Source organism: Acipenser ruthenus, chromosome 15 (assembly GCF_902713425.1).
Source record: "Acipenser ruthenus chromosome 15, fAciRut3.2 maternal haplotype, whole genome shotgun sequence".
Classification (NCBI taxonomy): Eukaryota; Metazoa; Chordata; class Actinopteri; order Acipenseriformes; family Acipenseridae; genus Acipenser; species Acipenser ruthenus.
In genome coordinates, this window is record NC_081203.1 from 10,962,539 (window position 1) to 11,074,075 (window position 111,537).

The 111,537-nt window shown below is 41.5% G+C and overlaps 2 protein-coding genes across 3 annotated transcripts; one reads left to right on the top strand and one right to left on the bottom strand.

The window, feature by feature from the left end:
* Nucleotides 1–10,709: 10,709 nt before the first annotated feature.
* LOC131697542 (folylpolyglutamate synthase, mitochondrial-like) lies at nt 10,710–41,466 on the top strand. Of its 2 annotated transcripts, none has more exons than XM_058987170.1 (15): nt 10,710–11,082; nt 12,667–12,795; nt 12,975–13,028; nt 13,389–13,453; nt 16,679–16,793; nt 21,388–21,465; nt 27,608–27,669; nt 28,001–28,103; nt 28,983–29,060; nt 30,140–30,287; nt 32,317–32,409; nt 32,959–33,109; nt 33,936–34,011; nt 35,469–35,535; nt 37,280–41,466. In XM_058987170.1, the coding sequence occupies exons 1-15, from the start codon at nt 10,888–10,890 to the stop codon at nt 37,648–37,650; spliced, it is 1,785 nt and encodes a 594-aa protein (XP_058843153.1). In that variant the 5' UTR covers nt 10,710–10,887; the 3' UTR covers nt 37,651–41,466. The 2 variants fall into 2 exon arrangements, with proteins under 2 accessions (XP_058843153.1, XP_058843154.1); XM_058987171.1 differs by having other exon boundaries at nt 37,283–41,466.
* A 399-nt stretch (nt 41,467–41,865) lies between these two features.
* Nucleotides 41,866–88,574, bottom strand: LOC117422351 (endoglin). The gene is made up of 13 exons (XM_058987172.1): nt 88,416–88,574; nt 83,511–83,713; nt 70,126–70,277; nt 59,836–59,940; nt 54,979–55,162; nt 54,417–54,588; nt 53,028–53,133; nt 52,476–52,659; nt 50,506–50,651; nt 50,068–50,298; nt 49,273–49,336; nt 45,212–45,319; nt 41,866–44,866 (listed from the first exon to the last, which is right to left on the bottom strand). Exons 2-13 carry the CDS (start codon nt 83,554–83,556, stop codon nt 44,748–44,750), a joined length of 1,617 nt encoding a protein of 538 aa, XP_058843155.1. The 5' UTR covers nt 83,557–83,713; nt 88,416–88,574; the 3' UTR covers nt 41,866–44,747.
* Between the last annotated feature and the right edge of the window lie 22,963 nt (nt 88,575–111,537).

The following is a 111,537-nucleotide window of genomic DNA, read 5'->3' on the forward strand; positions in this document are numbered from 1 at the left end:
CAGCAGTTTAACAATATAATTAGGATATTTTGGCACAAATTATCTTTCATGATATGTAAAATAGTTCTTTAAATTAATTTGAGATATCTGTAAATAAACCATTTTGAAGATATCTCAATTTCATTTTGATGTATCAAAAAATGAAATAGAGATATCTCAAATTGATTTACACATCTTTAAATAAGGTTTTACTAGCATGGTACGCCAAACTAAAAAACCTCCTGTTAATTTAGAGTTATCGCTAAATAAACAGGAAGTTATTTGGCGATATCTCTAAATGAACAGGAAGTCGTAAATTGAATTTCAGAAATCTGAAAATTATTTAAAGATATCTCAAAAACATTTAGAGATATGTTAAAATGATTTAAGATATCTGAAAATGCATTTGTGATATTTCATTTAAAGCTCCATTTAAAGATACCTGGAAATCAATTTCCGATATCTCTAAATGTATTTTAAATATCTTAAAATGATTAAGAGATATATTTTAAAAAATAGGAAGATATTTTGAAATTATTTAGAGTATCTTAAAATATGTAGAGATATCTATAAATGAATCTGAGATATCTCTACATGATTGATTATTTGGCTTGCCATACGGTGAACTGTGGCCAGCAGATCTTATAGGGACAAGGGCCTCGCATTGATCAGTACTTCTTACGAAGTCAGTCAAGTCAGTCGAATGAAATCCAGCGACAGGAAGCAAACCACAGTTCGCAGGATATCAGCACCCCTGTCATAGATGTGAGGAGGACTTGCATGGACACAGTTAGTGATGAACCTAATGATCCTTGTGAACCCGGTCAGACAAACCAGCATAAGAGAGAAAAGAACCTCAACGGGCACAAGCCTGGAGTTAAATGGCCAAGAGCTTGTGAGAAAACTGCATGGGACACAGTAAACACAGATCTCTGCGTTGCATTGGAAAGATTAAGTGGAACAGTTGAAAAGAAGCTGGATAAATTTGGGGACATCATCTACGCATATGGAAGTGAGAGGTTTGGAGTTGAAAAAAGGAAGGAAAAAGTACAAACTATTCCTGGAAAGTCTAGACGGCAGCAGGAGATTGAACGCTTAGTTAGAGAAAGGAGACAGCTGAGGAACCAATGGAGAAGAGCAGAACAAAGTCAGAAGGAGGGACTCAATCTCTTACAAAGGGTCATTAAAGATAAGCTTGCAACATTGCGCAGAGCTGAGCGCCTACGGAAACGCTACAAAAAGAAGGAGCGTGCGAGAACTAACTTTTATAAAGACCCATTCAAATTTGTAAAGAAGTTATTCACCAGTGAGAAGAATGGCACACTAAAAGCATCTAAGGTTGAGCTGGAGAGATATTTGGAGGAAACACATACAGATTCAAAAAGGCAGGAGCCTATGTCAATTCCGTCAGACATCCCACCTATCAATCCACCAGAATACCAAATGGAGGACTGTGCACCTAAGTGGAAAGAAATAGAGCAAGCTGTGAAAAAAGCAAGGGCTTCATCATCTCCAGGGCCTAATGGAGTTCCGTACAGAGTGTACAAGAGTGCTTCAGGAGTTCTACGAATTCTGTGGAAATTGATGAAAGTGGCATGGGAAAAACAGGTTGTACCAAGAGCATGGCGCCGAGCAGGTGGAGTCTTTATACCTAAAGAAAAAGATTCTACAAGCATCAGTCAGTTTCGTCCCATTTCCCTATTAAACGTAGAAGGCAAGATTTTCTTCAGCATTATTGCTCAGAGATTGTCAGCTTACCTATTAAAGAACTGCTTCATTGACACTTCAATACAAAAAGCGGGCATTTCAGGTTTCCCAGGTTGCTTAGAACACATCAATGTGATCTGGCAACAAATTCAATCAGCTAAAAAGGAGAGGAAGGAGCTCCATGTGACATTCCTGGATTTGGCTAATGCATATGGTTCAGTGCCACATGAACTACTTTGGGCAGCATTTGATTTTTTCAGTGTACCGATGACAATAACAAATTTAGTGAAAGCCTATTTTGGAGATTTGCAATTCAGTTTTTCAACTTCAGAATTCAGCACTACATGGCAATGCCTAGAGGTTGGAATAATGGCAGGATGCACCATTTCTCCACTGGCTTTTACCATGGCAATGGAAGTAATCATTAGGGCATCAAAATGGGTAGTCGGAGGAGAGCGCTTGGCTTCTGGAATGCGACTACCACCAATTCGAGCATACATGGATGACATGACAACCATGACTACAACAGTAGCCTGCACTAATCGATTATTGGGCAAGTTAACCAATAACATTGAATGGGCACGAATGCAATTCAAGCCCACTAAATCAAGGAGCATCTCTATAATTAAAGGCAAAGTAGTAGATAAAACATTCTTCATTAATGGTGAGGCAATACCAACAGTGTCTGAGAAGCCAGTGAAGAGTCTTGGGAGATGGTACGACGGGGATCTAAAGGACACAGTTCGTGTGGGAGAAGTTAGACAACAAGCAGTGGAAGGGTTGAAGAGCATAGACAGCTGCGCTCTACCAGGTAAACTAAAACTCTGGTGCTTTCAGTTTGGTCTACTGCCGAGGTTGCTGTGGCCACTGACTGTGTACGAGGTTTCTTTGACAACAGTAGAGAAGCTGGAAGCTTTAATCAGTTCATACATCAGGAAATGGTTGGGAGTTCCACGCTGCCTCAGCAGAGTGGGACTTTATGGTAAAGGAATACTGCAGCTACCAGTCTCTGCTCTAACCGAGGAGTTTAAGTGCGCCAAGGTCAGACTGGAAATGACATTAGTAGAGTCACGCGATAAATGCGTAAGGGAGGCAGCACCTGTGTTGAAAACTGGAAGAAAGTGGGCGGCAAAGAAAGCTGTGGAAGATGCAAAGGCTGCCCTTCGAATTGGTGATATCATGGGGCAAGTTCAGCATGGAAGAGGGGGTCTTGGTTTCAGTTCAACTCCTCCTACATGGCACAAGGCGGCCCCAGCTCAAAGAAGGAAGCTGGTAGTCAACGAGGTGCAAAAGCAGGAGGAGAGGATGAGGTGCATAAAGGCCATTTCCCAGGCCAAACAGGGAGAATGGATGAGATGGGAGAGTGTGGAACAACGCAAGATTGGCTGGCAAGACCTATGGTCAATGGAACAGAGCAGGATCAGTTTCCTCATCAGGTCAACATATGATGTTCTCCCATCACCACAGAACCTAAACCTCTGGGTAGGAGAGGATCCCTCATGTCCTTTGTGTTCATCACCTGCAACATTAAGGCACATTTTGACAGGATGTAAGGTGGCTCTTAGCCAAGGACGGTTTACTTGGCGCCATGACCAGGTGCTGCGATGTTTGGCCTTAGCATTGGAAGACAAGCGTAACATGACCAATAAGTTGCCACCTGTTCCATCAAAACATTACACACAAAAGACAACATTCCTCCGCCCAGGAGAGCAACCACCAAGAAAAGGTGTTAAAACCAATCCTCGCCCAGGACAACTGGAAGCTGCTAGAGACTGGAATATGCTGGCAGATGTTGGTCAACGGCTTATTTTTCCACCTGAGATTGCCACCACTAACCTTCGACCAGATATTGTCTTGTGGTCTGGATCAGCACGCCTTGTTCACCTGGTAGAGTTAACAGTGCCATGGGAGGACGCTGTAGATGAGGCGTATGAGAGGAAGAAACTGCGGTATGCTCAACTAGCCACTGAAGCGGAACAGCGAGGATGGAGAGTTCGGGTTTACCCAGTGGAAGTGGGTTGTCGAGGATTTGTGGCACATTCTACAACCCGGTTTCTCAGAGACGTCGGATTCAGTGGCCAAGAGTTGCGTCGCACAGTGAAGAACTTATCTGAAGCAGCAGAGAGGAGCAGCAACTGGCTGTGGTTGAGACGGAAAGATTCTGGCTGGGGACAGGTAAGTAAGCTGGGCTGAGTTGAGTGGGGGACGGAGGGGGGTGATGCTGGGACGCCAGAATCACCGTCGAGCCCTCTTGAGGTGTCGTGGGCTAGTCGACGAAACACTGAGGATGGAAGGTGCCCACTTGAAAACCCCAGAGATGTACCCTACTTAGCTCAATCCAGACGGTTGTCATGCTGATGCGCTGGGGAGGCCGCACTTTGGTTGATCCCTGGAGCCAGCATCGCAGCCGTTGTGTGTGCTGATGCGCCAGGGAGGCAAAATAAGCTGATCCCTGGAGCCAGCATTACACTTCAGCCATTAACACCAGACAGAAGGATATCTACATCATCATATGGAAGGAAACGTAAATGGATGGAGACGCATATGGATCACATTAGTTTACTGTAAAGCTACGTCTTAGTTGGTGCTTATCTTGGCGAGAGCCGAGTTCAAATCAGCATGAAGTTTTAACATCTACTCTCGTGTAATGGAAATCATACTTAGCTGTCTTTATTTCATTACATATATAAACGTACCAATCCTGTACCCGAGTATAGAAAAAAAACTATTGCGAAGTGTTCTTTACGACTTGCGATAAATCTGAGTATTATCATGTTTCAACAACAATTAGTAAAAAATACCTTTGTAGTAACCGAGTGCGTTTACCGTTCACATTCTTTCAGTTCCACTTCGGCGTAAAGGTCAGAGCTCAACGACCCGTCTCTTTCCCAATCACACTGTTCAGCCGGTGTTCTGAGTCAATGGAACACTCAGACCTTCCGAGGACACAGTGTCCAAACTGCAGCACTTATCCGACTTGCTGTAAATCGGCAGTTTTATGTCCATTGCTCATTGGTGGGAGTGACAGACAGCAACCGCATGTCCTTTCGTTTAGCAGATAACTTTAAATTAGAAACCAGCTGGCACAGATCCAGTGCAAATTTAGACTGGGGTCTGTTGGGGCTGACTGGCAAGTCTTCATTTCAGAAAGGTTAATGTTTTGTTATTTGGTACCCTATAACATGCACTTTGAATCACATACAATATCAGCGAGAGTTCTGGCGTCTCATATATCACTAATGATTTTTTTTTTTTTTAATTTACTAATCGCCAATTATTTTTATTATTTTCTTCCCATTTGTCAGATCCAATTATTTTTTATGTTCAGCTCACCGCTACCACCCCCGGGGCTGACTTGCCAGCGGTGGAACATATGCTGTCCTCCGAAGCGTGGGTCGTCAGCGACTGCTTTCTTTCACACTGCAGACTCGTCGTGCAGCCACCTCAGAGCTACAGCGTCAGAGGACAACAGATCTGGGCAGCTTACAGGCAAACCTTCGGCCAATTGTGCGCCGCCCACTGGGAGGCCCCGTCTACGGGCGGCAATAGAATCGCTTGAACTTGAACCGGTTACCTCCAGGCTATAGGGCGCATCCTGCACTCCACTTGGAGTGCATTTACCTGATGCGCCACTTGGGAGCCCTGAAATTTCTGAATTTTAACCAAACAATTGTGTTATTTTTTATAGTAGTATTATTACTGCACCTTTTTTTCTGCTGTTCTTTTGTTTTTGTTAATTCAATGCAAACATTTGAAGTACAAAGCAATAGACAAGGCCAGACTGTATGTTGGTACTGCTCACATTTCCGTCAGACCACAGAAGTGAGTTTCAAACACATCACTGTGATTAGGTACCAGGAGGCACTTCGCACTTGTCATCCATTGCGCTGTTTTTCATGTCCAAATCACAAATTACGAGCATCGAATCAAAAATTGACAACAGTGGTAATATTGCTAGAGCAAATAAGTTATAAGAAAATATATTTTTCTATTCTTTTCGATTATGAGGTCATCTCCTGTGCAGAACTTCATTCAGCTCTGCATCCAATGAAATTACGAATCACTCAAACACTGTTATTTTTATTTGTCACCAGAGGTGAAAGTAACTTTAATTTCTTATCGGTACTGTATAATTGGTCAGCCCCCCACCCCCAAATGTTTTTGTAGCTACATGACAATTTTGTATCAATTAAGGTTATGTTTCATTTTTATTAATTTTGAACTTTAAATATACAGGTTATTACTAACAGTTACAGCAGCACTTAATAGGAAAAACAAAACAAACACAAAAAAACTATGATTTATATTCTACTCTTTTTGTGAGTTTTGTCCAGTTGTTCTGCTTGGATTTTGGTGTCTGACCAAATTTATATCAGAGCTTTAGTTTCTTGCACTGTTCATGTAATTAAGGTTACCAGATTTGCAAAGTGAAAAACTAGGACGTTCTTTTTTCTCTTCGTCACTGACGCCGTACCAACTCTGAAGCTGTATTTAACACAATAATAGTTAAACAATTAAACATCTCACGTGTATTTATTGCAGGGTCTGGGGAAAAGCTGGAACAGGCGGAACTCGGAACTCGGAACTGCGCCTTAAGACTCCAGGCTGCAAATGTCAAACTCCTGGTCGTCACACTTTAATAAAGACTATATATACCTGGTACAATGGGCTATGGAAGTATAAAATCCCTTTCTCACATATGTTATAGTTTTATATATATGAAGAACCCCTTGCCCCACGGTAATGCCATATTTTTTATATACTATGGGTACATACTTTATCTATTGGAAAAAATAGTCTAAGATTTGGGGCAATGCTATTTGCATACAGTACTTTAATTAACTATTGAAATAAGGTAACCCACAATTGTATATAGTGGTTCATGTAGGCTGTCATTTACATATGAAGAACACCTTGCCCCAAAATAATGAGAATTGTATAATATAGTGTGAACTAATATCTCTTAGAAAAAAGAGCAGGTGGGCCTGCAGAGTGAAAAGAAGCGGACGGCTGATGGCACACGTTTTGGAGGACGTGTGTGTCAGTCTTCGTTTCTTCTGAGTGCGAGGGTGGCAGCGGTGAGCCGGGTTGAAATAATAATAATAATAATAATAATAATAATAATAATAATAATAATAATAATAATAATAGGGCTTTCCAAATTGCAGAGAAAATTAGAAAAATAATTGCCGATTCCAAAAAAAAACTCAACTCCTTTCTCTGTGAGTCTGCCTAATGGTCGGGCTATTGCAGCACAATTGTAAACAAAGCTGCGATAAATTGATGCAGACCAACAAAAGCTCTCACTTTTGTGGAGATCTTTGGTACTGGCCAAGTCTTCACCATCTCAATTTTAGCTGAATCAGCAGCAATCCCATCCCTGGAGATGACATGTCCTAAATATCTGACTCTGTGTGTGAATAGCTGGCACTTACTGGGCTTCACTTTTAATCAGGCCTCTTTTAGCCTCTATAAAACCACCCCAGCCTTGAAAGATGTTCTCCAAAAGTCCGCCCAAACACACTGATGTCATCCAAGTAGACAAGACAACTTGTCCACTGCAGGTCTGCCAATACAAGCTCCATCAATCTTTGAAAGGTGCTTGGCGCATTAGACAAACCAAAAAGGTATTATATTAAACTCGTAGAGCCCTTGACGAGTGATAAAAGCAGTCTTTTAACGATGTTCAGCATCAACCTGCCAGTAACCGCTTGCTAGATCCAAGGTAGAAAACCATCACGCAGAATCCTGGGAGTCCAGAGTATCGTCAATCCTGGGGAGAGGATAAGCATCTTTAATGGTGACCTCATTTAGCTGTAGTCCACGCAAAATCCCAGCCCACCATCTTTCTTTTGAACCAATACAACTGGTGTGGCCCATGGACTGCTTGATGGCTGAACGACTCCATTCTCCATGGAGCATTATGTATTAAAATGCGAGAAGTTTGAAGAACATAGAAAGGACTTGAAGAGGAAGTTGGTGAACATGGGGATATATGACCTACGCAGTAGTAGCTTGTTGGGAAAAGGGAAAGAGGAAGAGAGGCGAGAAAGAGAAAAGAAAATAATTGAATCTATTAGGCAGACAGGAAAAGAAGGAATGTTATAGATGTAATTGTATGTAAAAATAATGTGATATCTTGTAACAATTGTAAGTCGCCCTGGATAAGGGCGTCTGCTAAGAAATAAATAATAATAATAATAATAATAACTAGAAGTTGCAGGCAACTTGAAGGCTTCCAGGCATTTACAGCAGAACAAGATACGGTTTGAGACTCGTGAAAATGGAAATCGTACGAACATGTTGTTAATTGGAAAGCATCATTTTATCGTGTGTGTTTTTTGCAGGATAACGGTTAGTATTTTATAAATGTTGATTTAGTATTCATTTTGAAACTACTTGTGATTCGTTGTGGGAGTGCAATTCACACTGTGGAACTTTCTGAAATACCCCGGCTGTCAATTTTCTGTAAACCGCGAGATTATAGTAATTTTATGAAAAAAAAAATTCAAATAATAATATAAAAAATGTCAATTTTACACTGTTAAAAAATAAACTGGGCACAGTATTTTTTTTTAACCATTATATAATTTACTGTTAGATGTGATAATAGTATTAAGCAGTATATGCTTTTCATGGTCATAAGCGGCCTCTTGTGGTGACATTTTCCAAATCTGTCTTTGTCTCCAGACTGTTGTAAAGTTCGCCACAAGAGGGCAACCTTGTACCACACCATAGTTAAAGGCCAAACTTTGTTTTTTTTCTGCTTGTTAATGTAAAACACAGTGATATTTCGTTTTTTATTCAAATAGTGGGATACTACAGGTAAGAAGATAAGGTTAAATAGGTATAAGATTATGGCTGAAGAAGTGAGCTGTGGATAAGGTGGTGAGTACTGCATAGAAGCTGGTCACCTACAATTATAAAATAACACGGTTATAAAGCAAGCGATTCTTAACCGTTCTGTATATACTTTTATTTAAATGAAATAACCAGTTAATTAAAGATACGCTTGCAAAGTGCCCCCCCCCCCCCGCCCCCCCAAAAAATATCAGATACAACTCAAAAGTTTTATTTATAAACATCATATCAAATATTTGCATAGCAGAAACATCGTATTTAAATGAAAAAATAAATATAAAAGGCTTTTATTTTCAAAATTAGCGCATATAGGGCCATATAGCAGTGTGGAGTAGTGGTTAGGGCTCTGGACTCTTGACCGGAGGGTCGTGGGTTCAATCCCAGGTGGGGGACACTGCTGTTGTACCCTTGAGCAAGGTACTTTACCTAGATTGCTCCAGTAAAAACCCAACTGTATAAATAGGTAATTGTATGTAAAAAAATAATGTGATATCTGTATAATGTGATATCTTGTAACAATTGTAAGTCGCCCTGGATAAGGGCGTCTGCTAAGAAATAAATAATAATAAATAATAATAGCGCATTGTAGGTTATATTAATAATAAAAGCATGTGTTGTAACAAGCCGTCAAAATGACTACTTTTGGTGGTTCTAGGTAGAAGTGCTCATAACTTTTTTTTTTATTTTTGCGATCCTGACTTTGAAACGTCGTCAGTATATTTAATACATGTATTTAGGAAAAGTCAAGAACAGACAACCATGGATCTTTAACACGCGCATAGTAATTTAAATTGTAAAAGTGAAAACCGTCAAAATGACTACCGTGGCGATTGTAGTGTTAAAAAGAATAGTGCAGGTGTGTTTTTTTTTTTGGCTTCTGCCTGCATGTCCACGAGGTTACTTTTAACATAGCAGAGTAGCTGGTCTGATGGTATTTATTTAACTGAAATAACCAGTTATTGAAAGATACACTTCAAAGTGCCCCCCCCCCCCCGATTTTTAAACAAACTGTATTCGTGTGACTTGTAAAGCTCATGTATTCAACATATTTGTATTATTATTGTGTTGTGGTTTAAAAATAAGTGCGTTTTTTTGTTCCTGCTATACAGTTACAACAGCGTTTAAAAAAAAAAAAAAAAAAAAAAAGATTACAAAACATTTGTATACAGGACGAGATCACGGCATTTTTTTCAAATAATTAGTGTGTTTCAGTATGTCTACAGTTCTGTATATCTCTGCATGTCCACAGGGTTATTTTAAATAAATAAACAACATTAGGGCAGAGATTACAGTCATTTTTCTCGTATTTAGTGAGCGCGTGTGTGTGCGCGTGCCTGCGCGCGCGTGGTGCATTTCTTTTCCCAGCGTTGAAGCAGCTGCGACAGTTCTTAAAAATAAGTTCTTAGTTACAGTATGTGGCATTGTACACTGTACAGTGTGTATGTGTAATATAATACTAGCCATTCCAGTGTAATTACTGTGTTTTAAGTTACACGAGATAGTAAAACAGATTTTGCCAGACACCAGCAAAAAAATGGCTGCCTTTTTTTCCCTAGACCTTGCTCACGTTTCCATGGCAACAGGTTCCTAGTGGTGGGAATGTATCATTTCAGGGTATTTTTTGGGCAAAAATGCCACATCACCCACATTGATTGGCTCATGGCAGCCATGTGTGTTCATGTAGGAACTTTTCCTTTTTTAGAGGACACTACAAAGATAACATATACCCAAGATTCACGTCAATCAGCCAAACGGTTCATGAGGAGATGTCGTTTAAGCGTTTTACGCAAAATGGCACATAGTTTCCACACCATGTGACCGATCAACTTTTTTCTTGCGTAAAATCAATCGTGGAGATGAGCGCACTACGTACAAAAATTGTCACAGCTGTACTATGTACCGTTCACGAGAAGAAGACATTTGAACATTTCCCAAAATTTTCATTAAATCCAAGATGGCTGCCACACCATGTGACCAAAAGCCGCTATATTACCCATGGCACAACATCCCATAGTCCTCTACATCCGCGCCAAATTTCGTGAGTTTTGGTGAAGCCGTTTAAGTTATAGGCTTTTGTAATTTGGGAGGAAGGAAAAAAAAAAAAAAAAATAATAATAATAATAATAATAATAATAATAATCTTTACAACAATAGGCTTCCCGGCCATTCTGGCCTGGAAGCCTAATAATAATAAATTAAGACGTTATAGAGAAAAATAAAAAAAGACTAATGAAAACAGACAGAGGGCGCTAATCGTCAAACTATAGACTATATAGCTCCAAAATAGAATATATATATACATAAAAAAAGAATCGAGAAGGGGGCGGAGAGCGCTGACGTATGTCTCTGCTTCTGACTTCTGCCTGTCAACCCAGCTGCCCCATGATGGCGCGCTCGTTTCGTGTTTGTGATTCTTCCCTGCTTACCTGCTTCCTCCTGCGGCAGATCTGGGCCAGAGCAGCCCGGAGAAGCGCCGAGTATGCAGGCAGGAGCTACAGCACAAAACCGGCGCGACTTCCCAGGATGGAGTACCAGGTAGGACAGGCGATGTGTGGAATTTACTGCGGCGGGTAGTGGTTGGGGACCTATTGACATGTAACGAAACTAAGAAAAATATTACATCAGCAAAGAGAGACAAGTTGCCGTGCATGGTATTGCTGCATGTGCTACGGTAGTAAGTTACCGATACACAAAGCAGCAAGTGCAGAGTCTATAGTCTACACTTTTCATATGACTGTATATAACGCCTTATCATTTTCTTTGGTACTCGATTTTTATTGTTTTGTTTACCAGTGTCGATATAGTTTTAAAATTGCATTTACACGTGTGGCGTTTATTTATTCTTACACGTTTTGTAATTCATGCAGATTACACGTGTTTACCATGTTTCCCCTTCATTCTAGTTCATTTTGTTAATTTGTTTATTTCGTTATTCACGATAGAATTACAACATACAGCGGTGCCCATTTTAAGTTTTGTGACATCATTTTTTAAAACAAAAATAAATATATAGTAAGCTTTTTATTACAAAAACATCACGTTGAGCTAGATACATAGTTTGTTATTAACCTGTGTGTGAGAAGTTAGTGTATATTGTATAACGCAAGTTTATATGGTCAAAGTATCACTAGCCCGCCAATGACCATGTCATTTAAAGTCACTTGTCAGCCAATCGTCGGCTTCGCAAGATATAGACCCCCTTATATCGATTTATGCTTGTGTAACAATTGTAAAAACATTTTTTTTTATCATGAACCATTAAGGAATTCAATATGTGGATCAAAATTATATATATATATAAGATAGATACACACACAGTATAGCCTCTCTTGATGTTTCAGAATTTCTTCTTTGTTTTTGGGCCACTGCAAATATTTGTGTGTTTTTTTTTTTTTTTTTAACTGGGACAATTACTACTATACATAACATACTGTACTGTAAACACGTGATTTTCATCATTATCTCGCGGCTTTCGCTAGTGCCAGTGACTGCTGTCGTCCTGTGACTGACATTACTGTCTTAATTAATCATGTGCATTCAATAACTAACAAACGTCAAACGAGGTATGGCCACGTTCATTCAAACAGGAAACCATACTCTAAGAAAGGGAATTTCTAACTTGAAATGGTGTCGGTTTTGTAACTTTTTGTGTTGTCTTTCATATTTTGTATAAGCAGCACATGTATGTTCACAGAAACGTGTAGGGTGTACACTGGCAATGAAGGAGGGAGCAATCTCATTGGCTAACCAGTGCTATACAAACGTGTTGCACAGCAGAGCTCTGAGCATTTGGAAGTGATTCACTTTGGTGTGGGTGCAGATAGTAGACCATATTTAAACACCCTGTTGTGTGTTTGGCTTTCTCTCTCTGCTTCAGGGTATTTTCATTTGGAAAATAGTGTTGGTATAATTCAGTGCATACTATATGATGCACATTGGATGTTTTCCACAAGTGAAATGTATTCCTGTAACTCCACATGTGTATGAGGTGTGTGTGCGTGTGTATATGTGCACGTACACTGGTATTCGCCACAGTTGTCTTTAGTAATAGTTAGAGCAGCTGCTTTACTAATGGCATATCAGACAGGTCTGAGCCCTCCCCCTGTGCTGTGCTTGCAGGACGCGGTGTGCACCCTCAACACTCTCCAGACCAATGCCAACTACCTGGAGCTGGTGAAGCGGGAGCGCGGACAGCCACAAATGCAGCTAGAGGCCATGAGACTGTTCCTGCAGCGCACTGGCCTGAGGGTGAGTCCCACAGCGCCCCCCTGGGGAGCGGGGGAGCAGGGTGCTTTGGGAAGGTACAGGTTGCTTAAACATTGCAGGTCTTCATGGCTGAAAATCATTTTCATTTAACTGTTCCTGCTGTCAGTGTAGTTCCATGCTATTTTAAAGGTCTTTAATCAGTTAGCCCATGTGTCTTGCAGGTAGAAGATTTGGATCAGCTCAATATTATCCATGTGACGGGAACGAAGGGGAAGGTAAAATGAATTTAATACTGGGTATGTAACAAGATAGGGGACTGCTTGCAATGGAGACTGAAGCAGGGAATGTTCTGGTGGGACAGTGGCAGTGCCCAGACTCGGAGGCTTACCATAATGACCTGTTTTATATTTCAAGAATGAGTAAAAGGACTCCTTGCAGCTCAATTATAACAAACCTGCTACTGCCACCAGACCAGCGACCCCTCAAATTCACTGCTAGATCTCTCACGTAGAGACGGACAGTTGTGAAGACCTGTGTGGTTGTTTTGTGATGTGAAAGACAAGAGAGGCTAGTGAATTAGCACGCTGCACCTCCTAGCCCTGTCTTTAATAGTCTTTTTTTTTTCCCCCAACAAGGGGTCGACTTGCGCATTCAGCGAACACATTCTCAGGAACTGCGGCCTTCGGACTGGCTTTTACAGGTGAGTGTTGCAGGTTTTATAAAGGGAGACCCGAATGTAAATCGTGTCGCGCTGTAAATAGGAACACGTGTTTTAATTTTTTTTTCTTTTTGCCATTCTTAGACAAGAAGACTGTATCCGTGTGGTTTGTGCTATCACGTGTTGGTCTAATCGTATTACTGTTTCTTTAAACTACTACTGTATGTCTAAATACTGCATCACTGGTCTGTGCTAGTGAATAAATATCTTAATAGCAGGAAGAAAGCTCTGAGACTTGGACTGTGCCCTGTAATCACTGGCCTTTTATTTCAAGGAAGAGCAAATGTCTAACCAGTTCTGTACTCAAGTGAGAGACAGAGAGAGAGAGAGAGCGAGAGAGCTCTCAAGACACCTTTACACTGAGATAAGAATCTGAAGAAGTCTCTCTCTGGCTTTGGTGGATATAAAGCTAATACTAACCTGTATTTTCATGAAAACTTAAGCTTGATCAAAGGCATGCTACAAAACAAATTTAATGTGCTGTGGCACAGTATAGAAATTTCAGTTCAAATCTAAACACAAGGGATCCATCGCAATATTTAATTTTTCACAAACAATCCTAACAAAATCTTGGGAAACTGAGACAACAGGTATACAACGTGCCTTTAAAGGGAGTTCATCTTTAAATGCATCACAGGCACATCATTCATTCAAATAAGATCAAGCAATTCAATAGAATAAGCATGCTTTCCTTTGAAAAGACAATGATTAGTTTTAATAGTCAGCATGCTTCCCTTTGAAAAGACAATGATGAGGCACACGTAGCTGTTTGATCTGTCAGTAGATTGGTATTCTCCTCTTCGGACACACACTTCACATTGTTTTGATCTGTTTTGTAATGCGTACTTATTGTGCACTCTACCGTCGCCTTGCTGGATTTCACAACAACACATAATATATATGTTATGGGCAAAGCCCGAAATAGAAATTAAAATAACTTATTCCCTCTGTTCTTTCATTGTTGTTCTGAGTGACAGGCAGACCTTCGGAACAAGGAATTAGCATGAGAAACCCCATTGACACTTGCGTATAAAAAGGACAGTATTATTAATAACATAATAACCAATAATAATAAGGAGTTGTATTTAACTGTCCAATCAGAGAGATGGATGCAGTTACTGGGTGGAACATGAATGATTAGCTGATTCACATTTGACAGTGTTTATGAAAAGCGATCTAAGAGTTGGAGAGCGTACTCAGCGGAGAGTGTAAGTTAAATGCGTAATACATATCTAGATTTTAATAATTTGTTTAAAATAAATTAGTCATTGTGGCGGGGTACCCAGCTCCTATGCATATTTTTGTGTGTTGTGTTGTGTGTATGTATTGGTGCACGGAGTGTGGGTTATGTAGCACAGGTGATTTAAAATACATATTTGTATTTAGGCACAGGGATTGCACAATCCCTTCACGTGCAGATTGAAGTGGGTATTTGTATGGGGCACGGGGAGTGCACAATTAGTTCACGTGCAGACTGTGCCGAGATTCAAGTGAATGGTTGATTAGCAATCGAGTCTCGGCACAGCTGTATAAAAGAGTGAGTGCTTCATGCACAGAGGGTTGGGTGTACAGTGAGGAGGTATGGGAGAGAGAACTATAATAAAACAATTGCTACTTGTGCTGGAACTACCAGCACGTTACTTGTTTGTTGTTAGTGTTTTGTTTGTCTGTTTATTTTGGCCATCGTGCCTTTTGTTTTGTGAAGTGCTTTGTTTCTGTTTAAACCTTTTATTTAATAAACCGCTGCAAGCAGTGCATTCACTGTACAGCTGTGTGTCATTCAGTTCCTGGTGTGAAGTCACCACACGAGCAATCCGTGACAGTTGTATAGCTCATTCGCTTTTTATATAGTCATGTCGTCAATAAAAATACATTTTATAATAGTCAAGCCTGCTCATGCGACCATCTGGTCTAAGTGACCACTTTAAATTCCTCCCAATAATATTTGTGTTTTTATTTAGCTGTATTAAGCGACCACCTGTCTAACGTTACCAGCAACCACATTCTTCTTATCTAGCAATGGACTCAAACCTGTATTAAGCACCCTTACACAGGGCTGTTCTTATAAGAAAAATATGGTTTTAAATGGTACGTCCTAAATTCAAAGGAATACGGTAACCATTTTAGCTGTCTTTGATCCGTAATCAATAAAACAACAGCGCTCTCTTGTAAAGGAAGAGAGAAAACGTGGAGAAACAGAAGGTACTCCCAAGATGACAGCATTAAAGTTATTAAACTTGTAACGACAGTAAGTGCCAGAAAAACTGCTGAGAAATTTGGCGCTAGAAAGACGCAGATACAGCATTTTGAAACTTAAAGAACTAAGGCTTGAAGTTTTAGATTTTTATTTTTGTTCACGTGACCGTGTTTTGAGCCGATTCAATATCTTAAATAAACTGTTAATTACTAAACAAAGTCGCTTCTTTTTACCTTGGTGTCCTGATTGGCTTGCTGATTCACTTTCTTCATAATTCGATCACCAGAGCAAGCAGTGACATTAATCACTTCCCCCAGATGCTACTTTTAACTTGCATTTTGTTCTCGCACTTGCCTGGGAACTAGGTAGCTTCCAATATGTCCATTTCATGTTGTGTTTTTCTTTCCTGCTAATTTAAAAGAATGTTCTCATAATTAGGATGTAGCGGCTTAAGACTTAAAGGCAAACCGTTAAAAAATAAACACAGAAAAATTTAAGTCATACTTATGAGTATGAAAACAATGTGCGCGGTAATCGAAGAAGATCTTATGTTTATGCTGGTGTTGGTTTCAGGATGCAATGAATCAAAGCATACCTGAAAGGCAGACACAAGCATTGACATTTGCAATGGATTTAAAACATTTTGTGTGACCTGAGACAGTCAAGCATTCATTACTTTCATAAAATAATTTGTTTTGAAAATGCATTATCTAATGCTTTGATGCTTTGAAGAACCTATACCAGTCTGGATAACAGATGGATTGTATTAGAGCATTTTGCAGCACTGGGGATTGCATCAGCCCCATATCTGTGGTATTGTGGGATTAGCCCCAAGAACAGATGGCTGATGCAATCCCGGGCGGTTCCTCGGTGCTCTAAACTGCTCTAATGAAGTCCAGGGCTGGCTCCACCACCAAGTCCACTTCTGTAACACAGTTGCCTATAGAAAACATTTTGCTTCCGAGTTGCTCTAAGTTATTGTGCTTTTTTTATTTGTTTTTTTCATAAAGTTCACCACATTTGGTACAAGTCCGGGAGAGAATCCGAATCAATGGACAGCCAATCAGCAAAGAGCTCTTCACCAAGTACTTCTGGCAGGTCTACAACCGATTGGATGAAACCAAGGTAGGTGTGTATGGAAGGATTAGGTCTGAGCCAATGATTTCTCAATTTACAGCACGTGGTATTGATTCATCTGCAGGGCAGACCAGTCTACATCCTGAAACCTTGTTTGGCCTGTGGAAGACTCAATTCAAATAATCTGTTTAGAAAATGATTTCACATGCATTATGTTATAATGCATAGAACGACCCATAACTTGGGTGTAATACAGTATTTCCTTTAAGTAAAACGTTTTAGATTGTGTGTTTTTTTTGTTTTTGTTTTACAGATTTAGTCATTTTAAATTAGCTGTGTTATAATTCACAGACTCAGCAACCCAGATAATTATCTAGAAGTAATCTAGAAGTATTATTAATCCAGCAACTAACTCTTGTGTCTTTCATTCCACTGTATTAGATCAATGAGACCCTTCTTGAGTCATGCCTTTTAAAGTTTGTGAAGTGTGTGTGGTGTAAATATAGGGTTCTATTTCGGGGGTGGGTGTTTTTTTTTTAATTTATTTTTTATGATGGTTAATAACACTGGTGTAGCAAGGATTTCGTCCCGGGGGTGTGGGGTCATGGATCTTTTGCACATGGCTGATCTGTTTTATCGTCCCCCTAGCTACGCCACTTGTTGGCAGGGAGGGAGTTAAAATCCTCCCTGCCATAATATGTGTGAGAATGTGGCTGGAGACTTGATTGAATGGTTAATGGTTAATTAGGCTCCATCCACACGCTATAAGAATATAAGAAGAACATAAGAAAGTTTACAAACGAGAGGAGCCCATCTTGCTCGTTTTGGTTGTTAGTAGCTTGTTGATCCCAGAATCTCACCAAGCAGCTTCTTGAAGGATTCCAGGGTGTCAGCTTTAACAACATTACTGGGGAGTTGGTTCCAGACCCTCACAATTCTCTGTGTAAAAAAGTGCCTCCTATTTTCTGTTCTGAATGCCCCTTTATCTAATCTCCATTTGTGACCCCTGGTCCTTGTTTCTTTTTTCAGGTCGAAAAAGTCCCCTGGGTCGACATTGTCTATACCTTTTAGGATTTTGAATGTTTGAATCAGATCGCCGTGTAGTCTTCTTTGTTCAAGACTGAATAGATTCAATTCTTTTAGCCTGTCTGCATACGACATGCCTTTTAAACCTGGGATAATTCTGGTCGCTCTTCTTTGCACTCTTTCTAGAGCAGCAATATCCTTTTTGTAACGAGGTGACCAGAACTGAACACAATATTCTAGGTGGGGTCTTACTAATGCATTGTAAAGTTTTAACATTACTTCCCTTGATTTAAATTCAACACTTCTCACAATATATCCGAGCATCTTGTTGGCCTTTTTTATAGCTTCCCCACGTTGTCTAGATGAGTCAACATAAATTCCTAGGTCTTTTTCATAGTTCCCTTCTTCAATTTCAGTATCTCCCATATGATATTTATAATGCACATTTGTATTGCCTGCATGCAGTACTTTACACTTTTCTCTATTAAATGTCATTTGCCATGTGTCTGCCCAGTTCTGAATGCTGTCTAGATCATTTTGAATGACCTTTGCTGCTGCAACAATGTTTGCCACTCCTCCTATTTTTGTGTCATCTGCAAATTTAACAAGTTTGCTTACCATACCAGAATCTAAATCATTAATATAGATTAGGAATAGCAGAGGACCTAATACTGATTCCCGTGGTACACCACTGGTTACCTCGCTCCATTTTGAGGTTTCTCCTCTAATCAGTACTTTCTGTTTTCTACATGTTAACCACTCCCTAATCCATGTGCTTGCATTTCCTTGAATCCCTACTGCGTTCAGTTTGAGAATTCATCTTTTATGCCGGACTTTGTCAAAAGCTTTCTGGAAATCTAAATGTATGTTGTATGCTTTGCAATTATCCATTGTCAATGTTGCATCCTCAAAAAAGTCAAGCAGGTTAGTTAGACACGATCTCCCTTTCCTAAAACCATGCTGACTTTCTCCCAGGATATTGTTACCATATAGGTAATTTTTTCATTTTAGATCTTATTATAGTTTCCATAAGTTTACATATAATAGAAGTCAGGCTTATTGGTCTGTAGTTACCTGGTTCGGGTTTGTCTCCCTTTTTGTGGATCGGTATTACGTTTGATATTTTCCAGTCTGTCGGTGCAACCCCTGTGTCAAGAGACTGTTGCATGATCTTGGTTAGCGGTTTGTAAATAACTTCTTTCATTTCTTTGAGAACTATTGGGAGGATCTCATCCGGCCCAGGGGATTTGTTTATTTTAAGAGCTCCTAGTCCCTTTGTTATGCTAAAGTTATTTAAAATTGGATAGGAACAGGTCGGAACAGGAGATCCTTTGTGTGGGGGTTGGTGTTGAGCAGAGTCTGTGCTGTGTTTCATTTTAAACAAATTATTAAAATCTAGATATGTATTACGCATTTAACTTATACTCTCCGCTGAGTACGCTCTCCAACTCTTAGATCGCCTGTCATAAACACTGTCAGACGTGAATGAGCTAATCATTCATGTTCCACCCAGTAACTGCATCCACCTCTCTGATTGGACAGTTCCATATAACTCCTTATTGTTCAGCCTGAAACAACAACCTAATTTCTTATTCGATTATCGTATAGGCATTTATCAACGATAATCGATTCATTGATGATTTATTTTTCAAAATAAAGAATAAACATTTGTGTTTTTTTAACCAGAAGATCCAATAACTAAAAACACTAACCTTTTATTCTGGCCTCTGTTTGTTTGTTCCTGGGTTTTGTTTGTGTCTATTAAACATGTACAGACGCGCTTTAACTGCAGTTTCTAGCCTCCGAGTCACATTCTTGGCGATGTCCTCCTACAATGGTATTCTGGAAGCCTCGGTGTGGGATTGTATATTCTTTGTATCAATCAGTGTAGCTTTAGTAATGTGCCACCTCTGTTTAATGTGCCACCCTTCAGTTCAAGCACAACAAAAAGAAAAATCGTGAACATTTACAAACTTCATGGTATTTTCTTTTTAAAATTTTGTAAGAGGGAAATTTTTTATTAATATGTACATATTTCTTCCCCCATCAATAAACCCCACTGTGTTGGGCACAAAGGTGTCATGTGCACTTCCCATGGCTCTTGCTAGATGGCTCCCTCAGCACAGGGTATGTTTCTGGCCTTCATTACCTGTCCAAGAAGCTTGAAGAATCAGAGACAGTATTGAAGCAAGTTACATATTCATCAATGTGTGCTTCTTCCTTGACCAAGAATGTCAGCTGCTCATAGCGAGTACAAGTGTGAGGATTTGAAGAGTCTGGAACAAAGTGCTGGCTTTGGGCTTTGATTTGAAGAGTCTGGAACAAAGTGCTGGCTTTGGGGATTTGAGATATTTCAAATTGAAGAGGGGAGGAGATATTGGGGAGTGTAACTGAGTGGAAACCCTCCCTTACTAAGTACAGCAAAGGACTGTGAACATCTCTGATGTACCGAACAAAGTGAATGCAAGCGGCAATGTAAACATATAATATACTTAAAAAATGTAATATCAAATACTTGCCAGTGTTGTTGTGTGGGGTCCGGGGGTCTGTGTGTTGGGAGTCGGGTTCCTGAAAAACAGAGGAGATAACAAAGAAATGATTTGGCATGTATTATATCCTGCTAATGCGGAGAGGGACGCCTTTGTTGAGTGAGTGCACACACTCCGTGAATGCGTTGCGTCTCTGTATTACAAGAAAGGAAGGACATTTCAGTTTAAACTGTTACCAAAAAATGTAATTGCTTTTCTTTAGTTTAAAAGTACTGGTTTTCGAAGATCCCGAAGACCTCAGTATATTAAAGTTTAGTATGCTTCCCGGGAGTTGGTAGGTCAGACTCCATAGCTGGTGCGGGTGCGGGGATCATTAGAGAAAGCGCGCACGCCTCATGCGCGTCTTTTAAAGGAAGTGGGGACGCGCATGATGTTGTTCTATGTACAGGGGAATTAGAGGTGGTAAAAATGTGAATTTTAATACCACAATAGTACCTGAATATAACTGTCTTAATGTAAATGTGTATTATTATTGTATATAGTACAGATACTGACAATAAGGATTTTATAATATTTTTGTAAGCATTTTTAGTCTTTGCTGCATAATGGTATAATCTGGGAGGGGCTTGTTCAGAATGTCTATACATAGCAGGCTCTCGGCGCCATTTGGGGGGGAGAAAGCAAGGTGTAAGCTTGACTTCAGCTTGTTGGCCTTATAGCTGTATGGTACTGGGTAATTATTTTACTTTAGCTGTTGCCAGCTAGTGAATTTATATTTATTCCTTTCTACCTTGCACAGTATATGCAAGGGAGTGGTGTGTTTTTTTTTTTTGTTATTTCGGGTGTCAAGGTCATTTGTTTATAGTCGGTTCAGGTCTTACCTATTCTAAAGTTCCTGTGTGAAATAAAAGCTATTGCCAAACCGGCAGCAAATAACCTCCTGTCTCTGCACTTCCTCATTACACCTCTACATTGTGCACCAGTCGCTCACAGAGAGTTTGAGACTGTAACAGACATTAGATTGTGCTTAATATGGATACTGGGCATTCTCAAGTGGGTTAACATTGTGGTCGTCGCTTTTGATGTAGATGAGTGTTCTAAATGACATGACTTGCTTCCTTTCCCAGGATGCTCACTACGGCTCCATGCCGGCCTACTTCCGCTTCCTCACCATCCTGGCCTTCCATGTCTTCCTGCAGGAGAAGGTAAGGGCTTTGAGGGGTGCTTTAATAGGGGGGCTCCAGGGTGTAGCAGGCTGCATTAAGTAAATGACACTGTTCCACCCTCACTCCCAGACTGCGCCAACACGGGCTGTCTTTTATAATATGATCATTTTGTACATGGCTGTATTCTGTGATTCTCATGCTTTTTCACATATCCATTGTTCTTGATGGTTACAAGCCATTCTATCACAGGTGCCCCCGGGTATGCTTTGTTTTTGTTCACCCCCTATGCATTTCATTCAGTGCATGAAAGAACTGTTACCAGAAGTATACATTCATTCTTGAAATGAACCATTCCGTTCCAGTCATATCCTGTGTACAGATGCCGTTCCATGCATGAAACACTGCAGCACATTTAAAAGGAAAAACGAAACAACTCATCAGCTGAACTGCAAAAGATTCAGTAAGACACCCTGCACACGATACATCCATTTATTATAATAATCCTTCAAATGGCTCCACTAGTTTCTGTCCCGTACACATAGCGTGCTCGTGTATACTACCATGGACCACGTCCAGGTCATTCTTACATGCACAGATACCCCACACATTATGATCTCCTTGCACTTTAGTTTTTGACTGTTTCAGAATAATTGTTACCAGTTGCTGATTTTATTCTTTATTTTTGTTGTGTGTAGATTTAAAATAAAGAAAAATGAGGGTGGTAGTTGATCAAGCATGTCCATAGAATCCCTAAACTAACCAGCTCTGCTCTACACACCATGCCACTGTGAAGGTTTGTGTGCTAACCAGCTCTCTCCACACACCATGCCACGGTGAGGGTTTGTGTGCTAACCAGCTCTCTCCACACACCATGCCACGGTGAGGGTTTGTGTGCTAACCAGCTCTCTCCACACACCATGCCACGGTGAGGGTTTGCGTGCGAAGAGCAACCAGTTCATGCCAGTTTCTTTGGTAAAGGGGCCTTTGGGATTAGTAACTTGTGAGAAAATATTTCAAGTTACAGGCTAGTTATGTAATCTTGAGCTGAAATATGAAGCAGTTTTTTTGCCAACTCTGTATAAAGGTGGTTCTGTAGGCAAGACACCAGGAATTTGAAAACTGCTAAAGCTGTTTCTTGTTTTTGTTTAGTTCATTTAAGCAACAGTAGTAGAAGAAGATATAGGCCGTTGTTTCAAGGAAACTTGATCACCCAATATAAATATATCGAACACACACCGCTTACATTTAGCAAGTTTATTTATTAGTTATGGATACATGTATTTAAAATATGTTGAAGCCCTACACACACTAGTCTGATCAAAGTCATGGACAGACTTCTTTCAGTTATGAAGACCTTGATAAGGACTTGTTTGTCAAAGAATTTACATTTGTTTTAAAAACAATTTTGTGGGATTTCTACACAATTAAAGTATGGATCTCAAGGATACATTTCAAATGCATTCCTTTTGTTGTGACCACAAGTTATATCAAGATAACAAACTTGCCATGCTACACATGAGCTGCATCTGGGGGAAAAGCCAGAGGAGGCGATGTATTTATTGTGTGGTTTGCAAAATTCAACTATTTTTCCTAAGAGACATAAGCCCATGCAATGTGGTACACTTGGCATTATCCTGGGGCAAGGCGTTTTTATATAGAAAAGCCAGCCTTAATGGAGTACTGCTATAGGACTGTGGCTGGCTTGTTTTATTATTGGATGCTGGATAATGGATACCTTGGAGCAGTACGTTCTTCATATAGGAATTACACCTTTGGTGACGGCATTATAATACTTATTGTAATCCAGGTCTGGTAATGGAACGTGAAATGTGCATTGTGATTGGTCGAGCAAGGTTCTAGCTGTCCGTATATTGGATGGATACTGACAGTTGGAGCCTTGTCACTATAGTAAAACACAAAAAGTCGCTTCTGCACATCACAGACCTTGAAAAAGTAAAGCAGTCCGAGACAACATTGAATAGATTTTTTTTTACTCCCATCCCTCTGTTCTGCTGCATCTTGCACTGAGAGAAAAAATGATTTCAATGCCTTCTCAATACCGCCTCCTGGTGGATCTTTTCAAAAATAAGCATTTACTTTCTTTTGCATGTTTCAATTAAATACATTTACTCTGATTTACCTAGTGCAGTGGTGCACAACTTCTTTGCTGGCCGGGCCAGATTGAAAACTTAACTCGCTTCAGAGGACCACTAATGCAGTAATATGTTTTAATCTATATGTTGGGGTGTGTTTTTTTTTTTTTTTTTTTTTTTTTTTTAAGAACGACTGTATTCAGAATCAGTCAAAGATCATTTGATAATAAATGTTTGTTAATGGGTTAGTTTATTTTAAGCTTTCTACAAAAACAAAATGCAATTGTTCCTGGTCTTTTTATGTAACACAACATTGTGGAATGCTTGTTAGTTTTAGAGAGCCTGTGGGTGTTTGACAGCATGTAGAAATAGCTTGTCTAAACAAACTAGAGGTGTGCTGAGTGAATATTTAAATAATTGAACATGAATCCGATTATTAATTTTGATTAATCAAGTAATCTGTTAATTGCATTTACTGTAAAAACCTTTGTATAAGTATTTTCTAGGTATTTTTACGGTGTCCTAAAAAGGGGGGAGCGACTTATACACCGGTGTGACCTATAGGCTTTTCCCCTGAAATTGTCTCAAAAAAAGGGGGGGGGGGGGGGCACACTTATACACTGGTGTGACTTATACACCGGTTTTAACAGTATTTATTTTTTGCTTAATGCAGGAAGAAAACATAAATAAAACACAAGGCACCCCCACTATATACTAGATTATATCCTTTAGTCTTACCTCTCCAGTACTGGTTTGGTTGTCTTACTCTGTTGATGATCTCTAGCTAAATAGCAAGTGGCAACTCACTCAGTCAACACCACATGACCACAATTAACATTCTGAGTTTTATTAATCAGAAAATGCTTTCTCGCATAACTCTGAGATGGTTAGCTTGTAATATGCACAACTACAGTAAAATACTATTCACTTCAAATGAACATAAAAGTCTCTACTGTAGGTCTGTTTTGAGCAGTACAAAAATACTTGACCTTTTCACAAATCATTAACTTGCAATATGCAAAAATAACTCAAACAAATACTGTTCACTTCAAATGAACACAAGTCTGTACTTTTGGTCTATTTTAGCATTACAAAAATACTCAACCATTTCTGTGCGAGACAAACAAAGTCATAAGTTTTCTGACAACACTTGTTTCTTGACAGAACTGCTCACTATTCACTGAGGCAGTTTAATTGTGATATGGGCACCACTGTTGTCACATGAACACATTTCAACATAAGCAAACATAAGTTGTAACACAAATTAGTTAACAAACAAAACAAACACACATTATGCCAGCACTGCAATAGAAGCTAAGAATTTCCCCAGCCCGATCATGTCTGCTAACTGTTTTTATTTTTTTAAACTACAACGATACTTATGTCAAAAAGTATAGTACTACTGCTATTTATGGAATCTTTTTTAAGCTAAAAAATTACATAATAAAACCTTAATCAGGACATGAATAAAACCAAAAACGATATACTTGACAAATACAACTGGATTTCATTTTCATAAGGGACTGCAGAGTGGCACTGATAATCAAGTACTAGTTGTTATTCTCAGACTAATTAAAATGTTAAATGTAATTCTTCTGATTTATTATAATTTATTTTTAATTGGTGTAAATGGCTTCAAATGACATTTTAACATCGAATATTTTGCTGCAGTCATTTAGTTCTGAGCTTTGTTGTCCATAACTGAGTTTTAGAAAAAAAAAATTTAGCTGAATTTACCAATATGTGAGCGGAATGTCACTCTGATCAGCAAAGGACACGTGATGCTTTCTTTGTCTCTGAACTCTCCAGCGGCCAAACCTCATGACATCGCGTTTTTTTTGTTTTTTTTTCTCCTTGCATCTGGAGAAACAAGGAGGGGATTTACAAACCCCAATAATAAACAAACAAACAAACAAATTGGTAAATAGCATTTAGTAATCCATAAACTAAAAATAGTGCTGTAGTACAGGATTACAAATTCAACAATGCTATGGCTGATGCAGCGTTTTATAAAAAACAAACAAAAGAATACGCTGTTCTGTGCACTCCTTACAATGAAAACAAGCTTGATAACACACGCTACTAAAAGTTTAGCTTAATACTTGGTGTTAACGCTTACAGGAGAACGTAGCGTCTAATGTTCTTTTTTTTCTATTCAGGAGTTTAAAATGACTGGAGTGTAGCCTACTGTGCTTTATTCAAGAACATTGTAAGAGAGAAATGTATAGTTTATTTTCAGCTTTCTAAAGTCTATATTCCCCGCTATGTGCTAAAATAAACATGTAATTCCTGTTGCCATCAAAATGAAAAATGATAATATATGTGCCAAAACAGCATTTGTATTATATTATATCGACTTCTCTTATAAATATTACTTCCCAAAACTCTTCCTGACTTGACTCTTCTCGTCTTCTGTTCAAAAACACGGTCGGTGCTTTTTTCTTTAGGTGTTGAAATAAAGCAGTGGTGCTGTGATGGTATTTAATTTTGCCTTTACAGACGCTGCACTGAACATGTGAATCTTCTCCAAGCGCTGCAGATACATTGCCACATGCAGCGCCATATTGGAATGCATGTGTTAATGTGTAGAGTACTCGAGTACCAAAAAGATTATCGATATATTAAAATAATCGCGAGTACTCAAGTAGCTCGATTCAGTATCCCAGCACGAAAACAAACCAAGGCATTGCTTACCAGGTGGATGCTCTGTTAATGGGACATGTTGCACGGCTTCTGGGGTACCAATTTAGGTATGTCAGGCTTTATTTTTGATGTTGCCAGCCGCATAACAGCTTGAAGATTATTGTCAGAAATCTGATTGCGGTGTTTTGATGTATTGAAACAAAGCACAGATTTTGCTGGTGAATAATACAGTGATACTGGAGGATCAGTTCCTCCTGATCAGCCACATACTGCTTGAGATGTGTGATCATTCCATTTCTCTCGCCACTCATCGAAGGTGCACCATCTGCTGCAATGCCTGCCACTTTTGCCCGTTCGAAATCCAAACTCTCAACCTTATCTCGGAGACTGTGTTAAACAGATCGCCCACGAAGTGATGCCAATCCTGAAAACACATTTTTCAATTGACACAAAACATTTTCGCTGCTGCACAGTCATACGATTCAAAGCAGGACAGCCTTTCACAAAATCCCCATCAGTAAATGGTTGAGATGTCTTCGCAATTAATGAAGCTATGTCATGCAAACAATATTTGTGGTGGTGTTGTTTTTAACTGAGAGTTACCTTGTTAAGTACAGCTTTAAACCCCCCTTTTTGAGATGTATGAGTAACTGGTATTGAAATGCAGAGTCTACTGCCGCTCTTTCAACTCATAAAGTAAAACATATTTTGATCTGTCAATATACATTTGCACACATAGTGTAGTACCTTTGCAAAACATCAACTCTACAATAACTAATTGAATAAAAAATATATTCTGGTGCTCCCGCATGATCTGTTTGCGGTTTCCTCATGCTTTCCCCATGGTTACACTGCATTTACCATCATGGATTGCAATGATTTTTGTATTGCTTTGCCATACCTCTCTGTGCTTTACGATGCTTACCTATGTTTTACTATGCGTTCACTGTGCTTTTATTCCACTATGATACACTTTTATAAGGGTTACTCAAGCCTGGGACCAGTTAAGGTGTCTGCTTGAAAGAGTTAATTAAGCAATATAGCATGACCGGGTGTGTGGCGTGGGGTTACACGAGGTGAAGCCAAGTTCCTTCGACCTCTTGAGAAGTGTTGATATCCCACAAAGACACAATGCCTGGAGTGCCAGTGGCTACGAGGTAAATGCAAAAGAAAAACAGATTGCTATGGTCTATGTGAGGGCACGTAGCACATTGAAATGAATAGGGGGACGGTCCTTGCCATTGTATCATATCATTGTATAATACTACAATTAACAGTAACAGAACTGTTCCTACCTGCAAGTTGTTTTTTTCATTAACTTTGTCCTCACCTTTGCACTTTCTTCAGTTGAGGTTCCCAGACGTATTAGCAATGTACAGACTATGAGGCGGGGAGCTGGCCAGTGTGCATAGATGCACTGACTGTGTTTGCTCTTTCCTGGGCAGGTGGATTTAGCCCTGATAGAAGTCGGTATTGGAGGAGCTTATGACTGCACCAACATCATCAAGTAAGTACAGGGAAAGAAAAACCCAAATGCTATCGTATGTGGAGGAATTGAAAACATGCAAGCTGATGGGGCCCACATTGAGAACACTGTAACCATGAGACAGCATCAGTGTTAGCAATGCAAACAAATTAGTATTGAGGTAAAACTATGAAAGGCAAGCAGACAAACTTCATGCCATTGAGTTTTGGTTCAGAGTTTTAGCTTCATCCAAACTTAGTTATTTTAAATAAAAGAAAATGCATTATTCTTGGCCCATCTGTTTTAAAGCATAACTGTATGCAGGTGCACTGCGCTGCCCCCTGGTGGTGATTACTCTCTTTTCTCTTGTTAGGAAGCCATGGGTGTGCGGAGTGAGCTCCCTGGGAGTCGACCACACCAGCATCCTCGGGGACACCATCGAGAAGATCGCCTGGCAGAAGGGGGGCATCTTCAAGGTGAGGGGGAAGCACCTTCCAAGTGAGCACCTGCTGTCAGAAGTCACTTGACTGAATGTTATTTGCAACAGGGAGATGCAGCTTTTGTATATTACAGAATATATGTCAGGGATTATATTTTCGTAACATATTATTATTGTGCAGACAGAAGCCAAGGACAAGCCTATAGTAAATATTGCAGACTTTCCAGTGCCTGTCTGGTAAAATGAGTTGTAACTCCTCTAGCGTCCAGCATGTCGCCATGGCCTGCATGCCTGCGATCCACTTTCCTCCGAGTGGATATGGGGTGTGTGCTTCTTGAGCGCATCTCAGAGGGGGGCTGGGGGCGGCAAGACCAGACCTGCCAACAGGGGATACTCTGTAAAGCACTGACTTTAAGAAAAAAGAAGAAACACATCCTTTTGTTGTATGTCTGCTACACAGTCTTTGTATATGATTAGAGGTGTAAAGTTAATTATGAGTGATAAAAAGGATATAAACATGTGTTTGTAAACTCAAATTAAGAATTATATTGGAAAGATTGTGGTTGCAAAAAAGTGCATCGCAGCTGACTGTGCAGGGCGGGCAGTTGAAACAGCATCCGTAATTTAAAAACGAAAAGTCAGTTGTCTTTGACACTTTGTCTTTTTCAATGCTTGGTGTCAAAAAACCTTGAAGACTGCAGATTGGGAACAGGATCGCTATTGCTTATGTAAAACACTTCAAACAATTACACTCCGAGGGATGCTGTGTCCTAGAATATTACCCATGATAGGGGCTCCACCTTCTGTTTAATTGTGCTGTGCTGAATGGGTTTTCCATGTTCAGCTGTGTCAGTTCCATTTCTCTACCATGTGACTGATGCTGGTCCTCTGTGCCTCCCTCCCTCCCTCTCTCCAGCCTGGAGTGCCAGCCTTCACAGTGAAGCAGCCGGAGAACCCCATGAAGGTGCTGGCAGAGCGAGCGCAAGAGATCGGGGTGAGATTCGGAATATATAACAATACAGTAATCTGTCGCGTATCCCTAACTGTCAACAACTTCAGCAACTTTAGTTTATTAATGAACAGAGAAGATTAGTTCAGAGATTGTAGATCCTACCAAAGTTTTTGTACACTTTGTTGTATGTGCTCTGTACGCTGCCATTGCTGGTAGTGTCACGTGAGCGGTTTAGTGTGTTGATATGTAAATAAATCCTGTTCACCTGTGGGGCCTATCAACTTCATCCTCCATCTCCATCGTGTCTCTCAGCAGCGAATGCACGCACCCATACGGAAGACTGCTACCCTGTCACAAGCATTAATACCCTCTATCTTTCTAAACAAAGGATTTAGGGGAGCCCCCTGATAAAAGCTGAATCTCAAAACAATTGTGTGAATATAGTAATTGTTACAGCTGTGTATAATGATATTTAAAACAGGATTTATTCATTTGACTGTTTTCATATCCGCCCTTACTCTGGTCCCACTGCAGCTGGATACGCACTGGATTACTGTACAGTGTTTGGAAAACATGTGTCGGGCCACACTTCCAGAGAAGCCGTAATAGATTTCAGCTTGGAGCCTTTGTCGAAGTTTGCACCCCGACTCCCTCCTGTAACTAGTGGCAGCGCTGAGGCCCTGCACATGTTTGTTTTTCGGTTGGTTTATTTTCGTTCAGGGGTTAAGTGTTTGTTTGTTTATTGAGTCTCAGTCGAGGATTGAACTCTGTACACTCCTGGATCGTGTTCCAATCTGTCCCTTCCAGTTCATTCCACCATTAGAGAGGACTGAAGGAGGCACAAGTCAGTACCACTGTGTGTTAGTGTTTTAGAGTAGAAGCTCTCAAACTGAGGGAAACAACCACATCTTTAAGCAGACACAGTACTTTTGTTCTAGTTGTGTTTCCTCATGTTAACAATCTAGATACAGCTGTATTTCAATAATCCATTGCTGAGGGAGTGTGTTAGCGGTGTTGCTGCAGACCTAAGTCACTTGAGAGGGCTCCCAGTTAGAAACAGTTTGAGGAGCTCTGTTTTACATGGCTCCTCAGTGTATTCAAGCGGCGCTCTTGTCCTGCAGTGCCACCTGCAGGTGTGCCCGGACCTGGAGCAGTACGAGTCTGACAAGCAGCATCTGCAGCTGGGGCTGGCAGGAGGGCACCAGAGATCCAATGCCACGCTAGCACTGCAGCTGTGCCGCAGCTGGCTCCAGCGCTGGGGACGCCACGGTAAAACTGCCTTACTCAGCATCTCAGGGTTTGGGAATGTGGTCTTTTCAGACAAATACTGTCGTGTGCAAATGTATTGGAACACCCCATTGCTTCTGTTGTCTGGATTTGTTGTGCATATGAAATCAATCCACTGGAACTGAAAATCTTAGAAAATTGTCAAAATAGTCAAATTAGTGATTGTCTAATTTTAATTGATGACTTTAATAGTCCACACATGCAATTCATTAAAAATAGTAAGAGAAAATTAACACAGAGCCACAAAAGGTAAAATGCATGAGACTTTTTAGAAGTTGTTTAAGATGCCTAAGTAAAGCACAAAGTGGTCTAACATTTTACACACACGTGCCTATTGTTTCTATGTCATTAATTACTGACCAGAAATAAAACATTTCATGCAGGTGTTGTAATACATTTGCATACTACTGTATGATAAAATATTCATTATTAAATTAGCTAGGGAACAATCCTTTACAGAAATACAGAGAAGTGAAATCCTGTATCTCAACAAATGACCTTGCAAACAAAGTTAAGTACGTGTGTACTGTTCCATACAGACGTCAATTAGGCAGATTAACCCTTTCAGGACCAGCATTTTTTTTTGGCTGTATTTGACTCTCTTCCTATAACAAAAAAAAAAAATCAGTAAAACTCTCTTTTACAGCAGCATCATGGAAATGGTGTCCTTTTTTCAGAACACTGGGGAATATTATAAAGTACTTCAGAAACCATATAAACCTTTTGCTTTTTTTTTTTTTTTTTTTTAAACTTTTTTAAAGTTAAGTATTTTTTATTATGTGTTCTACTTAGAGATACATGTATAAAAAGGCGTTGTTCTATGACCCGAGGAACCTTTACAATACTTCCTGAAAGTTTTGATGTTTGGGCAGATTGCAAGACATTGTTTCACCTGAGTGATTGCAATGACATCATACACGTTTTTTCACAGGGTCTTTATAAGCAATAGTGGACACTACTCTCGATTTTTTATTTTCTCATAGTAAATATTTATAAATAAAACAAGTTATTTATTAAATTATCATCAGTAATAAGGAAAAAAAAAGTGTACCTGATACATTTAGTTCATGAAATAGTATACGCTTATATCCACTTGTTTCTAGATATTGATACATGTTGTAAAAACATATATTAAAGCACATGAGACAGAATAAATGTTCTAATATAATTATAAGTCAAATGCATCAGATTTACAGTGTTTCCCTTTTTTACATTTAGCTCTAAACAAGTTCCTGTGATGTTTTGTTTCTGCTTTGGCTGCTGTAAAATTTAGACACTAAATGCCCCTCAGTGACGTCACATGAAGAAAATAAACTAGCAGGATGTTAACGTCAGTCCCTCCCCTATCCATTGATCTGTGGTTCAAGCTTGTAAGTCATGTGGCCCTGTAAGTCATCAAAACTAAGTGCTTCAGTATGATCGTGTTAACATGATCCCGGTCCTTAAAGGGTTAAACTGTGTACTGTTCCATATAAACGTCAGTTGATTACAGATTGAACGTCACAAAGGTTGGAGTTTATTAGTAGATGTTTTGATATAAAGTAAAACCTGTATTTTGCAAACACCCCTGTATCCACTCAGCCGCCTGGTAACCAGAGGTACAAGTCAGAAGATTCTTTTCTCTTCTTTGTAAACCACACCTCCTATCTGGTGAGGGGTTAAAAGGATTATAATTACGAGTGTCATGTTAAAAATGTTACAGTGCTAATCTGATTTTATGATCATCACATGATCCCAATTCGTTTGGATAATATAGTTTAACACTAGGACTCCCACCATGTACCAGACAGCAGCGTACAGCATTATGATGAATATCAGCATGCAGCATCTTCACACACACCACTGGACAGGACATCCTTTAAACAGCTCTCTCTTTCTATTTAAATACACACTTCCCACAGCAATGTATAGTGGCAGGCTCAGAAATCCCTGAGTATTCTCTCATTATGAAATGTATAAACCCTGGTTCAGTGCAGAACTAATGGCTTTTCTGTTGCTTTTCTTTCTAAAGAAGCTTTCCTGTCCCTCCCGAAGACGGAGCTGCTCTCGAGCCACTGGCCTGCCCTGGCTCCAGCCTTCCAGCCCAGCCCAGCCATGGTGACAGGTAAGCACAGTGCAGTCCAGAGCCCCAGCCATGATGACAGGTAAGCACAGTGCAGTCCAGAGCCCCAGCCATGGTGACAGGTAAGCACAGTGCAGTCCAGAGCCCCAGCCATGGTGACAGGTAAGCACAGTGCAGTCCAGAGCGCCAGGTTTTTAAACATGACTGTCCTCTTTGAGTTACCATCGTACCTCTGCTCGTTTCAGTGCTGTCTTCAGGTGTTTATTTTCTAAAGAACACTGCATTCTCAAACCTCATTTTATTGAAGCTTTATTGCAGATGTCAGAGAGCTACCGGCCTTTGGAGGACAAAGCCAGCCCTGCTGGTGTCCGCCTGAGCTCACTAGGTGCCTGGCTGGTAGGGTCTGCTGTAGCGCCATGAGCTGGTTTTTACCTTTCTTTTGAAATCATATGTTGGATGCTGTTCTGGAATTGAGTTTGTAAACTCACTGGATCTGTGTGGTTCTGAGCGGTGCTCTGATAATGGTTACCACAGAGCTGAGTGGGTAACCCCTCCCTCTCCCTCTCCCTCTCCCTCTCTCTCTGGTGCCAGGGCTGCGTGACACCAAGTGGCATGGCCGGAGTCAGACCATAAGGAACGGCCCAATCTCCTACTTCGTGGACGGGGCTCACACCACCCGCAGCATGCTGGCCTGTGTGCGCTGGTTCAGAGAGGCTGCGGCAGAGCAGGAGAGGACTGCAGAGTAAGAGCATTGAACACAGCTCTGTGTTGATATACAGCTTCTGGGCATCCAAGCAACATGCTTCTTACTGTAGATCTAGCAATCCTGAAAATAAAGAATTTTCTCTGCCATTTGCAACTCCAGTGGCATTTTGGAGCGTAGAAATAGTTTGATAAAGTTTTATTTCTCAGCATTGGCATGGATTGTGGTGTAAATGTAGATATTTTTGGTTTTAAAGCTGGTTGTAGCGGAAAAATCCTTGCAATGCCACTGAACCACTGCCCTGTCAAATAAAACAATGCATTAAATCTGTGAGTACCTTCAAAAGAACCACTCTGCATTAGTATATCAAAATGGAAAGTAATAAAATAATACAATAATAAATGGATTTCAGCTCTCGCAGCTCGTCTCGCAGACCCAGGTGAGCACTGATCTTGGACTACCTTACTTGTAGTAAAGCATCCTTTTAGTATTCTCCCTGGAGTGAGCTCAGTGGGAGTGAGCACAGCATTGATCTCCAGCTTCACAAAGCAGCAAGCACAGCACTCTATTGGGTTGCTCTTTGTCTGTTCAGGCCTAACCTTGGTTCAGATACTTGTATTAAACACTGAATCTAAAGGCCTCAGTTCAGTCTGCTCTGTGCCAACACTGTTCTCTTCTGTGACAGAGCCACACAACTCTTCTGGTATGAGAGTGTTTTTGATAGATGTGAGTGCTGCTCTCTGCACAGGAGGACTGTGGTGCGTGTGTTAACTTGTTTAGTGGTGAAAGGCTGTTCTGTGACAGAGCCACACAGCCCCTCTGGTATGAGTGTTTTTGATAGATGTGAGTGCTGCTCTCTCCACAGGGGGCCAGTGGTGCGTGTGTTGCTGTTTAACGCTACGGGGGAGCGAGACTCTGCAGCGCTGCTTAAACTCCTAGTGGTGAGTGACCCGGGACCTCTTACCGACTGTTTAAAACATTCATATGGAACTCAAACCAATGTTACGTCCATTTAACTTTTAATAACTTACATATGCTGAATCAATACAGCTGTTACACGGATGTAACAGTCCATGTGCCAAGACTGCTTAGTTTTCAATCATGCATGCAAACATTAACAGTTAAAAAAAAAAAAATATATATATATATATATATATATATATAACAGAATGGGAAACCCATTGCTAATGACACCGTGCCCACTAACGCTAATTGGATGCATTTTCACACTCATTACTGTTGTCTGCTAAAACCACTTCGCTGATAACAGGATGTCGTAATGTGTGTGAAAATGCAGCCAATTAGCGTTAGTGTACGGAGTCATTAGAGATGGGTTTGAACAACAAAACAAACCAGTTCAATGGACGGTAAGACACTTTTGCGACACAGTTTGGGAAACACTGGCATAGACGACTTACTGCTTAGTGAAGAGCAAAAACATCTCGATGCTGTTCAGTTCTCAAAATGAAGCCGTTAAGATCGGCGATTGTTTCTGTTTCATCAGTAAGATTGTTTTGAACTGCCAAGTGAGTCAGTCTTTCTTGGCTCATACATAATATTGAACACAAAAATGAAATCCACAAACATAATAAACAAAAATAAAATACACCAACATAATATTGAATCTGGAAAAGACAAAATAAAGTAGCCCCTGACAACCTGCCCCTTTCTAGTTTCGTCACCTTGTGCGAGAGCCGCTGGTCTGAGACATGAAAGGCTTGTGTGAATGACTCGAGCTCCCAACTTTCACTTTTAACAAGAGAAATAATAACACTAATTTCCCTGTTAAACTAATCAGAAATGTTATTCGATAGGTACGCCGTTTCTCACGTATTTTAAAAACATTTTGTGTATAAAGATATTGTTCCCATTAAAAGATATGTAGAAGTCTTGTATATCCGTGCAAACGTTGGTGGTTCTGGGCCTGCTCTCCAGAATATTGCTGGAGCTCGGGCCCTATGCCTTTGTAAACTCTATGAACCCTGGCTGGGTTTCAGGGAGGTCCACACACAGACTCATGACTGAGCCCACAACTGACAGGCAGGAGAGGAAGAGGGAGACCCCTACAGGCTCGGTGGGAATGACAGGGACGAGAGAAAGTGGTAGCTTGCATTGGGGGGGATGCTGCTGTCCTTACAGAGGACTGGACTGTTAACTGGGAGTGTTTTCCCATTAGGTAGAGTGCTGTGGAAGAATGTGGAAAACCAACACCAGCAAATTTGATTTTAGTGTAAAACTGAACATGATTCTTGGGACATGTATATTATAAATGGTAACTTCAATGAAATATAATAGAAAGGTTTAAGAGGCGCGTGTGTCTTATGCTCATCTCTCTCTCTCTCTCTCTCTCTCTGTCTCTCTCTCTCTCTGTCTCTCTCTCCCTCTCCCCCTCCACCAGCCTTGCCAGTTTGACTTCGCTGTCTTCTGCCCCAACATCCCTGAGACTGTCTCCTCTAGCAACGCAGGTGAGCTCCAACGACAAATATCAGGAGATGGTTGATTTCATTCATTGTACAGGAAGAGAATTTGCAGCAATTTGCCAGCTGGACAGCCTATAGAGTGTGTTACAGCTGGGTCCTGTCCTGCAGTTTAAAAACAACAAGCAGGTAAGAGGGTTTGCTGGCGATGAAGAAAGGATGCAGTATTAGCACTGGGCAATTTTTGACAAACCAGTAAAATATTGTGCATTATCACTTTAAAATCCATTTCCATACCGCTTTTATTAACATCTCTCTGCAATGGGAGTAGGACATGGCAGACATCAGAAATAGGTCTGTGTTCACCTTTCTTAAAGTACTGCAGAACCAATCGTGAGGTTTGAATACCTTTGTACCTTCACACAAATAGGTGATTTCATAGTATTGATACTAGGGATAGTTTAAAACGTTTAGACCGTAAACTTCAGAATTGTTAACCCTTAGCGGTCCATTTATTCATCGTGTCTCAGGCGCGTCAGGTCCAATTTATTTTCACACGCGCAGTTTATTTTAGATGCGCTGTTTTAAAGTGTTTTTTTTCACAGTAAAACAGGTTTAAAAGTCACTGCATATCAACAGGACACTCAGTACTGCATCTCCAGCCCAGTTCGCTATATTTTTCAAATATCTCTTAATAATAGTACATACCGATAAATCATCTTTTGATCACTCGTTTTATCACCAAACTCCTCAATAATGCCATCCAAGTCGTTATTTTATTACTATAACATCTAAAAAAAAGCTCTTTAACCCTTTGCGGTCCATTTATTAATTGCGCGTCAGGCACGCCAGGTCTAATTAATTTTCACACGCGCAGTTAATTTTAGACGCGCTGTTTAAAAGTATTTTTTTTCACAGTCAAACAGGTTTAAATGGCCCTGTATAACAACAAAGCACTCACTAGGCATCTCCAGCCCCGCCCCACCCTTTTCTTTGCTATAGCGTTCACCTATGTAAGAAATAAATAATAATAATAATAGTCGTACATACCGATCGATCATCTCCGGATCACTCGTTTTATCACCAAACTCCTCAATAATAAGATCCAAGTCATTATTTTATTACTATAACATCTCAAAAAAGCTCTGCAAATGTCCGTGTTTTCTGTGCGCTGATTCAGTCAGCCAACTTGTTTACTTACGACCGCCCCGTTATCTGATACCTGATACCATGTATGACTATTCATGAGATACGCCTTTTTTTTTTTTTTCCCCGACTTTTCTCTGCTCCTGTCGCTCCCACTCGGCAATTGAATGGTTTTCTCGGCTTTTTCCGGAGAAAAAATGACTAGACACCCGTTTATTGCGTTGCTATAATGATGTCGGACCCAGTCCGACAAAGGACCTGTGAGGAATAATTGCAATGTCGGACCCAGTCCGACAATGGACCGCAAAGGGTTAAATGTCTGTGATATTCTTTGAGCGCTGGATGCGGAAGCAGCTATCTTGTTTGTTTATGTCTGTGTTATCTATGTGGTGTCGGGTCTATCAGTATTCATGAGATACGCCCTTTTTTTTTCCCCCGGCTTCTCTCGGCTCCTATCGGTCTCACTCGGCCATTGAATGGTTTTCTTGGCTTTTTCTGGAGAAAAAACAACTAGAGACCTGTTTTTTGCGTCCGACATAGGACCATGTCAAAAATAACAATAAATTGGAGGTCTTCTCGTTTGCATTTCTGATGGCTTACAAAGATTCCCACATGATGAGGTGTTTTAATTCTATTCTCTACTCAGCAGACCAGCAGAACTTCAACGTAACCGTGGAGAACATACTGACGCGTTGCCTGGACAACCAGAAAAGCTGGTGGCGTCTGACTGAGCAGGGGGCGGGGCCGGGGGAGGAGCTGCTGCTGCCGGGCGGGTTGCCCTTGGTGGAGGTGGGGATGCGACGGTGGGGGGCCAAGCCCCTGGTATTCCCCTGTATCCTCAGCGCTCTGCAGTGGATCACACAAGGACGGGACCCCCAGCTGCCCTGCGATAGCAAACCCAGGGCCGGCTCTGCAGCCAGAGCTCTGAGAGAGGCGGGGGCTGTGCAGGTGCTGGTGACAGGCAGTCTGCACCTGGTAGGGGGGGTCTTGAAGCACCTGGACCCCTCCTTGTCTTAACCCCCCCCTGTTCTCATCCAGCCCCTCTCCGCTGCAACACTGTTTCCAGGTATCCTTCTGATGCTACTGCAGTGAGCAGCCTGGATACTGGCAGCAATCTCCCTGTCAGCAGTGCAGACTGCAGGGGTTTGGTCTACAGCTCCAAAGAGTTCACACAGAACTTATTCCACGTCTTTCTATGAGTTCAACTGTAAACAAAACCTGAGCCCAAAGTTGTTAATCTGGATGTTTATATAGAAGATACCACTGTGCATTTAGTGAGGTATGGGGTACACTGTGAAGGTGGGTTCTGTTTATTGTCCCCCACTAAACAGCAGTGCATTCCCTATCTCTGTGACCCTGCCAAAGGCTCGCTCTGCCTGGACTGGGTGCCTTCGTCATTTCAAACCGTACTTGTATTTGTGTTTTTGTTTTTTTATGTAAAACTACGAAGCCTGTGTTAATCAGAAAAGTGTGTAGGTTTCCAATTTATTTCCATGTAACAATTCATAGATTCAGAATAGAGGGAGTGTTGCATTGGCCTTCACGCTCTCACTGGATAAGGAGGAAAAATCGTCAGGGACTGTTTCACTGAGCTACTGGCCAGGCCCCGTGAGCTGAACTGCAGGGCTGGCCTTCGTCCTCCAGGGATGCTGACAGCTGCTGTTGAGCTCTTGGGTGTAAAGAACTCTGACTCTTCATACTGGATAGCCCCCATTTCCAGCTAGCTGTGTGTAAATGAGTCATGAAATACAGTGGGCAGTGATTACTCTTTCTGCAGTTATTAACTAATCTCTTCTTCTTTTATTTGAAATGTAATCTTACTTTCAGCAAGCATTCGGCCACTGGCAGTTGAAGTATGTATTGAAGGGTAGTGCATAGGTACAGCATGACAAGCAGTGTACAGAATCTTTATGGAAACAGGTTTCCCTTCCACCCTGCCTTTACTTCTGATACCCATAAGACATGGGCACAACATTCAGATTTCACAAAAGAAATAATTCAGTTATGATATGCAGCCACCAGGTGGCACCCTGGGCCATACAATATCCTTGTAATACCTGTAAACCCATCTAAGTGTATTTGACTGTATCGTTTGTGCCACTGCCTAAACGTATAACAGGAGTGCTCCTTGTGTTCACTTTCTAAACATAGCAAACAGGTATTCTTTAAGAAATAGAAGAATTCTAGAGCAGCAGCTGGCTTATAAGAGAGCATTTCAAATGAAACCCTGCTGTCACAGGGAGAGACTGTGGAGATTAATGTAATGCACATTTGAGAACCGTCAAACTGTCTGAAAGTGTGTATTTTTGCCAAGATGCACTTATACCGTGTGGGATATAAATACTGATTGCCATCAAGGTGCATCAATACTGTAACACTGTCTAGGGTTTCTATACTGATTGCCATCAAGATGCATCAATACTGTCTAGGGTTTCTATACCGATTGCTATCACTGGCCCCTCTTGTTATTCCTAGGTTTATTTTAAGCTACAGTTGCAATGATTTTGAACAGGGGAACTGAGACTCTCTATGTTGATCTCTCTGGAAGAAACGCCCTTGTTTGAAGCTTTTCCCAGACTAGCTGTGTGTGAATCCACTACACCTTGGAAACAGAGAGCTGTGACTCTTCATACTGGATAGCCTCCATTTCCAGCTAGCTGTTATGTCTTTAATACAGAACTGGATTTAGAAAGTTAAATGGGTATTACAAACTGCCCCAAGACATGTTTCTGTCTGTTTGGTCCATGTCTTTGGGAGTGCTACTTGTTAAGTTGACTACACTTTCAATCAACTTGATTAATGGTGTAGCTGAGGGTTGGTGGGAATACTGAGTATTAATGCAAAGTTAGAGGTCTGCACCTAATAGACCATTGTTTAAAAGATTTAAGACCAACTTCATAGTTGTACTGCTGAAAGGGAATCAGAAGGTGATATCAGAGCTCTTGTGATGTTTCTCAGAACAGCAGCTCTACTGCAGTGGGATCTGTAAGAAAACAGTTCATGATCCAAATACCGCTGTCCTTTTATCTGATACTGACTGCCATAGGTTAGCTCTGTATTACCTATGGGAAGCTAAATGAAAATGTGAAAGGGGAAGGACACTCTTTTTTTCTGTTTTACATTGTAGGTGTTTGTTGTGCACTGGTAGCATTTTATAAGAAGCACCTATGGAAGATTGAACCTATTTCTGAAACCGTATGGAGCAACTTCAACAAAAACAATGGAAAGTTCTTTGGGTATCTGAGTTGTAGGGGAGCTATGAGATCCTTGTGAAAGAGGTCAGGTATCTGAGTTGTAGGGGAGCTATGAGACCCTTGTGAAAGAGGTCAGGTATCTGAGTTGTAGAGGAGCTATGAGATCCTTGTGAAAGAGGTCAGGTATCTGAGTTGTAGGGGAGCTATGAGATCCTTGTGAAAGAGGTCAGGTATCTGAGTTGTAGGGGAGCTATGAGACCCTTGTGAAAGAGGTCAGGTATCTGAGTTGTAGAGGAGCTATGAGATCCTTGTGAAAGAGGTCAGGTATCTGAGTTGTAGGGGAGCTATGAGATCCTTGTGAAAGAGGTCAGGTATCTGAGTTGTAGGGGAGCTATGAGACCCTTGTGAAAGAGGTCAGGTATCTGAGTTGTAGGGGAGCTATGAGATCCTGGTTTAGACTCCTTAGCCTTCACTTGGCTTCTTCATGTAACACGGCAGCAAGGATGGCATCTTACTGACTGTAATATCTAAGGTACGAATTATTATACTATATTTATTTTTCACACTTTTCTGTGCCAAGAGTCTGTGATAAAAGAAATGAAGCTTCTTTATACTGATGCAGCAGACCACAGGCCAGTCCCACTGCAGACTTAAAGGCAGCTTCCAGTTATTAAATTAATTTATTTCTATTAACTCTATAGATTGGACTGGTTTGGCAGGAGTTTTCTGCATTGCAGATTAGGTCAGCATTTTTGTAAAAAAATCTTTACTTTTTTGTTTTGCTTCTAGTTTTAAAAATCTGTACTTGTGTTAAGTCAAGCCCACCCAATCTATAATGCTGTGTAAATGGGGCTGGAATCAGCTTTCCCTGCACACTACCAGGTCCAAGATCGAAGGCCATTTCTGTGCTGTCACCATTTTTACCACACGTTTTTAAAATGATTATTTTCAGCACAGATTCTGCACTATTCCTAGCTCTGTGTGTGGCAGTGCAGGCTGCCATTATTCCCTTTGTCTGGTTACAGTTTCAGGTAAGGAATGCCCTGTTTGAGAACATGAAATTGGAGTGCACTCATTTTTATGCCAAAGAACATGAAACTCGAATTTGGGTAATTCAAGATGAATTGTTTGGAAATGTGTATCTGGTTTGATAATGACAATAACTAAAACTATTGAAATATATTTATAACATGGGTTTGAAGTCCTCTTCACTCCCATTTTGCTGTGCCAATGGAACTCAAGAGGTGGATCTGAATAACGCACGTCCGTCTTAGTTTTACAAGCCTTAAAACGGGGATCTGCCGCTGTACAAAGGTTACCTTTAACAGTCAGTGCCTGTGAAACACAAAGGGCTCCGTTACAATGATACAATGATCGATATAGCACTGGGGTTTAGACCTGCCATCATTTTGAATGGAATAGACCACACTGCGTTCACCCCTGGGTGGGCAGAATTGAGTCTTAACTGGCCCATTGTTTTGAACTTTCATTGCTGTGCCATAGGACAGCGCTAGAGCTGATAAGGGTGTTCAGGTGTTCACTAATGTTAGGATTCTAGAGCTGAAACTACTGCATTAAGTCATTCATTTGATCAATACTGTAATTTGTGACCTAAATGAAATAAATAATAAAACTGCAATGAGAACTGTCATTCTTTTCCCTATGGTGTCCTGTTTACACTATGCATTAAACTCCCTCTGAACAACTGAACTAACTACAGAATACAATTTACTAAAAGGTTCAAATATGATGAAGTTGGGGAGATGCACTTTCACTAAATATCCACCTGTAATAAAATATACTTCCAAATATCTCATAAACCAGTTGAGACCCTGATGAGTGCTAGTCTTTTACTACCTTGCCTAGCTAATACTCGGACGTTAGACTTCGATTTCAGGCAACACTTGTGGGGGAGTTTTCTGGCACATGTTTTGCATCATGCATCTAGACTCAGTATTGTTGTTTTGTAGAAACCAATGATTAAACCTTTTTCGTTGTTTCGATTTTTGTTCTATTAAATGATACAGGAGAGCCTGAAAACAATCTCACCAGTCATTTTTATTGTTATGTTTCTTTAAGAATGTCAGTATACAATTACAATATATTTAAGACAGCTTAACAATATACATACATTTTAACTGGGCCAACTTATGAGGCTTCACTCAAGATGGGGGAAAAAAACAAAGCACTTTCTGAAACATGCAAGAGTGACACAGGCTACAGTATTGAAGTACAGCACAACCCCCTTTATCTGAAATACACTGGCATCCAAACTGGAGGAGTGTCTTCAGAGCTCATTGGGGGGTGGGATCTCAGGAGTCTTGGCCCAGTGTTGTGGGTGTGTGGAGCTGTAAGGGTGCCATGGTTTTGACACCACAGTGATTTGAATGAGTAGATGCATTTTACCTTCTCTGTGCAGCTGGGTCCATAGCTGCGTGAGAAGAAAGTTGTTCTGTGTGTTTTACGGTTTGCAGGTTCTACTTTTGAGCGATCTGCTCAGGCAACGTGCACATGTTTTGTGACTGGCTGTTTTGCAGGGGAGAGTAATGGACAGTGAGCTTGGGTGTTGGTCCAGCTTTCTAGTTCACTTTGTTTTAACACATCAAAAAATTACAGGGGGCCACCGATTATATATTATGTGCAAATAATGTTCTGCAGCATTTTCTGAAATACATTTTTAAAATAATTTCAGAATTGCCCTGGTACAATTAAGCAAACCAATCACTGATGGGTGAATTTAATTTAAATGTGCACCTGCCATTATTAACAAGAATCTGAATCTGGGCATATATGGAGGCTTCTATCCACATGGAAGTGTGTTGCATTTCACTGTATACTGTAACACTGGATGTAGGGCTGTCCTTTTCATGATGGCAATGGCACTGGTGTACAGTATACCACATTGCAATTCTTCTCCGTTTGATGCATGGGGACTTTGAGTTGGTCAGTGTGAGATTAGGCACAACACCACAAACACAGCCACACTGCAGATATATTACAATGGGACAGGACAGAATAACATTCAACATGAACGGTCACTGGAAATGCCACTGCATAGAGAACACAAAGCTGCCTTTCTTCTGAGAGCATGAAATTACATATTGCACTAACTCAAAGTTGGTTTTGCGAAAATAAACACATTATAACAAATAAGTTACTGCTACTGGATAATAATCAGTAGTGCCCCCAGAAGGTGAGTTCATGTAACTGCAATAAATGGCATTATTTCCCTTTAGTTTCATAACATTTTTTAAAAGTTAACCCATCACAACATTAAACAAATAATAAAAAAAAAAAACATCACAAAACATAGCTACATTATTTAGCATAAAGAATAACTGTTAGGTAGTTTTTGAACAATATGTACAGTACTTAGTCAAGGCCTAATTTAAGAATAACGTGGCAGCCATATTCAATCTTTTTTTTTTTTGTACTGGTCTGCCTCTGAAGAAATACTGTAGTGCAGCAGTGAGCAGGACTGTGCACAGCATGACAGTGTTTGTTTGAAGAGGCACATACATGCTGCCCTTGTCTCTCTCTCAGCACTTGAAATCTATGTTTCAGTGCCCAGATCCCGCTCACGCTCCAGCTTTTGCTACAGTCCTTAGCCCTGAATGAACCTCCTTATGAAGGAAAGGGGGGCCAGTCACAGGCACAGTGCTCAACGAGAGAGGATTTCTGGGCAGTGGAAACACAGCTATAGATTCAGCTGGGCCCTGAAGGGATACTTCATATAATCTACATTTCTCTAATATTTCATATCCTAGAATGTGTGTTCTGTACAATTCTCTGTTGTTTCTGCTGAGAGTATTATTTACCAGGCTTATCAGCAAAACAATGCTTCCGATTGCAGGCAAGTGAGCTGGGGAAGCATGTCAGTGTTGCACAGGGTTCAGTCCACAGCACAGGACTAATATGGACTAATAGTTAATACCCACCTTAACTACCGGCAATCAACCTTGAGGAGTCTTTTCAGAAGCAATGACAAAAAAATATCTAAGCAACAAAGGAATACCATGCAGAATACACATAGTGGGATATTACACTGGTGAGAAATGAAAACATAGAAACATTTAAATGATATCAAAAATCTCTTTTAAGTTACTGCTGCTGCATTACCCCTTCCCCCCAGATTGTAAGGGTCAAGCTAAAAGCCACGCCTGACCTGCCTTACCTGCTGACACTTAGTGGGAGAATTACAATATCACACTGGATAGCCTTGCTCCTGACTCCCATTATATTCAAAGGGATCCTTCTAAACTGGTGAGCTCAATGTGGAGCTTCAAGCTGTGTGAAGGTTGATCAAATGAGCCACGTTCATTTCCCTGGGATTTTCAAGTGTTCTGGTATAGCTACTAAACCTGCCTGTATTTATGATTACGTCCTTTATTTTAAAAGACTCAGTAGGATCGAGGCTGTTTTTTATGAGCATAGTATATGAATGTGTACACGTCTAGTTCTTCTGCGGTCTGTTGCTGGGTAACAAGGTTGCATCTGTTGGCTGCTAGGCAGTTCAATAAGGCTGTTGCTGTTTCAGAAGGCTGTTGTTTTTATCATTCCCCTCCAGGAGGAAAGGCATTTATAATTAGTTTAACTTTTTTAGCTGGTTTTAAAGTTGTATTTGCTGGCTTCTGAGACGGGCTTTGTGTTTCCTATATTGGCTCCATTGAACAAGGTCTTGCGTCCAGCAGGGCACGTGGAAGGTCCCTCTGCCCCCTGGTTTGCGGCGGTGTGCGGGTGTCCAGGAGGCAGGGGGAGAGGATGGGCTCCCTATGCCAGGCATGGGAGAGGATGGGCTCCCTATGCCAGGCAGGGGAGAGGATGGGCTCCCTATGCCAGGCATGGGAGAGGATGGGCTCCCTATGCCAGGCAGGGGAGAGGATGGGCTCCCTGTGTCGGGCAGGGGAGAGGATGGGCTCCCTATGCCATGCTGCTGCTGGAGCAGGGGGTGCTCTGGGTGCTCCCGATACTGTGGTTTGCACTGCTGTTCTCAGACACAGGGGTTATGGCAGGAACCGGCTGCCGCTTCACTGTAGAACCTGGGCAATCAAGAGGCAACAGCAACAAGAAAAAAGCATGTCAGTATGAAATCTGCTGCTTTACCATTTAACAAAGTGTTTATGCTGTTACCCAAGGTGAAATAAAGAGTTTTTAAGTTTTTTGAACACTGTTCCGTTTTCAATCACAAGTGAAGAAATTCATGCAGAAGTTAAAATGATGACCTAAACTAAACTAAATAAATATATATATATATATATATATATATATATATATATATATATATGCATTTGATCACTTTATTACTGAGTTACTGCTTCGATTCCATTGCTTTCTTTGCCCCTTACTGGGCCCCCCCCCGGGAGTTTCTCCCTGGTTGTACATACCAGTGTGTGTGTGGATGAACCACAGAGCCCCTGTCAGGCAGGCTCCGATGAGGAAGGATGCAAAGGCAATTCCCAGCACTGCTCCCAGTTCCAGGCCGTGGAATTCCCCTGCAACAAAGAGACACAGTGGGGCTGTGAGGCAGGGCAGGGCAGGGAGGGAACGCCTGTGCTTCTCCAATACAGACACAGTGGGGCTGTGAGGCAGGGCAGGGCAGGGAGGGAACGCCTGTGCTTCTCCAATACAGACACAGTGGGGCTGTGAGGCAGGGCAGGGAGGGTACACCTGTGCTTCTCCAATACAGACACAGTGGGGCTGTGAGGCAGGGCAGGGAGGGAACGCCTGTGCTTCTCCAATACAGACAGAGTGGGGCTGTGAGGCAGGGCAGGGAGGGTACACCTGTGCTTCTCCAATACAGACACAGTGGGGCTGTGAGGCAGGGCAGGGAGGGAACGCCTGTGCTTCTCCTCTCCAATACAGACACAGTGGGGCTGTGAGGCAGGGGAGGCAGGGCAGGGAGGGAGGGAACGCCTGTCCTTCTCCTCTCCAATACAGACACATTGTTTTAGATCTGCCTGAGCTCGCTGAACAGAATTTAAACAGAGAGGCACAGAACTGCGAGTCATTCCTTTCAAACCTTACTAGCAACAGATGGCGCCCAACTGTCAGTTTGTCTTGTAAAAATGTACCTGACTGTATTGATTGCTTTATCCAACTATAACTATAATGCCATGTAGCCATGTAAAATGGTTAAATCGCTTTAAAAAATAAATACAATTTTCAGTGTACATGGTGTTTTACCACGGCCGACTCAGGCTTACCACACACCTTCACATGGGACTGACGTTCTGTTTAACTGCCTACATATGGAGAACAATGCATGGGGCAGTGTGTGATAGGAGAATGTAATGCCCACCCGAGGGGGGGATCCTACACCCCGAGGGGTGTCCATTCAAGTCTCATTTATCACACACTACCCCATGCAGTATATTTTATAATCTCTGGTGAGCACTTGTTTTCTGCCAGAGTTGTAAAGTAGTGTGTTGCTTCTTGTGGTCTGTGTCAGTGAGTTATTAGCTCACGCTGGGGTCGCACTCTGTTGTTGCTGGTGTTAATGAGCACATGTTTCCCATAATAACCAGCCAGTTATTACAGGAAATATCAACTGGATGATCCCATTGAAAAAAATGTGCTCACCAGTTATTATAAATGCGTATCCCTTCCCGAAAACCACCCTAAAAACTCAGCCAAATATAAACCTACACTGCATAAAACCAATCTTACCATGCTTCCTGCTTTCGCATGTACTGGTGTTCCAGTCTAGGTTCTTATTAAAAACCTATTTGTTTTGCTTAACAGTAGCTGGGGTCTCACTTTTAATATATATATTTTTTTTTTTTCAATAAATGAAATAAAACAATTGGTCTGGGCCTGCTTTCCTTCTCTGTTCCTGAGCATTACAATTCAAAACCAACAAGATGAAAGGAAAAAACAAACAGACATGAAGGTTCAAAAAAAGAAAATGACAGGAAACTTTCCGCTCAGACACACAGACGCACTTTATTGCTCTTTCATCCCTTGTATGAGGACACCTCCAGGAAGTGCATGGTTTGTCTCAGGCTGGGGGCACCCGACAGTCTTCCTAATTAAAGTGTTTACGCCTTTCACAACGGCACCCCTGACCTGACCTGACCTGACCTCTACCTTGTTTTTTCCAGATGAAGGATTCTAAAGCTTTGTCAGCAATATGTGTCTGTCGACCCAGATCTCAATTCTTTGTGGACTAATGGGGGGTGATTTTCAAACATTTTTACTGGAATAAGTAACTCAATCTGTTAAAAAAAAAAAAAAAGAAAAAAAGAAAAAACGCTTTTTAGGTTTTAATTTTGTAATTTTTTAAATGGCTGTTTTTCTTAACTCTTAAATGTAAGAAAAGGTTTGAAGTCCTCCCTAATGTGAAATACTGATTATATGTATCACTGTTCTACCCTGGGAGTGTATGATTAAGGTTTGTAAGCATGTGTACACAAACAGTGCTCTGCATTCTGGTAAGGCTGTTTCAATCCGGTAAGCTCACATAGTCCCCAGAAAATTGTACAAAACAGGAAGGAAGGCGGAGTTGGAAACCAGAGCAGAACGACTATCCAAACATTTCAAATTCCACCCAGGAGAGGTTCAGAGCTGTGGTCAGTTTAATCAGCAATGACTATTTGTAAAAACATCTACAGTTGGGTTCTTTAAAGTGTTATTGAAGCCTCTGAATCTTGCTTTTCACTGATCATGGACATAGTTTAATAGAATGGCCTGTTTCCAAAGGGCTCCCTCTTACACAAGTTCAGTCTTTACAATTGCTACAGCACTCATTCCTAATTAGGCTTCATTCATAATCTAACCATTCATGCTGTTTACTTAATATGAAACAAACACAAGAAAGCACACATTTTCTCAGAAAAAAATGAAGCACATTATATATTCTTCCCTTTCTTTGAATCCCCAGAAATTGCAGTGGATTTTATACAATATTTAACCCAGTATTACTAGTATCACCTGACATGTGCACTCGTTAATAAGAGAATAACTAAAAGGACCTCACTAAAAATGTCTTCTGTATCAGGACAGGTTAAAGACAGGCTTTGCAAGAACAGTGCAGCAACGTTCTGTCCAGGCAGTCAACCTTGCAGAGATTGTGTCCAGCCATGTGGAACTGAAATGCGATGCAAGGTTTAGTTAATGTTGTCCTTGGAGTTCGACACAGCCAAGCCTATTCAGATTCTAACCAAGGTCTTCATTTGTAAAAAGTTAGTGCACCACCTAGCTCCTCTATTAGACACTTCCGCTGGCCCTCTCTCGACACCCCGAGGAATGCAGCTCTGTCTAACTCTCGCCTTTGAAGCACAACACCTTCCCCTCTTTGTGAAACTCTGACAATAGGACGGAGGTCTCAGTTTGGACTGGCAGTTGTCCAAGCCAGAGACAATAAATCCCCACAGACTCATCATCTCTGATTGCAGCGACAAGGTCAGCATACACTCCTTCCTCAGAGTCAGCTCCTGACCCCTCACCATGGCAACAGCCACTGACATCATACACTGTCGGCACTGCAACTGCGGTTGGCCGAGTAGACAAGGAAATCTAGAGTTCAGAAAAGGTGGTTGTGGGGGAGAAGGAGGGAGGGGACCTTTTATCGGAAAAAAAATATGACGAGCAGTGTTGTGGAACAAAATGTGGAGCAAATATCTCAAAATACATCAATTCAGTAGAAAAATAATCAAGAAAGGTGCAAAATCTGTATTTCTTTCAAGGATAAAAAAATGATACCAAATTTCCCTTTGAAAGAATCTGGCTCAGCATGTGCGTGCATCTTCATGTCTCCGTGCACCTCCACCACCACTCATTGACAAAAAGCAGTGTAACATTATGCTATTTAAGGTGGTTCACTACAGTTATTACTGGCCATGTTTTCAAGCAGCATCCTAAGATATGCAAAATGACATCTCAAAAATCAGCACAGGTTTTTATTTTATTTTATGTTTTTTGTATAATTTATGGAATTTGAATGTGTTGTCATGGGATGGACATGTTACATTTTTCGTGAATACAACAGTTTTTCCATAAGCAATAATGGAGGGAAAATACAAGCACTGTTATTTCTGCTTATTTTTACTGAAATGTAAAATCATCACAAATAATGAGCAATCAGAAGCATCGCTATGTGGGGTGTGGTGCATCCAGACCTGCTTTATATCCTGCACACTGTACTAATTCCACACCACTGGGATGGGTGGTGCCTATCAGTATCATGCTTTTTAACAGCAGCTGACCATTGGAACAGGTGCAATTCTGCTCGGCTGGCTTGTATTTGTGTCAGTTTTATGAAAAATACACACATGGGGTAAAAAGGAATCTGTAACAACGACGGGACATTGAGGGAACAGCACTCCTCAGGGTCACCTCTGCTTGTGCTACAGCACAGTAAGGCATGGTGTAGTGCAGTACTGGAGGCAGAACAGTAGTTTGTACAGACTGAGTACTACAAATCAAAAAACTGAATTTTCACACTTACTGGGCGGCAAGGTAGAAATTGCTTTGATGACTTTCAGGCCTCTCTCTACTCCTTCACTTAAAATCTAATAAAAGGAACCAGAGAAAAAGGTTTATTATTGTGAAATTTCACCCAAACCCTCTGCCATTCAGCACAGTGAAAATGTACAGAGCAACATACAATGTTATGAGTGCAAATATCTATAGTCCTGTTGCGACTGTGTTAATCCAAACTGCACCATTTTATGTTACTGCAGGATAACAGGATTTGGAATACCAATAAAAAATGAGGACAGCAGAGAGTTACTTCAAATGCTATCCTAATAATGATGGTTTGAGTAAAGCAGGTAGCAGTTCAGGGGACGAGCAGACTAATACAGGATATATATCCCCTGTACCAGCACTTGACATAGCAGCAGTAAAAATATACATTTTGACTCCCTTAACGGAGCTAAAAAAAAAATGAAATAAAAAAACATTAAGACAATAACTCCAAGTGTACTCTCTCTATACAGCAGACACTTAAGTCACATTGAGTCATATGAGGTCAATGTCATGGTCACCAACATAGTTAGCATGCAGTGTATAAATCCCTGCAAATATGAAGTCACAGGGAGGAGTGTGTGTGTGTAAGTGTAGGTGTAGTATTTTTACACTGCATATAAAAACTATGCATTTCTTTTTTTTATTAAATTGTAAATCACACAAATCCTTTTTTAGATATACAATGTACATGCATTTGAATTGTAAACCCCTATTTGTGGTGCTCACTCACTCACTGTATGTAGCTATGCACCAAGCCTGTTAAAATACTGACCAGGTGATGCACAAAGGTGACAGCAGTGAAGCACTGGAGGTCCCAGCGCTGGCTGTGGTGCTCCTGGACAGGTTTTAAGGTGAAGCTGAACCTCCTGCTGGAGCACGTCTTGGGGTTGCAGGTCTCCTTCTTAATATCCAGGCTCTTTACCTCCATCCCGAGCGCTCTGGCATGGAGAGAGCAGTTCTCGATATCCAGTTTAGCACCCTCCATTAAAAGGCTGGTTGAGACCTTGAGAGAGTTTCAACTTTGGCGTTACTTTTGTCATTTTCATCCTGACACTTAAAATTGATAGTAAATACAGATTTCAGCCTTGCTCAAAAGTATCAAATGCAGGGACCATTAGAAAATATAGGAATCTCACACAGATTCCCTGATTAAAAAACAAATGAAATGGAAATTGTGAGCTGATGCTCAAGTCCTGCTCGTATGCTGTACCTCTGCATATACGGTTTTGTTGCTCAGCACTTCCACAATCCCCTCAGATGGGCTCCTGTAGTCCGGGGAAAGGTAAAGGTGCATTGTCGTCTTCGGCTTGTTTGGACTGGTGGTGGTCTGCAGGCTTGTGCTGGGTAGCTGGGGGACTATGGAAAACACTGGCATGAATTAGAAATGTAATTTACTTCCACTAGAACTGTCATCTGCGCAACTGCATGCAGAGTTTGGAACAGCAAATCCGCCTTTATTATGGCAACAAAAGTAATGCCTCTGCAGCTTGAAAAGCTTAAGTGGAAATACTAGTAAAGTTATTTGACAACATTGTTCAACTCTTTATCAGTGTAGTCACAGTCAAAGACATGTACAGTCAACTCTCGTTAATACAAATTTCAAGGGACCCGCAAAAAAAGTTGAAGTTAGACTAACACTGAAATCAATTTTCAATCACAGTACGAAGAAAAGTATTATACATTTAAAAATACACTGCATTTTATTGAAAACACGTTTGTAAGTGAACTCTTTAAAAGTACACATTGCAAAAACAATTTCATCAAAAAAAAGTTGTAAAGGCAAGATTCAGTTACAGTATATTGCACGTGCAGTTACTGTACTTTGTGAAAATCTATAATGCAACATTATTACATATTGGTCCCAGATACAAGCACATTCTGATCACAGGCATTTTTAAACCACAAATGCAGTGTCCTCAACATCAGGGTATTGAGCAACGCTGAAGAACTGCATCCACAGTTTGCTGATCATAGGCCTGTATTATTGTACAGTATTCGGTTTTTTCAGAATGATTGTGTTTGCGGGAATGTTGAAATCTGCAGCAACATCTTTCTTTTTCTTGTATGGTGGTGCACTATCCACAGCTTTCAACACCTCCACTTTTGTCTGCAAGGATAATGCACGAATGTTTGCACTGGTACTCATTTCAATCCATGGAAATGGCACTGATGCAGGACCACTGTGGCAACTCAAAAACTGTGTCTATGGCAACTCGAAATGCATCACAGGATCAGTAGTACCAAAACAGCACTAAAATGCAGTAAAGAGAGCGCTAATCTGGTTGCAAGTGAATATATTTTACAATATCTCAGCTGTTCGAACGAAGGCAATCTGTTTATTCACATGATTCTTCCCTGGGAGGCTGCAATATAATTCACACAAACAGGAAATGTGTTTCAAATCAATCCCTATTCTATAAAATGTAATTCAACTGAGTGTATTTGTATTTCCACATGTCCAGTGATTGAGTGTTTTATAGTTATGGGTGAGCTTTTCAAAGCATTGATGATGCTCCTCTACTTAACTATTTACAACATCCTGCCACGAATGAAAATCACATTAGAGCAGCAAATGGATTGAAACCTGGATTAGAGCAGCCCTCTATTTGCCATATAGATAATATCACAATGAGAATTACATGCTGGGTGTGTCCAGATAGTAATGCAATACAAATAATTGTGACTGTTTTCTTATGAAATATCTTGGTATCTCTGAACAGATTCATCTAATAGATGAAAATAAGGATTTTAATAATCAATATGTGGCACATATGAAGTGGAACCACAGATTAATGATATCCAATTATTACGGAATGTTCTGGTAGATTCAATGTGTCTGATAATAGCTGTGTTCAGACAGACATCAGGGCTGAGTGTGTGGTCATGGCTGGTACTAGCTACACTGCAGAGCAGTAAGGAGGCTGCTTCAAGGTTCTGGTTGACAACTGCAGCTGTGCAGTTTGGTGTCATAATTTGCTTCATAAATGAACTATTCATATGAGCATATCAGTAGTTTAAACAACATAAAGAGAGATACCTGTTGATCTATTTCCAGAAAAGCAGCACAGACTGTGGATTTATTTTGTATGTTTCAATGCCAATATTACCTGCTATACAGTATCCCATCCCACCCGCGCTATCAGCCTTGTTCTGTGGTAGATACGAGTACTGTGCACATACCTGTATTGGTCATACTCTTCATATAAACTTTTAGCCTTTTTGAGTCTGTCGATATCTCAGTGTAGGAAGCAGGAGCTGTATTGCTGTCTGCCTCTGCAAATTTCAGGAGACCTTCATATGAGGCTGGGAGATTAGGAGAGTTGGGCAGCAATAGATGACCCATTATAATGACGGGGTTGTTAGACTGTATAAAACACAGAAATAAATAAAAATAAAAATAAAAGAAATGAATGAAAAAAATGCAGATTAAGAAACAAATACATACTGTAAGAGAGTGTGGCCTAGTGGTTAGGGCCCAGAGAATGGAAGGCTGTGTGGCCTAGTGGTTAAAGATGATAGACTGGGAGGCAGTATGGCCTAGTGGTTAGAACTAAAGAACTGAGAGTTAGTGTGGCCTAGTGGTTTGAACTGAGGGACTGGGAGGCAGTGTGGCCTAGTGGTTAGAACTGAGGGATTGGGAGGCAGTGTGGCCTAGTGGTTAAAGCATAGAGACTGGGAGGCAGCGTGGCCTAGTCATTAGAACCTGAAACACAGATGTCTATTTCCTTTTACCTTGAATTTACAATCAATGCGACATATGATTTTCCATGTCGTAGTGTTAGGACCTTGTAGAATTAGAGTTGAGGGATTATGATGGGTGAAATTCACTTCGATTAATCTGTAAAAGATAAAGTTTGTATTAGGATTACTATTCTCTAAGAAAAAAGAGCTCATTGTTACATTTGTTCTCTAAGCTTGTATAAAAAAATCAATTTATTTCATTTTTTTCAACATATCGCCTTTGTATACAGCAAGTAAGATTTCATGCTGTATTAAATTAGAAGCTTGCTGAAGTTCAGAATCCCCACTGTTAGGTTCTCTACTGTATGTCTGCTCCCTCCTCCTCCTCCACATTTCAGCTGTGCAACGTCACACCTTCTCCTTCATTTGCCTCTCTGCACTTTCAAACACAGATGAGAAATAAAAAACCTGTGGATTTTTATTTTACATATCTCTAAACAAAAACAGTATTTCTGAAAGCTTCATAAAACAGAAGTAAAAAGGTGATGTCAGGATGTTGGTGCTCTGCTTACAGTATGCATGGAACCCTAGCACTGTATTCATATTATCCAGTGTCCTGTTCTCAGCTTTCTCGTGGATACAGCCAGTGGTTGTGTGTAACACAGTGCATCTTTCACAGTAGCCTCACCTTTTGTTGGTGCTTTCAGTAGTTCTGTTCAATAAGGCATAGTTATGGAGCTGTAGCCTGGATACAACACGTGGTGATTGGACTGTGTATGAGGGGATAGAAATGATCTGGAAGCGAAGATATGTTTACATGATACGGAATGGCCTGCTCTTCTCATCCTTCAACTCTAGTATATACAGCTTTATCAGTGATATATAACTAACAGAATCCAGCTAGAATTGTTTCTATTATAACAAACTTCCATGAAGAGAATAATGAAGTGGCTGGCTGTGATGTCACTATTTTGAATTCAGAGGGGCGCTTGAGGTATGCCTTTTCAAGCAGGTGATGTGAACCCTGAGAATATACTCAATGATGTCATGAATTGGGTTTATTTGTTGTGGCTACAAAATCTGATTGGCTGAAAGATCCTCAGCAGTCTATAATACTGTACCTACCAGAATTACTGGATCCTGGGGATAAAGAGCTAACAGAGTTCAGCAGCCCGCTACAAGAACCAGAAATAATGGAAGCAGAAAACACATTGCTGAAACATTCAAAAAACACCATACATCAAAGCACGTGAACCAGGTAGCATTCTCAGCTCTCCAGCTCAGTCAGCCTGCATCCTAATAGAAAGCACTAGTCTAAACACTCCATTCAGCTCTCCAGCGCTGTCATCCTGCATCCTAATAGAAAGCGCTAGTCTAAACACTCCATTCAGCTCTCTAGCTTTGTACCTTGGCCAGCTCTAAAACAGTAACATTTCATACCTTGGTGTCATGGTGTCCACGGGCAGATGCCTAATAATGTGTACTTCCTCTTTCGCCTTTAATGGCATCAGGAACCTGCAAAATTTCACTTCCACTGACGTGGTTACAGGCAGGTATTCCAGGTACTTCCCTTGGGTAAAGTTTGTCTGCAGTTCACAATCTTGAGAATGGCCTGCAGTTGGATAAAGAGATGAGAAACACAGCCATGGACGGGGAGGTGAGTCATACTGCAGCTGCTACTCTTCATGTTAAAGCCTCACACTGAACACCTCTGTTTGGTTTTCCAGACAGTCCCTATAGATTCATGTCCTATGTGTGTGTGATGCAGAAGACCTTAATGGCTCACTCATTTTTGTCTTTTAACAAAATAGTCCATCATTAAATGATTGTTTGATCTGATTATGCATAAAACACGTTGCCCATCATGTCCATCACGTGTATCGCCATGCATATGGAATTGAGACCTGCATATTGTGATACGTATCGTGACATTTGTGTATCATTATACCTGCAATAAAGAGCTCTGGAAAATAGCAGATTACATGGGGAAACTGGTACTCACCTCGCCCTGCATTGAAGGTGATGGACTGGGGGTCTATTAGCTCTGTGAAGGATGTCACGGCGCCAAACTTGCTCTTTGCCCAGCCTAAAAGACTATTGCTATCTGACTGAATGACTGCGGGAAGATCCAAGTCCACCGTGTTATTTGGTCCAGTAACTCTGATCCAGGAATCTGACCTTATCAACTGTAAAAAAAAAAAAAAAAAAAAAAAAAGAGAATCGCCTTTTCTTAATAACAGCGTGAATGTTAGTGTTTTGGCAAACGAATAAGGAAAGAAATACTGACCCAACCAAAATGGCTATACATCCTGGTCAGCCCTTTTCACTGATCTGACTAATTCAGGTTAACAATCATTAAAGAGGAGGAGGGGGCAATATCTTAAATGAAATACAGCTTGTAAAATCCCTTCTGTGTATATCAAACCATTCATTTAGTATTTTATTCACAGGTTATACAAAACCCACTATAAACATGTGTCTAAAGAGCACTAGTCTGTCCACTCAGCGCTTCAGCACTGCCACACTCTAATAACAAGCAGAGCCACAATGAGTTCCTAGCATCCCAGCACTGCTGCCCTCCACATCAATGAGTGTGTAAAAATCAGCTGAGCTCCATTGTCAGTCCTATTACCCAGACTGCTGCCGATTAGCTCCCTCCCTGCCTCTTGCTGACTAACTGGACCGTTTCTTTATTCTTGGACACAATCGTTTGAAAAGGAATGTTTATTTTTCTAAAGCAGCCAAGAGCCTGCTGAGTGACCCCGCTGGAGCCAAGGTCTTTCCTGAGTGGGGACAGGAAACAATATATTTTTTAAGTTGTGTGCGTCAGTGCGGTCTACAGTCTGACAGGTTTTTAAATTTTTTTATTGAAGTGTCTCCTCCAGGTCTTGGCTCACAGCCAAATAGGAAAACTGCATTTCCTCCAATCCACCAATACTGAGCAAGCTTGGTTTTGGAGGATGGTGACGGGGTAATCCTGTCCCACAGTTCTCTGTCCTGGCCTTCATCCTTAGCTCTTCAGTGTTGTTATCACCCTGCACCTTAATAAAGAGCACTAGTCTAATCACTCCATACCCAGCTCTCCAGTACTGTCACCCTGTATCTTGATGTAATAAAAATGAGCACTAGTCTAATCACTTGACTTCTTGTCCCATCTTTATTTTTCAGCATCTCTTCTCTACTCAGTTTTCTTCCACTTCCTTTGTTTGCCGTGGCAGCTCCCTTTAAGTTCCTCTTCTCTTTGCTAACAGAATTTCTAGGAGAACTCTCAGTCAGTAATATGAAAACATTGACTAAATGTTATCATTGAAACATATGTATGAAGGCGTAACTGAAGTTTCTTAGTGATACTGCTAAAATAAAAAAAGACATATTGAAACCAGCATGATTTTTTTTTTTTTTTTTTTTTTTGCAAGTTGAGCTGCATATTTACTATAAAAACTTCAAACGGAAAATGGATGAGGACCGCTCCAGTACTATCTCACTATAGAAACAATTTCTTTCACAATGGAAATAGAGCAAGACAATATGTTGTTCAATATGTTTTCTAAGAGTGACATAAAAATCCAGAACAGGGGACAGAGCCTAACAGTGTTGTGCATACAGCCAGATGAGACCGTTGCTAAAAGAGCAACATGACCAAACTAATGAGGGCTAAACTGAGCACAGCTATTGAAGTCTTGCAATAAAGGCCTCTTTTTGTTTGCTTAAGAAAAATGTAAATAGAACAGAGGAAGTTATAGAACACAAAAACAAAAGAGAGTTTCTGATAAAAGGCTGGGTCACAGAAGACTTGAAAGAGAGACCAGGAACAGTGAGGATGAGGGGACTGTCACGTGTACTAGGAAGACAGCAGGCTGGGGTGTGGTCTGAGTGACCATGGCTTCCAGAGATCCTGTTTATTCCACCAGGCACATTCCACCATTCTTCTCCAGCTACAAAGAAACCTTGAGTCCTGCTTCCTGTCAGGTAACCTCTCACCCACAATGCCCTTTGTCCTGGTGGCGATTAAGGCTGTGTGTGAGGACAGACACTCTTTTACAAACAACTAACCAGTCAGGACTCACTCCAGCTCTGCATCTGCTGTCTACCAGGGGCGGAAGAGACCTATAATGGAACTGGCTCAGGCCAGCATAATTGCTCTTATAGCCCCCAGTGGATGTAAGTCCAAAACCAAAATGATGAATATAAATCTGCTCTCAAAGGGTTCTACCTGCTCAAATAAAGGTTTTGATTGTCTGTTTGCAAATGAACCCCGCTTTTAATAAACCAACACTGCTCCTTGGTGAAATATCTTTACTACTCCCTCATGAAATGTAATGTTTGTTTCACCACCCCTGTCATTGTGAGTTAAAGTTCTCAGATGTAATGCTCAGTAACAGTCATACTGTCCTCCTCTCTTTATAAACTCTGCTTCCTTCGACGTTTTGTAGTAGCACATCTGTTCCTTATCAGTGTTATTGTGTCCCCTCCCTGACTAAATTCCACCTCTTGCTAATAGCCAGGTTTCAGACTGTATTTGCAGAAAACTGCCCTGCTGGTTTTAATCATTTCTTAATAATGTCAGCTGTCTTTAAAACTTTAGGCCCCATGTCATAGATCGATCTACCATTAAAAAGGTCATAACGAGTGGGAAAGGGAGTGTATGTTAAGAGTTCTACATTTTAACAGGAAACTGTAAAAACAGGAGTTTCCTGATCTGCTGTTTTTGAACTGCTGTAGTGTGAAGTTGCCCAGCATGTGTGTCCATAGTTTCTCAGTTAAAACATCTGGCAGCTGTGTGAAGGCAGTATTTGAGTAGCTCAGTATAGTGCTGGGCTGCAGTGTGGAAGGCAGTGGGTTTGAGCAGCTCAGGGGTTAGAGTGCTGGGCTGTAGTGTGGAAGGCAGTGGGTTTGAGTTGCTCAATGGTTAGCGTGCTGGGCTGCAGTGTGGAAGGCAGTAGGTTTGAGTAGCTCAGAGGTTAGCATGCTGGGCTGCAGTGTGGAAGGCAGTGGGTTTGAGTAGCTCAGTGGTTAGCGTGCTGGGCTGCAGTATGGAAGGCAGTGGGTTTGAGTAGCTCAGTGGTTAGCGTGCTGGGCTGCAGTGTGGAAGGCAGTGGGTTTGAGCAGCTCAGGGGTTAGATTGCTGGGCTGCAGCATGGAAAGCAGTTGTTTTGAATAGCATCAGTGGTTAGAAAAGTGTGTGAAGTGGCCAGCTCCCTGTATGAACAGTGTATTTGAGTCGTCTTATATTGTGATTCAGTTTGTAAAAGCAGAGTCTTGAAACAGTTACTGTGTACTGGGTATGATATGAGAATTGAGAAGTGTTGCCAAGTGATTTTAGTCCCTGTTGACCCTAGAGTTGTTCTTTTCTTCTCACACTCCTCCCTCACCCTGTAAATAGCCAGCAGCTGGTGAGGGTCTTTAAGCATCCATCAGCCAAACAGCTGACAGAGGGAACAGCTGACAGAGAGGACCTAGCTAGCAGAGAGCACACAGCTAGCAGAGAGAACAGAGAGCAGAGAGGACACAGCTAGCAGAGAGGACACAGCTAGCAAAGAGGACACAGCTACCAGAGGGGACACAGCTACCAGAGAGGACACAGCTACCAGAGAGGACAGAGAGCAGAGAGCACACAGCTAGCAGAGAGGACACAGCTGCAGAGAGGACACAGCTAGCAGAGAGAGCAGAGAGCACACAGCTAGAACAGAGGACACAGCTAGCACAGAGAACAGAGAGCAAAGAGAACAGAGAGCAAAGAGAACAGAGAGCAGAGAGCACACAGCTAGCAGAGAGGACACAGCTGCAGAGAGGACACAGCTGCAGAGAGGACACAGCTAGCAGAGAGAACAGAAAGCAGAGAGAACAGAGAGCAGAGAGGACACAGAGCAGAGAGGACACAGCTAGCAGAGAGGACACAGCTGCAGAGAGGACACAGCTAGCAGAGAGAACGGACAGCAGAGAGCACACAGCTAGCAAAGAGGACACAGCTAGCAAAGAGGACACAGCTAGCAGAGAGGACACGGCTAGCAGAGAGGACACGGCTAGCAGAGAGGACACGGCTAGCAGAGAGCACACGGCTAGCAGAGAGCACACAGCTAGCATAGAGGACACAGCTAGCAGAGAGCACACGGCTAGCAGAGAGGACACAGCTAGCAGAGAGGACACGGCTAGCAGAGAGCACATGGCTAGCAGAGAGCACACGGCTAGCAGACAGGACATGGCTAGCAGACAGGACATGGCTAGCAGACAGGACACGGCTAGCAGAGAGGACACAGCTAGCAAAGAGGACACAGCTGGCAGAGAGCACACAGCTGGCAGAGAGCACACAGCTAGCAGAGAGCACACAGCTAGCAGAGAGGACACAGCTGGCAGAGAGGACACAGCTGTCCTGTATGGCTTCAAGACTGTTCTCAGGGCCAGGTTAAGGCAATAAGAACTCTTATGCACTGACTGTGTCTGTCCGTCTGTCTGCCCATCACATTCAATATGAAAAAAAACAACTGCCTTGAACTGCCAGACTTTTATCATACACTCCTAATTGCCTAGAAAACGTAGAAAAACAAACCTTTAGATTATTTTAGTAGATTATGACAAGCTTCTGTATGTGTACTAAGAACAAATGACAAGTACCAAATAAAAGTACAACTATGCTAGCAAGATACAGATACATATCTATAAATACCAAATAATACCGGTCAGTATTATAACAAAAAACTATCATAACATTTATAAAACATGACTATCCACAATCATCACAATTGTTTGAGCCACACTGGAACCACAGTATATCAACACTGTGGGGGAACCAGTGCATCTAAAAAGTGACTATGACGAGCAGACACCTCCACTACTGCATATATTAAACACCCATACTCACGTAGACTTTTGCATAAATATTCTTGTTAAATAAAACCAAGGAGACATTTTTGTTGCTGTTCAGGATGATGCTTGCAGGAACTGTATTCTTCAGGTCCATTGTAAACTAGAAAGAGAACAAAAGCAAAATGTTAATAAGCACCTTGATGTAGGAAATATCAGTTATCTTAACTAATTCATTCTTCTTGTTTTTTTATATTCAACTTGTATCTACAACAAACTTTTCTCCCAGCCCCTCAGCTCTGACCACTTCAGCACACTGCCTCCCAGCCCCTCAGCTCTAACCACTACAGCACACTGCCCCCCAGCTCTAACAACTATAGGACACTGCCTCCCAGTCTCTCAGCTCTGATCACTGGACCACACTGCCTCCCAGTGCTTCAGCACTGACCACTACAGCACACTGCCTCCCTGTCCCTCAGCTCTGTTCACTGGACCACACTGCCTCCCAGTCCTTCAGCACTGACCACTACAGCACACTGCCTCCCTGTCCCTCAGCTCTGTTCACTGGACCACACTGCCTCCCAGTCCTTCAGCACTGACCACTACAGCACACTGCCTCCCAGTCCCTCAGCTCTGATCACTTCAGGACACTGCCTCCCAGCCCCTCAGCTCTAACCACTACAGCACACTGCCCCCCAGCTCTAACAACTATAGGACACTGCCTCCCAGTCTCTCAGCTCTGATCACTGGACCACACTGCCTCCCAGTCCTTCAGCACTGACCACTACAGCACACTGCCTCTCTTCTGGTTGGTTGTAAGCACCACACTGCAGCTCTAGTGCTCTCTTCTGGTTGGTTGTAAGCACCACACTGCAGCTCTAGTGCTCTCTTCTGGTTGGTTGTAAGCACCACACTGCAGCTCTAGCGCTCTCTTCTGGCTGGTTGTAAGCACCACACTGCAGCTCTGGCGCTCTCTTCTGGTATAAAGGTTCACAAGCAAGCTCCAGCCTGCCCTGCTGGCCCTTTCTAATGTTGTTACCAAAGCGGGCACGTAGCCCCTCAGCTTCAAGGAAGTCTCATTCTTACCCCTTCTCTTACAATTGAAATGTGTGAAAAACCATAGGAAACCAATTTCTTTGAGACAAAATAGCAATATGGGCTGAGGTTATAAACATGAGCTGCATGGCTTTCTGAGGTGAACTGGAGGTCAGCACTCAGCAAGCCCTAGTGGTTTGAGTTCAGGCAGGGGAGCCAGTCAGAATCTGGTTTCTCTCCCAAGGCACAGACTTGGAGGCTGGGTGAACTGGAGCTTAGATACAGGGATCAGGGGGCCGGCCAAGAGATTAGAGTTAAACACCAGGAGCCAGACTGAGTTGGTTTTGGATTCTCGCTCAGACACTGACTTGATATGTAAACCCTAGAGGCCAATTAATTCAACCTCCTGAGCTGTCAAACAGGACACAAGCAAGAATCCTAAAAGTAAAAACAAATGTTATAATAAGGAGTCTTAGGAGGGTTTAACTCTTTCAGCACCAAGTAGACAAGTCTATTACTGTAAAACTAATCAAATGCAGAACTTTCAGATGCCTTGTATGGAACACTAATAAACACAGAGCATCTCTGTGGGGTCCAGTGTGATCTTTAGGGTAGTTGAAATCATGCAACAGAGATTGTGCTACACTTTGAAAACCTACATTTCAGAAACGCTTGCAATCTAAAAATCTGCATTTCAGTTTATTTTATATTAAGATACAACAAAACAAACCCTTACATACCAATCATTGTCAGTCTCGCAGGCAAACACCACACACTAAAGTATTATTTAACCATTTTATTCCATTGATTTGCGTTTTTCTAAGAACCCGACAAACAAATGCATTTCAGACATTCAACAGCTATAAATCAACACATCCACAACTTCTGTACCCTCTAACTGGCGACTGCTAAATTAAAAAAAAAAAAAAACCACACATCAAAACACATCTCAAGGCTCCCGAGTGGCGCATCCAGTAAAAGCACTCGCGTTTTACAATTTGCCAAGCACCGCCCGGGGGGGAGGGAGGGCTAGGTCGGCCAGGGTGTCCTCGGCTCACCGCACACCAGTGACCCCTATAGTCAGGCCGAGCGCCTGCGGGCTTGCCTGTAAGCTGCCCAGAGCTGTGTTGTCCTCTGACGCTGTAGCTCTGAGTGGCTGCATGGTGAGTCTGCAGTGTGAAAAAAAGCGGTCAGCTGACGGCACACGCTTTGGAGGACAGCGTGTGCTCGTCTTCGCCACTCCCAAGTCAGCGCGGGGGTGGTAGTGGTGAGCTGAGCTAAACAAAAATAATTGGACACTATTACACTGGGGAGAAAACTACAAAAAAAACGAATTGGCAACTACTAAATAAAAAATAAAAAAAACACATCTCAAAAGAATGCAAAATTCAGCATGACACTGTACTTAATACTTTTAGAGGTGCTGTGAGTCAGCATTTATATGCAGAGCAGATTCAATTACTTCTGGACTGACCGAAGTCTGTGCGCAGCGAAGTATAGAAATATTTTGGTTTTGAGGCAGCTGGAAGTTTTCTCTTAGACTTGATCAATAATTACAATAGTAATGGTTGTAAAATTCTTAAAGATTTTAGTAAAACAACATAAAGTGGCACGGCACAGCAGGAGAGACAGCGTTCTACGGTGGCAACTGAAAGATTAACATAGGAGTCAGAGAACTGAACCTGTGCCCTAAAGAGTTCTAACCTCTACAACTCACTAAACTACCACAACTTTAACAAGCTTAATATATATATATATATATATATATATATATATATATATATATATATATATATATATTCTGTTCTCATGGCAAAACTACCAAGAAACATAGCCATTTGTTGTATAAAATAGGTCAGGACAGGTTTACAGTTTAGATCGATTGAACAGGCCCACAAAGAAACATCTTGTCTCCTGTCTTGCATGTCTGTTTTTATGATTTTCCCCAATGGGAAATCCAGTTGTGTATCAAGGTCAGCCATATACCGGTATTTGAAAACAAAAATAAATAAATCCTTCCACCATTGAGCTGAGTCCACCTGGTTCTGTACAGAGGAGGCTTGTGTGCGCAGCTTGTCAGCGGGAGCTAAGTTTAGCGGTCATGCCCCACGACCAGTGGGGATTCTCATTGTGTTTTGAAGGACAGCCTGTCCCCCTCCTGCAGTGCAGGACGCTGCTGTCACAGATGGTCCCCTTGACCTCTACATGGTACGTCAACAAGCAACTACATTCACTTCCCACTTTCTTCAATCCCTTTCTTCCTGATAGTCTCTGCCCACTGTCCCGTTCACCTGGGCAGGGCGAGGAAATATCACTCATCCCCAAGCTAGGCAGGAATGCCAATCCCAGCATCCTCACTGCACCCTGGGGGCTCTTCAGCATGCGGCACTCTCCATCTGACTCTGCCTAGGTTATGCCCAGAGAGAACTGAAAACTCAACATGTCCCTGCTTGGCAACTTGATGTGGATGTTGTGGTATTAAAAAAACTCATTTTGAACTGATTTGATGTATTTTATGCCACATTTCCATCTTCCACTGAGACTATGGCTCCTAATTAGCTGAAGTGTTAGCAAGAGATTGAAAACAGTGGTGGCCCCGCTGTCAAGCCTGATTAGAATACCTCATCTTGAACAGATCAAGAGGTGGCAGGCATGTAAATATCTCCACCTCTGCAATGATTAGGGTCTAGCACTGACTGGCAACTAACGTGAAACAGTTAATCTCCACCCAATCAGCTATCCTCCATGTATTTCAAATATAATGGTGCTATTATCAAACCAGTACAGGAGACAGAGACCTAAAGCTTAAAAAAATGAGCAACCATCAAAGTGCTTAAAGGACTACAAGATAAAAAAAAGTGTTCTAATGGTTTTTAAGCAGTACTACAATATGGTAATAGAATGTAAAAGCAGGTTGCCTGTGTTTTGGTTCTTGCTCTAAACAAAAATGCATCTTTTGTATAGGTCATTTACAAATAGGATTGACTCTGGGATGTGTTATGCAAGTGGAGTTTCAAACTATGCACTGCCAAAAGAAAGCTGCAGGTACTGGTAGTAGTGACAGGTTGAAGCAGAGATGCTTTGTGGAAGCATTCAGAGCTATGATGGAAATGAGTGAGGGGAAACAAGATACGGTAATAAGAGCAGGGTTTTTATCCTGGAAAACAACAGCCGAGAGAGAGACAGAGAGAGAGGGAGAGGGAGAGGGAGTGAGAGAGAAGTAGGCAGTAGCTTTGCACAAGTATTTTACTATGGGAACCCAAATGCATTAGAGCAAATACTTAAGTATGTCAAAGGGGCTGGGTGGTGCAGTGGTCTAAATCACTAGCTTCTTGTGGACATTGGTCCATATCACAAAACCCTGTACAAGCTGGCTAACTTAGCAGTCTATGCTTAGAGAGGCCTCAGACCGAATGGCAGAGCTGTGAGGGAGGCTCATGTTCCTACCCAGTACCCAGTGCTTAGAGGCTTCAGACTGAATGGCAGAGCTGTGAGGGAATGCTCATGTTCCTGTGTACCCAGTGCTTAGAGAGGCCTCAGACTGAATGGCAGAGCTGTGAGGGAGGCTCATGTTCCTGTGTACCCAGTGCTTAGAGGCTTCAGACTGAATGGCAGAGCTGTGAGGGAGGCTCATGTTCCTGTGTACCCAGTGCTTAGAGAGGCCTCAGACTGAATGGCAGAGCTGTGAGGGAGGCTCATGTTCCTGTGTACCCAGTGCTTAGAGAGGCCTCAGACTGAATGGCAGAGCTGTGAGGGAGGCTCATGTTCCTGTGTACCCAGTGCTTAGAGAGGCCTCAGACTGAATGGCAGAGCTGTGAGGGGGAGTTATTGTTGAATTTTGAATTGTATTTTTGTTTACAACTGTAAGTTGCCCTGGATAAGGGTGTCTGCTAAGAAATAAATAATAATAATAATAATAATTGTTCCTGCATACCCGGTGCTTTAAACATTCTACAAAGGTTAGGCAAATACGTCCTTTTGTGTACTCTGCCACAAATTTAAATAAACATTATTATTTTGTAACAATTATTAATGATTAGTCTCCCCTTTGAAGTGAAACTGACTTTGTTTCATGCTCTAAAACATTCAGCAATTACCTGATCACTTAAAAGCTAAATATCGTATGTCTGGTTTCAATTAATTGTGGTTTGCTTCACTCCACTATTAAATTCTCTGCCAGGTTAACTTGCATGCAGACCACTTAAAAGGCCTGATATTCCAGGGGAGTAATAATAAGTAGTATGTTTTCTTTTATTGGTTTTACACGCTCGCGACACACGTTTAGTCAGGAAGGAATGTTAAATGAACCCAAATGTTTCTGAAATCAATAAAGCCCTATTGTCTTTGCCAAATAAAAAGTGATGACAATACATTTCCCAACCTTGCCCAGGGTTTTATCAGCTTAAAAGAGTACTCATTTCCTGTGCTTAAAAGGATAAACTATGATAAATGCTGATTCATTTAAAAAAAAAAAAAAAAAAGGCACAGTGGAAATCAGACACATGAACATGCAGTAATGACTCTCAAACCAATTTACTGTAAATGTGTCTTTTTAACAATAACCTCTAAAAATCTGTCATAAAGCAGTGGATTTTGCAGATGACACAATTCATGTTTAAACAGAATTGCAAGGCACTTCTTGTGAACCAGAAATCCGTTTAGCAAAGGAGCACAAGAGTTCAGAATCAAAGTGTTCTGTTTGGGGGAGAGCTTCCCTTTGATAGAACTGATTCCTCGTCAGTACGGACGCAGTTTAAAGATTTAAGGTGGATTTTGCCAGACCCCACTGCGTGGGTGTGAAGCGGTTTTAAACAAACAGCAGGCAATCCCGTCTGATTCAGAGTCTCAGAGACAGGAAACTGATTGAACATCAGGCCCTGGACAACTGATTTACAGGAACCGGGGGGGGGGGGGAAACGAAACCTTTTAACCCTCCCAGGGTCCTTTGGGGGTTGATGACTCCGTACGCACCAATGCTACTCGGTTACACCTGCAATATGCAGCATACACTTTTATTTAAATTACTATTTGTAAGGCAAATAAATATAAATATTCTTTAACCCATTAAGTACCAAATCTTTAATTTTTTTCTTTGAAAAAAATCAGAACACAAGTTGTATTTATGTAATTTGATACATAACATTAAGACTTCACTTTTTCGGTTAACAAAATTAGAGTAGGTTATCATAACAATATAGTTAAAGAGAAAAATTAACAGTTAGATGCCAGTTAAAAATGCTCCCAAGAAATGACACCATGTGGACAATAGCACTTAATAGGTTGATATACAACACAAGGATTGATTGCATGTGCTTGGTTGGAAGCTTCCATATCCCACGCTGCACAAATGACTTTTGTTTATTCTGAACAGACTGATCTCTAATCATTGAGCAATGGCCACGCATCGTCAAGTGAAATCTGGTGGCTCTGGATCTCATTGACAGTGTTATGGCTGATGTTTATTACAAAATGGTCTTATCTACAGTATACCAAGACAATGCTTTGCTTTCATCGGGCACGTATTTATATTTATAGATATTTAAAGACGAAAGAACGTGAAAAAACAAACAAATGGTATGAACTTGACTGTATACAGGGCAGCAGTGTGGAGTAGTGGTTAGGGCTCTGGACTCTTGACCGGAGGGTTGTGGGTTCAATCCCCAGTGGGGGACACTGCTGTTGTACCCTTGAGCAAGGTACTTTACCTAGATTGCTCCAGTAAAAACCCAACTGTATAAATGGGTAATTGTATGTAAAATAATGTGATATCTGTATAATGTGAAATAATGTATAATGTGATATCTTGTAACAATTGTAAGTCGCCCTGGATAAGGGCGTCTGTTAAGAAATAAATAAATAAATACACTGTGATCTCAAATGAGTGGAATCAGGCCCAATTATAGGCTGGCACAGAATCCCACTTCATATAGAAATAAATAATAATAATAATATTCCTCTGGTATGTATTAGTCTAGGATGGTGGTCTGTGCCAGTTACTACTACGACTACAACTACTATTATTAATAATAATAATAATAATAATAATATTAAAAATCTACAAATCTATTAATCACCCTTCAAGGCGTTCCTTTAAGTGAACATGCTAGTGTTTGCTGAAAAGCAGCCCCCCCCCTCTCCCTCTCAGTGTTGAACAATGAAGGTGCCGGCCATGCTCACTCACCCTTGCTATTTTTGCTCCTGTGTTTCACAGATACAATTGTTTTCCTTTTGACTATTTTTTTTCTTCTTTCTCGAGAGCTGGGTTTTTTTTTTGGCTTTGCTTCTGCAAACCGGCTTCCCGTAATTCTTCAGTTCTCCTTTAACCCAAGACGGCTCCAAGCTCTGGACTAGGAGCAGTGCCAGCAATGTCTGCGGGGTGCCAAGCTATGACATCAATCTGGGTCTTAGCCCCCCCCCCCCCTCTTAGAATGCACATTCCATCACTGTTGTTTACTGTGCTGGCTGCTGCTGAAAAGGTTCACTTTTTGGGGTCAGTTCTGGAGAAGTCAGTGTGGCCCGGCCATTCAGATATCATTGGTCTCTGTGCATGTGAAATACGTGCAGTTAAAGACAGGAGTCTTTGGCCAGACCTCAAATCAAGGCTAGGAATATGAGGGCTGAACGCAAGCCAAGTTTATAGCCAGTGCTAGATTAACCCTATCATAAAAAAAAAAAAAAACACAAAACTGTCATAGTGGTATGGTAGCTGGGACAAATATGGTACTGTATGTGAAAATCAGGAACAAACATTGCCTGAAAAATGGTCGTATTGGTTTTGCCAGTACACAACAAAACAGTGTTGCCTACAAAGTTGCTCTGATACCAACATACACAACACTGGCCTCCACTTTTACCTGTGGAAAACGGGGAGATTGTTTTGTGTGCTGGTCACGTTTTTATTAAGTAGCTTCCCCCACAGCTTGCTCTGTTACACAACATGTTAACAATAACTCTGTCATACTGCGACCATGCACACAGTAACAAAATATCATGCTTATAAAACACAGAATAGAAAGGAAAAGGAGAACAATTATAGTCACTTATTTTTTACTACTAGCTTGTTAGCTTTCTGTTTTTTGGGGGTTCATTTATTTTTGTATGATGTATACATAAATAAATAAATAAATAAATAAATAAATAAATAAATAAAGATTAAAACTCAATAAGAAGTAATCTAAAAAAAGGAAAATACCAAAATCAGTCATTACAAAGGAAGTACAAAACTAGGCGCCAGAAAGGAAAAGGTTTTTTCCTGAATCAGTTTGTATTGTTTGGCTTGCTTATTCCCTAGACTCAATCATTCTCATATAACAGTTGCCTTCAGAAGATATGAGCTGTCATTTTGCAGCTGAGTCCCATAATCATGCTATTGCAATTAATATGCTTTACCTTTCTTCTCTGTTCTGTACCATGCTTGCTTTATAATGCTTTCATTTAAGTAACTTCTAACATTAATATCCAATGCAACAGTAACATTTTAACCTATAAAATGATAGTAATGTCATTCTCTACATATAGAAAAAAGGGTTGCATTTTTGCAAACTTCAGACAAGGTATCAGCATTTAGGGCATGAGCTTCACAGTTCTCTTGCATGCGCTCGATACTAAATCCTGTGTCATTGCATTGTCATTAAGGATCATTTAGTCAAGGACCTTATGAGATATCCAAGAAAGCATATTATGGTCAAATAAATGTAGGAAAAACTGGAGAAGAAACTACAAAATGGATTTCAGCTGTATACAGAAGCATTTTTCAATAACACGATTAACAATGCTGATCGCAACCAACTTGGAATGAACTACACAGAGCAATTCCTTAAAATTACCTTAACAAGTTTATTCCTCTACCTACAACAAACACCCAGTAACATGCTCCCATCTGTCACATTGTTTAAGTTATTGAATGTTAATTAAAACATTTTTTAAACAATTGTAGTGTACAGTATGGTTATATGACCCACTGCAACACAGCAATATAACTGGCAGATCCATTAAATGATGTAGAGACTGGCTCAAAAATTGGAGAATGCAATTAAAATGAGAAAATCCCCAAGTGCGCAGCATACTGTGCACAGAGAGATCTCAGTGACTTGACAAGGCCATGGCAGCTGGTGTCTGTGCAACCACCTCTTACCTTGACACAGAGGCTACATTGACAATTTATCAATCAAATAAGTCTCCCAGGTGGAATGGAAAAGGTTTACAAAAACCACCATCAGCTGTAAGCAGGTAATGAATGAATGATGGAGCCTGCAAAGGTGTCAAACAGCATTTTTTTTCCAGTCAGTGTATAAAAGTGAAATAACATAAAGCATCATCCTTTGCAAAGTTAAGAGACTTTTGTAGGTCACAAGTTAAGTTTCTGTATTAGAAATGTTGTATTTACTGCTGATTTTCACAAGAGCAATTCCAAAGAAAATATTTGTGCTAAGCTGGACCTGCCATTTCCCCACATGTTGTTAGCTGGAATCACGTATCAGAAAGAGAAGTGAAAACAGTTTCTGAGATTCCACTCTCTCTTAACATTTCTATTTCCCTATTTGTCAGAGCAGGCTAACTGACCCTGAAGCACCTCAACTGATAGATTCGACCAAATATTAGCCAGATGGTAGTAGTGAGAATAGCCATTCCAAAAACACAAAAAACAAATGTTACATTAAAAACAGGTATCTGTGCCACCATTACACAGGTAAACTTCTCTGCTTAGTTTTCTGTGGAATTCGGATCCATTATTAAATTATTACCCTGGCCTTGTTTCATGCAGTACAGTACAGTACATGACATGTTCTTTACATACTAGCTGTGCCAGTACTGCTATGTATAGCTATACATGCAAGTGTCTGTTCAGAAACCCACACCACTGCATTTCACTGGCTTCCTTTCCTCACAAAGCTTACTGAAAGTTGTTTTCATGGATTATATAAAATTTTATATTGTTGATGAAACAGTTCAAGACGGTTGTTGGTCTATTTAACGACAGACGAGAAAATGTACACAAAGCGATTTAACACATGTGTGAAAAAGAAGAAAATACTCAGAATTGTGGTCAGGCACTGGCGTGGATATTCTCCTGTAATTGTAGCAACTTTGTCCTTTTCATTGAATGAACATTCTATTGTTTAAATAGTTTTTTAAGTACCTTAAATGAGTGCTAACACACAAAATACCTTAAGTCTTCACACTTTTATAAACAGGGCCTTATAAAGTCAATTTAGACACAACGTGTTGAATATATTAACATTAAGAGGATCTGCATTTTTATCATGCTCTACAATTCTGTCAAAGCCAGCGTGTCAATCTTTCAGAAACGTACCCAGCTGATCCTGTCCAAATGCAGGTTAATCAAGTGGATTTCTCTTCCTTCACTGGTGTCCGCACTCCAGCAGCCCTGGGAGACCCAAGACGGAGTCACTTTTACGGGGTTCTCATCCTTCACCTCCTTAAGCTCACAGGGCGGTACTGCACCTGCAGAAAGCAAACAGGGTGAGTCCGCTTTACTGGGATTCCAGGACCTGACAACAGTTCTACCACAGACACTTCAAATAATACAGAATTGTTAACAAAACATGTGCATGTATAGTCCGTTCATCCTTTAACATGGAAAACAGTCAGCTTGTATCCTATGGAATAAGACTTCTCTGAGTTCCCCTACTTACAATAAGCAAGTTTAGAATTCCTCAGAATTATCCTTTTACAAATTACACCAAAAGAATGCTTTCCGTCTGCCTGTCTGTCTGTCCTTTACATTCTGAATCTCAAAACGTCATGGGGGTTATTGTCACACAGCTAAATCAAAAGACATGCACAGGGGTTCAAACAGCATGCATCCCCACCACAGCTGGAGATCCTACATTCAGGCTGTACTGTATGATGAATCCGTTGATGACCGTGACAATTTGATAAGCTCTTCTCCAGATACTCCTCTGTGCCATGCAGATGGACAGCTGTCAGGACACACAGACAACGCCATACAGGAATCTGATATTCTCAGTAGCTTCTGCTAAATAATCTTAATAGTAAGTTTCATGACAACTGAATAAGCGGTTCTTCAGATATATGGACAACCTGCATGCTTTGGGAGCACTGAAAGGTATGTTTTGACACAAATATAATAGAAAGCTAAACAAATTGGTGTACTGTTACTGAGCCATGGTCATGCTTGCTGTCTTTCGCATGGTACTCCAAGGGGAAATGGATAACTTTTCAGAAGATGGCAGCCAGATCTTTAAAAACCACTCCCCTGCTAAGACTCCAGCTAGACATTCCTGTCCCTCGAGGAGTTTCCTGTTAGCGGCCAATAAATATTCCCCAAGACATTGTCCTTCCTCAGGGAAGCTGGGTCAGGTGTTATTTCCTGCAGGATCAGAGGCACAGCGATCTCTTCCCTGCAGACCTGAGTGTTGTGAAATGTAGACTTCTTAATAGCTTTTCATCGAGTTACCCAATGCCTGTGGCCTCAAAAAGACTTGGATGGCAGTAATCAGGATGGCTTTAGCAGTTTGTATAGTACTGTATGTGGCTACCCTCATCTGTCTCAACGGAGCTAGACAGTTATTTGAACCAATCACTACTAGGGATGTCCCGGTAACAAATTTTGACGGTATGGTAACCATCAAAAAATATACCACGGTTATTGACGTACCGCGGTATAATGTCATTTTTTCGTAATCCGTTTTTAAAAGGCTATTTAAAGAAATACACTCAAGTCAAGTAATTTTTTAACAAGAAAAATAACTTTAATTTAAAGTTGTAAAAACAAATACAACTACAGTTCTATCAGGCACTAACTGGAAGTAGTGTTCACTCCAGCTCACACAGGGTCAGCAAAATAATGCTGCGTTTTTATTTCACATTACTGTGGAGAAACACCAAAATATTAACATGTTCTGGGCTCAGTCTGGAATGATAGGGGGTAAGGATGTGACCCCTGCAACCGAATACACTCTTCATCTTTCAGTTTGGATGGCATCCTATTAGTTAAGAGAAGCACAATGTTACCTAGCAATAGCCAATCGAGTGTGTTTTAAGACATGCAGTGCCCGCCCACTGATCTCTCAGCAGAGTGCAAAACATAGACGGAGACTGCAAATTTAAAAAAAAAATTTTGTACTGCATGTTAGCAGTAACGAACACAAAGGAAACAAGAAAAGTTAAGGTGGGTATGACACCCTTGCAAAGTTAAGCGGCATCCGAGGGACTTTTTTTTTAAATGGGAATAAAATTGTATAAATGTTTTAACATAAAACCAAAATCCCTACAACACTATCAGCTTACAATACTGTTTAAAATAAAAACAATACAAATGCCTGTAGCATCTTAGACTTAGTTATATAGTAGTAAATAGACTTTTTTATTCTCTGCCTTGGTGTGTGCTTACTGCGTTTCTCTTGACCCATTCGATAGATAATAGCTGCTGTTACTTCTTTGGTTTGGTAAATTAATAGGAAGGCAGTGATGAAAAGTTACAGTGCCTTGTTCTTGCTGATATTTGAGTATTTGTGTTTCATTTACTGACAATCACGTTTGCTAGCGATCATTGTTTAGTAGGGCGTTTTATATTAAATATGACGTCACTTATTTAATAGCCTACTCGGATAATCTCATGCATGGCAGTTTTCAGAACTTGAGATGTCAGTGTTCATTAGTTAGTTCTAATGAACTAACTAATGGACAAACGGTGAATACAAAAACGCGCCCATATCACCTTAAACCGTGTGAACTCGGTAATCATGGTATAGAAAAATTGTTGCAGTTTCAAAACCGTGGCAGTTTATACCGCGGTTTACCGTAAAACTGGTATACCGTGACATCCCTAATCACTACCTATCACAACTTCAATTCCTTTTCATGCTCTTGTATAACAGCATTTATTTTCCTTAAAAAAAAAAAAAAAGTTTGGTATTTCACCTTTTTACAACCCAAGGATTAGATTGTACCACTATGATAAACACATAAAAAAGATTATAATTGTTGCAGGTGCAAGCTAATAATTCAACTTCACTGTCATCTACCGGCTATTGTGGACATATCTTAAACTCTGCCTGTCAAAGCTGACAATTTGGTTTCATTTTCAGAATTCACTACATGCGCTGACTTGATGCAGTACTGGGTATGCGGTTAGGTGTCCTGTGTCTACCGCATGATTTTCAATATTCTCGGTTAGGGACATCACAATAAATAAAAAAACTGAAATGGTTGCATTGCTTCAGATGGTGCATTTTTGAATATGAATAAAGGTTGAAAGTGTTTATGATAAGATGTGCCTGAATTCTTTTCATCCTGAATGTTTCTCTCTTAGGCTTCTATTCATAGAGGCCATCAATGTAAGGACCTGCGATGTGCTTCTACTGTCTGAGCTGGGACCCCAGTGGCTGCTGCCAGCGCGCCAGTAAAGCTGGGAAAGACGCCGACCAGCTCTCCAGCAGGCAGCTCCTGAGCTCAGGCTTGTCTGCCTAGCCACTGCCATGCCTCCACTGCAGCTTCCTGACAGGAAATGTCCTGTTTAGACGGCATGCCGATGACGCCGGGCTCTGGCAGGCCCTGGCGTGACATGGGACGTAAACAAGAGGAGGCTGCAGACCTGACACAGCCCGGGAATCTCTGCTCCCAAGCGGAGTGCCACAGCTCGTTAGCAGGCTCTAATTAACCGTCACTTAATGCCTTCCTGGAAGCCTTCTCATACCCCGCTCACAGCTCTTCACCTGTGGCTTTTAAAAACATACTTCCTGTTTCTGTTTTTTGATTACAAGACTTTAAACAAGCCTGTCAACTCAAATGTGTATCTTTAAATTGCGAATGATGACAGCAGTGGAGACTGAAGCCGTTTGTCTGTCTGTCCGTCCGTCCACAAGTCATATTAGAAGAGACACCACCACAATTTACCTTTTAGTAGTCCAATAGTTATCAACGTCCAAGTCTTAGAAAAATAATCAAATAACTAACCTAGCTATTCCCAAGTCAAAATACTGTCAACACTTTATTAGAAGGCAACTTGTAGAAGACCCGCCCGTGTGTATGGGACAGTCTAATGATTACACCAGCTTTACAGTAAATGATGGCGCTCTCTCTCTTGGCAGTCTGATCTCTCTCCTGGGGAAGTGAAGCCGGCGCTCTGCTCCCAGCTCCCAGTCAGAGCAGCGAGACGGGGCAATGGTGTGCAGCGAGCTGTGCTGATGGTATCTGGGGCCACACGGCTGTGAATCAGGGAAACAGGCACAACACCAGAAGCACATCAAATACAAGGAGAGGGAGACAGGCTTACTTTTGGTGAAATGCTGGCTACTGGTTCTCCTACATTTGTTTCCGGAGGATTTGTTTACTTTAGATTTACTGTACTTTTACATTGTTTTTCTGTTTTTTCATGCACTTTAGCAGAAGAGGCAGTTGTTTTTAATCTGTGATGTTTCATGGTGTGTTTCTAATCAAAATGGAAAAATCTGAAGGTAATTTCCATTTACCCTTTTGGAGTACCCGAGAGACTGGACAAAACCCACAAATTACTGAATATTACTGAATCATACTGTACAATGTATTTGTCACGCAATGTGCTCATTTTATACAATGCAAAATGATTATTCTTTGTGTACCAAGCCAGGACGTTATGTCGTCACTGTTGCGCACGTCTCAGACACATTACAGAACCATAATACATAAACATTTACAGAACCATAATACATAAACACAGCATAATATCTGTGTACTAACCACTAACTCCTCATCAGAAATGGTACTGACTAGTGTGTATTGGGTCAGACCATTGGCTATCATGTCAAAATTCTACCAACGGCTCATATCATTGTAGCTGCCCTTCTGTTACAATGTATTATCCATTTGACCCCATTCAGGCTGCTAGCTTTTTATTAAATAGCTTGGTATCCATAAACAGTGCTCCCTTTGTATTTTAATGTCCAAAGAATATTGAACCTTTCCCTTTGATTTCAAATTCTATTCAAAGCTTCCCCCTGCTTAACCCAAGGGCTCTCTTGGCAGCCTGTCGATGTATACTCAACACTCTAAAAGAAACAAACACAAGCCGGTTTACTTTAGGCTGTCTCTTATTTCATTAAAAAAAAATGTTATTTTTAACTTTGCAGCCCATCATTATAGTCTGAGAATTTCTTTTTCAGTTATGTTTTGTTTCCTTTGCATCCTCATACTAACAGCATTGTTTAAAAAACTGCTCATACACAGATCTCCTGAGATATAATGCAGAAACTGCTCATACACAGATCTCCTGAGATATAATGCAGAAACTGCTCATACACAGATCTCCTGAGATATAATGCAGAAACTGCTCATACACAGATCTCCTGAGATATAATGCAGAAACTGCTCATAAACAGATCTCTTGAGATATACTGTAGATACAAATGCAAATGTTAGCAAAAAAAAAGTTATATTGTAAAGCACATCCAGTCACATGAACTAAGTGGTCACTTCCCTTTACCAGCTAATAAGCCCCAGCATTGAAAAACAACAGTACGGTTTCACATACAAACTAGACTTGAATACAGAAAAGCTACAAATAGCCTGAGGAAAACAGGAACTCATTCAAACTGAATTTTACAATGGTTTTAAAATAAAAACTTTACTGGAAATTAATTATTTACCTTCAAAATATCTCAATCCCCTCAACATTGGAATCTAAGGGGTCTTCCCCACATTGTGAAAGGTGCTATTAAGGTTGCCACCCGTTCCGTAGAATACGGAATCATCCCGTTTCAAATCGATACAGAACGCAATTTGTTCCGTATTTTGCACTACTGAGCCAAATGTATTTTTCAAGCATGAGAAGTCAGAGATCTCCGTCTCTGGTGAAGCACCAACTTCCTACCGGAACCGGGTCCATCTCAAAGTTAGCAGGTAATTATGGGAGGTGTACTTCATTTGATTAACAATTATTCACTTTACACATACTGCACGAAAAGGATCAACTAGCGCGTGGCAGTTCCAAATCCTATTGGGTGGTGTGTGCTGTTGTCAGCTATGTAGCTATGAAACATATAACCTAGCTGGCCGATTTTGGACATGATGACAAATTCTGTTAAAAAAAACAAAAAAAAAACAGATGCAAAAATATAGAGACAAATGGGAGAGGGATTTTACATGGGTGAACAAAGTTCATGACAATATTTTCAAAGCCCGGTGCACTGTGTGCAGGAAAGAATTTTCGATCTCTCAGGGCGGAGTTTGTGACCTTAGACAGCATGAAGCGGGAGAAGGCCATGCTCATAACGAACAAGGAGAACCAATCAGGCTATTCAATCGTTCTTTGTTCCAGAGAGATCACCTGAAGCTGATAAGGTAGGCAGGCTACTGTACTTCTCCTTGCAAAATTTATTCCTCTAGCTAGAGCGATTACAATTTTATTAGCTAACGTTAGATAGCTAATGTTACCCACCACAATTTCTAGCCATTCACGGACCCGAGCACGAGTTATGATTTTCTTCTGTAATGCGGTCTCCGGTCTCTTTTTTTGCTTTCTTGTGGACTTTAAGTGTAATTATTTTAATTAATTACGCATTGGACAGTGTTGTTCTTGTGTAGTTTTGACTTTTGATCGTTTACGAAATACATTTTCTGGGTCGCTCTCACAACTCAAAGCGCACCCCCAATTAGTAGCTAATGTTACTCTTAAAGTTTTAAATGGACTTTATACTTTACGTGCGCACACTCATAATCCGTTCATCCTTCTAAGTGTATTTTCTTGATGTGTGATATGTAAATAGCGTTTTAATGTATCGATCATTTTCTGGGTTCTTCTAATCTAAGATGTAGCCTATTTATATATTTGCATTTTAATAGTATGTATTGAACGTGTTGCTGTTATTATTTGCATTACACAATTTGTATTTAAATATTGAAATAACTAGTTGAAATAATAAATAATCTAGATGAATCTGCAGATGCATGCATCACCAGCTCACTGGAGAGGTTTGGATTATCTCTGAACTCAGTTTCAGCTTTTAGTGGCGAACAACACATGTTAACTATGGAGCGTGCAAAACAAATGGAGCGACATTCGAAACAGGTGTTCAGTAGAGCTTATCAAAAGTGAGCTCCTTGTGAGCCTCTATTTTGATGTGGGGTGTGCAGACTTCCACTCCTTGATCATGGAGGACAAACCTCTCCTTGCTGCTGCAAGAAGCAACCAAAAATATGCATGAAAAAGGAAATAATGAACTTAATGGCTGCCAATAAAGATTCAATATATGTTGGTACCATCCATGTTTGGACACACCAGCATTGTTATTAGCTCATCATAAGCAATGTGTAAATCAGTAATAATTTCTACTTTACTAACAATTTCTAAATTCACATATCTTAGTCATTTTGACAACCAATTCTGATTCTGTAAAGACTTACAAACTCAGGCTGTGAATTGATCAGAATTTGTACATGCAGAGAGTTTACGAAGATCAATAGATCTTTTATTGTATTTATCTTTAGCTTTATGCAGCACATTCACAAGTCATGTGACTTCCTGTCAGCAGAAATTTCATCGGGAACCAGGGCAGGCTGCATGTCCACTGCTTCATTTGAAATGTGCAATAGCTTTGTGGTATTTATTTTAAAAAGGAAATTTATTTTAAAGGGAACTTGTAATTCCACATAGTTCTAGGTTTTTCATTGATATTTGTTTGTATTGAATGTGTGTGACATCCTGACATTTGTTTGAATTGCCAAGAATCTACAAAAGTGCCCTGGAACTAGCGTTATATATAATAAATGTCATTTGTCAAAATATCTTAAAATACATTAACTAATAATTATGTTTTAAGAGGTTTACTGTATCAGTGAGGGTGGGGGAGGGGGGGGCACGGGTGTTGCGTGGCGTTGGGTTAGGGTCTGTTCCTTATTTTTGAGGTCATGAGGTGGCAACCCAATTCTCAAACTGAACGCAGTAGGGATTCAAGGAAGTGCATGCACATGGATTAGGGAGTGGTTAACATGTAGAAAACAGAAAGTACTGATTAGAGGAGAAACCTCAAAATGGAGCAAGGTAACCAGTGATGTACCACAGGGATCAGTATTAGGTCCTCTGCTATTCCTAATCTACATTAATGATTCAGATTCTGGTATAGTAAGCAAACTTGTTAAATCTGCAGATGACACAAAAATAGGAGGAGTGGCAAACACTGTTGCAGCAGCAAAGGTCATTCAAAATGATCTAGACAGCATTCAGACCTGGGCAGACACATTGCAAATGACATTTAAGAGAGAAAAGTGTAAGGTACTGCACGCAGCCAATAAAAATGTGCATTATAAAATATCATATGGTTGATACTGAAACTGAAGAAGGAATCTATGAAAAAGACCTAGGAGTTTATGATGTCTCAGAAATGTCTTCATCTAGACAATGTGGGGAAGCTATAAAAAAAGGCCAACAACATGCTCGGATATATCGTGAAAATAACAGGAAGTAATTTTAAAACTTTACAATGCATTAGTAAGACCTCATCGAGAAAATTGTGTTCAGTTCTGGTCACCTCGCTACAAAAAGAATATTGCTGCTCCAGAAAGAGTGCAAAGAAGAGCGACCAGAATTATCCCGGGTTTAAAAGGCATGTCGTATGCAGACAGGCTAAAATAATTGAATCTATTCAGTCTTGAACAAAGAAGACTACGCCGTGATCTGATTCAAGCATTAAAACTTCTAAAGGGTATTGACAATGTCGACCCAGGGGACTTTTCTGACCTGAAAAAAAAACAAGGACCAGGGGTCACAAATGGAGATTACACAGAACAGAACAGAAAATAGGAGGCACTTTTTTACACAGAGAATTGTGAGGGTCTGGAACCAACTCCCCAGAAATGTTGTTGAAGCTGACACCCTGGGATCCTTCAAGAAGCTGCTTGATGAGATTCTGGGATCAATAAGCTACTAACAACCAAACGAGCAAGATGGGCCGAATGGCCTCCTCTCGTTTGTAAACTTTCTTATGCTCTTATGAAACACAAGCGCTGTTAGGTCTACCATGAGACTGGAGCTCCACATTGGTCTGTCTTAGTCTAAGTCTATGTAAAGACACTGACAGCAATGGAGAGCCATACCTTATTTTCTCTATTTCAACAAGTACTGTAAAGAAACATTCCAAACAGCAACAACAAGTCAAAAAGAAATCTGGCCTAATTACTGGCAACTGGCCATTTCCTGGAAGCTTTGACTTCCTTCATTGTGTCTCTAAACAGGGGCCACTCATCCTGCAATCAACCCCCTGACAGAGACTGCTCGAGCGGGGCGCTCAGTTACTGTGGGGATTACTGCTGAATGGGGCCCCTTGCCACTGCATGCTGCCACAACCACGACCTTGCAGAACTGTGTTACTAAACTCAGGCTCATGCGAAAATCTGGAAACAGTACACTAAACCAACCTGATTAGGATGAACTGCCTTCCCTTCATGGTTACTTGTAGCTCTTCCAGCAGACAATCTAAAATATCACTTAGTACTCTCTAGACTCGAGGGGAAACTTAGTACTCTCTAGAGTCGAGGGGACACTTAGTACTCTCTAGAGTCGAGGGGACACTTAGTACTCTCTAGAGTCGAGGGGACACTTAGTACTCTCTAGAGTCGAGGGGACACTTAGTACTCTCTAGAGTCGAGGGGACACTTAGTACTCTCTAGAGTCGAGGGGACACTTAGTACTCTTTAGAGTCGAGGGGACACTTAGTACTCTCTAGAGTCGAGGGGACACTTAGTACTCTCTAGAGTCGAGGGGACACTTAGTACTCTCTAGAGTCGAGGGGACTCGTTGGATAACTCCTATAAAAAGTCGGTTCTGTTCCGAGCAGATTCAGAAACGTGTTGGCAGTGGATACTGGGCTCTGTATATTTGCAGGCTGTTAATTGGTTTTGCTTTTGCACATTTCTTTAAACAACAGCAGCAATTCAGAGCCTTGTGCATTTTGGATTCTGCTGGAATCTCTATCTTGAAAAAGTCTATTGAGAGCCAGACACGACGGACAGCACTGTCCTTCCTTTTCAATGATTACTGGTGGGATTTTAAAGATCAGCATCTCATCTTTGTCGCTCTTCAATTGACAGTCCTGGCATTGTAACATAATGTAATGTAAACATTATCCTACTGTACCTAAACCATCTAAATTCACTCCAATGAACACAAGAGTCCAAGGCCCAGGAGCTGGGTGTAACGCAGACAGTGTGACAGCACTGAGCGTTGTCCCTTCGGTTTCTCCAAGCCTGTTTGCTGGTCAGGGTCAGTGTATTGAATAGGCTGTTTGGATCCAAGGTCAGGGCTGGCTCTAGCAGGCTTGCCTCTACTCCAGACACCTATTGTCCTGCCGTTTCCTCGGCGAGAGGCAGTGCTCTCCATCCAGAGGAAGGTAAACAAGCTCTTATCAGGACTGCACAGAAGGACTTGTGTCACCTCACAGTCACCCCGTCGCGGCACCACTTAAAAGGGTTTCTGGGACCGTGGGGGAGGAGGCCTTCTCCTCTAGTGGAGGCACACAGGTAAAAGTACCCCAACAGTCCCAGTTCTCTTTCAAAACTGGGACCCAGTTCCCAGAATCTCCACTTTCTAACCCTCACTGTGCATGTCCCTAGGTAGCAAAAATTATAATAAAAAAAAAGTTCTCATTCAAAGTCATGAAATTCTATCCAGGAACAAGAACAACAATAACCACACATTAATGGGAAATCAATTTCATGGAACTGCATTCCCCAACATCGTTCAACACATCTGGTGTGGATTTGTGGAATAACTAGAAACAAATGGCTTTGCAAAATTTCATAAAATTCCAGAGAGAGGCTCTGATGGGTTAGCTTCATAAACTCTTAAACACTTCTGCCAAACAATGCTTACAGTATATAGTCCGTGCAACGTAACTTCAATCAATAAATATGCTTTAAACGTAACAATACAAGGGAGGCCAAAATGCAGAGTCTTATATTTCTATTTAAGTAATTTTTACTTAAAATAATATTAGCTATATTTGTAATAAGGTAAATCCAATTATTATATGATGTATAAAATCATTATTCCTTTTATTTCCCATACATTACTTTGAATCCAAAGCACTTTTTAACACATCTCAGTCGATTTAAATTGAATGGATTAAACCAAGTTTCAAAACAGTTGTTTATTCTAAAGAAATTGCTAACGTACGGGTGCATCTACTATATCCTCATCAGCAGAGATCTTCATCAAGCTGGGGGGCTGCAGACCGGTACACCCCCCCCCCCCTCCAGGACCTCATCCTCAGCTCATCAGCAGAGATCTTCATCAAGCTGGGGGGCTGCAGACCGGTACACCCCCCCCCCCTCCAGGATCTCATCCTCAGCTCATCAGCAGAGATCTTCATCAAGCTGGGGGGCTACAGACCGGTACACCCCCCCCCCCTCCAGGATCTCAGACCCAGCTCATCAGCAGAGATCTTCATCAAGCTGGGGGGCTGCAGACCGGTACACCCCCCCCCCCCCCTCCAGGATCTCAGACCCAGCTCATCAGCAGAGATCTTCATCAAGCTGGGGGGCTACAGACCGGTACACCCCCCCCCCCCTCCAGGATCTCAGACCCAGCTCATCAGCAGAGATCTTCATCAAGCTGGGGGGCTGCAGACCGGTACACCCCCCCCCCCCCTCCAGGATCTCAGACCCAGCTCATCAGCAGATATCTTCATCAAGCTGGGGGGCTGCAGACCGGTACACCCCCACCCCCCCTCCCCCCCCTCCAGGATCTCAGACCCAGCTCATCAGCAGAGATCTTCATCAAGCTGGGGGGCTGCAGACCGGTACACCCCCCCCCCCCCCCCCCCTCCCCTCCAGGATCTCAGACCCAGCTCATCAGCAGAGATCTTCATCAAGCTGGGGGGCTGCAGACCGGTACACCCCCCCCCCCCCTGGATCTCAGCCCCAGAGATAAGAGAAAGAATGCAGTCCCTTTTCATAGCGGCTGGCACTAGCGTGATTGGGGAATATTCCACATGCTTATCAGGCTGTAATGAGCTCTGCATCCCTGGTGTGTGCGAGTGAGTGGTAATGAGGCGTGTGGCGCTCGCAGCTTATGACACACTCGGGAAAATGAGCCTGGACCTCCACGACCCTTTAAACACATTCCAGGTGTCGTTCCCACTGGATCTGCTTCTGAGTATAGTGCTTACACTGATTTATTATTATTATTATTATTATTATTATTATTATTATTATTATTATTATTATTATTAAAGACATGTGTTTCATTGTTTCCTAATGGTTACTTAATATACATCATATAATCATTTAAAATGCCAGTAAGGGCATTGCGTCTCCTTGTCCTTTACAAAAAAAACATTGTGCAACGTGTTAGTAAGCTGGTTATTACAGAAAAACAGGCTTCAACTGAGGCTGTTGTTGGGCTTTTGGTTTTTTTATCCAATTCTATGCTACACTATGGACATGCAAATTTACAATAGGGTAATTGTGTACATCATTTGTGGGGTCTCTGTACAGTATTGATCCATTCTGAGCAGCTTCTATTTTATATTTTAGTTCGGAATACCAAAGCTGTCATGAGGGAAACATCTTTTATTAAGACCATATTATGATCTCCAGCTTCCATTCTAAAAGCTTCCCAGTACTGGAATGTGACACAACTATCCTGCTATACAGTAAATGCAAAAGTTCAGAACTGAAAAGTTTAATTTTAGAAAAGCTAATTGACTACTAAATAGCAACCGACTCCTCAGTGCTAAGATGTTCTTTGAAATGTTCACCATATGCCTGCCTCCTACGAGATACAAAGTGTACCATTAGAAAGCATGACAACACCCACTGTGTTACCCTGAAGAAACCCCAGCAGACACAGAAACAGATCACAGCATTACCAGCAACAGATACTCAAAGGATCTGCAGACAGTGGTCCTGATACAGTAACACACAGCCAGCTCTCAAACCACAGCTCTGCAATGGGTTCCACAAGTGTAGGAGAGGCTCCTACCATTGTGACGCCTTACTAGGGGAGTATGTCATGACTGTGGTACCGTTCTAACAACGAAAGGCTCATACCATTGTTGCTGCCCCCTGTGCTACAATTGCCCAAAAAGTGGCATTGCAATTGTAGTGCTACTGCCATTGAAGATCACTAGTATATTTGAAAAGCAGTCTGGAGTGCAGATTGTTAATTCCTGCCCTCAGATAGGAATCAGTGTCTCCAGGGGCGACAAGTGGTCGCGTCGGTAGGTCTCACTGCCACCCAGTCTCGACTGCCAGGAGGAGGGGGGGGGGGGTTAAAGTTGCTTATTTAGACTTCTGACGGCATATTTATTTTTTTCAAAGTATCTAAGAAGCCATCTGTCTGTCAGCCTGCGTCGTGTTATCTGATGGTTACATAATGCTCCCGTCGAGTCTCTCTTCCGGAGGACACAGGGCTCCTCGGCCACGAGCAGCTTGCATGGTAGACGCTTTTCTTATTAGCTGTTCTTGCTCTGAACTGTTCATAGAGGGACCAGAACTGAGCCTGAGACTGCAGGCAGTGCAGCCAAGGGACTGGGAGGCACTTTGCCCTAGTAATAAAGCTGAGGAACTGTGAAAGTGTGCAGCCTACTAGTATTCATTTTTTGTGATCTAGTTTAGAAAATAGTAACTAGCACCCCCACCCCCCCCCCCCCCACATAACAAATCGGTAGCAACTCTCATGGGGTCATATCAGAACAAACTGTAAAGCTAAATTAGTAAACAAGCAGACAGTACACTTACTTGTGTGCGCAGCAATGAGCACAACGATCAGTATGGCCACCTTCATGTTTCTGGATTTCTGTGGTCTTTACTCTACCCTGTGTCAAGAAGTTCAGGCACTAGCCCAACTGTCTCTCTCTGGCAACACTGTGGCTGGGGGTTTGGAAATAGGTCCGTTAAACAGGATCGTCCACGCAAATCCAGCCTTGACGGGTCTTAGAAAGCTGAAGGAAAAACACAAGCATACACAATCTTAGCGATCGCTTTTTGTACCACATTTCAGGGATTTCCAGGGAATTACTTGTCCCATTTTGAACCCCTATGAAGTTACTTTTCTTTTTATAACTTCAAACACTGAATCATTAGCGTTTAAGTTTAAGTAGGTGATAAGGTTTCAGCTCCTGCCTATGTCTGTGTTATAACACCAGCTTCTTACAGTTTTATGTAAGGGATAAACCACAGTAAGTGTTGAATCTGTAAAATAATCCGCCGTTTCGAGTGCCGCTAGGTACGAGACACTGTGAATTATTTTACCGATTCAACACTTACCGTGGTTTATCCCATTTAAAACATTTCTTCCTAATTGACAATTGTTCAATACTGAGAGTAACTGAACTCTAATTTGGTAATTGACATTTATATTAATAGGCTACATTGTGTATGAGTTTACTGGTGTGCCGTCATGAGTTCCGAGTCTGAACCTGAAATCCCATTGACACAGACAACATATTGTGTTATAAGTGAAGATAGCAACGAGGACTTTGAAAAATAAAAAGAATGAAAAAAACAAAGGAGAAAGCGGAAAGTAAGCGTTTTGCTGCACCTAAAACGGATGAAGAAGTTAATATCTTTGCAAGCGATCGATTTTCTGGAAGTACTTGCGCAAAATGTAAATGGGCTGTGAATCTGTTTAAAGTTTGGTTAAATGAAGGAATTCAAAAGCTGACTTTAAATCTGAGATGTGTAATTAGTGGAGATTTAGTCAACATGGATAATGCTACTTTGTCATACAGCCTTTGCTGTTTTGTGACAGAAGTAAGAAAATGTAACGGACAGGAGTATACGAACTTGTAATGTGTATACAGCATTTTCTAAGACTGCAGGGACGCACTTTAAGTTTGTTAAATGACCCAGAGTTTGAAAGTTTCCACAGTGTTCTTGATGGGAAAATGAAACTTTTGGCCAAATCAGGAGTTGGTTTGCATAAAAAGAAAGCTAAAGTTATTTCCGAAGCACAAGAAAATATATTGTACTGTACTGTGTGCTGAAAATATATTGTACTGTACTGTGTGCTGAAAATGGAAATCAATTATGTTTAAACGGTATAAAAGTATAGGTAATTGTTATTATAATTGCTGATTATTAAAAAAAACACGCACTTTTTTAGTGAATTGTTTATGACTGTGGTTTGTTAACGAATCCACAGTTTTCTGTGGATTCGTAGCTCAAAGTGTGGATTTGTTTATCAACAATACATCTGCCCCGCACTCCCCTTCTCTTCAAAGCCACACTGCCACTTTAGTTAGACGATTCGTAGATATAATCCACTGAAAGATCAAAGGGTGACGTCACAGAAATGTTTTAAACCAAAATACACAACAGTGGGCTACAGGTCCTAAACGTGTTCTAAATTGAAAAAATTGAACATCCATCAGAGCCCTAAGATAATCCATTATTACACTGTATCTATTAAACTGGGAGTGGGATGGCCCAGTAGCACCAGAATTGGGCACCCTTGTTTTCACTCTGGAGAAAATGAGGAGAAATTCAATGAGGAGAACAATACAAAAAAAATACCATTGATGGAAGGCATGGGCTGAAATATTTCAGTTCAAAACCCTCAAATCCCGTCATTAAAGTTCACTCCCAGCTAACTCGCCTCAGAAGGAAAATAAGCTGCTTTCAGCTTTTCAAGAGCCAGTGTGTTCGTCTCTTGCATGCTTGCAAATAATTGAAGTTCCTCTGCTCTTGTAACGGTGGCTTGTAAGAACAGTTTGTGTTTGTAATTTCCCATGAACATTACCAATGTGGTTACCCAGAAGACAGAGGTTCCACCCACTAATACCATAAAACAACAAAATAAAACCAAAGTGACAATTCAAATTGAAAACAACATGTGGAGATGAGCATGATTGCACAAATCAGCTGCAAAAGGAAGTGTGGGACATATTATCACTTCAACCCAGTGACTTACTGAATCCTCCATGGTTTGTGCCCCAACAAAAGAAAGAAAGAAACAGTACCTTGTGTATATTGCTAGGGAATCAAATGTGTTACACGCGTTTAATAAAGTGTTTTACTCAGTTTTCACTATAGTTCAAAGGGTTAGGCTACTTTTTTTATATTATGAGAGTATTTTACAGCACCAGGAATCACCCTGGGCAAAATGCTCTTCAATCAACCCCTGTGCCTGAAGGCTCAAGCACTGGAAATGTGTACAAAGCTTAAAGCAGTGTACCACAGTGCTGTGACACTACACTCCCTTGCTGTCTGGTCAATGCATAATCTGTGTTTATTCTTCACTGGACTACTTCATCAGACAGCAGTCCTTTACAGTCCAGTTTGAGTACATTCTCTGACTAGTTTTTGATGCAGGGAACTCCCCTCCCGTTTTTGCTAAAAAGCTGAATTCCACAGTGTTACTCAATGAGACGTTATTATTAATTATCAATGAGACGTTACTATAAATTATCAACGAGACGTTAGCTATGTTCCTGCCACAGCTTGCAGATGTAGGGGGTTATTAAAATATATTTCCTGGTTCTCTTATGGCTCAGGAAGCTAAACATTTTAGCTCATTTTTTAATGTGCTGATATTTTCCCAGAAGCTTACAGAAACCTTTTTAAATATGAAAAATAAATGTATCTTATATGGCACTGAATATTAATCTCACAAGATCAAGCGCTAGTGTGAAAAAAACATTTTGGGGGCATTTTTGTCTTATAGAATAGAACAGAATTCAGATAGTCACACAAATGTATAGAATTGCATAGAACAGAAATTCAGTCACACATAAACATATAGAATTGAATAGAATAGAATTCAGCAAGTCACACAAACGGATAGAATTGAATAGAATAGAATTCTGTCACACAAACGTATAGAATTTAATAGAATTCAGAAAGTCACACATAAACGTTTGTCACGAGAGAATGGACTGCACTTTTAACTCGACTTGTTCTTTATAAATAGAAATATTAAACAAAAGATTTTCCCATGAGGATATAGAATTGGTCAAAATACGGCGGGCACACCAAGTAGCCTACTATGCATTTGGTTTGTCTCGGAAAGTGTGAGAACCGTACAAATGTTTTCTCACAGATAACAAATATCCATACATTGGCAATGTCCGGTGTTTAACTGAACGCACTTAAAAAAAGCCTCAATCATAAAGGCAACACTCCATTCTACGGCTCCTCTATCTCGTGCCTATAGTCCAGTATTTACAGTTCATACGCAGTTCAAGAATGTGCAGTAGTTTATTAATTCGTGATAAATCCGTCGGAGGCGGTGTGGTCCTGTGGTTACAGAAAATAACTAGTAACCAAGAAGCCCCTGGTTCAAATCCCGGCCATTCAGCCACTGAACAAATCATTCGACCTCCTTGTGCTCCGTCTTTCGGGTGAGACGTTGTTCTAAGTGACGTTGTTGTAAGTTCACACACCCTAGTCTCTGTAAATCGCCTTGGATAAAGCCAAGGTGTATGATAAACAAACACATAATGTGGATTTTGAAATGTATTTTTAAAACCGGTTAATGAGGTATTCGCAGGCGCTAGTACAAATTATATATATATATAAATCCACATAAATATTGTATTATTATTATTATTATCATTATTATTGTCATTATCACCATCATCATCATCATTATTATTATAGCACTATGTTAACGTTCTTATAATTACATTTTTAATTATATATTGTTATATTGTATTAAACGGTAACTACAGTAGGACGGGATAATTAGTAGTTTATCATTTAATCTACCGTAATAATTGCCACAAAAAACAAGTCCAGTACTTTTCTAAACTGAACCACAGATGTTACATGAAAAAGAAACATGATCAGCTTCCAAGTCTAGTAATATTCAGCACACTGCGGGGTTCATTTGGATGTACAGCACCCCTTTACGGAGCAAAGCTGTATGATCCTCGGGAGAAAGCTCTCAACATCTCCCTCTGGATTGCAGATTCACGACCACATCACACGAGTGCTGCGCTGTGCAGTGTAATGGGCAGTGACTTTTGGCCGACTTTATCCGGAAATGGCACTTCGGTCCCTTTCTTTAAATACCATTACAATGAGTAGATTTGATAAGCCCTTGTTGAGTAACTGGAAAAAACCGTAAACCACACAATAACAGAGGCCACCAGCGGCCCAGACAATGTGAATCTGGTGGAACCTGAATGATATGGACAGATAACATGTATCTACAAGATATATAATAGGCTTCATTAGCTTTATTATCTGCAAGCTACTGTTTAACTTAAATATGTAATATATGATATCTAGCAGCTACAAGTGTAATAAAGTTGATCACAATCAAACTGGTCTACACACAATAATGGTATTTGTCATGAGAATATAATAAATACATTTTCTACTTCTATCCAATCTATATAATGCAGCAGACACATGCAGTACAGACACATTTAAACAATAAACACAACCACCTATTTTAAAACAAACACTTTGAGAAACAGCGTAATAAGTGTTTCTGACATTTTAAATGTAACTAGCCGGCAGTCATTGGGTGTACCAAAACAATTTGGTTAAAAAAAACCCGATACATCAAAGTACATGGATTAAAAAGCATCTCATCTGAACTCTTTTAATTAGCTGGCGTCGACCCGTAAACAGATCACAAACTGACAGCTAAATAATCACACAAAACAGAAATTGTAATTAAAGAAAATCACTTACTGGCTAAGGAGAACTCTTTTTCGAATGTTTTCGAAGTTTCCACTGTCTGTACAACTTCCCAAAAGTGAAGGTCCTTACATTCCTGCGAAACGATTTGTAGCACTCCTCCGGTGTGGTCTGCTGAGCAGTGCGTCACCCCGACATACAAGCACAGCGACGAACCGCGTCTTGTGGTTTCGCGTTGAGGGCGGAGCGGAGGCGGTTACAGTCTCACTGTGATGTAAAAGAAACGGTAATAGCTCATTGAAACAAATGTAATAAGACAGCACTGAACTGTAAAACCACGCAATTAACAATAAAGATGCGAATGCAACAGATTATAAAGATATTTTAGTGTTTCTTTTAACTTTATGAGAACATACTTCAGACGCAATTTAGCAAAAACGGTCACCAAAATGTCTTTGTAATCTGTTGCGGATTTAATTCTTAAACATTTGATTTACAGTGTATGCTACTTCGCAAAAGTGTGTGATGCAGGGTTTTTTAATCATAAAAATACACGCAATTGCAGAGACCATCGTCTGTATTCATTTAAATAATTTGGCTATATCACCACTGTTCATTTAATAAAATAAACACATAATATACAAATATTGTATAACTTTGATCGTATATTGTATCATTGCGAGTTACATCGTGCCCTATACAAAGCGTAGCGCAGATTTTTTTTTATGATAAAAGGGGAAATGGTAATGTTATACATCTACTGGATCGAGTAATATGTAGAAGCTCTTAAATTGGATCTAGGGCTAAGTTTGCATCACGTTCTCTCTATGAAAGGCAAAATATATGTAACAAAACAATTATTACTAATCTTATGTCGGCTGGTATGTGTACATGGTTCTTCTTACTGAATATTTTCAATGACTTTATATTAAAGCGAAGCAGGTTCTGATGTTACAGACTGTAGCAAGACACAGCTACACATTAACAGCTAACTTGCTTGTATATTTTTGAATACATCACCAATAACTATTTAATAATGTTCAATTTAGAAATACTAAAATTAATTTAAAACATTGAATGACAAACACTGAAAAAGACTTCTAGTCGAAATGTTTTTGTACCACAGTGTTGGGTATTTAATATAGTATACAGGCTAGGGTATGAGTGTTTGGAAGCACTTTACTTCAGGGATATTATTATTACTTTGTAAAAGTAATATACTACAGATTACTGATTACTGGCACCAAAACCTATTACTGATTACTTTCTTATAGAAGTAATATATTACTGACTACTTTCACGTTACTTTTGCTAATAATAATAATAATAATAATAATAATAATAATAATAATAATAATAATAATTATTATTATAAACAATGAATAGATAATACGAACAGCATGAAACATTTTGCATTGGAGTTTTAGTGGCCAGAATCTTAGTTTTTAATGCTACCAAGGTAAAAAAGAAAAATTAATTAGATGCTTAAGGAAACGTTATTTTCTCACAGGTGCTTCTACTAATTTGATTACTTGTCATTAGAAATTGCAAGTAACTTGTTACTGCAGGTACATTACTTGCGGGATTATGAGGATTATGAGGGAAAATGTGACAGAAAATGCATAAAATAACTATATATATTTAACATTAAAGAGCCAGTTATCAAATGTGTCTAATAAACTAGGAATTATTGCTTAAATGTTTTGACTATTTTAGATAATAAACAAATCAACCTCTCTATAGCACTGCTTTTTATTTTATTCAATAAAACACTTTAGGTTTTTAAAGATTTAAATGTATTTTTTATTCAGCATTTTCAGCATCTAAAATATTTTTTAGTACAGCTGAGCAAAGCTTGTTTTTTTCGTTCTGTTTTTAACCAAAATTTGGTCCAAATCAGGTATTTTTTGAGAGCCAAGTTCATTAAGTATTAAATCATTTTTGAATTTGCTTCAGTTTTTTTGTAAATGGAAAATAAGATGATGTTTTAAAACAAAAAAACAGCTCAAGTTTTTGTAGAATCTTTCTTAAACCAAGTAAAAAAAAAAAAAGTATTTATATTTTTACAAAATGTGCATTTTCATATCCTATTATAGACAGAACATGATGAAAACTTGCTAAGTGTTTTAATGCAGTGCCAGGGGTACGGCATAGCTGTTTCATTAAAAGAGATTTGCAGGGAAAGCCTATTATGTTACCGATGTACAGGGTTTGGTTGAGAATTAGGAACTTTACAATGTGAACAGGGTAACAGCAAGAGCTGGTTTGATATAACATGTCTTCAAGGTGATTAGAACTAAATCATGTTATCACATTGCCCTGGAGTCACCATGTACTGCACCAGTACTCGCTGTGCGGAAGGGTTAGTCTCACATAGTATCAATACATCTCAAACTGGATGGACACAGCTCAGCACTGAAAACAGACTGTCACTCAGGAAAAGCTCACTGTAAACCCCTATTTAATGCAAACTGCAATGACTGGCAGTGTTCCGTGAACACACTTTAGCAATACCGCCCCCCCTAGAGGTGATATAGCATACTGCTCTTAATACCACATACTGTATTTTGTTGAGTTAATGTCCCAATAAGGTGAAAACACCAGTCAGCATCCGTTTTAATTAAACTCCTATTAATTAACATAATTAATCAAAAGAAATCTGTGATGCGTGGCTGATCCACCATTTTGTTCATTGTGATGTGTATTAATTGTTCAATTATGGTTTTTTTTCAGCAACAGCACATACTGTTTTTGGTCATGTGACCCTGCATATGCAATTGGGATGCACATCTCTGGGTTTAATAATCCATATTATCAGTGTTGGAGAGTAACACATTATCTGATTATATTTTTCAGTAACTGTAATGTTCCTTTTTTAGACAAGAAGTGAAATATGGTGACGGCTTCCTTTTATGTGAAACAATTATGTGTTTTTTTTGTTGCATTAAAAAAATCACTATGGCTAATGCTTAACATGGACCTAACATGGTTTAATAATACACCCTTTGGGCTACTGTATTAATTTCTTCAAATAACAAAAAATCTATGTTAAAAATTTCTGCTCATATTAATTGCCATTTAAGTAGCAATGTTATTCATGGTAAAAGTACAATAGTGTGGACATTATTTAACAAACCTATAGAACATATAACATAAAAACAACATATATAATGTAACCAATGTTGAGGCACATTCTTATGTAAAAAGAACAATACTAGTATCATAATTTGTGCCTTCAATTTGAACCATGAGGATTACTATAAATGCTATAATTTTTGCCAAGTATTCAAAATAAATAGCTGCAAATGTTTTTGGTCCAGTTAAAGCTACCTATTCAAAGCTTTGTGTTTGAATTGTTACAATGGATGTAAGCCCTGTCCTTACAGCACACCCTTACTAACTATGGTGGTAGAACCCTACAATCTTCTTCCCTAATCATGGTGTCCTAGGTAAAGCACAGAATGGGGGTGTTGTCAACACATTTCTTTGACTGTGAACAGTAAAAGCTGTAGTTTCCTAATCATACCACTAGGTGGCACTGATTTGTCAAGCAAACAGCAGCAGTTTGAGAGATGCTGCCAGCAAGGAGTTTCAAATCACTGAGAAGCCTTAGCTCTTCTCTTACTCTACAGTGCAGTCACTGAATATGATATCTATTAATTTTTTAAAATGTAAAATAGATGTCTACTTTGCTGGCTTATAAAAACAAAGTATTACTGCTTCTCTTTCATAACTAGAACCCAACAGTGTTTAGAAACACTCAAATAAACTGTAGAAGTTCACGGACAATCGTGAGCCTTCAGGTCCTGGTTTTCGCCACGCAGCATTCTGGAGGGGCTGTGGTTATTTTTGGATATATAATATTTGTCTTAGGGGTTCTAATCAATTCAGAGCACAGATTCAAAGAGGAGCTAAAATGTCTAAGACATACAGATGGCAAAATCATAGACAAAGAGAAAAAAATAGCAAATATATTAAATGATTACTTTTCACAGGTTTTTACAAAGGAGGACACAGACAACATGCCCCACATGTCAACCTGTTCCTATCCAGTTTTAAATAACTTTAGCATAACAGAGGCAGAAGTGTTAAAGGGACTAGACTTTTAAAATAAACAAATCCCCTGGGTCGGATGAGATCCTCCCAATAGTACTCAAAGAAATGAAAGAAGTTATTTACAAACCGCTAACCAAGATCATGCAACAGTCTCTTGACACAGGGGTTGTACCGACAGACTGGAGAATTGCAAACGTAATACCGATTCACAAAAAGAGAGACAAAACTGAACCAGATAACTACAGAACAATAAGCCTGACTTCTATTATATGTAAACTTATGTAAACTACAATAAAAAAAAATGGAAAATTACCAATATAGTAACAGTATCCTGGGAGACAGTCAGCATGGTTTTAGGAAAGGGAGATCGTGTCTAACTAACCTGCTTGATTTTTTTGAGGATGCAACATCGACAATGGATAACTGCAAAGCATGTGACATGGTTTATTTAGATTTCCAGAAAGCTTTTGACAAAGTCCTGCATAAAACTGAATGCAGTAGGGATTCAAGGAAATGCATGCACATGGATTAGGGAGTGGTTAACATGTAGAAAACAGAAAGTACTGATTAGAGGAGAAACCTCAAAATGGAGCGAGGTAACTGCTGCTCTTCTCTCTGGTGTTAATTTAGCTCAGTTGGCTGAGCTTCAGGACCAGTTTGCTGAGGGGATTCTCTTCTGAGGACAGTGCTGTGTGGTGGTAGGACTATGGATCAGCCTGCTGTAGAGGGACCCAGTAATTCAGCGCCCGTTTCTGTATCAAGTGGCTGCACTCCTGTGAACCTGCAGGAGGTTTTTGCAGAATTCTAAATGGAAATTTTCTGTTGGGCTTTGATTCAATTTGTTATAATCGGGGTTCAAAAGGGAACCCCATACTTCACTACCATACAGAAGAATTGGCTGAATGATGATGTCAAAATTTTTTAGCCAAATTTTTATTGGTGGTTTAATTTTGTAAAGCTGATTTTTTATGGAATAGAAAGCCATGCGTGCCTTGTCTTTTAATGCATTTATATCCAGGTTAAAACTCCCTGATTTTCAGACCCGGGTAGTTGTAACTGGTGCTATGCTCTAAAGTGGTGTTGCCCAGAGTGAAGCGGTACCTGTTTCCCTGAGATCTGTCTTTCTTCTGGAATACCATCTCTGGTCTTGTCCAGGTTTACTTAGAGTGCCTATTTCTGACAGTACTGCTCTAGCAATGCCAGGCTCTGCTGCAGCCCCTGCTCTGTGGGCGACAGCAGGACCAGGTCATCTGAATAGAGCAGGAGTTTAATTTCTTTGTCATGTAGAGTGAGTCCAGGGGCTGCAGACTGCTCCAACACCGTGGCCAACTCGTTAATGTAGATGTTGAACAGTGTTGGGCTCAGACTGCAGCCCTGTCTCACTCCACGCCCTTGGGTGTTTTGGTTGCCAATTTTCATACCACACTTATTCTCTGTGTATACTGACTTCATGATGTCATAGACTTTACCCCCTACACCGCTTTCAAGAATTTGGAGGAATAGACCTGGACGCCAAATTGAGTCAAATGCTTTTTCTTTATTTTTGCTGCCAGTTCAGCCGACTCTCCTAGCAGGATCCCGATTTTATCAGTGTCAATAAGGAGTATGACATTTTGCATGAGTCTCTTGAATTTTGGTACATATTCCTCCCTTATCTGTGTGTATTTGGAGCAGGGGAGCAGGAAGTGCATCTCTGTTTCTACCTCTCCTGATTCACAGTGGAGGCACAGCCTGTGCTCCCTGGATGCCCAGGACTTCTTGTGTCGGCCAGTTTCGATGGCCAGGCTGTGGTCACTGAGTCTGTACTTCGTTAATGTTTGTCTTTCTTTAGTGTTTTTAATTCTGATGACATAATCTGCCAATTGGAATTTTCTGTTTAGCCGATAACATTCTAATTTGTTTTGTGATATAATGTCATTTTTCCAGTTTTCAATGTATTTATTTTTTAGATTTGTGTTAATTTGTTTCCAGGTTGTTGTTGTGCACAGTGTCCTTGTTCTCATTGCTGTGTGGCAGTGCCAGTATGAGCTGACCCAGGGGTCTGTCTCTGGGGAGAGCTTGTTACTCATCAGGGATTTATAATGGTAGCTCTGTGTGTCGGCTTGATTCAGATGGGCCCAGAGTTTGGCTGCACTCTTCTGGATGAGGATTATTAATGGGAAAATCCCCAGTTCAGTTCTGCATGCGTTATTTGGGGCATTTCTGTGGACTTGTAGTATATTTTTGCAGCACTCCATGTGCAGTGTCTCAGTTGGGCATTTGTCCCAGGTTTTTGTCTGATGCACTAATTGTGAGACCCAGCTATGTGTAGCTGGAGCAGAGCCCCCGGGTGTTACTCCCCAGGGTAAAGTGGTACCTGTTTCCCTGAGATCTGGCTTTCTTTTGGAAGATCATAATTTTGTCTTGTCCAGATTTATTGTCAGGGCCCAGGTCTGACAGTACTGCTCTAGCAGGGACAGGCTCTGTTGAAGCCCCTGTTCAGTGGGCGACAACAGGACCAGGTCATCTGCATAGAGCAGGAATTAAATTTCAGTGTAATGTAGAGAGAGGCCAGGGGCTGCAGCCTGCTCCAACAATGTGGCCAATCCATTGATGTAGATGTTGAACAGTGTTGGGCTCAGACTGCAGCCCTGTCTCACCCCACACCCCAGTGTGAAGAATTCTGTTCTTTTGTTGAAAATTTTCACTCTGAATTTGTTCTCCAAGTACATTAACATGATAACAGGGCAGCAGTGTGGAGTAGTGGTTAGGGCTCTGGACTCTTGACCGGAGGGTCGTGAGTTCAATCCTAGGTGGGGGACACTGCTGCTGTACCCTTGAGCAAGGTACTTTGCCTAGATTGCTCCAGTAAAAACCCAACTGTATAAATGGGTAAATGTTAGCTTGCGTGGTTCAGGGGGCGTGAAGCTGGGGGCCTCTAATTTTTTAATTTTCTAATCTCCTGTCAATTAGCATCTATTTACTATTTAAGACCTGATCACCTGCACCTTTTCTGTCTAGTGTTTTGTTTTTGTAGCAAACGCTCAGACGCCGTCGTTTCGTGCTCCACCGCTAAATATCTAAACTTCGTTGCCTTGCTCTGCAGGTCATTTCTCTGCACAGCGCTGCCAAGATATATTATCAATCATTTTCCTACCTGCTCAGGTGATCCTTCTTTTCAGTCAGCTTCTCTTTTCGGCTTCATGAGCTCCAACGTTTGTCTTTCCTGTTCCATCCAGCAACAGCGCCGTTCAAGCGCAGCTTCATTACTCAACCTGTCTGCAACTTTATCAGAAAGACTGGTCCTCTGCTAAACTTTCAAGCTCCTTCGACAAGACATTGACATTCCCGTTGTCAGCGATTGCCTTACTTTAGCTCTATTAAATCCACCATTAAGCTTTGGCTGTGGAATCTCTCTTTACTCCTCGCCTGCAATCAGACGCCCCTCTCCTGCTCCCACAGAGCCAGCACAGTTACCGTTCCATCGGAAGATCCTGCCCTTGACCTCCATTAGCTACGTTCAACCTTTTAAAAGACGTATCCTGCCCATTTTAACCAGTCGGCTCGTGGTTTGACTGGTCACAACATGCTCCAACAATAGTGCTGCACTGCAACTTTTCCACCGGCGCCTTACAGACCACGGTTACCACGGTAACGCCGCCATTGAGTGACTGCGGGGAGTGGTAAGTTGTCATGGTGACCAGGCAGCTTCATCAGGCTCTGCGTGCTCTGTGCCTCAGTACTGCTGTCTTCCGGCTTCCTGTTGCTGCGCTTTCACAACTGGTGGAGACGAATTCAACGCGCCGAATTATGACCTCTAAGTACTGCGTTTACTTATTTATATACATGACTAACTGTCCTAACATCTCTAGAACATTTATTATTTAAATCTAAGGGAATAAGCAAATGTTGTTCTACATAGACAAGGATTTTAATCGTAATAACTTTATAGATTCTACCCTGCTTCACTCAAGTCAATGGTTTAATTCCAATCATAACCTCTGGATGGCAGTATAATACTACAAGTTCTCTCTCTATATATTACACGAGTTTGGTATCGCTGCGAAGCTCGGACACTACAGCTTTTCTATCTGTTCTCGCAGTTATCACTGTAATGGATTCTCGGGAGTTCCCCTCCTGCCTCATCCTTTGTCTATCTATATCAACTGACATTCTTCAATTTCAACTCTACCTGCCCTCCCCGCCCCTTTGAGGACATGGTCATGAAGCCACGCACTTGTCGGCTTTCTGAGATGCTCCGAATCTACCGTCACATTAACTTCCAGCTTCCCTGCACCAGGCTTCCATCCCAGCGACCTCTTCCTGTTCCCGGATTCGTGCTTCCTCATCTGGCTCCTCTCCTTCAAACCGACAAATTTCACCAAGGCACCTTATTCAACCTTCAAGTTACCATTTCAACAACGTGAGCTGCCAGTCAGAAACGTAAACCATGTCCTACAACTATCATCATTTCAGTCAAGTGTCCTCCTACCCCGCAATAGACAATACTCTCTTAGACTGCTCCCGACCAAATCAATAAATTTTGCAATAGCCTCCGAGCAACGTATTCTTCATCCTCTCAGGTTCTACAGCGGCCTCAGCTCTATGCATTCTTCATCTCTGGCTTCATCTAAATCCCTTTCACTCAAAGACCAATATCCACCGCATTCAGCAGATCTCTGCGCTCTACAGCAGACCACCACACTATCGATGGCAGTCCACCGTTCATTATTACAGATCACTGCTTCAGCAGATCTCTGCGCTCTGCAGCAGACCACCACACTCTACTGATGGCAGTCCACCATTCACAATAACAGATCACTGCTTCAGCAGATCTCTCTCTCTCTCCAGCAGACCACTGCTCATTATTGACAGCACTTCATCGTTACTTCTTCAGATCTCTGCACCGTTCAGCAGATCCCGTCCTTTACTGTTAATTGCTCCTCACTGCAGAAGATCTCTGCTCCCTCTTCAGATCTACTCACTATTACAGCATGCAAAGTTGCTTTAGTTTACAGTTTAAATCTGTAACTGCACTTCTCCAGAGCTTCCACCGCTCCCGCTTTCCTCCAATATGCAGATCACGGCAGCATTCCACAATCAAGGCTAACTCTAATCCCCATCTAATCAAAATACGAGGTGCTTGACCTTCTCAGCAATCTATTCAGATGTCCTCACATCCTCTCAAATATTACAGCATTAATGCATGGTGAGAGACGTGGTATGAGACTGGAAATCTGTCTTGATTATGAGTTAAGGAGTTCCACTACTAGGAGAATGACTGGAGTTGTGAAACCCAATCTCTGAATGTAAGTTCACCTTTTCCATTTCAAGCGGACAGGATAGTAGCAGACCGCTGATCGATCCCGTATTAACTAACACATAGGATGGTCGACATTTCATCGTCCACGGTAGGGATTCTCTCTCTCTCTCTCTCTCTCTCTCTCTCTCTCTCTCTCTCCCCCATTTTCTCCATACCAGCAGTTCGCCTGACCCTCCGTGGGATTCTTAAGAGCCTTCCCTTCTGCCTCACCTTCCCGCCTGTCTACATTAATGAACATTCTCCGTTTGCTCATTCTACTCTTTGGAAACGCCACTTTGCCCCATACAAGGATCTACCTATGGAGATCATCTGCATCTGAGCCCTCTTCGGTCTTCTCAGGAGCTCAGAATCCACAGTTTCTTCTACTTCTAATTTTACTCCATCATTCAGTTGTGTACCTCCACGACGGATCCATTTCAGCGTGGTCACTTCATTCAGCGGTCAAGCAGAGTCCTCTATCTGCCCATTCTTTTCAACGTCAAGGTATCTCAGCCGCCTTCAGTCTCCTCAGAACTCACAGTTTCTTCTGCTTCTAATTTACTTCATCATTCGGTTGTACCTCCAGGACGGATCAATTTCAGCATGGTTAGTTCATTCAGCTGTCGAGTCCCCTATCTGCCCCTTCTTTTCAACATCAAGGTATCTCCCCAGCAAGAAACCTTAACCCGCCCCCTAGACCCTCAGTTCTCAACCCACCTCTCTACCATCCAGAGCAAGCCTCCCTCCTCTACTCTACCACACTCTTCGGATCACTCGTCACTGGATCTCAACCTACTTCGCCTCCAGAGCATGCCTCCCCCCCCCCCCCCCCCCCCAAATCATTCTGTAGGCACAGCCCCCTCTGCTGCAAGGGCCAACATCAATCACAGCCAGATCATGAATGTGGGGAGCTGGCCCTCTTCTGCAGTGGATTCTTTCATTTATTCATTCATTCATTCTCCTCTCATATAGTTGCTGCCCATTTTAAAAAATTGCTAGTATGCCTGCAGTGGGGGCTTCCTCTCTGCCGGGACCACTAGAGGTTTTCCCCTAATCGGCCTCAAGGGGTTTTTTCCTCTCCACTGAGCGGCAGATATACACATAGTCACATCCTACTAACAAATTACTAATCTCCCTCTGTTTGTCCTGTTTGTCCTTCTGGTCTTTTGTTTCTGTTATGTGTAGGCATGTACTGTCTCTTGTTTGTCGCACGGTGTGGGAGTTTTCGTGAGGTGCCGGGAGTCCATCCTTTGGGGGGCAAGTGAGTCTCACTTCCCCGACCTCAGGGCTAGGCATCCACCTCCCTTACCTTCAGGGGGGTTCTCACCATGTGAGTCAGAGCGGACCCCCGGCCAAACTCTGTCCTGTCGCAGCTCCTGCGCTCATCTTACCTTACTCGAGGCTCTGTTCTATTCTGCCTCTCTTTCAGGACGTGGTCACTCGTGCTGAGTCCTATACTAACCTCAATGCTTTGTCCTTATTTTTCAGGTCCCAGGCAGCGTGACGTCTCGGCCAATTGGGTTTTACGAGCTCCCCTTACAAAAGCCTCAGATGCTGGGCACCTCTCTCATCTCCTCTCGAGGGGGCGGCTTTCCGAGTCATAACCCTCATATGTGTTTTCGGTTGCTGGGTCCTCCACCCCTGGGATGTGTCGGCATCGTCGCCCTCAGTCAGTGACCACATTCTGTCCTACTAACTGCTCCTTGCTGCTGCTTCTGCCTTATCCTTCACCCCAGCTCACGCCCAGTGAATTGTATGTAAAAAATAATGTGTAAAAAAAATAATGTAATTGTATGTAAAAATAATGTGATATCTTGTAACAGTTGTAAGTCGCCCTGGATAAGGGCATCTGCTAAGAAATTAATAATCATAATCAAAATAATCATAACGTCATAGACTTTATCCCCTACACCACTTTGAAGGAGCTTATAAAATAGTCCTTTCTGCCAGATTGAATCGAAGGCTTTTTTTAAAATCAATAAAGCAAGCAAATATTTTACCACCTTTTTTTTTTTTTTTTTTGTACATGTTTGTCGATTAGGGTGTGTAGGGTGTAAATATGGTTGGATGTGCGATGGTTTGGTAAGTATCCAATTTGACTCTTAGTCAGGACACTGTTCGGTAAGGAAGGCCAGTATCCGGGCGTTAATGATACTGCAGAATACCTTCCCTAGATTACTGTTCACACAGATGCCTCGGTAGTTGTTGGGGTCGAATTTGTCACCACTCTTATAAATCGTGGTTATCAGTCCTTGATTCCAGATGAGTTTCCCAGTTTTTTGCTCAATAGACTCTTGGATGTCATTTCATTTTTGGGATGTGTGGTCTTGTTGTTTCTCTCGGAGCATGTTCTGTAGGGCTGTACAGCCTGGCAGTAGCTGAGGCGTAGTTCCTGATTGTGAGGCTCATGGTGTTTTTTTTTAGATAGCTGTCTGAGGTCCTTTCTGGCAGCCGCACATTGGTTATCAAACCAGATTTCAATTTGTTTTGTTTTTGCGTTTGTACCTTTTGTATTGAAAGTTTTTATTTTAGATGTTTTTGCTATAATTTCAAATATTTCCTTTATTTTTTGATTGCTAAATGTAATCCAGTTTTATTAGGTTCATAATCAGTAGACTGGCAATTGTTTAACATGTTTTCAGTCTCTGGGCTGCTCGTGTGTTTTTTAAATTCCTCTGTACAGCTTTCAGTCCATTTATAACGGGGTTTGAGCTGAATTCATTCATTTATTGGGGGTTCTTGTTCTTGGATGTTTTGTGTTGACCGTTTTAAGTACAGTATTATTTGATTGTGGTCAGATAGGGGCGTTTGCTGCCTAACTATAAAAGCATTTATTAATTCTGGGTCTATATCAGTTATGGTATAATCAACAACACTATTCCCTAGAGCTGAGCTGTATGTGAATCTCCCCAGAGAGTCCCCCTTGGTCCTGCCGTTCACTATGTACAGACCCAGGCCTTTCCAGAGCTGCAGGACCTGCTTCCCACTCTTGTTCACCACACTGTCATGGCTTTGTCTTTGGGGTGTTACAGGTGTGTGGTGTAGAGAGGCGCTCCCCGCTGTGTGGGTGTTTCCCTCTGTGCTGATGAAGTCGATCTCTCTGCCAGTCCTGGCATTGAGATCTCCACACAGCGGCACAGAGCCGAGGGTTTGGAAATGGGTAATGTGGTTTTGGATGTTGAAAGTATTCCTCTTTGTAGTAGGGGGAGTCTGAGGGTGGCATATAAACCGCACACATGTATGTGTCACTTTGCTGTTGGAACACCTTTAATTTTGACCTCTATATGTGACTCCCCTCTCTTTACTGGGGAGATGTGGTTTTTAAGTTCCTCTCTATACCACACGATGATGCCCCTCGAGTCTCTGCCATGCCTGACCTGCGTGTGTTTCACAGAGGGCACTATTAGCTCCCAGTGTTCTGATGGACAGTGGGTGGACATGTCATCACTGCACCATGTCGCCTGCAGCACCAACACGTCCACTCCTTCAATACTGTTGAGGAACTCAGGGTCTGTGCTCTTCAGCCCAAAAAACGAGGAATACAGACCCTGAATGTTCCAGCTGCAAATTGAGTGCGATTTCATATTTATATATTTCATTATTTTTCTCTAAGCAAACTTTTTCATTCAGAACAAAACACAATGTGAATTTTAAATACAAATCAGTATGGTGTCCCTCCGCTAATTAGCCTTGCACATAAAATGCACAGGAGCTGTTTGATCTCCCCCAGCTCAGTGGAGGCAGAGCTGGCTGGCTGGGCGAGGGCCGCAGCGTAGCTCTGTTGCTGCTGATGTCCAGTGCTGCCCTGGTGCTGATGCTGGTTGCTGTGATGGGCCGAGCCGGGTCAGGCTGTAATTTTACATGTGCTGTATAATCCAGCTGTGGTGTATCCTGGCAGGTTATAGGTTGATGAATGGAATTATTAATGCATTTGCTGAAATTACTATCTTAGTCCGAATATTTTAATCTAAAAAACTTCTCTCTCTCTCTCTCTCTCTCTCTAAAGAGTATGATTTGAATGGGATCAGTATGGTTTGAATGTGTAGGTTCTCTCTCTCTCTTTAAAGAAAGAGTATAGGGGCTCCCGAGTGGTGCATCCAGTAAAAGCACTCGCTAGAGTGCAGGATGCGCTCTATAGCCTGGACGTCGCGAGTTCGAGTCCAGGCTATTCCACAGCCGACTGTGGATGGGAGCTTCCAGGGGGCGGCGCTCAATTGGCCGAGCGTCGCCCAGGGGGAGGGAGGGCTAGGTCGGCCAGGGTGTCCTCGGCTCACCGCGCACCAGCGACCCCTGTAGTCTGGCCGGGCGCCTGCGGGCTTTCCTGTAAGCTGCCCAGAGCTGCGTTGTTCTCCGACGCTGTAGCTCTGAGGCAGCTGCACAATGAGTTCGCAGTGTGTAAAGAAGCGGGCGGCTGACGGCACACGCTTCGGAGGACTGCGTGTGTTCATCTTCGCCCCTCCCGAGTCAGCGCAGGGGTGGTAGCGGTGAGCTGAGCCTAAAAAATAATTGGGCATTTCAAATTGGGGAGAAAATAATAAAAACTAATTGGCAACGACTAAATTAAAAAAAAAAAAAAAAAAGTAGTATGATTTGAATGCTTGGTATGGTTTGAATGAGTTCAGGTACTCTCTCTCTCTCTCTCTCTCTCTCTCTCTCTCTCGCGTGAGTGTGTGGAGTGAGTGGGCGGAGTTTCGGAGGGTGTGTGAGAGCGGTCGAGGTTTGATTTTCTTCTCTTTTCTATTCTTTACAGTTTTTTTCTTCGGTTTTAAACAGTTTTACAAAGTTTACTTTTCATTTTAAAAGTGTAGTTAAGGGAGGTGTTTTTTTTTTTTGGTGTCGGCTTTTGTGGCCGAAATGGCCGCTCCGGGGGGGGGGGCTACTCCCCCGAACTACGCTTTTGAAAAATTAACTAGGAGACATGGAGTTAAAATTTCCCCGGAGCAGTTCTGCCCCTTGGAGAGGTGTGTGTTGGCAGTCGGGGAGATAGCTGGATGCGAGAATATCAAATCGGCTTCACGCATGAATAGAGCTATTGTCATTTTTCTAAAAACAACGGAGCTAGTACAGAAAGTAGTTGAGAATGGGGTTGTGTTAAACGACACGTTCACGCCAGTGCTGCCGCTATCAGCCCCGTCTCGGAAGATCACCATTTCAAATGTGCCGCCGTTTGTCCGAAATGAGATTCTGGAGAGGGAACTGGCGAGATACGGGCAGGTAATGTCCGGGATTAAGAGGATTCCTCTGGGGTGCAAAGCTCCACCACTGAAGCACATCGTCTCTTTCCGAAGGCAACTATACATGATTTTAAATAATATTAATGATGACTTAAACATCTCTTTAAAGTTTAAAATTGATAATCATGATTACGTGTTTTTTGTAACTTCGGAGTCGATGAAGTGCTTCAGGTGTGGGAGCGAGGGGCACATTGTTAGAAACTGTCCGGAGCAGGAGGAGGAGGAGGAGGAGGAGGAGGAGCGGGGTGCAGCCGGGGAGGGTGGTGAGACAGGGTCGGGGCCGCGGCCGAGACCGAGAGCGCGGACTCGGCCGCAGCCTCAGCCGAGGAGGGGAATAGCCCAGGTGGACACCGAGGTAGCGGGAGGCAGTGGCAGTAACAAATTGGGAAGGGCTGCTAGCGTCGCCAATGGGGAAACAGAACTGATCCGGGAAAAGACGCCCAAGGACAGCAGGTAGATGGTAGCGTTGAGGCAGAGGGAGGGGAGGAGGCTGGAAGCAGCACTGAAGGGGCTGCAGCCGAGGAAACAGAGACGGGTTTGATGGAAATTGGAGAAATCGGGGAGGAGATAGCACAGACGGAAGCTGAAAAAGAAAAGGATGGAGATTTTAAAATCCCCGGAAAAAAGAGGACAAGGAAAAGAAGCGGAGGAGTAATAGCTAAAAAACGTAATACAGAGGCAGAGGAAGGAGGTATTGTAGGTGTTGGAACGGGGGTAAAGGAGAGAGAGGCTGAAGGGAAAGGTGTAGAGGAAAGGAGACCCGCAACTCGCTGGAGTGTTTTAGCTGCGAGCAGCGTCACCGAGGAGTCCTCGGAGTCGGAGAGCGAGCGGGAGGGCGGCCTCACTGACTCGTCTCTGGCAGCAGAGTCCTCGGCTAGTCAGAGCGGATCGGGGCTGGCCAGGGGGTATGAGCTGGAAAAGGTTAGGGAGTTTTTACAGAAAACAAAAGGAAAGGAAAATGTAGTGGTCGAGGAATATTTTCCAAACATAAGTCTGTTCAAGGCAACTATAAGGGTTTTTTTGAAAAAGAATACATCAAGCGAAGGTCTGAGCGATCAGGAAAAGTGGAGGTTAAAAATGTTTTAGCAAAATTAAAATGTCATGAAGGGTAGTTTATCTCTCGCTTTTATCTGTCTCTCCGCTGCTTCTTTCTGCTTGTTTTCTTTCTTTTTTTATCTAATGGGTGAAATTAAAATCGGGAGCTTAAATATTAACGGGTGTCGAGATGCTCTGAAGAGAGCCGCTGTGTTTGAGCTGATTAAACAGAAGAATATAAATGTGATGTTTTTACAGGAAACGCACAGTGATGATAGGAATTGTACTGAATGGATGAAAGAATGGAAGGGTGATATCGTTTTAAGTCACGGGTCCTCTCTGAGCGCCGGGGTTGCTGTTTTATTTGCTGAAAATGTAAAACCCATTTCTGTGAATGTTGAGGAGGTTATTAAAGGACGTCTCCTTGTAGTGCGTGCAGTAATGGAGAAGACCTCACTCGTTTTTATTAACATTTATGCACCAACGGACGGTAAAGAAAGAGTTTTATTTTTAAAGGTTTTAGAGGAAACCCTTCTTAAATGTGAAGCGGAGGAGTATCTTTTTCTGGGTGGAGATTTTAATTGTACAGAAAATGACAAAGAGGACAGGAATCACGTAGAACCCCACACATTATCAGCCAGAGAGATGCGCCGTATAACAGGAAAGTGTGAGTTAAAAGATCTGTGGAAAACTTTGAATATTAACAAAAGACAGTACACATGGGTAAAGGCGGGGGGAGATAAGCTCTCTCTGGCCAGATTAGACCGTTTTTACTGTTTTAAACACCATTTTAGCACTGTAAAGTCTTGTTTTATCACCCCTACTGGTTTGTCCGATCACTGTGTTTTAATAGTAACTGTTTTAATTCCGGCAGTTAGAACGCGCAGCGCCTACTGGCATTTTAACACCCTATTAACCAATGATGCACATTTTAAAACCTGTTTTAATTTTTTCTGGCAGCAGTGGAGAAGGCAAAAGGCCATTTTTAGTTCCCTGACACAGTGGTGGGATGTGGGGAAGGTGCAGATTCGCCAGCTCTGTCAGCAGTACACTGTGAGTGTTACAAGGGGCATCAATGAGTCAATGAGATCTTTGGAGAAGGACATTCTGGAGCTTCAGCAGGCTCTAGAGTCCACATCAAATAGTAGGCTTGTTGAGGATCTCAAAGGAAAAAAAGCGTTACTCATTGACCTGCTGGACACAAAAGCACAGGGAGCGCTAACAAGATCAAGGTTCCAGAGTGTATCGCAGGTGGACGCCCCAACCAAATATTTCTTCAGCCTGGAGAAAAAACAGGGACAGAGCAAGCTGATCCACTGCCTACGTGCGGAGGATGGGAGGGAGCTGCAGGAGCCAGGAGAGATCCGCAGGAGAGCTGTGCAGTTTTACACAGAGCTGTTCTCCAGTCAGGTAGGAGGAGAAGACACAGCTAACACACACAATTTCCACCAAGGTCTGCCACAGGTCCTTGAAGAGGAGAGGAAGGGGCTGGAGAGAGCACTCTCTCTGCAGGAGCTCTCCGCTGCCCTCAGTGGATTGAGCAACGGGAAAGCCCCTGGCATAGACAGCCTGCCCACAGAGTTCTATAAAACGTTCTGGAGTGAACTTGGGGAGGACCTCCTGGCGGTTTACAATGAAAGCCTGGCCAAAGGAGAGCTGCCACTTAGCTGCAGGAGGGCTGTGGTAACGCTGCTGCCAAAAAAGGGGGACCTGTGTGAGATAAAGAACTGGAGACCTGTCTCACTGTTATGTGTGGACTACAAGTTGCTGTCGAAGACCCTGGCCAGTCGGCTGAGGGATGTCCTGGGCTCAGTGATACACTCAGACCAGACCTACTGTGTGCCCGGCAGGTCAATCTTTGACAACATTTTTTTGATTCGGGACATTTTGGAAGTCTCCAAGATATTTGGCTTAAACACTGGTCTGATTTCACTGGATCAGGAAAAGGCTTTTGACCGGGTTGAGCACCAGTATTTGTGGAGGACCATGCAGGCCTTCGGGTTCGGCCCTGTCTTCATAGCCATGACTCAGGTGCTCTATCGTGACATTCACAGTGTACTGAAGATAAACGGTGGGCTAAGTGCTCCTTTCAGAGTACAGAGGGGGGTTAGACAGGGCTGTGCACTGTCAGGCATGTTGTACTCCCTGGCCATCGAACCCCTGCTCCAAGAACTGCGTCGAGGGATCAGTGGACTGTCTATACCACACTGCCCCGGCCCCCCTGTCACAGTGTCAGCGTACGCTGACGACCTCGTGGTGATGGTCAAGGGGGAGCAGGACATCAAGATACTGCACAGCACCCTTGTAGACTTTGAGACATTGTCCTCAGCCAAGGTGAACTGGAATAAAAGCTGTGCACTGCTGCTGGGGCAGTGGGAGGACTGCGGACCCCCAGCGCTGCCTGGAGGGCTTCAATGGAGCAGGGGAGGATTCAAGTACTTGGGGGTGCACCTGGGGAACGACATCAGCGAGATAAAGAACTGGGAGGGGGTGCTGGAGGGAGTGAAGGGGCGACTGGGCAGGTGGCGCTGGCTGCTCCCGCAGCTGTCCTACAGAGGCAGAGCTCTGATTATTAACAACCTGGTGGCATCCACACTGTGGCACCGGCTGGTGTGTTTGGAACCACCGCAGGGGCTGCTGGAAAAGGTGCAGAAGGTGATGCTGGATTTCTTCTGGGACGGGTTGCACTGGCTAAGGGAAGGAGTGCTGTACCTGCCAAGGGAGAAAGGAGGTCAGGGTGTGATGGATGTGAGCAGCCGGGTCTCGGCTTTCCGACTGCAGTCAGTCCAGCGGCTGCTATATGGACCTGACTCACTGTCCTGGAGACTGCTGGCCTGCGCCCTGCTGAGGAGAGCAGGAGCGCTACAGCTGGATAAGCACCTGTTCCTAGTGGATTCCAGCCAGGTGGACCTGTCATCGATCCCCATTTTCTACAGGAGCATGTTGAGGGCCTGGCGCCTTTTGAGGGTTGAGAGAGGAGAGGAGGCCCCCACTTTGCACTGGCTTCTGGAAGAGCCAATTGTAAACAACCCGCTCCTTGCTCCTCCAAGCACTGACGCCCCTGCATTGAACCACCAGCTAATCAGAGCTCGCCTCACAAAGCTGCACCACCTGCTGGACCTGCGGCAGGGCTGCTGGCTGAGTGCGGAAAGGCTGAGTGCTGAGCTGGGAGTGCACTCAGTACGAAGAGTGGAGAGGTTTTTGAGCCAGCTCAGATCCGCTTTGTCTCCGGAGGGACGGCTGCTTCTGAAAGAGTTGTTCCAGGGACACCCTCTCCCTGATATCCCGCCCCCGTTCCCAGGCTTGCGAGTGTCTCCTGCTTTCATGGAAGAAGCGGGGCCTCCAGGGCCGCTACTGGAAGCAGAGGGGTTGAGTGGGAGGCTTGTCTCAAGCATGGAGGGCAAAGCCCTGTACAGAGTTTGCGTGCTTGTTAAGCATCAGACCCAGCTAACCACACTCCCTGACACACCCTGGAGAGCCAGGCTGGAAGAGGAGGAGAGTACAGTGCCAGCCTGGAGCAGCTTGTATAAACCCCCCCTCAATAAGAGAGCTGGGGATCTGCAGTGGAGGGTTTTACACATGATTGTTGCTGTTAATGCTTTTATCAGCATTATTAACCCCGGCGTGTCTGATTCCTGTCCGTTTTGTGCTCAGAGAGAGACCGTGTTTCATTGTTTTAGCGCATGCTCCCGATTAGCACCCATTTTTAGTCTTTTAGCTCAGTTTTTTACTGCTTTCAATTTAAATTTTAACATCACAGTTTTTATTTTTGGAAATGGGTATAGGAAGAAAACAAAAAGAATCGATCAGATTGTGAACTTCCTGGTGGGGCAGGCTAAGCTGGCTATTTATAAGACTAGAAAGAACAGAGTGCAGCGGGAGGGGAGTGATGATGTGCTGAGCATGTTTAAGATACTGGTGAAATGTAAGCTGAAAGTAGATTATGAGTTTTATAAAGTGTTGAAAGATCTTGGAAAATTTGAGGAATTGTGGTGTGTAAATGAGGTGCTGTGTGAATTAGAAGGAGTAAACTTACATATTAATTTTTAACATAAAGGATGGAAAAGAGGATCTGTGTTTTCATTTTTGCATGGTGGTGGGGGGAAAATAATTGTGGTTGTTTTTTGTCATTGAAAAAAAAAAAAAAAAATATATATATATATATATATATATATATATATATATACAGTATATGTATTAATGTATTGTTTTAATAATTAATTGAAAATAAAGGAAATTGAAAAGTCAAAAAGTCTCTCTCTCTCTCTCTCTTTAAAGAAAGAGTATGATTTGAATGGGATCAGTATGGTTTGAATGAGTGTAGGTACTCTTTCTCTCTCTCTCTCTTTAAAGAAAGAGTATGATTTGAATGGGATCAGTATGGTTTGAATGAGTGCAGGTACTCTCTCTCTCTCTCTCGCTAAAGAAAGAGTATGATTTCAATGGGATCAGTATGGTTTGAATGAGTGTAGGTACTCTTTTTTTCTCTCTCTCTCTTTAAAGAGTATGATTTGAATGGGATCAGTATGGTTTGAATGAGTGTAGGTACTCTTTCTCTCTCTTTAAAGAGTATGATTTGAATGGGATCAGTATGGTTTCAATGAGTGCAGGTACTCTCTCTCTCTCTCTAAAGAAAGAGTATGATTTGAATGGGATCAGCATGGTTTGAATGAGTGCAGGTACTCTCTCTCTCTCTCTCTCTCTCTCTCTCTAAAGAAAGAGTATGATTTGAATGGGATCAGTATGGTTTGAATGAGTGCAGGTACTCTGGGTCTCTGGTGAATTTAGAGCTTAATATTGAAGCAACAGAACCCAGAACAACTCAGACTGATTGCAAACTCTATAAAATAGGAAAAGAAAATAAGAAACCTAAAAAGCTATTACAATTGCATTTGAAACTACTTGCTCTTTGATTGAATCAAAAACGTTTCTATTAATCCAAGACAAACCAAAATGAAGGTATGCAATAATGATCACATTATAGTGTCCCTGTATTCGGATGTACAGACTCATTTATTCCCTCTTCTATAAAGCAAAAGGCTCTTGTGTAAGATGAAGAAGTGGTGTGGGTGATTGAATGTGATTCAGTTTGAACTGAGACAGCCCCCCTCCACGCACACACACACATTGCTCCTCGGCTTGCAGCATCTTTATTATAATATCAGCTGTCATCTCCGCGACCCTCTCACTGTCTCAAGTGCTGCAGAGATAGGCTGTTGCCATGGATACCTGGTTTAGTGACCGCTCCAGCCCTGAGCCATCATTGAGGTGAGAGGAGACAGCTCAGCCCAGACCCACACTCACATACATTACCTGAAGACACATACTGGGGCCAGGAAGCTGCATATATAACTCCACTCTTGTGTAAATGGGCTTTCCCTCAAATAACAGGATGTATTTTAGAAAACTAAAAAAAACGTAATAGACTTAAGGATTAGACTAGAAGTCTTTTTTCAATGTTTTCAAGAAGATTACCAGGTGGAATGTCTTTAAATTTATTCAGTTTCTTTTAATATTCCTACATGTACCGCTATTGAGTGTTTAATGGCTATGGACAGTAGGTGTTCTGTAATATATAAAGTGCCAGCTCTGTATTGGAAGTCAGTTTCAGTCACAATAGGCATGACAGCAGACAAGACTGATGGAGGTCTAAAAGTAGGTGCTCCATTGGAATGTGCTTTTATGTTAGTGACGTCTCAACAGAAATGCTGCTGACGATTTCTATCCCCATCTTAAGGAATGTGGTATGAGTTGATAGTTTTGTGGCATGTGTTTGTAATTATTTTGTCCAACCCTTGTAGATAGTGTAGTTACAATTAGACACATTCACCCACACTGAGAGGCATCCACCCACATTGAGAGGCATCCACCCACACTGAGAAGCATACATCTAGACTGAGAGGCATCCAACCACACTGAGACACATCCACCCACACTGAGAGACAAACACTCACTCTGACATGAATACACACACTGAGAGACAAACACTCACTCTGACATGAATACACACACTGAGAGACAAACACTCACTCTGACATAAATACACATGCTGAGAGACAAACACTCACTCTGACATGAATACACACACAGATACAAATACTCACTCTGACATGAATACACACACTGAGAGACAAACACTCACTCTGACATGAATATACACACTGAGAGACAAACACTCACTCTGACATGAATACACACAGACAAACACTCACTCTGACATGAATACACACACTGAGAGACAAACACTCACTCTGACATGAATACACACAGACAAACACTCACTCTGACATGAATACACATGCTGAGAGACAAACACTCACTCTAACATGAATACACATGCTGAGAGACAAACACTCACTCTAACATGAATACACACACTGAGAGACAAACACTCACTCTGACATGAATACACACAGACAAACACTCACTCTGACATGAATACACACAGACAAACACTCACTCTGACATGAATACACACACTGAGAGACAAACACTCACTCTGACATGAATACACACAGACAAACACTCACTCTGACATGAATACACATGCTGAGAGACAAACACTCACTCTAACATGAATACACACACTGAGAGACAAACACTCACTCTGACATGAATACACACACTGAGAGACAAACACTCACTCTGACATGAATACACATGCTGAGAGACAAACACTCACTCTAACATGAATATACACACTGAGAGACAAACACTCACTCTGACATGAATACACACAGACAAACACTCACTCTGACATGAATATACACACTGAGAGACAAACACTCACTCTGACATGAATACACACAGACAAACACTCACTCTGACATGAATATACACACTGAGAGACAAACACTCACTCTGACATGAATACACACAGACAAACACTCACTCTGACATGAATACACATGCTGAGAGACAAACACTCACTCTAACATGAATACACACACTGAGAGACAAACACTCACTCTGACATGAATACACACAGACAAACACTCACTCTGACATGAATACACACACAGATACAAATACTCACTCTGACATGAATACACACACAGATACAAATACTCACTCTGACATAAATACACATGCTGAGAGACAAACACTCACTCTGACATGAATACACATGCTGAGAGACAAACACTCACTCTAACATGAATATACACACTGAGAGACAAACACTCACTCTAACATGAATACACACACTGAGAGACAAACACTCACTCTGACATGAATACACACAGACAAACACTCACTCTGACATGAATACACACACAGATACAAATACTCACTCTGACATGAATACACACAGATACAAATACTCACTCTGACATGAATACACATGCTGAGAGACAAACACTCACTCTGACATGTATGCATGCACACACACTCAGAGACAAACACTCACTGACATGTATGCATGCACACACACTCAGAGACAAACACACTGACATGTATGCATGCACACACACACACTCTGAGAGACAAACACTCACACTGACATGTATGCATGCACACACACTCTGAGAGACAAACACTCACTCTGACATGCTGATTTGCATTGGCTATC

Excerpts from the sequence above, each read along its gene's own strand:
- LOC117422351 (XM_058987172.1), bottom strand. The coding sequence starts at position 83,556 with ATGAAGGTGGCCATACTGATCGTTGTGCTCATTGCTGCGCACACAA. Across the intron at positions 53,134-54,416 it reads GTGGACACCATGACACCAAG|ATTAATCGAAGTGAATTTCA; the intron begins GTATGAAATGTT and ends TATCTTTTACAG. Across the intron at positions 50,652-52,475 it reads GAAGAGTATGACCAATACAG|TCCCCCAGCTACCCAGCACA; the intron begins GTATGTGCACAG and ends TGTTTTCCATAG.
- LOC131697542 (XM_058987170.1), top strand. The coding sequence starts at position 10,888 with ATGTCTCTGCTTCTGACTTCTGCCTGTCAACCCAGCTGCCCCATGATG. Across the intron at positions 13,454-16,678 it reads CTTCGGACTGGCTTTTACAG|TTCACCACATTTGGTACAAG; the intron begins GTGAGTGTTGCA and ends TTTTTCATAAAG. Across the intron at positions 27,670-28,000 it reads GACTGCACCAACATCATCAA|GAAGCCATGGGTGTGCGGAG; the intron begins GTAAGTACAGGG and ends TTCTCTTGTTAG.